This window comes from Salvelinus alpinus, chromosome 35, assembly GCF_045679555.1.
Source record: "Salvelinus alpinus chromosome 35, SLU_Salpinus.1, whole genome shotgun sequence".
Classification (NCBI taxonomy): domain Eukaryota; kingdom Metazoa; phylum Chordata; class Actinopteri; order Salmoniformes; family Salmonidae; genus Salvelinus; species Salvelinus alpinus.
In genome coordinates this window covers 13,140,452-13,246,495 of record NC_092120.1, presented here as the reverse complement: position 1 = coordinate 13,246,495, position 106,044 = coordinate 13,140,452, and the positions used below count along the sequence as shown (strand labels likewise).

Here is a 106,044-nt window from a genome sequence, read left to right as displayed (position 1 = left end):
AGAGAACTGAATGTTAATTTCTCTACCATAAGCCGCATCCAACGTTGTTTTAGAGAATTTAGCATTACGTCCACCTGGCCTCACAACCACGCCAGTCCAGGACCTCCACATCCGGCTTATTCACCTGCGGGATCGTTGGAGACAAGCCACCCAGAAAGCTGATAAAACTATGGGTTTGCACAACTGAAGAATTTATCCACAAACTGTTAGAAACCTTCTCAGGGAAGATCATCTACATGCTCACCAGGGTCTTGATCTGACTGCAGTTCGACGTTGTAAGCGACTTTAGTGGGCAACTGCTCACCTTCGATGGCCACTAGCACGCTGGAGAAGTGTGTTCTTCACAGATTAATCCCGGTTTCAAGTGTACCAGGCAGATGGCAGACAGCGTGTATGGCGTTTGTGGGCGCGCGGTTTGCTGATGTCAACGTTGTGAACAGAGTGCCCCATGGTGGCGGTAGGGTTATGGTATGGGCAGGCATAAGCTACGGACAACAAACGCAATTGCATTTGATCATTGGCAATTTGAATACACAAAGATACCGTGAGTAGATCCTGAGGCCCATTGTCGTACCATTAATCTGCCACCATCCCCTCATGTTTCACCATGATAATGCATGGCCACATGTCGCAAGGATCTGTACACAATTCTTGGAAGCTGAAGATGTCCCAGTTCTTCCATGGCCAGCATACTCACCAAACATGACACCCATTGAGCATGTGTGGGATGCTCTGGATCGACGTGTATGACAGAGTGTTCCAGTTCCCACTAATATCCAGCAACTTCACACAGCCATTGAAGAGGAGTGGGACAACATTCCACAGGCCACAATCAACAGCCTGATCACCTTTATGCGAAGGAGATGTGTTGTGCTGCATGAGGCACTTGAAAATGGATGGTCACACTAGATACTGACTGGTTCTGATCCACGCCCCTACTTTTTTTTAAGGCATCTGTGCACAACAGATGCATATCTGTATTCCCAGTCATGAAATCCATAGATTAGGGCCTAAATAATTGATTTAAATTGAATGATATCCGTATATGAACTGTAACTCGGTAAAATCTTTGAAATTGTTGCATGTTGCCTTTACATTTTTGTTCCGTGTAATATATAATGGCATAAAAACTGTGGGATATCATACAATGTTAAACAAACAATTATGGTCATTGGGAAAATTTGATTTTCTCACACTCACCTCTGTGAAGACGCCGAATCCTTAAAACAATCGAAGCTCAGAGCCGCTAAGATTCTCCATAAAAGGTCCATACCATTTCCTCTCATGATAGCGCAAATATTTCATCGACCTGGTTTCTGGGCCACATCCTCTTAGCGTCAGTCTTATTTCATATGTTACTATCTCTGTAGTCCTTAAAACCACCCTATCTAAATATGAAAATTAGGCAAATCCAAAAAGCATAACAAAGCAGTATCGTTGTACCTGTTCCAGTCGAGAAAAAATGAATAACGTTACAATGGCGATTTTTCCTCTACCTACGGTAGGTTACATTAACACCAAGTATACACGGCACGCGAACAGAAACGGAATACGAAGTGGAGCAGCTGGAGTAATCAGGATAGACTAAAAGCGCGCAACGACGTAGACTGGATTTGACCAATGCGATGAAAATAGGACAGTTGATATTGACCTTTACGTTATTTATTATCATACATGGAAAGTCTATAGGCTACACTTGGCGTTTCGGCATATAGCAATAAATTAATTAAATGGTCTGACTCCAAACGCGCATAGGGTTTTTCTCTTTATGGGCCATGTTCATGTGTTCTTGTGGAATATCGGGTCATTAGGATGCGGCGATCGCTACATGAAGGCATAACTTCACAAGGTAGCCACATGGTGGCGATACATACCTGAGCATTCTTTGACTAAACTTACTGGCCCACTGAGTTTTAATGTCAGCTATGGGCTACAATCAAAACGTTTTGAATTATATAGTCAGTCAATGGTTTTAACTTTACGTTTGAAAAAAAGAGTTGTTCCAATGCAAGTGTTCTATTATTTGTCTTATAGTGTTATCATAAAGTATAAAATTATAAGGCAGGGAAGGAAATGCGCTGTAAGATTAGCCCATGATGCCACTATTGTGCTCAGGAAATTGGATCTCTTTGTAATTAAATTAGGTGTTCTTGGTAAACTAGCACTGGCTAGGCTCACTTTTGTTATAGTACAACGATATGACACAGTCCTATATTTTTCTAAATTAAATGTAATAACAGGCAAATAATAGTTAAATAGCTGCAAATAGCAATGAAGACCATTCTATTGTAGGCCACATGAGATGCTAGCTAGTCTGGGCAGTGTTTACTTTCAGGCACATTTGTTTGTTAAGATTGTAATCTTTTCTGTCAGTTATGTGGGTCTCACACCAGCCAGCCCATCTGCTGACTGGGTTGGGGGCAATTTGTGCAGCAGTGTGGGAGTGTTGATCAGGTCTGTCAGTTTTCTAACTGGTTCCTCTGAGGGTGATGCATGGATAGCTGTTGCTCCTCCCTCCACTGGAGTCTGGACCACCTGTGGAAATGATGTCTAGTTGAGATACAGTACAGCATTATAAGCACCTACTGCAATACAGGATTATCATTTTACTCAGGGTTGTGTGTGGTTGCAGTGATACAGTGATTATAAGGATTATAGTATAATATTAATATGAATTTAGTTTAAGTATTATAGATTGTAACGGAAATAAGATTTTGGTCTCTGTTCATTACAGTATTGTTATCATGCAATTTCATAACATGAAAATCATATAGAAACATGTTTTGTTTACTGTAGCAATAGGCAACACAACTTCCCCAAACATATTTTAATGTGTATCATTAAAACCAGCATGGCCTCCCTAATGAATTCTGAGATGGTATCACAACACCCTGAGAGTTCCATTCCTGACTTCTGTTCTGATCTTATTTGTATGCTTTTCAAGTATGCTTTCCAAGTTGGATCGTGAAACGAGTGAGAAGTCACTTGGAACTCTAATGCAGATCTCTCACATCAATGCTGATTAAATAACAAGGCAGCTTTAATCTGTCGACTTTTGACCCCAACCAATCAGATCTCTCACCAACAAACCGTGCTGGAAATGATTGGAAGACAGTGACGCGTTGCTGGAAATGATTGGAAGACAGTGACGCGTTGCTGGAAATGATTGGAAGACAGTGACGCGTTGCTGGAAATGATTGGAAGACAGTGACGCGTTGCTGGAAATGATTGGAAGACAGTGACGAAGTTGCACTGTACTACTCCCATATGTCAGCCAGGGTGGGGGGAAGAGTGTAAGAGAAGCCATATAGCTATTGTAACATAATGCTAGGCATGCACTGAGCATCCCACTGGGACTGAGTGCAGAGCATCAGAGGTCAGGAGTACTATGGGGTGTCCTGATGTCCTGTTCCCATCATCATCACGGGTCATGTGACCTGTTACTTTGACAGCTTCAATCAATCACTCTTCTCATTTTTTGTGAATGAAAGGGAATCTAATGTGGAATCAGGGCAGAGATTGTGGAAAATATAGGAGTATAACTGTTGTGGTCAATAGATACCAGCCTGTAGGACCTGTCCAAATGGCAGCTGGCCATCTCTGAAATAGACTGTGGCTGGCGACTATAGTAACGCCTGAAGCTAAAGGCCAGGAACTCATCTGGTCTGATGAGATCATGATGGAGAGGGTTTGCAGTTGGCATGGCAATATGTAGGCTTATTAGGGTTAGATGTATGGTGCAGTGTACAGTTTGGTAGTGTATGTTAGTCTATTTTGGTGTTACAACTTATGGTTTGCGCAGACTGTGAATACCCGATGAATTTACAGCAATACCTTTCCGAAAGATTTTACACCTTTTACTTCTTCCAAATGATTTATCAGTCTTTTACAAACACAGTATCAAACAGTATCATTTCTCATGTCCAATTATAGCCACGAGCTGCAGCACGTGTAGGCAGAGGCATCTCGTGCACAGCTCAATGCACCAACAATTTGGTGAGTATGGCGAGAAAGACGTTCGAATCGATATCAGTTTGGGCAGAAATCTATAGCGTCTATAATATTGCCAAATATGTCTTCAAATGCTCCCGTGGTTTGAAGAATTAATGAATGCCACATCACAAACAGCGTACGGCTCCATAGACATTCTAACGTCCACACTGAAGCAAAAGAAGAACACCCTCTCCGAAGAGAATGGTGTACGCGAGACTAGAGGGATGGATGCTCGAGAGGAGGGGGATGCTCGAGAGGAGGGGGATGCTCCAAGAAGGATGCTGTGTGGTAGGGTAGCGCTGTCGTACGACGTCAGCCTTGTGCACATAACAGGGTTAGGTTGTATTCTAAACTGGGTAGGTGACCACAGAACAATTTTCATAGACCGGATTTAACACCTTTTGATTTTTTTTAACACGGTGACAACCTTATTAACAAATAAATACGGTTGAGGTCAACTGGAAAAACGCCAACCTTCTCTACCAAAGGTAAGGAAGAGTATAAGTCTCGGTTACATTTATTTGTCGTATATTTTGTTATACTCGATGTTTATCAAGAGCATTTAGGGTAGTATTGCAATAATTGTGTTAAATAGCCTAGTCAATAGTTTTCCACGGCTGACCACGCGGAGCTGCCGAGGTTATTTTGAGCGAAAGCAAGAACGCACAACCGATAGAAAATGACCCCCCACCCCATCCCTAAATAGCCTGTTAGTGAAAGAGCCAGAGGAGAAGTCAACGTCTGTGTGTAAAATACAAGTGATATAAATCTGTTTCTACAACAAAAACAACAAAGAACGAATTTCCAAAGAACGAATAGCATTTCTAAAACCACCAAATTTGGCCTGGTGGTCTCGTGCGTAATAATGTAAACCTGCATCCCTGCTCCATCCCTGTGCCATCACATATTAGCCATTATTACTATTGAAAACTGAGTTCTTCTCAAGCATGACATAACCTGGCTAATTATAGGCTACAGTGCATTTACGTATAGTGGTGAAGACTCTTCCATAGTTTAGTTTATGGTTAATTGGCGTTTATTTAAATAATGACTCTCACCTTATCGCCTCACCCCTTCACCAGTCTGGACAGCTTGCATTTGATTTGATGGTTGGATATATTCACCCTGAACCATAAGGTATAGGCTACACACACTGTTGAGCATCAGTGAATGTTTTTACCATAGGCTATATGTAGACTGTTTATTTTTAAGATAAGCGACATAAACGGCTGCGTCCTGTTCATTACGCGTAGAACGCGATAAATGACCTTGCCCTCTGTGAACCTGAAGATGAACGAATCTTGCTTAGAACTTCTTTTTTTCTTTGTCAGTGCAGTGTCGCGTTAGTTCTGCTACAATGACCTTGTCATTAAAAAACATGACACATAGGCCTATACAGTCGATTTTTGAAGGCAACTTCGGGTTGTCCCAGCGTCTAGAATGGATAGGCTACGGTTACTGATTGACATGTTGGCCTGATAGAAAGGGCCTTCTGGGAAAAATATTCGATCTGATTGTAAAATAATTTGACAACAATTGACACCTATCTCTTTTACAATCCTTTATTCGCAATCACTGTTACATTTTGTTTACTAGGCTATAGCCATAGAATGTTGTTACAATGTCCATGTGTTCTCACCTTGGATAGGATCAACTACAATATGGCCTTTACCAATAGAATGATAGCCTATAAATGTTTATTTTATTTGGTTAACACACTATTTATTAAGATCAAAATGTGGTTGGAAGATGCTTTGTGATTTACATCAGTTCATAATCTAATTGACTAGGCCTATGGATTGGACTACAGTGCTTGCCAAATAGTGACACAGTATTTACTACCCTCCCTTTCATTTGTTATGCTTGTTGTCAATCAAGCCTTCACCTCCTTTATCTCACCTCACTTGCTCACATTGTATATAGACTTATTTTTCACTGTATTATTGACTGTATGTTTGTTTTACTCCATGTGTAACTATGTGTTGTTGTATGTGTCGAACTGCTTTGCTTTATCTTGGCCAGGTCGCAATTGTAAATGAGAACGTGTTCTCAATTTGCCTACCTGGTTAAATAAAGGTGAAATAAATAAATAAATAAAAAAGTCCTGCTGTAGCTACTTGCAAAGCCTGTTGGTGACTCAGATATATAAATGTATGTTTTTCTCTAACCTTGCAGTAATTCCTCCGTCAGTCTCTTGCCTGATTTACTACTCTTTTGATGCTGCAATACTCATTGTAGTGTAACCTTAAGAGATTACTTCTGAAAGGTGTGTGTACTGTAGAGTACAGGGTAAAACAGAATACATTGAGAATGGCATGGCAGCTCAGGTTGGTGACAGCTACAGTCATGCCCATGATGGTACATTCCTCTTCAATGCATAACCTTCATTGGAGTTTTGATATTACTCCCTCTGTTGTTTGTGCTTGTTCAACAACCCGTTGAAGCCAGATGAGCCATTTCTAAAGTGGTGTTAAAGGCAGTATTCATTAAATACTGTGGCTATTTGGTCTCCTTGAGCTGTGATGTGGCACAGAAGTACAATCAAGTACATCAAGTACCAGCAAACTGGGGAAGTATTGAGACATCAAGCTCTGGGTGGTTATACTAAGGGAGAGTTGATCTAATCGATACAATAACAATATAATGGAGGTTATCCATTGAAGAGGGAGGGTATCATGGATATGGGACAGCAGCTCCAGCCTCCACGGTTAGCCAGGCGACAGGGAAGGGAGCTGGACTGTTTGGTGGTCTTATTTTCTGCCTGCTACCTCTGCTGATTAGGGTGTGCTCTGGGTTGTTCTCAAAGATTAGCCTTGTCACAAGTTACAACTTGACTCCGCGGTGGCTGTGAGCACTGTGAGCACTGGGGCTTACCGCATTACCATAACACATCCTAAAACAGGCTGAAATAGCCCGTGGACCAGCAACACAGACATTCAACTCATTCTCATTCCCATCCACCAGTATCCAACACATATCGTTGAGATCACTTGATCAGTGCAGGTGTTGCTAAATTTAGACAGTCCACTTCCATCACCACCTAGCAACCCAGAAACACAGGCCATCGGTCAAATACATACCTACGTGTTTTACATTTCTACTCTCTTATAGATTTACCGTACAACTGAGAGATAATCAATGCCTTTTTTCTATCTCTCGACGGAGTTCTCAAAGCACATTACCATCAGTCTTCCACTGACAGCACATTTGCTTTTAATCTGCCATAAGGGGTATCTACCTCAGAGGAATGTAATGTTGTAAACCAAACGGTAAAGCAGCAGTAAACCACACAGTGTAGCTGCACAATAGCAAAACAAATAGCCTCAGTGCACGCAGTAGGAGAACAAGAGCAAACATTGTAGCTGTATAGTAGCCATTTCAAACGCTTCACATTGGCTAAATTCATTAGAGTCCAACAACAACAAATGGTATTAATCCAATGCATAACACTAAGCATGGAGAGCTTGCCATAGTTTCTACAGAATGCAGTGGTGAGGATATCTGGATAGAGAGTACCCCAGTCCCCAGCATCATCATCTTCTCCTCCCATAATCCCTGCGGTATATTCTTGGGTTCTGTTAGAGAAATTACCTTCTCCTCTCTGGTATATCACTGCAGTGTACACTTTCCTGTTTGTAAGATTATTTTTCTCCAGCAAGGACGCTTTATACTTTCCTCTCCAAGCTTTCACAATCCAGCACACATAATCACTGTCTTCTCATATTTCAGTTCAAAGCTTGGCATTATTATGTCAGCATCTACACCTGCTGCTACATTTGAAACAGTAGATTGACTACAACATTGTTGTTATGAGTCATGAAACGACCATGAAAATTGTAAAAACCCTCTACATATCTATTATTTCATATGTAGGCATTACCACTCAGGCATTACAGTAGGTATAATCAAATGCCAATAGCTTCTATTAGAGAATCAGAGCCTCCGTTTAAAGGTGGACAGGAGTGGTAAAAAGTAGTTCCCCTTGACATGGATACCACCAACATCAAATTCAAGTACTGGACTGTTAAAACCTATGGACCGTTACATCATTGAAGGATATAACAAGCTCATTGAGTTGTCTCCCTCTGCATATATCACCCATTTCATTCCCTTGTTACCTCTCAAAACTGACATGAAGAAGCCCTCTCAAATAGTACAGTATTTTGTATATTCAACTTTTCTGTAGCAAGGGCAACTGCCACAGATGCTTATAATTAACTTTTTCATTATAGGTACTGCGAATGGATCCACAGCAGTTTTTTCTTTATAGCAGTGATGGGAACTAAAATGGATGCTGGGATGACATGCTGTTTGACATGGTGTTGCTAACTGCTGTAGTGAGCCCAGGTTGACTACGCACACTGAGAGGTTCCACCCAGGGAATGATGACAATGATGACGTGACTCATGTTGGGCTGTGCCCTTTCCAGAGGGGACCTCTCTCTCTCTTTCTCTGCAGAACCATGCATACTGTCTAGGTGGGTGGAGCTACTGTATGATTCATGAAAGGAGCGTGTTTACGCACATCCAAACATGGCATTGGAGCTGGACAGAAAGGAACAGCTAAATCAATAGATATTGTCTCCTCTCTGTTTGCTACTCCTGCTGAACAGCCTCTCATCATCCTCTCTCAGGAATACCTCTACCCTGTAATGCCCAAACCAGGAGTGTCCAGCCTGTGCAGTGTTCAGGCAGCAGGGACACAATGTAATCAAATAAAGAAACACATTTCCTCTGGGACTCTTTCTAGGTACAGTACCAGTCAAAAGTTTGGACACACCTACTCATTCAAGAGTTTTTCTTGATTTTTACTATTTTCTACATTGTAGCATAATAGTGAAGACATCAACACTATGAAAAACACATATGGAATTATGTAGTAACCAAAAACGTGTTTTATATTTTATATTCTTCAAAGTAGCCACCCTTTGCCTTGATGATGGCTTTGCACACTCTTTGCATTCTCTCAACCAGCTTCATGAGGAATGCTATTCCAACAGTCTTGAAGGAGGGCTGAGCATTTGTTGGGTGCTTTTCATTCACTCTGCGGTCCAACTCATCCCAAACCATCTCAATTGGATTGAGGTTGGGTGATTGTGGAGGCCAGGTTATCTGATGCAGCACTCCATCACTCATTCTTGGTCAAATAGCCCTTACACAGCCTGGAGGTGTGTTTTAGGTCATTGTTGAAAAACAAATGATAATCCCACTAAGCACAAACCAGATGGGATGGCGTATTGCTGCAGAATGCTGTGGTAGCCATGGTGGTGTGCCTTGAATTCTAAATAAGCACCCCCACACCTCCATGCTTCACGGTGGGAACCACACATGCAGAGATCATCCGTTTACCTACTCTGCGTTTCATAAAGATAAGGCGATTGTAACCAAAAATCTCAAACTTGGACTCATCAGACCAAAGGACAGATTTCTACCTGTCTGATGTCCATTGCTCGTGTTTTTTGGCCTAAGCAAGTCTCTTCTTGTTATTGGTGTCCTTTAGTAGTGGTTTCTTTGCAGCAATTCGACCATGAAGGCCTGATTCACGCAGTCTTCTCTGAACAGTTGATGTTGAGATGTGTCTGTTACTTGAACTCTGTGAAGCATTTATTTGGGCTGCAATCTGAGGTGCAGTTAACTCTAGCGAACTTATCCTCTGCAGCAGAGGTAACTCTGGGTCTTCCTTTCCTGTGGCGGTCCTCATGAGGGCCGGTTTCATCATAGTGCTTGATGGTTTTTGCGACTACACTTGAATAAAGTTGAAAAGTTCTTGAAATTTTCCGGATTGACTGGCCTTCATGTCTTAAAGGATTGGACCCTTCTTTTCAATTTTCCCCTAAAATGACAAACCCAAATCTAACTGCCTGTAGCTCAGGACCTGAAGCAAGGATATGCATATTCTTGATTCCATTTGAAAGGAGACACTTTGAAGTTTGTGGAAATGTAAAATTAATGTAGGAGAATATAACACATTCGACCTTGTAAAAGATAATACAAATACAAAAACAGGTTTTTTAAAAGTTTTTTTTTAATCATCTTTGAAATGCAAGAGAAAGGCCTAAATGTAATATTCCAGGTTATGCGCAATTTAGATTTTGGCCACTTGATGGCAGCAATGTATGTGCAAAGTTTTAGACTGATTCAATGAACCTTTGCATTTCTGTTCAAAATGTTGTATCAAGACTGCCCAAATGTGCCTAATTGGTTTATTAATACATTTTCAAGTTCATAACTGTGCACTCTCCTCAAACAATAGCATGGTATTCTTTCACTGTAACAGCTACTGTAAATTGGACAGTGCAGTTAGATTAACAAGAATTTAAGCTTATCAGATATTTCTATGTCCTGGGAAATTTTCTTGTTACTTACAACCTAACGCTAATCACATTAGCCTACATTAGCTCAACCGTCCTGCGGGTGGGAACACCGATCCTGTAGAGGTTAAAGTAATGATATACTGTTGTTTCTCTTTGATTATTTGAGCTGTGCTTGCCATAATATGGACTTGGTCTTTTACCAAATAGGGCTATCTTCTTTATACCACCCCTACCTTGTCACAACACAACTGATTAGCTCAAACGCATTAAGAAGGAAAGGAATTCCACAAATGAACTTTTAACAAGGCACACCTATTAATTGAAATGCATTCCAGGTGACTACCTCATGAAGCTGGTTGAGAGAATGCCAAGCGTGTGCAAAGCTGTCATCAAGGCAAATGGTGGCTACTTCGAAGAATCTCAAATCTCAAATATATTTGGATATGTTTAACACTTTTTTGGTTACTACATGATTCCATATGTGTTATTTCATAGTTTTGATGTCTTCACTAATATTCTACAATGTAGAAAATAGAAAAACAAAGAAAACCCTTGAATGAGTAGGTGTGTCCAAACTTTTGACGGGTATTGTATATCGCACACATTGTTGTAGACTACTGTAAGCTGAATACATTTGACCAATGTCCTGTTGGTGGGAGTTTATCACCTCACGCGACCATACATCATCACTGAGGGATAACTTGGCCGCTGCACCTCTGTCCTTGTGCCCAGAAAACCAGGCATGAATAATGGAGGGGTGTTTCGATCGGTCCAGGCCACCTCTGGACGCTCAGACCAGAGCAGTCAATAACTGATGGATGTTTCGACCAGCCCAGGCCACCCCTGGATGCTAAAACCAGAGCAGCAGATATCTGAATAATGGGATAGAAAAAAGGAACTGAGTCATAACTTAGTTGTCTAAGTAGATCATATTTCGAAATTTACTGTAATAACCTCACCTCACCCTTTCCTATTTTCCACAACTTTCTTTTTCAAAATGATACTCTTTTCTCTCCTTTCTTTGCAGTTTGTGGTAGATTGACATTAAATCAAATGGTGTGTGAGTGCGTGCGAGCTTGTATGCATGTCCTCAGGGGAGTCCCAAGGCTCTCTACCTGTCTGCCTTGCTCTCTACCTGTCTGCCTCTCTACCTGTCTGCCTAGACTCTGTCTAGCCTATCATGTTGTTGAGTATTTTCCAAACTGCAACTCATGCAACTTTCGCTTCGAGTTAGATGAAGTGAAATGGTATTGGTTTAATGGTCTTTCAAAGCGGCACCTCATACGCTCCAAGGGGAACCAATTTAAACACATTTACTAACAAGCTTTCTGGTATTGAGGAAATTATAGAAGTCAAAAAAGACACTCACAAGAATGTGAATTTGGTCTCTCGCTCGATGTGTACACTGGAAATGAGTAATACCTATCAAAGTGTTATTTGCTCCCTGTTGAACAGAAACATACTCCCAATCAAATAGACTTGACTAGATACACATCCTCTTCAGTGTGTATGTGTTTCACCATGGTGGACAGGATGGTACCAGCATAGGTGTTTGTAGACTGGACCCTGTGGGGATCACTTCAAACAGACCAGACGTGTGCCAGCAGTGAGTGGGCCGCAATGACATGGCCCAGCATGCAATGCTCTGCACACATGACATTGAGGCAAGCCAAGGTTTTGTTAGCAAAACCAGAAGCGGGAGTATGGTGTGAAAATATGGCTCAACCAGAAAAGTGATACATTGGATACTGTTTGAGGTATATTTAAGCAATATGGCACGAGAGGGTGTGGTATATGGCCAATATACGCCATTGTTGCAACCCCTATTACCAGTCTGTTCAACCTCTCTTTCGTATCGTCCGAGATCCCCAAAGATTGGAAAGCTGCCCCGGTCATCCCCCTCTTCAAAAGGGGTGACACTCTAGACCCAAACTGTTATAGACCTATATCCATCCTGCCCTGCCTTTCTAAAGTCTTCGAAAGCCAAGTTAATATACAGATCACTGACCATTTCGAATCCCACCATACCTTCTCCACTGTGCAATCCGGTTTCCGAGCTGGTCACGGATGCACCTCAGCCACGCTCAAGGTACTAAACGATATCATAACCGCCATTGATAAAAGACGGTACTGTGCAGCCGTCTTCATCGACCTGGCCAAGGCCTTCGACTCTGTCAATCACTGTATTCTTATCGGCAGACTCAACAGCCTTGGTTTCTCAAATGACTGCCTCGCCTGGTTCACCAACTATATCTCAGACAGATTTCAGTGTGTCAAATCGGAGGGCCTGTTGTCTGGACCTCTGGCAGTCTCTATGGGGTACCACAGGGTTCAATTCTCGGACCGACTCTTTTCTCTGTATATATCAATGATGTCGCTCTTGCTGTGGGTGATTCCCTGATCCACCTCTATGCAGACGACACCATTCTGTATACATCTGGCCCTTCTTTGGACACTGTTAACTAACCTCCAAACGAGCTTCAATGCCATACAACAGTCCTTCCGTGGCCTCCAACTGCTCTTAAACGCTAGTAAAACCAAATGCATGCTTTTCAACCGTTCACTGCCCACACCCGCCCGCCCGACTAGCGTCACTACTCTGGACGGTTCTGACTTAGAATATGTGGACAACTACAAATACCTAGGTGTCTGGCTAGACTGTAAACTCTCCTTCTAGACTCATATTAAACATCTCCAATCCAAAATTAAATCTAGAATTGGCTTCCTATTTCCCAACAAAGCCTCCTTCACTCACGCTGCCAAACATACCCTCGTAAAACTGACTATCCTACCGATCCTCGACTTCAGTGATGTCATTTACAAAACAGCTTCCAATACTCTACTCAGCTAACTGGATGCAGTCTATCACAGTGCCATCCGTTTTGTCACCAAAGCCACTTATACCACCCACCACTGCGACCTGTATGCTCTAGTCGGCTGGCCATCGCTACATATTCGTCGCAAGACCCACTGGCTCCAGGTCATCTATAAGTCTATGCTAGGTAAATCTCCACCTTATCTCAGCTCACTGGTCACGATAACAACACCCACCCGTAGCTCCAGCAGGTATATCTCACTGGTCATCCCCAAAGCCAACACCTCCTTTGGCCGCCCTTCCTTCCAGTTCTCTGCTGCCAATGACTGCAACGAATTGCAAATATTGCTGAAGCTGGAGACTTATATGTCCCTCACTAACTTTAAACATCAGCTATCTGAGCAGCTAACCGATCACTGCAGCTGTACGTAGCCCGTCTGTAAATAGCCCACCCAATCTACCTACCTCATCCCCATATTGTTTTTATTTACTTTTCTGCTCTTTTGCACACCAGTATTTCTACTTGCACATCATCATCTGCTCATTTATCACTCCAGTGTTAATTTGCTAAATTGTAATTACTTTGCTACTATGGCCAAATTTATTGCCTTACCTCCTCACGCCATTTGCACACACTGTATATAGACTTTCTTTTTTTACTATTGTGTTATTGACTGTACGCCTGTTTGTTCCATGTGTAACTCTGTGTTGTTGTTTGTGTCGCACTGCTTTACTTTATCTTGGCCAGGTCGTAGTTGTAAATGAGAACTTGTTCTCAACTGGCCTACCTGGTTAAATAAAGTCAATTTTTTTTTTTTTAAACAAATGTGATTTAGAGTGATGACAGTGGAGTACATACCTACACGGGGGAGTTATTACAGACATCTGCAGTTGGATGAGGTGGCAGAGGGCCAACATGGAGGTGTTGGGGAGAGATAACGTGTGTGTGTGTGATTAGAAGTGGAGGTATATGCATCCCTAGTGAGATTTAACCTTAACACAATGCTAAAGCCCTACTGTGTGTACCCTGTCACCAAAACCCCATAGATCAACACATCCATAAAGAGCCAATCTCATTCACTCTTCTGTCCTCAAATACTACTTTACTGTAAACTCCATCCGGAGCATTATGGATAATCTTCCTGATTAGCTAGTTCACGTAAGCACTCGCCAGACTACTATATTGGACAGCCAAACAATACTATATTGTTGAGGCAAACTATGCTCTCGTGGAAGTAAATGTAGTTGTCCAACCCCATACAGTATCTGTAGGATTTCATCAAACCACAGTTTAGTCGAGAGGATATGATTTGAGTGGGAGATTAGACCTCCTGTCGAAACTGTGCACTATCTATCTGTTTGGTGTTTTTAGTCCTACTGTCATCCATCTTCTTACTCCATTACTGGCTGACTTCTCCCCGGCAACCCTGTCTCCTACTAAACGTTTATAAAGCCTCCGCTGAATAAAATGTCACTCCTTTATCACAGGCATTTCTCTCTTTGGTGGGTATATACCCCACTTTGTCAAATGGAGATCTGTTTGAAGTGGATCTAAATTACCGATTTATATGCACATTCACCTAGCTTATCCAAGTGTAGCCAAAGGCTAAATTGAAGTGTCCCTATTCAGCACAGTTGTGGATCTTTGTGGCGTTCACTGACAGACTCCCTAAGCGACTCATGCCATTTTCCAATGGGATCTTGACTCTTGTCCTTGGCAGAGTGACTGTCAGTCTGTGATCTAGTGAACTGTAAACAGAGGAGTCAGAGAGAGTCGACTGAAACAGAAACATCATATTCCCTCCTTACTCCATTGTTTGAACAGAGGGAGACACTGTGCACAAAGTCAATACTGCTAACGGTACGAATTTATACACTGAAAGGTATGTAGGGTCTCATGTGCTGTGATTAAACAAACAGGGCTTTTGGACAGCCGGCCAGACAACTGTACTGTGCAAACAAACCTTCTATTGAGTTATATGGCCTACTCCACTGTATCTGTTTTCATTGACTTGTGACTTTTATTGATTGTCTCACACCTTATACCGCATTACATAAAGTTGGGCCTGTGTCTCTACAATTCTCTTTCAACATACATACAGTTTTTCCACTCTCATAAACTTTCTTGGCTGGATTAATAGCCTTGGTAGCATTAGCACTAAGCTAAGTTTGAAACATGCTAGAATTGTTTTAAGCCACGGTGACGGACCCTTCTGGCATAAAACTGTCTGAACTTGTTGTTGATTTTAGCTTCAGCATATATTCCTCCATTACTATTACCACAATGGTTTTAGGGTGGAAATGGGCAGTGTTGTATCACATTTAGCAAATGGTTGCTCCTGTTAGCATTAACAATGATTTTGATTGGAATTTGACCGACACAATTTCAGCTGTTGACAGTTGCCTAGCCCAGTGCTCGAGTCTACATTTACTAGCTGTATTTTAGCTGTGGTAGGGCCTGTTAAGATAAGCAAATAAAGTAGCTTCAGCCAGAGCATAAGACTGTTCCGCTTTAGTGCACTGCTTCAGTTTTAACGTGCTAGCTAGCGTTATCTTATTTCCCGTTTCTCTCTGCTCTCTTTTGTTGTTAGCAAGCTGCTGCTCTGTTCCAGTATTGTGTGTGGTGTAGAGAGGAGCTCCACTGACCCCCTGGCATCCTCTCAGCTCACTAGGAGGAAATAGGTTTACATAATTAAGTCTTTCATCACTGGCAAATGACAGCTAGGGTTTTGGTGCGGCTCCTCTCGGACACTTAATTTATTATCAATTTACACTTCATTAAAGATGCCAGGCCCAATAGGAGATGTGCTTTACTTTGGAATAACTCATTACGTTGTTATCTTATCGACTTTCTTGCTGTTTATCCCATATATTAAGCCTTTTGTTGTTGCATATTTCCAGAAGGATTTGCTGTCTTGTTGCGGCCAAATGTCCATATCATGACTCACAGATTAGTTATTAAGGGGAATTAAATATTCTCAGCTAGATTATTTTGTGCTAACAACCGCGTACTTGCAGCAGCATGACTCTTAAGTAGAGAATGGTTTATTATTCCAGGCTAAAGAGCCTATCTGTACCTACTCATATCGATCAGTAGTGGGGATGGTAAAAGGGTAATCTGATGGTGATGGCTAGCTCATTGCATTTAGATGGAGTAGTGAGTGGCTCCTGGTGTGAAGGTCGGCTGGCGCCTCCGAGAGAGATTGAGGCCCTGTGCGAAGATCAAGATTTCTAGACCAAGAGCAGAGGTGGGCGGTTTTATGTGCCCTGAAGATCTTGGATTGCTAAGAGATGATACAATATGCTTTTGGTTTTGGAGCAGCTATTTTACAGAATAGCTAAGCTCAGTGGGCCATTAAAGTACACCAGGGTATCTAGAATGGGGTAGGTGAGTAATAGCCCTCTTAAGCTATTAAAGATCAGGAGCAGAGGTTCGACCTTTTAGGGAGTAAGGAGTAACTATATTTCAGTGGGTGGGGGAGGTTTAATACAGCTTTTACTCCTCTCTTTTATTGTCACGTTTTCTTATCCAAACATATAACTAAATATGTCCTATGAGAGGGCCTCATTCATCTTCTCTGACTACACATGAAATACAGTTGAAGTCGGAAGTTGACATACACTTAGGTTGGAGTCATTAAAACTAGTTTTTCAACCACTCCACAAATGTCTTTTTAACGAACTATACTTTTGGCGAGTTGGTTAGGACATCTACTTTGTGCATGACAGAAGTAATTTTTCCAACAATTGTTTTCAGACAGATTATTTCACTTATAATTCACTGTAGCACAATTCCAGTGTGTCAGAAGTTTACATACACTAAGTTGACTGTGCCTTTAAATAGCTTGGAAAATTCCAGAAAATTATGTCATGGTTTTAGAAGCTTCTGTTAGGCTAATTGACATAATTTGAGTCAATTGGAGGTGTACCTGTGAATGTATTTCAAGGCCTACCTTCAAACTCAGTGCCTCTTTGCTTGACATCATGGGAAAATCAAAAGAAATCAGCCAAGACCTCAGAAAAAAAATTGTAGACCTCCACAAGTCTGGTTCATCCTTGGGAGCAATTTCCAAACGCCTGAAGGTACCACGTTCATCTCTACAAACAATAGTATGCAAGTATTAACACCATGGGACCACGCAGCCGTCATACCGCTCAGGAAGGAGACGCATTTTGTCTCCTTGAGATGAACCTACTTTGGTCCAAATCAATCCCAGAACAACAGCAAAGGACCTTGTGAAGACGCTGGAGGAAACAGGTATGAAAGTATCTATATCCACAGTTAAACCAGTCCTATATCGAAATAACCTGAAAGGCCGCTCAGCAAGGAAGAAGCCACTGCTCCAAAACCGCCATAAAAAAGCCAGACTACAGTTTGAAACTGCACATGGGGACAAAGATTGTACTTTTTGGAGATATGTCCTCTGGTCTGATGAAACAAAAATAGAACTGTTTGGCCATAATGACCATTATTATGTTTGGAGGATAAAGGGGGAGGCTTGCAAGCCGAAGAACACCATCCCAACCGTGAAGCACGGGGGTGGCAGCATCATATTGTGGGGGTGCTTTGCTGCAGGAGGAACTGATGCACTTCACAAAATAGATGGCATCATGAGGGAGGAAAATTATGTGGATATATTGAAGCAACATCCCAAGACCTCAGTCAGGAAGTTAAAGCTTGGTCGCAAATGGGTCTTCCAAATGGACAATGACCCCAAGCATACTTCCAAAGTTGTGGCAAAATGGCTTAAGGACATCAAAGTCAAGGTATTGGAGTAGCCATCACAAAGCCCTGACCTCAATCCTATAGAAATTGTGGGCAGAACTGAAAAAGCATGTGCGAGCAAGGAAGCCTACAAACCTGACTCAGTTACACCAGCTCTGTCAGGAGGAATGGGCCAAAATTCACCCAACTTATTGTGGGAAGCTGGTGGAAGGCTACCCGAAACGTTTGACCCAAGTTAAGCAATTTGAAGGCAATGCTACCAAATACTAATTGAGTGTATGTAAACTTCTGACCCACTGGGAATGTGATGAAAGTAATAAAAGCTGAAATAAATCATTTTCTCTGCTTTATTCTGACATTTCACATTCTTAAATAAAGTGGTGATCCTAACTCACATAAAACAGGGAATGTTTACTAGGATTAAATGTCAGGAATTGTGAAAAACTTAGTTTAAATGTATTTGGCTAATGTGTATGTAAACTTCTGACTTCAACTCTATGTCCTCTGGTTGCTAGATTGAGATGTCTTACCAAAGCAGACAGCTCCCAACAGAGTCATTCTGTGTAAGGATCCTTGTAAACTATGGCCCATTAACCACTAATGATGTTAAGGCAGGAAACTCCTGCACCAATACAGGCAGGCACAAGGGACAAAAGGTTTTTGCATGGTGACATATTCTGATACATTATCTGTCTGTTTCAAATTATATAATTTTCTCTTCTTTGAATGGAATTTATATCAACATGGATTCTTTGGATTCCCTCTCAGCCCACATTTCCAATCACATTTCCAATTAATACACTGTTGTCAAAGTATGCAATGATTCAATGTATTCTTAGAGAGGCTGCTGGCATACAAATCAGCATATAGAACTATTCTTGAGCTTCCGCCTCTTTACGCACTAACTCCATGTGTAATGCAACCACAAGGTTGTTGTTCCCTTACTGCAAGCCTCATGTTTTATACATACTGTATGTCTGCTCTTGTTCACCTGCCAAAGGTCCTACAGGAGGATTTCACTTTCATATTTACCTCCTTATGTTTTTCAAGTATTTCTTTAATATAATTCATATTCCCACCTGCACGACAAGCTCTGTACAGTAGGAATGGAAGATTGTCTCTCTTGTGCTTTCTCTTCCCTGAAAGATGCTTGTTTAAATGCAATTGCTTCAGGATTCTCGAGCAATACAGATGTAGGATCTAAATTTGCGCCAGTTTGCTACAGCAGGAAAATAACCTTACAGCAACAGGCAATGTGAATTATTATGTGGATAATAATTTATATACATTTTTGTAGGGGTTGATACATAGGGGTTGTAGGGGTTGATCGTTAGGGCAAATCAAGTCTGAAATTTCAAAGTGGAAATTACAAACTTTAGAAGCCTTTTTAAAACTCAAATACACTACAAGTTTGCATTTCCTGCTGTGCATGAAAATTCTCAGGAACAAAAAAGTGATCAGATTAAGATCCTACATCTGTAGCTAGCAGATGGGGTCTGACTCAGTCAGTGATTTCAAGGGCTAGTAGGGGCCATCTCACTCACTGCCATTTATATGGAAATCAGGCTTCTATGTACCACTCTGGTGGCACCTAATGCGCACTTTACCGTGTGAAGTGGATGAAGCAAATCCACATACAATATACTGGCCTATATTAGCCCAGCAGCGAACAAGGAGAGGACATGACATGTAGAGAATTTTAACATGCAATTCAATGCAATCTAATTCATTTACATTGACATGCAATCATGTTTCAGTGTCACAGTATCTGCTAATACAGTGCATGTTTGGAGGAACTGGTCATACATAGGACACAAAGCTGGGATAATATGTCATATTCATATGAATTGAATCATTTCCATCCATTGTATTCATATTATTCTCAATGCATAGACATCACCAAAGTCACCTTTATATGTGTGGCACATTAGCGCTCCTTACCTTGGTAGAAAAGACAGAGGGCATGACTGACTGATATAGCTGCTGTTGTTTCCGGGGTTCATTTTCAGTCTAAGTGAGTGTTTCTTGGAAACACATTCTTCCCAGAAGACCTTTGGGTTCAGTGATCTCTGCCAGTCTGTTGTCTGAGCAGCTCCCCAGCCCTCCATCCTCTTCTCCAGTTTCTGTCCTTCTCTACTCTCCTCTCCTCCACTCTCATCTCCTCCAGTTTCCATCCCATCTGATCTCATGCTACTTAGCCAGGACACTCCTAACACAGTACAGGAAGTAGTCAGTTTGGTAAGGCTGTAATAGTAGCCTGTTACACAGTTGACTTGGTAATTACGTACGTGCCTTTTAGGTACCAGGTACTGAATCACAGCACCAGAGAGTACCCCTTGTCCAACAGGTACTAGCTGAAATAGGACTGTAAAATAAAGTGTTAACAGATAAAAGGGGGGCCACTAACCAAAGAAGGGTGGGGACTGTTACAGTATTTCAGAGTGTGTGCATGGTCATTGGGTTCAGCTATGGTCTATGGATCCTCCCTGAGGCCTGTTCTCTTCTCCTGCTGTGTCTCCTCCTCTTCAAAGGGCCAGAGAATCCAATAGCATTAGGCAGCCACAGTGGGCACCAACACCACTCTATCAAGGGATCAGCTTCCTACGTCTCCTACACACCACCATTTAGGATTGGTGTTATTCTCAAACTAACAGCATACAGTCACATTTCTGAGATAATCAAATTAGTATTCACTAAAGAAACATCATATTTTAAGGTTGTATAGTAGGCTAGGCTATATATTGTGCATGGATTTCAATGAACAGTGTGCACACTTTCTCTCTAAAGATATTGTATATTAATCTGACAATCTGACTGCATCTGTTTCCTTTTGCTGTATTGCTGTATTCCTCTGTGAGACAAATTAGATGGGGCTGTGTGTGTGTTATGGTGACAGAGGTGCAGGGAAAAGAGCAGGCCACTCGGCTGCCCATTTTTCTGTCAGCCTTGTTCTCCGGGTCAAGGTTTAACCTGCCTGCTATCTCTGGAGACTCTAGCAGGAGAGAGAGACTGGGAGGTTAAACGGCACAGCCCAGGCAGGTTAGCGTTGCCGATAGGGGCACGAGGAGAGGAATACACAACAGAAATAACAGAGTGAAGCTGAGGACCAATTATCCTCACCCACAAATAACAGAGAGAGAGAGAGAGAGCCAGGGGAGGGAGAGAGAGAAACAGAGATAGGGAAGGAGGGACAGAGAATGAGCAAGAGGAGAGGGGGAGAATGACAAGAGGGAAAGAGATGAAGGATGGGGAAAGGAGAGAGGAGGAAGACAGGGAAGGAGAGAATAGAGAAAGAGAGAGGCTGAGACGAGTAGGGAAAAATGAATAAATAGGGAAGGAAATGTCGAGGAAAGGGGCCACACTCACTAGACACTCACCAGACACTCACTAGACACTCACCAGACACTCACTAGACACTCACCAGACACTCACTAGACACTCACCAGACACTCACCAGACACTCACTAGACACTCACCAGACACTCACTAGACACTCACCAGACACTCACTAGACACTCACTAGACACTCACCAGACACTCACCAGACACTCACTAGACACTCACCAGACACTCACTAGACACTCACTAGACACTCACCAGACACTCACTAGACACTCACCAGACACTCACCAGACACTCACCAGACACTCACTAGACACTCACCAGACACTCACCAGACACTCACTAGACACTCACCAGACACTCACTAGACACTCACTAGACACTCACCAGACACTCACTAGACACTCACCAGACACTCACCAGACACTCACTAGACACTCACCAGACACTCACTAGACACTCACCAGACACTCACCAGACACTCACTAGACCACACTATATGCACACTAGACACTCACTAGAAACACACTAGACACTCACTAGACACTCACCAGACACTCACTAGACACTCACCAGACACTCACTAGACCACACTAGATGCACACTAGACACTCACTAGACACTCACTAGAAACACACTAGACCACACTAGACACACACTAGGCAAATTTAGAAAACATTATGCCACGCCACATCAGTTCACTGAATACCACAAGATGATTTTTAAGTTGATATAGCTGAAAGACTAAGCTATCTCCCAAAAGAAACTGGTAGTGTTACCTAGTTGCCTACAGTAGCTCATCGTATTAATCCATTCATCTGCTAGACATGTAGGCTTATGTCACCCCATTCTCCAGATTGTCAGACAGGAAATACTAATGTCTCTTTGTAGACTTCCTGGGAACAAATGTAATTGCAGTGCTCCTAACTGGGCCGTCAGTGTCGCAGTATGTTCCCTTGAAGGTTTGATTCAAGCCGAGAGCCATTGGAAATGCCATGCTGTGACCTGTGGATGGGCTGGGAGAGACCTATGAGATAACTGGTGCTCAATCAATGCAGGCCACTGAGTTAGAACAGGAGCTCTTCTGTCATTTTCTACTTAAAGCTGTCATGTCCACTTATTAAGGACATTACATTGGGTCAGATACGGTGGGCTGACTGGGTTCAGCCGTAGGAATAAGGCCATTTGTTGAGAATCATGAAGACGGGTATTGAGAACCTCCATGCGGTTACTGACTTACATTTACATTTAAGTCATTTAGCAGACGCTCTTATCCAGAGCGACTTACAAATTGGTGCATTCACCTTATGATATCCAGTGGAACAACCACTTTACAATAGTGCATCTAACTCTTTTAAGGGGGGCGGGGGTTAGAAGGATTACTTTATCCTATCCTAGGTATTCCTTAAAGAGGTGGGGTTTCAGGTGTCTCCGGAAGGTGGTGATTGACTCCGCTGACCTGGCGTCGTGAGGGAGTTTGTTCCACCATTGGGGTGCCAGAGCAGCGAACAGTTTTGACTGGGCTGAGCGGGAACTGTACTTCCTCAGAGGTAGGGAGGCGAGCAGGCCAGAGGTGGATGAACGCAGTGCCCTTGTTTGGGTGTAGGGCCTGATCAGAGCCTGAAGGTACGGAGGTGCCGTTCCCCTCACAGCTCCGTAGGCAAGCACCTTGGTCTTGTAGCGGATGCGAGCTTCAACTGGAAGCCAGTGGAGAGAGCGGAGGAGCGGGGTGACGTGAGAGAACTTGGGAAGGTTGAACACCAGACGGGCTGCGGCGTTCTGGATGAGTTGTAGGGGTTTAATGGCACAGGCAGGGAGCCCAGCCAACAGCGAGTTGCAGTAATCCAGACGGGAGATGACAAGTGCCTGGATTAGGACCTGCGCCGCTTCCTGTGTGAGGCAGGGTCGTACTCTGCGAATGTTGTAGAGCATGAACCTACAGGAACGGGTCACCGCCTTGATGTTAGTTGAGAACGACAGGGTGTTGTCCAGGATCACGCCAAGGTTCTTAGCACTCTGGGAGGAGGACACAATGGAGTTGTCAACCGTGATGGCGAGATCATGGAACGGGCAGTCCTTCCCCGGGAGGAAGAGCAGCTCCGTCTTGCCGAGGTTCAGCTTGAGGTGGTGATCCGTCATCCACACTGATATGTCTGCCAGACATGCAGAGATGCGATTCGCCACCTGGTTATCAGAGGGGGGAAAGGAGAAGATTAATTGTGTGTCGTCTGCATAGCAATGATAGGAGAGACCATGTGAGGATATGACAGAGCCAAGTGACTTGGTGTATAGCGAGAATAGGAGAGGGCCTAGAACAGAGCCCTGGGGGACACCAGTGGTGAGAGCACGTGGTGCGGAGACAGATTCTCGCCACGCCACCTGGTAGGAGCGACCTGTCAGGTAGGACGCAATCCAAGCGTGGGCCGCGCCGGAGATGCCCAACTCGGAGAGGGTGGAGAGGAGGATCTGATGGTTCACAGTATCAAAGGTAGCCGATAGGTCTAGAAGGATGAGAGCAGAGGAGAGAGAGTTAGCTTTAGCAGTGCGGAGCGCCTCCGTGACACAGAGAAGAGCAGTCTCAGTTGAATGACTAGTCTTGAAACCTGACTGATTTGGATCAAGAAGGTCATTCTGAGAGAGATAGCAGGAGAGCTGGCCAAGGACGGCACGTTCAAGAGTTTTGGAGAGAAAAGAAAGAAGGGATACTGGTCTGTAGTTGTTGACATCGGAACGATCGAGTGTAGGTTTTTTCAGAAGGGGTGCAACTCTCGCTCTCTTGAAGACGGAAGGGACGTAGCCAGAGGTCAAGGATGAGTTGATGAGCGAGGTGAGGTAAGGGAGAAGGTCTCCGGAAATGGTCTGGAGAAGAGAGGAGGGGATAGGGTCAAGCGGGCAGGTTGTTGGGCGGCCGGCCGTCACAAGACGCGAGATTTCATCTGGAGAGAGAGGGGAGAAAGAGGTCAAAGCACAGGGTAGGGCAGTGTGAGCAGAACCAGCGGTGTCGTTTGACTTAGCAAACGAGGATCGGATGTCGTCGACCTTCTTTACAAAATGGTTGACGAAGACTTCACTTGAGTTTGGCTTTCTGTGGCATGTGCAGCACAGGAGGCAGGATGGATCATAATAATGGCTGGAATGGAGGAATTGGAATGGTGTCAAACACGTGTTTAATGTGTTCGATACCATTCCATTTATTCCGCTCAAGCCATTACTATGAGCCCGTCCTCCTAATTAAGGAGCCACCGGCCAGCTGTCATGTACAGACGCAGGTGTATACTCTTATGAAAATTACAACAGTATGGAAACACCATAGTTTGTATTTCTTGATTGAAAGTTGACAGAGTGAGAATGAGTGAGGACTGTGATGGACAGTTGATGCTGCGTAGTTTCTTTCCACAGTGTTGGAGGTGCCGTTCTAACACAATCCTCTCTTTCATTCCAGGTCTCAATTTGGAGGAAAATATTCTGTCTGTAGCTGATAAAGGAGCTGTCCGTGGCACTGAATTCCAGATCCACAGATATACCCAGTGCACACCCATGCCCTTGTGCCACTCCTGATATCTCCCGTTCCTAGCAGCAACCAGCCTCACCGCCAGAGCCAAGATGGACGACGGCTACGGACGAGACGGACGACAGGACTTCGTCCGCGGCGCCAAAGACATCGCCAAGGTGGTGAAGAAGCAGGCGGGCAAGAAGGTGGGCCGCAGTGTGGACAAAATGGCCGACGAGTACACCAAGCGCTCATACAAGCGCTTCGAGGAAGAGGACGATGATGACGACTACCCCGTGCAGCAGAGCCAAGATGGCGACGGCTACTACCGCAACGACAGCCGGGCCAACGACGACGAGGGCGGCCACAGCGACTCCACGGAAGGTCACGACGAAGACGATGAGATCTACGAGGGCGAGTACCAGGGGATCCCCCGGGCGGAGTCCGGCAAAACGGGTCCGGTGGACGGGATGGCCCCCCAAGCTCAGATCAGGGACCTGGCCCAGTTCGAGGCGGAGAGGAGGAAGGATCAGGAGGAGCTGGCCCAGCAGTACGAGACCATCCTGCAGGAGTGTGGCCATGGGAAGTTCCAGTGGACGCTGTACTTTGTGCTGGGGCTGGCCCTCATGGCAGACGGTGTGGAGATCTTCGTGGTGGGCTTTGTGCTGCCCAGCGCAGAGAAGGACATGTGTCTGTCAGAGGAAAGCAAGGGCATGTTGGGTAAGATGGTTCTAATGGCCAGCCTGCTATCGATTATTCTAACTGAATTACTCTCTCTCTATTCCGGTTCCCTTATTCCTCTTTCCCTCCTTGTTTATTTGCTCTTTAGCCCTCTCTCTATCTTTTTCCCTCTCACTCTCTTTTTCCTTTTCACTCTATTTAGCCCTCTCACTCTCATCAGTTTGTCTGCATCTCTTTATTCCCTACAAAAGCAAGCTTGAGTTCAAAGAGGAAGCCTATTCAAGGGATACTTCAGGATTTTGGCAATGATGCATGCATGCTAGTAGATACCCATAGACTTCCAGTCATTGCGTTAACACTAGTTAGCATTGGCTCGAGAAACTACCTCTAACGTCCTTCATACTGGGCTCCCGAGTGGCGCAGAGGTCTAGGGCATTGCATCTCAGTGCAAGAGGCGTCACTACAGTCCCTGGTTCGATTCTAGGCTGTATTACATCCGGACGTGATTGGGATTCCCATAGGGCGGCGCACAATTGTCCCAGCATTGTCCGGGTTTGGCCGGGGCAGGCCGTCATTGTAAATAAGAATTTGTTCTTAACTGACTTGTCTAGTTAAATAAAGTAAATTTAAAAAAAACGAGACATAAAAATGCCATCCAGAAATTCATCTGATGCTGGGGAAGTAGATAAAGGGCCGCATTGCCAAAATCCTGAAGTACCCCTTTAATATAAAATGTACCCCATGCCACATTTTCCCCATACTCTTATTATTTTAACACACTTTATATGAAGTTACAGTATCTAAAGGCCTCACTGCCCATGTAACTACTGAACGCCCCCTTTAATTCTCAAACCATCTCTGAAATCCAAGCCAAATCCTATACATGCTTTGGTTCAGGTGTTTTATAGCAGAATATACTGCACACTGGAGACCATAGCATAGGCCCATTAAGAGAATGGTGTGTGCTGTGTGAAGTTACTCATGTGACCATTTCCCTTCCTGGGGGACAATGTCCATTCCATGACTAACACGCCATCTGTCTTTGGCCATTCAGCAAAGACACAATGAACGAGGGCTATGGTCCTAACACATTCAACTCATTCTCCGTTTTACTGGCATGCTGTATTATGCATGTTGTTTTTTATCGATTCGTTTTGTTTGTCTTGTTGCTTTTTGTTTGATGTGAGGAGTGAGGTCAGCGTATTGAATGGCGTGTTCAAAGGGGTATCATGTTTTTATAGCGCAGCAGGATTGAGAATGGATTCAAAAGAATCTCTCTCCATCACCATTACGTTCTCCTCTCTTGTTGTTCGGCCAAAAGTCATACCGATCCATATTGATTATTTTGTCAATGGTAGTTTTCGCTCTCATATTTAGATTAATTCAGTGAATGATCATATTCACTCCACATAACACTGACATAGAGATGACTCATTTGACATCCAGTCATGCATGTGTGGGTTCTTTTCTAGTCGACATATGGCATGTGTGCATGCTTTCGTATGTAATGGATGTGTAGGTATGGACCCAGCAGTGACACTCCCCCTCATGTGCTCTGGCAGGCGTATATGTTTGTGTTTGTGTCTCTGTGAACTGTATGTGTGGTCTCTGGCTGACGACTGGCTTGCATGTGTATCTCTCTCGCTCTCTCTCTCTCTCTCTATGTCCCTCACTGGGTCTCTGTATGTGCTGTGTTGGGGGAGCCAGTATGGAAACAAGGCCCTTGGTCTCTCCCCTGTTACACAACATGCCTGACTCATGCTGGAGTGCTTCTCTCATGTATGCCACTGTGCCGCCCATGGGTCCTAGTGTCCTCGCTGTTCCCTCCTCCCTGACTGCCATTGTGCTACCCTGCCCGCCGTTGTATTAGTAGGCAGAATAGACCGCTGTTAGTGTTGTCAGAGAGCCAGTCTCTTTAACCTGATGCACTCTGGCGGAACCACACAGTGTGTGTGTGTGTGTGTGTGTGTGTGTGTGTGTGTGTGTGTGTGTGTGTGTGTGTGTGTGTGTGTGTGTGTGTGTGTGTGTGTGTGTGTGTGTGTGTGTGTGTGTGTGTGTGTGTGTGTGTGTGTGTGTGTGTGTGTGTGTGCGGCAATGACCATAATATATTCACCCCTGCTGCACCCATCCAGCAGCGGTAAGCATCCACAATAGTTAAAGAGGTGAATTTGGAAATCGTGACACTGTGCTTGGAACATCCATTTTTTTTCACAAAAGACAGAAAGGTACATAGCTACAGATGCAAATGGAGAATCTTTGGTTGCCCTTTTACGGTAGTACTGTCTGCCGCTCAGCAAGAGATTTCTGGAGAACTGCTGGAGATGTAGCTGTAAGATTTCACTGTCAGACAGATTTAACACAGTTGAGCAGATACACTTCATTTCTACTGACATGCAATATCAAGACTCCATTTTCTAAAATGATACCATTGTGTCTTGTTGACAGTGTGGTTATATTCAAACCGTTAGTCACGGTGCCTTTTCTCTTTACCGTGGTTATGTTTTCAAGGTGGATGTTAACATAGCCATAACCTTGGGGAAATTCACATTGTCCCCTTTAGTCTTTTCATTGTGTGCTTGTCTCTTGTTTTCAGATAGCTCGGCTGGTAGCCCTGAGGGTAAAGAGAACCTTTCTCTCCCGGTGTCTCCTTGGCCTTTAGATAAACATGGCATAAACTGCTTAGCATATCAACGGAAGGGTGGGAGAGATGGAAGGAGGGAGAGAGGGATGATTAAAAAAGGGCTGGACCGTGACAGCAGAGCAGAGGTGTGTCTGTTTTACTCAGCAAAGCAAGGAGGAACATGGTTAGCATTTACGGGACTGTGAAGGCAGTGTGTTAGCATATTAGCAATGGAAGATGTAGAGCTTTTTTTTAGCAAGGGTAGAGTCATGTTAGCATTTAGTGATGCATGATGGATATAGTAGTGTATTAGAAAATGATCTTAGCATTGGTAGTATTATATTAGCATTTGGGATATTTTAGGGAACAGAATGTCCTATGTTCAGTGTGCAACATTTTAACAATATACAGTAAAGTAGGAAGCATTTTAGCTTTTGTAAAGAAACAGTAACACCCTGATAGATTTATACAGCTTTTTTACAAGGGGACAGAATTTGTGAGAGCAGTAGCATTTATTATTATTATTATTTTTTTAAATTTAATTTTATTCCCTTTTCTCCCCAATTTTCGTGGTATCCAATCGCTAGTAATTACTATCGCTACAACTCCCGTACGGGCTCGGGAGAGACGAAGGTCGAAAGCCATGCGTCCTCCGAAGCACAACCCAACCAAGCCGCACTGCTTCTTAACACAGCGCGCCTCCAACCCGGAAGCCAGCCGCACCAATGTGTCGGAGGAAACACCCTGCACCCGCCCCCCTCGGTTAGCGCGCACTGCGCCCGGCCCGCCACAGGAGTCGCTGGAGCGCGATGAGACAAGGATATCCCTACCGGCCAAACCCTCCCTAACCCGGACGACGCTAGGCCAATTGTGCGTCGCCCCACGGACCTCCCGGTCGCGGCCGGCTGCGACAGAGCCTGGGCGCGAACCCAGAGACTCTGGTAGCGCAGCTAGCACTGCGATGCAGTGCTCTAGACCACTGCGCCACCCGGGAGGCCCTCAGCAGTAGCATTTTGACTGTAATGGTGATGGTCAACTAAATCAACTGGCACAATGCTATGAAGGATCCTCTGCCCCTGGCTCACTCAAAAAGCCCTGTACGCTCTCGCAGAAAGAGGCTATTAATAGTGCCCCCTTAAACCCCCTTCCCACGCGCACGCACGCACGCACACACACACACACACACACACACACACACACACACACACACACACACACACACACACACACACACACACACACACACACACACACACACACACACACACACACACACATACACATAACACACTCCTCCATACACATAACACACTCTTCCATAGCCCTGCAGCCTCAGTGAGCTCTGTCACCATGCTGCAGCTCACAGATTGTGGACTCCCTCCTCTCATCACTCTCTCTCTCTCTCTTCTCCTCCTCTCCCCTCCCCACATCCTATTTTCTCTTTTGAATCATGTGGAGCTCAGCTGTCTGGAAGGCTCCTCCTACCTCTCTCTCTCTCTGGCTCTCTCTGGCTCTCTCTCTCTAACTGCCTCCCATGGGAGTCTCCCCTACTGTTTCCGTGATCCTCTTGGGTACAGTAAACAGATTCAACTTAGGTTAACAACAGCACTCAGAGTTGGCAGAATGATAACAGACCACCATTGGATGCAAGCCGGCACTACAGAATTAATATCGTAATAAACTCACTCAATTATGCATGAATGAAAAATAAACATTAGCGATGTTTATGAGTGCTACTTTAGGCTACTGTATGTTTCATCATGGGATCCGTAGCCAATATGCCACAATTTGTAAAATGCCTTATATGAAGTATGGAAGGGGTATTATGGCAGAATTCACAAGCCATCCGTGAATATCTCCTCAACTACAGCATTTTTTTTGTGAGTGTGGATATTTTATACAGTTGCCATTGGCAACCATTATTTTAAAATTGCAAATCATTTATTTTGTCAGATCTTCTATTTTAGACCTGTTGGCGTTTTTAATATTCTCCCGCTGTATTAGTAATAAAAGGCCTGTAGATGTATTTTTCAGGCCGTGTCAGACTGACTCAATTCACCAGGAACAATCTCTCACAACATTAAAAGATAAGGCATTTATCACACCCTATGTGATTTCCTCTGTGGCTGGGTTATTGCATTCCGGCCAGTCCCTGGGATATGCAGCTGACTGTGGCTGCAATAGCCTTGGTGGCTAACTTGACGACAGAAATACAGATATAGAGATTGAGGCTACTTTTGACCAGAGCCCTATGACCAAAGCCCTATGGGCCCTGGTCAAAATAAGTGCACTATACAGGAAGTAGGGTACCATTTGGGAAGCACTGAGCAATACAGTGAGTGCTAGGGTAGACTGAGGATCAGCACCACAGACAGCTCCCCCAGCAGAGCTCTGCTCCCCCTATAGGCCAGGGAAGAGAGGGAGCGAGGCACAGCCACCCAGGCCACTGGCTGCCACTGCTACTGCATTGCGGCGATGGCTTTCAAGCTCAGTCATCATCACCAGCTCCCTCCTGCCGCTCAGGCCTATTGTTAAGGCGGGGGACACACGACGGTGTTGACAGCTGCCTCTCTACACTGTCGCTGCACACACAGAGATAGAGAGGTCTCGTACACACCTCCTAGCACGAGGAAGAAAGTCACCTTCAGACCCATCTAGGCATTGTTCAAGACACACACACACACACACACACACACACACACACACACACACACACACACACACACACACACACACACACACACACACACACACACACACACACACACACACACACACACACACACACACACACACACACACACACACACACACACAGCTGAAGGGGAAGGCGGTGGGACACCCAACATCACACAGGTCTCTGACTCACCAACAACACAGTGCTTCTGTACTGTTAGTCTTGGTACCATGAAAGCGCTATTTCAACGTTAGCCAACACTGCATTCACCTGACCTCCAACACTAATTCGCTTCCTAGCCTTAGTGATGGATTAGCACAGCTGATATTATAGATCCCTTGTACATATTATGGGCTTGTTGACTTATCTGTGTGAATGGGCCCATAGTGTGGTTGGTGTGTATGAGTCATCGTGTTGGTGTATTTACACCACTGAGGTATAAAAAGAACTTGAGACTGTATGTCTGTGGTATACACACATACTACAGACATACAGTACACACAAGCGGGTCTGCATTGATGTCTGTGGTATGTGTGTACACATTGTGCTTGTGAGAAAGCGGTTAAGAGTGTTGGGCCAGTTACCGAAAAGGTTGCTGGTTCGAATCCCGTAGATGACTAGGTGAAAAATCTGTCCAGGTGCCCTTGAGCAAGGCACTTAGCCCTAATTGCTCCTGTAAGTCGCTCTGGATAAGAGCATCTGCTAAATGACTAAAATGTAAAAGAAGGAGAATCCTTTAGCAGATCTCACTCACCAGTGACTTACATTGGATTTGCTTATGCTGTATAATATACTGTAGGAGTGTGTGTGGATGTCTTCAAATATAATTTTTTATATACAGTACCAGTCAAAAGTTTGGGCACACCTACTCATTCAAGGGATTTCATTTACTATTTTCTACATTATAGGATAATAGTGAAGACATTAAAACGACGAAATAACACATATGGAATCATGTAGTAACCAAAAAAGTGCTAAACAAATTAAAATATATTTTAGATTTTAGATTCTTCAAAGTAGCCACCCTTTGCCTTGATGACAGCTTTGCACACTAGTGGCATTCTCTCAACCAGCTTCATGAGGAATGCTTTTCCAACAGTCTTGAAGGAGTTCCCACATATGCTGAACACTTGTTGGCTGCTTTTCCTTCACTCTGCGGTCCAACTCATCCCAAACCATCTCAGTTGGGTTGAGGTCGGGTGATTGTGGAGGCCAGGTCATCTGATGCAGCACTCCATCACTCTTCGTCTTGGTCAAATAGCCCTTACACAGCTTGGAGGTGTGTTGGGTCATTGTCATGTTGAAAAACAAATGATAGTCCCACTAAGTGCAAACCAGATGGAATCGCGTATCGCTGCAGATTGCTGTGGTAGCCATGCTGGTTAAGTGTGCCTTGAATTCTAAATAAATCACAGACAGTGTCACCAAAAAAGCATCCACACACCATCACACCTCCTCCTCTGTGCTTCACGGTGGGAACCACACATGCGGAGATCATCCGTTCACCTACTCTGCATTTCACAAAGACACGGAGGTTGGAATCAAAAATCTCAGATTTGGATTCATCAGACCAAAGGACAGATTTCTACCGGTCTAATGTCCATTGCTCGTGTTTCTTGGCCTAAACAAGTCTCTTCATATTATTAGTTTCCTTTAGTAGTGTTTTTTTTGCAGCAATTCAACCATGAAGGACTGATTCACGCAGTCTCCTCTGAACAGATGTGAGATGTGTCTGTTACTTGAACGCTGTGAAGCATTTATTTGGAAGGAAAGAAATTCAACAAATTAACTTTTAACAAGGCACACCTGTTAATTGAAATGCATTACAGGTGACTACCACATGAAGCTGAAACTAACCCTGATTCAGCTGACCATCCTACCCATGCTAGATTACGGAGACATAATTTATAGATAAGCAGGTAAGGGTGCTCTCGAGCGGCTAGATGTTCATTACCATTCGGCCATCAGATTTGCCACCAATGCTCCTTATAGGACACATCACTGCACTCTATACTCCTCTGTAAACTGGTCATCTCTGTATACCTGTCGCAAGACCCACTGGTTGATGCTTATTTATTAAACCCTCTTTGACCTCACTCCCTCCTATCTGAGATATCTACTGCAGCCCTCATCCTCCACATACAACGCCCGTTCTGCCAGTCACATTCTGTTAAAGGTCCCCAAAGCACACACATCCCTGGGTCGCTCCTCTTTTCAGTTCGCTGCAGCTAGCGACTGGAACGAGCTGCAACAAACACTCAAATTCGACAGTTTTATCTCAATCTCTTCATTCAAAGACTCAATCATGGAGACTCTTACTGACAGTTGTGGCTGCTTTGCGTGATGCATTGTTGTCTCTGCCTTCTTGCTCTTTGTGCTGTTGTCTGTGCCCAATAATGTTTGTACCATGTTGTGCTGCTGCCATGTTGTGTTGCTACCATGTTGTTGTTATGTTGTGTTGCTACCATGCTGTGTTGTCATGTGTTGCTGCCTTGCTATGTTGTTGTCTTAGGTCTCTCTTTATGTAGTATTGTGTTGTCTCTCTTGTTGTGTTGTCTCTCTTATTTATATTGTATTTATTATTTTTTTTTAATCCCATGCCCCAGTCCCCGCAGGAGGCCTTTTGCCTTTTGGTAGGCCATCATTGTAAATAAGAATTTGTTCTTAACTGACTTGCCTAGTTAAATAAAGGTTAAATACATTTTTTATAAAAAGCTGGTTGAGAGAATGCCAAGAGTGTGCAACGCTTTCATCAAGTTAAAGGGTGGTTACATATATTTTGATTTGTTTAACACCTCTTTGGTTTCTAAATGATTCCATATGTGTTATTTCATAGTCACTATTACTCTATAATGTAGAAAATAGTAAAAATAAAGAAAAACCCTGGAATGAGTAGTTGTGTCCAAACTTTTGACTGGTACTGTGCAGTCGTGGCCAAAAGTTTTGAGAATGACACAAATATTAATTTTCACAAAGTCTGCTGCCTCAGTTTGAATGATGGCAATTTGCATATACTCCAGAATGTTATGAAGAGTGATCAGATGAATTGCAATTAATTGCAAAGTTCCTCTTTGCCATGCAAATGAACTGAATCCCCAAAAAACATTTCCACTGCATTTCAGCCCTGCCACAAAAGGACCAGCTGACATCATGTCAGTGATTCTCTCGTTAACACAGGTGTGAGTGTTGACGAGGACAAGGCTGGAGATCACTCTGTCATGCTGATTGAGTTCGAATAACAGACTGGAAGCTTCAAAAGGAGGGTGATGCTTGGAATCATTGTTCTTCCTCTATCAACCATGGTTACCTGCAAGGAAACACGTGCCGTCATCATTGCTTTGAACAAAAAGGGCTTCACAGGCAAGGATATTGCTGCCAGTAAGATTGCACCTAAATCAACCATTTATCGGATCATCAAGAACTTCAAGGAGAGTGGTTCAATTGTTGTGAAGACGGCTTCAGGGCGCCCAAGAAAGTCCAGCAAGCGCCAGGACCGTCTCCTAAAGTTGATTCAGCTGCGGGATCGGGGCACCACCAGTACAGCGCTTGCTCAGGAATGGCAGCAGGCAAGTGTGAGTGCATCTGCACGCACAGTGAGGCGAAGACTTTTGGAGGATGGCCTGGTGTCAAGAAGGGCAGCAAAGAAGCCACTTCTCTCCAGGAAAAACATCAGGGATAGACTGATATTCTGCAAAAGGTACAGGGATTGGACTGCTGAGGACTGGGGTAAAGTCATTTTCTCTGATGATTCCCCTTTTTACGATTGTTTGGGGCATCCGGAAAAAAGCTTGTCCGGAGAAGACAAGGTGAGCGCTACCATCAGTCCTGTGTCATGCCAACAGTAAAGCATCCTGAGACCATTCATGTGTGGGGTTGCTTCTCAGCCAAGGGAGTGGGCACACTCACAATTTTGCCTAAGAACACAGCCATGAATAAAGAATGGTACCAACACATCCTCCGAGAGCCACTTCTCCCAACCATCCAGGAACAGTTTGGTGACGAACAATGCCTATTCCAGCATGATGGAGCACCTTGCCATAAGGCAAAAGTGGCTCGGGGAACAAAATATCGATATTTTGGGACCATGGCCAGGAAACTCCCCAGACCTTAATCCCATTGAGAACTTGTGGTCAATCCTCAAGAGGCAGATGGACAAACAAAACCCACAAATTCTGACAAACTCCAAGCATTGATTATGCAAGAATGGGCTGCCATCAGTCAGGATGTGGCCCAGAAGTTAATTGACAGCATGCCAGGGCGGATTGCAGAGGTCTTGAAAAAGAAGGGTCAACACTGCAAATAATGACTCTTTGCATCAACTTCATGTAATTGTCAATAAAAGCCTTTGACACTCATGAAATGCTTGTAATTATTCATTCAGTATTCCATAGTAACATCTGACAAAAATATCTAAAGACACTGAAGCAGCATACTTTGTGGAAATTAATATTTGTGTCATACTCAAAACTTTTGGCCACGACTGTACAGGGGGGCACCGAAACAGAGTCAATGTGCGGGAGCACTGGTTATTTGAGGTAGTATATACATGTAGTTAGAGTTATTAAAGTGACTATGCATAGATGACAACAGAGAGTAGCAGTGGTGTAAAGAGGGGGTGGGGCACTGCAAGTAGTCTGGGTTGCCATTTGACTAGATGCTCAGGAGTCTTATGTCTTGGGGGTAGAAGCTGTTTAGAAGCTTCTTGGACCTAGACTTGGCGCTCCGGTACCGCTGGCCGTGCGGTAGTAGAGAGAACAGTCTATGACTAGCGTGGCTGGAGTCTGACAATTTTTAGGGCCTTCCTCTGACACCGCCTGGTATAGAGGTGCTGGATGGCAGGAAGCTTGGCTCAGTGATGTACTGGGCCGTTAGCACTACCCTCTGTAGTGCCTTGCGGTCGGAGGCCGAGCAGTTGCCATACCAGGCAGTGATGCAAACAGTCAGGATGCTCTCGATGGTGCAGCTGTAGAACCTTATTAAGGATATGAGGACCCATGCCAAATCTTTTCAGTCTCCCGACTGTCATGGGGTGCTTGGACCATGTTAGTTTGTTGGTGCTGTGGACACCAAGGAACTTGAAGCTCTCAACCTGCTCCACTGCAGCCCCGTCGATGAGAATGGGAGCGTGCTCGGTCCTCTTTTTCCTGTAGTCCACAATCATCTCCTTTGTCTTGATCACGTTGAGGGAGAGGTTAGTGTCCTGGCACCACACAGCCAGGTCTCTGACCTCCTCGCTATAGGCTGTCTCGTTGTTGTCGGTGATCAGGCCTACCACTGTTGTGTCAAGCCAATGACTGATGTGGTGTACTCCTCAATGCCATCGGAGGAAGGAGGAACATATTCCAGTCTGTGCTAGCAAAACAGTCCTGTAGCTGAGCTTCTACTTCATCTGACCACTTTTGTTATTGATCTAGTCACTGGTACTTCCTGCTTTAATTTTTGCTTGTAAGCAGGAATCAGGAGGATGGAATTATGGTCAGATTTGCCAAATGGAGGGCGAGGGAGAGCTTTGTATGCATCTCTGTGTGTGGAGTATAGGTGGTCCGGAGTTCTTTTCCCCCTGGTTGCACATTTAAAATGCTGATAGAAATTTGGTAAAACTGATTTCCCTGCATTAAAGTCCCCGGCTACTAGGAGCGCCGCCTCTGGGTGAGCATTTTCTTGTTTGCTTATGGCGGAATACAGCTCATTCAATGCTATCTTAGTTCCAGCCTCTGACTGTGGTGGTATGTAAACAGCAGCAAAGAATATAGATGAAAACTCTATATAGATGAAACACCCATTCAGGTGTAGGATCTTAATTTGAACCAGTTTTCTGTAGCATCCTGCTGCAACAGGAAATGTGAATTATTATGTGGATTATAATGAATGCACATTTTTGTAGGGGTTGATACGTTTTAAGCAAGGGAAAATCAAGTCTGAAAGTCTTTTAAAGTGGAAAATGAAATTCTAATCTACGTGTTTTTCCCCCCTGCAAAGTTCTCCTGCAACAGAAATTAAGATCAAATTAAGATCCTACACCTGTATTCTGAGACGCTTGACACATATGTCCCCTGATGTATAATAATGTTAAAGGATACAACATTCTTTAATACATTTTTGTGGTAGAAGAAGCAATTGTGTATCTGTCCGATGAGACTCTCTAGTTAGCTAGATTAAGGATTGCTTGGAACTCTATCAAGAGCTAAACAGAATGAAATGTCAATGAATGTATTGATCCATACTATAGAATACAATGAAAGGAACAGTCTTGGAACCTCAAACCCTGGCAATTTGCCTGGCAAACTCATGGGTACACTCGCAATGGCTGCCTGGTATTGTGATGCAATCATTTCCATGGTAATGTAAACTGAGCAAAAAAGAAAGGTCCCTTTTTCAGGACCCTGTCTTTCAAAGATAATTCGTAATAATCCAAGTAACCTCACAGATCTTTATTGCAAAGGGTTTTAACACTGTTTCCCATGCTTGTTCAATGAACCATAAACAATTAATGAACATGCACCTGTGGAATGGTCATTAAGACACTAACAGCTTACAGACGGTAGGCAATTAAGATCACAGTTATGAAAACTTAGGACACTAAAGAGGCCTTTCTACTGACTCTGAAAAACACCAAAAGAAAGATGCCCAGGGTCCCTGCTCATCTGCGTGAACGTGCCTTGGGCATACTGCAATGAGGCATGAGGACTGCAGATGTGGCCAGGGCAATAAATTGCAATGTCCGTACTGTGAGACGCCTAAGACAGAGCTACAGGGAGACAGGACGGACAGCTGATCGTCCTCGCAGTGGCAGACCACGTGTACCAACACCTGCAAAGGATCGGTACATCCGAACATCACACCTGCAGGACAGGTACAGGATGTCAACAACAACTGCCTGAGTTACACCAGGAACGCACAATCCCTCCATCAGTGCTCAGACTGTCCGCAATAAGCTGAGAGAGGCTGGACTGAGCGCTTGTAGGCCTGTTGTAAGGCAGGTCCTCACCAGACATCATCGGCAACAACATTGCCTATGGGCACCAACCCACCGTCGCTGGACCAGACAGGATTGGCAAAAAGTGCTCTTCACTGATGAGTCGCGGTTTTCTCTCACCAGGGGTGATGGTCGGATTCGCGTTTATCGTCAAAGGAATGAGCATTACACCGAGGCCTGTACTCTGGAGCGGGATCGATTTGGAGGTGGAGGGTCCATCATGGTCTGGGGTGGTGTGTCACAGCATCATCGGACTGAGCTTATTGTCATTGCAGGCAATCTCAACACTGTGCGTTACAGGGAAGACATCCTCCTCCCTCAGGTGGTACCCTTCCTGCAGGCTCATCCTGACATGACCCTCCAGCATGACAATGCCACCAGCCATACTGCTCGTTCTGTGCGTGATTTCCTGCAAGACAGGAATGCCAATGTTCTGCCATGGCCAACGAAGAGCCCGGATCTCAATCCCATTGAGCACGTCTGGGACCTGTTGGATCGAAGGGTGAGGACTAGGGTCATTCCCCCCAAATATGTCCGGGAACTTGCAGGTGCCTTGGTGGAAGAGTGGGGTAACATCTCACAGCAAGAACTTTCAAATCTGGTGCAAGGCAACAAATAATATAACAAACGTGCAGTATTGCAGTGCTCAAGGCAACTATACAAAAACAAGATCCCACAAACAACAGGTGGGAAAGGCTGCCTAAATATGATCCCCAATCAGAGACAACGATAGACAGCTGCCTCTGATTGGGAACCATACCAGGCCAACATAGAAAAGGGAAAACTAGACTACCCACCCTAGTCACACCCTGACCTAACCAAAAGAGAGAAATAAAAGGTTCTCTAAGGTCAGGGCGTGACAGTCAGTTGAGTTGAGTCAAAAAATCACGGCAGAGATTAATGGGTACACTTGCTTTTCACTCACAATGGCTGTCCACCCATTACACCATCATTGACTTGAATGGGGACGCCCATTCTATCCTTTCTATTTCTATGATCCATACACTCTAAGAAAAATAGGTGCTATCTAGAATCTAAAGGGGTTCTTCGGCTGTCCCCATAGGAGAACCCTTTGAAAAACCCTTTTTCGTTCCGGGTAGAACACTTTTATTTCCAGGTAGAACCCTTTTGAGTTCCATGTAGAAGCCTTTACACAGAGGGTTCTACATGGACCCCAAAAGAGTTCTACCTGGAACCAAAAAGGGTTCTCCTATGGGGACAGCGAAATAACCATTTTGGAACTCTTTTTTATAATAACCCTGATAGGTATTAATAACTTATTTTCCCTTTTCCCTCCTTCTCTCTTCACCTCCATCCCTATATTTCCTCTCACCTTTTCTCCTCTTTCTCTCTCTCTCCCTTGTTCTCCTTCCCACTTCCCCACCCCTTCTCTCTCTCTCCCTCTTTCAGGTCTTATTGTGTACCTGGGGATGATGGTGGGGGCCTTCCTGTGGGGCGGCCTGGCCGACCGGATTGGACGGCGACAGACCCTCCTCATCTCCCTCTCCATCAACAGTGTGTTTGCCTTCTTCTCCTCCTTCGTTCAAGGATACAGCTCCTTCCTTTTATGCCGTCTGCTTTCCGGCGTGGGGTAAGGAAGCATGCTGTGTCACACACCCCTTCTCCTCTGAGAACGACTCGGCTATAAATACTAGTGCCGACTGTAAATTATGCCAAAATTAATGTGCCCCACAATGACTCCCAAAGCTGCAAGTCTGGAAGCGATCCCAGCTTGGTTAAATCAACTGGATGAAATGTGTATGAAGCCTATCTATTATTGATGATGACAATGTTATTGTGCTGGCACAGATTATTTAAATGGTTTAATAGCCTGAAGAGACTTTATTACCTCTCTCTCTTTCTCTCTGTCTCTCTTTATTTCTCTCCCTCTCTCTCCTCTCGCTTTATCCCTCTCTCTCTCCCTCTCTGCAGCATCGGTGGCTCCATCCCCATCGTGTTCTCCTACTATTCTGAGTTCCTGGCCCAGGAGAAGAGAGGAGAGCACCTCAGCTGGCTCTGCATGTTCTGGATGATCGGTGGCATCTACGCCTCTGCCATGGCCTGGGCCATCATCCCCCACTATGGTGAGAAATGTCAATGAACCAATCAACGTACCAGTCAATCAGTCAATGAATCAATCAACAAATCAGTGAGTCGGGTGGGGGGTTGTTCGTCGGTCAATGTTCGTCGGTTCATTTCTACCACCCCAGAGTGAAATTTGGTTTCCAAGCAAAGATTACACATTCTGTACATTTAAATACAATTGAATGCACACAATTTATACACACAGAAACAATCATCATATTCTTTGTTATGCTCCTATCAAACATGGATGCATATGCTTATCGTCCTGTATACTACTCTTTGGTATGACCCTTGCACCATAGTTCTTCAACCTCTTTATGTTCCTGTTCCAGGCTGGAGTTTCCAGATGGGCTCTGCGTACCAGTTCCACAGCTGGCGTGTCTTTGTGTTGGTGTGTGCCTTCCCCTCTGTGGCAGCCATCTCTGCCCTCACCACAATGCCCGAGAGCCCACGCTTCTTCCTGGAGGTCAGTCCACCAACCACCAATGAAAATATAACAAAAATCATAGTAGCTACCCAAGGCATTGTTTATCATCTTGGGTTTAACTTGGGACTTACTGCTGTGTTTGAATATCATGACACCTACAGTAGCTACCGTCAATATACAGCTGCTGGGATCCTGATTATCCTGACAAATATACTATAATGAGTTCCTATTTATTTAGCTATTCATTAGACAAATGTGTCTGTCTTGTCTGTTGTAGAATGGGAAACACGATGAGGCTTGGATGATTCTGAAGCAGGTCCATGACACCAACATGAGGGCGAAGGGCTACCCAGAGAGGGTCTTCTCTGTGAGTGACACACCCACATATGCACACACAGTTCATCCTAAACTACTATAAAAACCCTATCGGACACATCTAGTCTGTGAAGTGAAGCAGTCTTTTATTCAGAGAAAAGAAATGAGGGGACATTTTTATATTCATGAGTCATCTAGCAAATACTGTCTCTGAGCAAACACAGCCTGTCTCATACATTTACAGTAAGGAGGGCCCTTGTTCAATTTGCATGAATTAGCTTGAACTTATTAGTTATTTGAGGATGAATTAAGCTTTGATAAACTTGTTTAGGGAGTAATTATGTTAAGGAAGTTAGTGTGACTGAGTTGTGTTGTTGCCCCTAGGTGACCACTATCAAGACAGTTAAGCAGATGGATGAGCTGGTGGACATGGGAGAGGGCACCGCCTGGCACCAGAGATGGAGGATGAAGCTGGCTGACCTGTTCAACCAGGTAACATACTCTACCTTAATAACCTGTTCAACCAGGTAACATACTCTACCTTAATAACCTGTTCAACCAGGTAACATCCTCTACCTTAACCTGTTCAACCAGGTAACATACTCTACCTTAATAACCTGTTCAACCAGGTAACATACTCTACCTTAATAACCTGTTCAACCAGGTAACATACTCTACCTTAATAACCTGTTCAACCAGGTAACATACTCTACCTTAATAACCTGTTCAACCAGGTAACATACTCTACCTTAATAACCTGTTCAACCAGGTAACATACTCTACCTTAATAACCTGTTCAACCAGGTAACATACTCTACCTTAACCTGTTCAACCAGGTAACATACTCTACCTTAATAACCTGTTCAACCAGGTAACATACTCTACCTTAATAACCTGTTCAACCAGGTAACATACTCTACCTTAACCTGTTCAACCAGGTAACATACTCTACCTTAATAACCTGTTCAACCAGGTAACATACTCTACCTTAATAACCTGTTCAACCAGGTAACATACTCTACCTTAATAACCTGTTCAACCAGGTAACATACTCTACCTTAATAACCTGTTCAACCAGGTAACATACTCTACCTTAATAACCTGTTCAACTAGGTAACATACTCTACCTTAATAACCTGTTCAACCAGGTAACATACTCTACCTTAATAACCTGTTCAACCAGGTAACATACTCTACCTTAACCTGTTCAACCAGGTAACATACTCTACCTTAACCTGTTCAACCAGGTAACATACTCTACCTTAATAACCTGTTCAACCAGGTAACATACTCTACCTTAATAACCTGTTCAACCAGGTAACATACTCTACCTTAATAACCTGTTCAACCAGGTAACATACTCTACCTTAATAACCTGTTCAACCAGGTAACATACACTACCTTAATAACCTGTTCAACCAGGTAACATACTCTACCTTAACCTGTTCAACCAGGTAACACACTCTACCTTAACCTGTTCAACCAGGTAACATACTCTACCTTAACCTGTTCAACTAGGTAACATACTCTGTCAGGACCCGGTGCGAGAAACAGTCACTAATAATCGTCAGAACCCAGAAGATGAGGCAGACACAGCAGTACTAGAGATGGTGGTTTAATTAAAGAACAAAATCTCCAGGCAAAGAAACTAAATCCACAATGTCCAAAAAATAAAGCCAAGAGGCACAAAATGGAAATCCTCCAAAATACAAAAGAAACTCCACAAAGTGGTAAAAAACAGCAGGGAAAAACAAACCTCAAAAGACTCCTCAAATAATACACAAGAACTAAACCAGAGAACCTCTGGAAAATCCAACAAGAGAAATATCTGTATAAAACAAGGCTTGGGCTGGGGCTGGGTGCTAACTTACAAACACTGAGCAAGGAACTGAGGAACACACAGGGTTTAAATACTAACAAGGGAATGACCTACAGGTGCAAACAATAATTAGAGCAAGAAAAACAAAAGGTACAAAAAAGGTGCAATGGGGACATCTAGTGACCAAAACCCGAACAGTCTTGGCCAAAACCTGACAGAATCCCCCTCCTAGGAACGGCTCCTGACGTTCCTACCAGCCTTCTCAGGGTGGAGGGTCCTGAACTGACGAATGAGGTCAGGGTCCAGTATGTCCTTGGCAGGAACCCAGGAGCGCTCCTCGGGACCGTAGCCTTCCCAGTCCACCAGATACTGCCAGGACCGCTGCACCCGGCGGGAATCCAGTATCCGGTGGACGGTATAAGCCGACTGGCCACCGATGACACGGGGCGGAGGGGGAGGTCTGCCTGCCGGGATAAGGGGAGAAAAAACAACAGGTTTTAATAAAGAAATGTGAAATTGATCTTAAGGGATCTGGGTAAGTGCAGGCGAAAAGTAACGGGATTGACTCTCCTGGCAATCTTAAAGGGACCGATGAACCTCTGGGACAGCTTGCGAGACTCCACCCGTAGTGGTAAGTTCTTAGTTGAGAGCCATACTCTCTGGCCGGGGTACAGGGTAGGACCGGGACGGCGACGTCTGTTGGCTTGTCGTTGGTACTGCTGAGAGGAACGCAGAAGATTAAGACGTGCCTTCTTCCACGTAAGCCGACAGCGTCTGATGAACCTTGAGGCTGAAGGCACTCTGACTTCTGCCTCCTGGTCCGGGAACAATAGAGGCGCATAGCCAAACTGACACTCATGCGGGGATATACCAGTGGAGGAGGAGCACAAGGTGTTGTACGCGTACTCGGCCCAAACAATGAAGGATGACCATGTGGACGGGTTGTTGGAAACCATGCATCTGAGGGTGGTTTCCAGCTCCTGATTCATCCTCTCAGTTTGGCCATTGGACTCCGGATGGTACCCTGAAGATAAACTGGCCGTGGCCCCTATGAGTTGGCAGAAGGCCTTCCAAAACCTTGAGGCGAACTGGGGACCTCTGTCGGAAACCATATCTTGCGGAATCCCAAAGACTCGGAACACATGGTTAATCACCAACTCAGCTGTTTCCTTGGCAGAAGGTAATTTGGTCAAGGGAACAAACCTGGCCGCCTTAGAAAACCTGTCGATGATGACTAGGATCGTAGTATTACCATGGGACGGAGGAAGGCCAGTAATAAAGTCCAACGAGATATGGGACCAGGGTCGGTGGGGAATAGATAGAGGGTGAAGGAGTCCTTGAGGGCGGAGGTGAGAAGATTTGCCCTGGCAGCACACGGAACAGGCCTTGACGAAAGTGGCAACGTCTTCTTTTATGGTAGGCCACCAGAACTTACGCTGGATGAACTCCAAGGTGCGACCTACGCCCGGGTGACAGGTGAGGCGAGAGGAGTGCCCCCACAGAAGGACTTGGGACCTTGCTGCCTTGGGAACAAACAACCGATTAGCAGGACCTCCTCCAGGGCCCGGTTCGATGGCTTGAGCTTGTTTCACGGTATCCTCCACTTGCCACGAGATCGGAGCCACGATCTTAGCGGCCGGAAGGACAGTCATGTCAGTATCTTCTCGAATGGCAGGAGAGTAGATTCGTGACAAGGCGTCCGGTTTGAGATTCTTCGACCCGGGTCTATAGGTGAGGATAAACTGAAATCGGCTGAAGAAAAGAGACCATCGAGCTTGTCTGGAGTTCAACCGCTTCGCCTGCTGGATATACTCCAGATTTTTGTGGTCCGTAAGCACTTGAAACGGTTGAGAAGCCCCCTCGAGCCAGTGTCTCCATTCCTTCAATGCCATCTTAACCGCTAGGAGTTCACGATCCCCCACATCGTAATTCCTCTCGGCCGGGGTAAGCCGGTGAGAGAAGAAGGCGCAAGGATGAAGCTTCTTGTCTTCACCCCTCTGAGACAGGACAGCTCCAACCCCAACCTCTGATGCGTCTACCTCCACCACAAAAGGTTCATCCGCCGTTGGTAGTGTCAGGATGGGAGCAGAGAGGATGCGCTGCTTGAGTCCTTGGAAGGCCGTCTCAGCTTCTCTTCCCCACAGAAACCTTGTGTTGCCACCCTTGGTTACAGCTGAGAGAGGGGCTGCCACCGAGCTGAAGTTCTTGATGAACTTGCGGTAAAAGTTGGTGAAGCCCAGGAAACGCTGAACTTCCTTAACGGACTTGGGGGTGGGCCAATCCGCTACCGCCCCTACCTTCTTGGGGTCCATCTGGACTCGACCGGGTTCCACTATAAATCCCAGGAATTGTACTCGAGAGGAATGGAATTCACACTTTTCCGGCTTAACGTACAAATGGCTGTCTAGGAGGCGTTTGAGCACTTGTCTGACATGCTTAATGTGTTCTTGAAGGGAGCTCGAAAAGATGAGGATGTCATCCAAGTAAACAAACAAAGATGTTAAGCATATCCCTAAGCACATCGTTTATGAGCGCTTGGAACACAGCCGGAGCGTTGGTCAGGCCGAAGGGCATCACCGAGTATTCGTAGTGACCAGTAGGCGTGTTGAAAGCGGTCTTCCACTCGTCCCCGGGTTTGATCCGCACAAGATGGTATGCGTTCCGCAGGTCAAGCTTAGTGAAGACAACTGCTTCCTGGAGCAGCTCAAAGGCTGTGGCCATAAGGGGTAGCGGGTAGCGGTTACGGACGGTTATGGCATTGAGTCCCCGGTAGTCGATGCAAGGTCGTAATCCACCGTCTTTCTTGGCCACAAAGAAAAACCCTGCTCCCGCCGGCGAGGTAGATGGACGCATGAGGCCTGCTGCCAGAGCGTCCTTGATGTAGGTATACATAGCAGCTCGTTCGGGAGGAGAAAGGGAAAAGATCCGACCCCTGGGAGGGCAGGTCCCCGGAAACAGGTCGATGGTGCAATCGTAAGGTCTATGGGGTGGTAGTTTGGTGGCCCTCTGTTTGCTAAATACCAGTTTGAGGTCATGGTAACACTCGGGAACTCGGGACAGGTCGATGAATTCTAGAGACTCGGAAGGGGAACTCGGGGAACTCGGGAAGATACAAGTGGCTTGGCACGTAGGACCCCACTGCTTGATAGTGCCCACAGACCAGTCGATGTGAGGGTTATGGCTGTGAAGCCAGGGATAACCAAGGACGAGAGGGAACTCGGAACAGGAGATCAGATGAAAGTTCATCACTTCCTGGTGTTGGGAAACTGAAAGTCGCAAGGGGGTAGTGGCACGAGTAACAAGTCCAGATCCCAAAGGGCTTCTATCCAACGTAGTAACCCTTATGGGGTCACTCAGAGGTTCAGAAGGAACGCCATTCTCTTTCGCCCAGACCCCATCCATGAAGTTACCTGCGGCTCCAGAGTCTACCAAGGCTTGAAGAGAAAACTCGTGGTCGTCCCAGGAAAGGGTAACTGGAATGAGCAGGCGGGAGTTGGATGGATGGGAGGAGGTTATGTTTCCCGTTACAGTCCTCCCAGGCCTGCACGGGAGAGTGCGTTTCCCTGGAGCCCGGGACACGTGGAGCGGAAATGGCCCGGTTTGCCGCAATATAGACAGCATCGCTCCCTCATCCGGCGGTCTCTCTCAGCCTGGGAGATGCGTCCAACCTGCATGGGTTCTGGTGGAGCCAGCGAGGATAAAGATGGAGACTCAGAGCTGGAACCGATAGGAGCTAGGGTGAGCGGTCTACGGTTGAGTTCTCTCTCTCTCAGACGCTGGTCTATGCGTGAAGCCAACTTGATCAGGGACTCGAGGTTGTCCGGTGGTTCCCGAGTGGCCAGTTCATCTTGGATGGTGTCAGAAAGACCCTTCAAAAAACACACTGTGAGCGCCTCGTCGTTCCAGCCACTTGCTGCTGCCACAGTGCGGAACTGGATGGCATAGTCCGTCACGCTGCGCCGACCTTGGCGGAGAGTCAGGAGCTGTTTGGCTGAGTCAGGACCGTTGGTAGGACCTTGAAACACTCGCTTGAATTCTTCAGCAAAGGTAGAGTAGCTGGCACAGCAGGGACTTTGGGCATCCCACACAGCAGTAGCCCAGGCTAGGGCTTTTTCCGACAGCAGGGTGATGATATATGCTATCTTGGACCGGTCGGTGGGAAACGACGATGGTTGCAGCTCAAAGGAGAGAGAACATTGGGTGAAAAACCCCTTACAAACACTCGGATCCCCTGAGAACCGTTGGGGAGGCGGCAGACGAGGTTCAGCCAGGGGGTTAACTGCCAGGGGCACTTGAATCGGATGAACTGGAGCAGAAGCGGTTGCCGGGGAAAGTCGATCCGAAATCTGCTTTATGGAAGTCAGCATCTCTGACAGAAGTTGAGAATGTCTAGCCATTAAGGCCTCTTGCTGAACCAGAGCAGCTTCGTGGCGTTGGACAGTCCCCTCGTGGTGGGACAGCATGGAAAAAATATCCTGGGTACTGGCTGCCTCTGGGTTCATTATAATGGCTCAGTGTTTCTGTCAGGACCCGGTGCGAGATACAGTCACTAATAATCGTCAGAACCCAGAAGATGAGGCAGACACAGCAGTACTAGAGATGGTGGTTTAATTAAAGAACAAAATCTCCAGGCAAAGAAACTAAATCCACAATGTCCAAAAAATAAAGCCAAGAGGCACAAAATGGAAATCCTCCAAAATACAAAAGAAACTCCACAAAGTGGTAAAAAACAGCAGGGAAAAACAAACCTCAAAAGACTCCTCAAATAATACACAAGAACTAAACCAGAGAACCTCTGGAAAATCCAACAAGAGAAATATCTGTATAAAACAAGGCTTGGGCTGGGGCTGGGTGCTAACTTACAAACACTGAGCAAGGAACTGAGGAACACACAGGGTTTAAATACTAACAAGGGAATGACCTACAGGTGCAAACAATAATTAGAGCAAGAAAAACAAAAGGTACAAAAAAGGTGCAATGGGGACATCTAGTGACCAAAACCCGAACAGTCTTGGCCAAAACCTGACATACTCTACCTTAACCTGTTCAACCAGGTAACATACTCTACCTTAACCTGTTCAACCAGGTAACACACTCTACCTTAATAACCTGTTCAACCAGGTAACATACTCTACCTTAACCTGTTCAACCAGGTAACATACTCTACCTTAACCTGTTCAACTAGGTAACATACTCTACCTTAACCTGTTCAACCAGGTAACATACTCTACCATAACCTGTTCAACTAGGTAACATACTCTACCTTAACCTCTTCAACCAGGTAACATACTCTACCTTAACCTGTTCAACAAGGTAACATACTCTACCTTAACCTGTTCAACCAGGTAACATGCACTACGTTAACCTGTTCAACTAGGTAACATACTCTACCTTAATAACCTGTTCAACCAGGTAACATACTCTACCTTAACCTGTTCAACCAGGTAACATACTCTACCTTAACCTGTTCAACCAGGTAACATACTCTACCTTAACCTGTTCAACCAGGTAACATGCACTACGTTAACCTGTTCAACTAGGTAACATACTCTACCTTAACCTCTTCAACCAGGTAACACACTCTACCTTAACCTGTTCAACCAGGTAACATGCACTACGTTAACCTGTTCAACTAGGTAACATATTCTACCTTAATAACCTGTTCAACCAGGTAACATACTCTACCTTAACCTGTTCAACCAGGTAACATACTCTACCTTAACCTGTTCAACCAGGTAACATACTCTACCTTAACCTGTTCAACCAGGTAACATACTCTACCTTAATAACCTGTTCAACCAGGTAACATACTCTACCTTAACCTGTTCAACCAGGTAACATGCACTACGTTAACCTGTTCAACTAGGTAACATACTCTACCTTAACCTCTTCAACCAGGTAACATACTCTACCTTAACCTGTTCAACCAGGTAACATACTCTACTTTAACCTGTTCAACTAGGTAACATACTCTACCTTAACCTGTTCAACCAGGTAACATACTCTACCTTAATAACCTGTTCAACCAGGTAACATACTCTACCTTAACCTGTTCAACCAGGTAACATACTCTACCTTAACCTCTTCAACCAGGTAACATACTCTACCTTAACCTGTTCAACTAGGTAACATACTCTACCTTAACCTGTTCAACCAGGTAACATACTCTACCTTAATAACCTGTTCAACCAGGTAACATACTCTACCTTAACCTCTTCAACCAGGTAACATACTCTACCTTAATAACCTGTTCAACCAGGTAACATACTCTACCTTAACCTCTTCAACCAGGTAACATACTCTACCTTAACCTGTTCAACCAGGTGACATAGCATCATACTGGTAATCAATAGCTAAACCAGAGACTAACGTAATGTTTCACTTGCTCTCCTAAGGATCTTTGGTCAACTGGGGCTAAATTGAGTGAATACTTTAACAAGAATGGGAGGATTATCCTTCCTTCTTCTTCTACAGTTTGAATGCTCATCATTGGTCTAACAAAAGTGTGTTATGTTCTAGTTCAAACTAAATAGTAGCTGTACAGTGATCCCTCGCCACTTCGCGGTTCACTTATCGCGGATTCGCTATTTCGCGGATTTTCATAATGCATTTTTTTTTTTTTTTTGGTGCATTGTGCTCTGCATTCTGATTCGCTAAAAACTCACTCCCGCTTCTTGTATCAAAACATGCTACGAATTGTGCTATCATTTTGTCGTCTCGTGCAGTTATGTGTACGTACATAAAACAGCTTGGCAAATTTACATTAAGTTGGCCAAATTATCTTGTAATTTCGAACATCTCCTAAACCCATAATGTCGACGAAACGGCCTACACGTGAGTCACTGTATTTGTATACATGTAATAGTTGCTAATTGTAAAAAAAAAAAAAGTTTTCTATTTCGCGGATTTCACTTATCGCGGGTCATTTTCGGAACGTAACCCCCGCGATAAACGAGGGATTACTGTATACCAAAAAACATGTTTTATTGTCACATACACCAGATAGGTGCAGTGAAATCAAATCAAATCAAATGTATTTATATAGCCCTTCGTACATCAGCTGATATCTCAAAGTGCTGTACAGAAACCCAGCCTAAAACCCCAAACAGCAAGCAATGCAGGTGTAGAAGCACGGTGGCTAGAAAAAACTCCCTAGAAAGGCCAAAACCTAGGAAGAAACCTAGAGAGGAACCAGGCTATGAGGGGTGGCTAGTCCTCTTCTGGCTGTGCCGGGTGGAGATTATAACAGAACATGGCCAAAGATGTTCAAATGTTCATAAATGACCAGCATGGTCAAATAATAATAATCACAGTAGTTGTCGAGGGTGCAGCACCTCAGGAGTAAATGTCAGTTGGCTTTTCATAGCCGATCATTAAGAGTATCTCTAACACTCCTGCGGTCTCTAGAGAGTTGAAAACAGCAGGTCTGGGACAGGTAGCACGTCCGGTGAACAGGTCAGGGTTCCATAGCCGCAGGCAGAACAGTTGAAACTGGAGCAGCAGCACGGCCAGGTGGACTGGGGACAGCAAGGAGTCATCATGTCAGGTCGTCCTGAGGCATGGTCCTAGGGCTCAGGTCCTCCGAGAGAGAGAAAGAAAGAGAGACAGAGAGAATTAGAGAGAGCATACTTAAATTCACACAGGAGACCGGATAAGACAGGACAAGTACTCCAGATATAACAAACTGACCCTAGCCCCCCGACACATAAACTAATGCAGCATAAATACTGGAGGCTGAGACAGGAGGGGTCAGGAGACACTGTGGCCCCATCCGATGATACCCCCGGACAGGGCCAAACAGGAAGGATATAACCCCACCCACTTTGCCAAGGCACAGCCCCCACACCACTAGAGGGATATCTTCAACCACCTACTTACCATCCTGAGACAAGGCCGAGTATAGCCCACAAAGATCTCTGCCACTGTAAACCAAATATGTTGGTTTACAGGGTCAGCCATAGTAGTACAACTCCCCTGGAGCAAATTAGGGTTAAGCACCTTGATCAAGGGCAGATCGACAGATTTTTCACCTTGTTGGCTCAGGTATTCAAACCAGCAACCTTTCTGTGACTGGCCCAACGCTCTAACCGCTAGGCTACTTTCCGCCTATAGTCTCTCATACCTCCCTGAATGACAATCAGCACTGCTATTACTATCAAAGAGAACAGAGAAGGTTCATGTTTATATACTCTTAACTACAGAATGAGAGACTGGAATGATTGTTTGTATATGAGCCCCCGTTGTTTATAAAGTGCCTGTGTGCAGAGATTACCTAGCTGTGTTTACTATCTATGTTTACTATCTATGTTTACTAGCTGTGTTTACTAGCTATGTTTACTAGCTGTGTTTACTAGCTGTGTTTACTAGCTCTGTTTACTAGCTATGTTTACTAGCTGTGTTTACTAGTTGTGTTTACTAGCTGTGTTTACTAGCTGTGTTTACTAGCTGTGTTTACTAGCTATGTTTACTAGCTGTGTTTACTGTTGGCTTGTGTGGAACGTGGAACTTTATGTTTATTTAATGCTGTTGTAGATTGTAGAGAGATTTCCTTTGAGATATATTGTTTGCGTGTGTGTGCGTTTGCGTGTGTTTGTCGGTTTGTGTGTGCGTGTGTGTCTGTGTGTCTGTGAACCTCCCTGTAGGTGTGGAGCAACTTCCTGGCCATATTCTCTCCTGAGTACCGCCGCACCACTCTCATGATGATGGCTGTGTGGTTCTCTATGTCGTTCAGGTAAAGTCAAGCTCCCAAAAACAGTTTTCAGGTCATTTACAGCCAAAGTCACATCCGCATAGAATGAACTGCAGGTATAATAAACTAACTTAACTTCTTGTTTAGTTTTTTTGATTATTTGTGTATTAGTATTGTATTTGCGAGGCATTCTGCTGCACTGTTGGAGCTAGAAACATAAGCCTTTCCCTGCACCTGCTATAACACCTGCAAATGTGTGTACGTGACCAATACACTTTGATTTGATTGTGTCTGACTCAAGTGAAAATGTAGTTTTACATTACTGATATTGATGATGTAGTTAGTGTCCTATCCCTTCTAAGTGGGTTATGTTAAGTGTATCATCATGATCCCTACGTCTGTCTTAACATCCATCTCCCTTCTGTCCCTCAGTTACTACGGGCTGACGGTGTGGTTCCCTGACATGATCAAGTACCTCCAGAAGCAGGAGTACTCCTCGCGCACCAAGGTCTTCATCAAGGAGAAGGTGGAGCACGTCACCTTCAACTTCACCCTGGAGAACCAGGTGCACCGCAACGGAGAGTACTTCAACAACAAGTAGGTCCTGCTTCCCTCTTCCCTCATCAGCGTTGTCATGGGAACACAGCAGGGTACCAAGCCATTCATACAGTAAATAGGTCAAGGGTCAGTCAGTCATTCTGATGTTAAAACAAACTCGTTCTCTCTCCCCCTCTGTCTCTCTCTCTGTCTGTCTCCCTCTCCCCCTCTGTCTCTCTCTTTCTCTCCCTCTGTCTCTGTCTCTCTGTCAGGTTTATGAATCTGAAGATGAAGTCCATGGTGTTCGAGGATTCTCTGTTTGAAGAGTGCTACTTTGAAGACATCACCTCCAGCAACACCTTCTTCAAGAACTGCACCTTCATCGCCACCCTCTTCTACAACACAGGTCGGTTGTTTACAACTCTCTGCTGATGAGTGTTGTATCAGTGTTTGTTGGAATTATAAGTTGTGAATGTCTTGTTTTGCTTATAAGGGGTTTTCCCTTCATTAACTCGTCCAAGTACTGTAATCTCAATTGTGTTAGTGGCTTCTGTGTTTGATTGACAGATAAAATACAATTGTATACCATATTGTTGTCTAAGGAGATAAACATGTCTTATATTGTTCATATAGGTCTTATGCATATCTTGCTACGGTGTTAAACCTCTCTTACAGAAACGGAGCCAGAAACAGAGCAGAGAATCAGCTCCAATTATATGCTTCATACAAGACAAAATGGCTCAATTACCATCACTCTACTCCCTGGCCCTGTAACATAATGAGGCAATGCAGACAGAGAGAGGTATCCTAGCAACACAGGCCCAATCCTATTTTACTTCAGCCTGCAAATTACATAACTGTCAGTCATCTCAAACTGAATGATAGATTTTTCCAAAACAAAAGCAGCCTGCACAAGAAGATGATTCATCTGTATGGCTGATGACAAAAGATGGGTAAAATTGATGAGCTTGAAGTCCTCTCGATCCATCGGCAGAATCCAATTTTATCTCTGACATTACAACGATTAGAAACCTATTATCAGCCAAACACAAGCCTATAATGGCTTAGTCTCTCTCTCTCTCTGTCTCTCTCAAGACGTTATCAGAGCAGTACAATAGGGACTATCTGAACGCCTCCCTCTCGTTCTGTTAGGTGTTTGTCCGTCATTAGACTAGTCAAGCAATCACTCTGCTGCTATCAATGCCATGCAGGAGCTACTCATTTGAATTTGAATTAGAAAGCCATTTCACTACTATTGCTTTATTGTTTAATCCCTCTGTGCTTTCCCACTAAGTGCTAGAAGCTGCTAGATTGTTGCCATAGTGCAGGATGTTAACCCACTATGGGACCAACCACATGATGGATTTATACTGAGAAGTACAGCAGAGCAAAACCTAGAGGTCAGAGGTTAGGCTTGGACAGTATGGACAAACCGTTCTCTCATGTACAGTAGAATAAAGAATTCAGTATTATGAATGTATTTTATTTTGTAACTCATTGAATAGGCCCTAGATATGTGAACCTTACGCCCCAGTTCATATTCTGTCATTCATCCATTAGAATGACTGTGGTTTATGGTATTGTCTTCATATATCTCACATGAACACAATATCATAATCTCAGCTGACATTAAAGATCCGAGCAGTACAGAATGCATTAAAGTCTATCCCTACAATGAATCGAATTAACCACAATTCTCATCAATAACCCCCCCCCCCTCTCTCCCCTCCTCTCCCCAACAGATCTGTTCAAGTACAGGCTGATCAACAGCAAACTGGTCAACAGCACCTTCCTGCACAACAAGGAGGGCTGCATGCTTAGCGACTTCAGCGACGAGAACAGTGCCTACATGATATACTTTGTCAGCTTCCTGGGCACCCTGGCCGTGTTGCCTGGCAACATCGTGTCGGCGCTGCTCATGGACAAGATCGGACGGCTGAGGATGCTGGGTAATAGAGCGAGGAGAGGCGACATTGTCGTCACGGCTACAATGGTGTCATCTGATTTTGCACCGTACTGTTGGTGCATGTCTTTGACACATAGAGATCAGCAACCATAAGAAAACAAAATGTAGTCTGCTTAATCTATGGTAGATTGGGCAGAATTTTCTGTCTCACAATGGCCAAAATGGATTCAGCAAGAATAGCAGGCATATTAGATGACATATTCATAGATTCACTCATTTTCCCTCTCTTCTCTCTCTCTCTCTCTCTCTCTCTCTCTCTCTCTCTCCCCTTTCCCCCTCCCTCTCTCGACCCCTCCTTACCCTCTATCTCCCTCCCTTTCCCTCCCTCCCCATCTCTTTCCCTCCTCTCCTCTCACTCTTCAGCGGGCTCCAGTGTGATCTCTTGTGTCAGCTGTTTCTTCCTGTCGTTCGGCAACAGCGAGTCGGCCATGATCGCTCTGCTCTGTCTGTTCGGGGGCATCAGCATCGCCTCCTGGAACGCCCTGGACGTGCTGACGGTGGAGCTCTACCCCTCTGACAAGAGGTAGGAAACCCCAACCAGAGAGCCACACCAAAACCTTGGCAATGTGGAAGGTTGTAGCTTCCAGGGTGTACTGGCAAAAGTGGTGCCTTGATGTGATTGGTTACACTAGATGGAGGAAAATGGAGGTTGTAGTACTGTGTAAGAGCATTGGTGGTAGTGGTGTGTGAGACTGGGTGGGAATCCTTACTGCCACCCCATGGCTGAGTGAACACTGCACTGCCTCAACCAACATATACAAAAAAATCATAATCTGTATCCCAGTAAACTGGGTTGACTGAAACATTTCTGGCCATTTCAAAACTCTGAGATCTCATCATAGCAGACTGGCTGTTCATTATTATCAACGGGGTTCGAGCCCTGAATGCTGATTGGCTGTCAGACGTGGTATATCAGACCGTATACCATGGGTATGACAAAACATTTATTTGTACTGCTCTAATTACGTCGGTAACCAGTTTATAATAGCAATAAGGTACCTCGGGGGTTTGCAGGTAAATGGCCAATTTACCACACCCCCTCGTGCCTTTTTGCTTAATAATATCGGACCATGATTAAATATTATTTTCCAATTTCAGAAAGAGTAGTAGCGCTGCCCATCTGGCTGAACAGTCCTCCTGCAGGTGTTACATTATGAGTTCAATCTGAGACTGTTTGAATAGAGGTCATTATGGAACTGACTGATCTTCCTCTCTCCTCCCAGATGCACAGCGTTTGGCTTTCTAAACGCCCTCTGTAAGCTGGCAGCCGTGTTGGGCATCAGCATCTTCACCTCTTTCGTGGGCATTACCAAGGCTGTGCCCATCCTGTTCGCCTCCGGGGCACTTGCAGCGGGCAGCTTCCTGGCGTTCAAGCTGCCGGAGACGCGGGGCCAGGTGCTGCAATAGTGTGGCCACACACAATAGTGTGGCGACATGGGGGTCAGAATGAGTAAGCCACACTGTGAACAACAAGTAGCCCAAGAAACCCCTAAACTCTCCCCTGTACGCCCCATTGAAATCCGAGCCTATTCACAGGAATTAGTTCAATGCAGATGCTGCACAGATCTACTAAACTGTAAATATTGTGGATTGCCTGATATTGGATGTACTGTTTAGATAGACACATCTCTATACTACTAAGATCTGTGGAACTGTGCTGCCGCTGCTTGACATTGATCCCCATGAATAGGCTGTGAGTTGGTAGAGAAAGGGAAGTGCAACCAAACTCTGCCCCTAGACCAACAGAAGCTGTTCCAACTTGAATCCTTGTTCAGTGCAATCTTAATCCCTGAGTGTATGTGTTTAGGAGGGTTGAGGAGGTAGTTTAGATGCAGGTCCCCAAAATGAAGACAGATTACTGGGGTTATGGGGTAGGGACATGGGGTCTAGTTTATGAGCCATGCCAATAGCCCGTAATGGAAATTACCACTAGCCATCCAATCCATATTCACACCAATTTCTCTGATAAGCTCAGCTCACTTCCCATCTACATGAGTCTACATTGCTATGGTAGAACGTCAGTCAAAAAGGATACGTTATGCCTTGATTTGAACCATTTTTTACTTAATGAGTAAACCAAAACATTTAGTTCAACCAAGGCCTCTCCTCATTATCATACCTTCCAAGGTCTTGTGTTTATTTTATGTACAAAATAACTGCCATTTTCTAGATTTTAGAACATTCCAGGTTTACTTTCATTATGGTTTGAATGAGACTGTTGACAAAAGTGAACTGTTGAGCTTTTTCCCTTTAAAACATTATTTCTAGCCGTTCTCTCAATCAATCATAAACGGCTACTCAAATCAATCCTTCAAATCTCTATTTCTGACAATGTTGAAATTTGTTCAGCCCATATTGTTCGCCGTGTACATTTTAGAACAACACTTTTGTCCAAACATTCCACATTTAAAGCACAAATGTTTGCTGATGCAAATATGACTGTTGTCACAAATTGTTACAATGGTTATTATTGTCACGTTTTAAACAAACGTTTAAAAGCCCACAGTTCAATCGTCATTCTTGCTTCATATATCTTGTAGTAACAAATGCCTTCTTTGTTCCATCTGTCATAGGTTTTATGTTTTGCTCTTAAAATGTGTTTTTGGGAAAGTGGTATGCATGTAACTAAGTATGTAAGTGAATTTGTGGACAATTTGCTAGAAAGATAGAACACAATACGAAAATGGCATTTAAGTGTCATGTTACTGTACATCAGTAGGTCAGATGTTAGATGTTATAGCCATGTCCTTTTATGAGAGAAATCACACTGCCTATGATATCATTGACCTTGGATTTCTGGAACATTCTCTCAACCCTTAAACACATCAAACCATTTTAATGTGCACAACTGAAACATACGTTTTCATTTTTTGTGATATTGTGAAACAGGAACTAGATGTTCAAAGGTGGAGCGAAAATCTTCAAAATAATGAAGTTGAAAATAATACACAAAGATATGGAAAGGATATACTAAACTTCAGTAAAACATTGCAACAATGTGATATATTTTCAGTAGATTCCATTTGATATTTGTTTTGAGTTTTAAAGATATTAAGATATATTTACTTTTGGGTGCAATATATGTGTTTCAAAAGAGACTATAGTGGTAAGCACATATATGCACTGTCATTAAATACTATCATGTGCATCATAGACCATATTTTATTATTTATTTTGATATGGGTGTGAGACTGCTTGTTTGCCTGTGCAATATTGAACTTTGACCTGCAATATTGATTTATTTTTTGTGGATTCTTGATAGATTGTTTATTAGTTGTTTTATTCGATACTTGGAGTATGATTAACTGATGTGGCGATACAAGTAAAAGCTGCTTTATTGATCGGATGATCAAAATGAGAACTAAACCTCAATGAGATGGGGAACATTATTGGATGCTTATGGGAAACATTTTGCCGAGCATTGAAATAGAAGTAGTATAACTTTCCTTTGATTTCCACCCTTAAAGCTTAGAACATCATGATATATGGGTACATTTAACATGTTTCACACCTCCGCTGAGGTTTTTATCATACATGATAGACTAGGACTAAACACACTGCTAAGGGCAGTGTCCTCATGGGATATCTGATCCATAGATTTCCTGTACATTGGTTTGGTACCAAACAACGTTTCACATTCCCCTTATAGCAAGCACATTGATCAAGTGTGGTATGTTCACAATTGCATGTTACAAAGAAACAAACTGAGAAAAGCAACAAAGCACTGATTCAGCAACAAAGGAAATGACCATAAACTGCCATTTTTTAGGATAGCAGCCATATGTAGACTTAACAGCATTCTAGATAGACTAATCCATTGCACTAAATGTACTTAGCTGTACATGCACAGTTGTTAATGCCTTGCATTCTTGAAAAGACCAAAACCTTTGACATAAAATATCAGTAGCTAGCACATGAAGGGAAACAGAAGGTAAAGCTGTTGACGTACGCACAACAACTGCTTACAAGCGACCAATTTAAGACAGTAGCCAAATGATTCACTGGTACCAAATGAGTCACGCATGCAGTTGTGAACAGCACACAAAATAATCAGTATATATTGATTTACAGTAGTCGCAGTTGACTATTTATTGACATAGCAACCTCTCACTTTACGTTTACATTACCATAAACTAGCATATTGTACGTTCAATGTATGACCCCTTAATCTATATAGGAACTTCAAGCCGTTACCACATTCCTCAAAATTGACAGGTTTGGTGACCGCCGATCTATAAGTGTGCCATGAGTAACTTCTCTCATTGATTATTGCCAAATCTTTTTGTATGTCTTAAGTTTATACTATATCATAAAAAAATGGAATATAGATTTAAATATGTAAATTAAAATAAATAAAATATAACATAGATCATTAATAAATATTATAGCTCTTTATAACCTTTGACCCCTTGAAAATATTACTGTAGTAGGAGGAGCAGTTTTTATGAACTGATCTGGGACGTGGATGGCCAGTCTGCCGGAAAGTACATTTGTTAACAATTCCTCTAAGAAGCAGAGTAATCTTAAAAGATTCCATTTGTTATTGAAGAATCAGGCTCAGCATTGCAGCATGTGTCTGATCTGTGTTTCCATATCCTATCTCTATGTTGTCCTAATTATACCGCCCACGAAATGATAAACAAGGATGTCAATATTATTGTTGTATAGTACAACATGGAACGCTGTGAAATGCTTAACTATCTATTTACTCTCTCAGTGAACCAGTTTGGGATATTTTAAGTCAAGATTATTTCTAGTACCTGTAGTTGCATATTTTCAATTCTGTTACAGGGTTTTTTTGTATTCTTAACTTGTTGCTCGGTCAACGGTCAATCATGAGTTGTTACGGTAGTCCTCCTCCTCGAAGAGGAGGAGTAGTGATTGAACCAAGGCGCAGCTTTGTGAAATGACATGATTTAATAAAGACACGACCAAACAACTAAGACAGAAAACGAACTAGACTTGAATTAACTAACAAAATAACAAAAAACGAATGTGTAGACAAACCTAGACATACGAACTTACAATAAAACACGAAGAACGCACGAACAGGGAAAAATAGACTACACAAAAATGACGATGTACAAACATACCGAACAGTCCCGTATGTTGCGACAAACACTGAAACAGGAGACAACCACCCACAACGAACACTGTGAAACAACCTACCTAAATATGACTCTCAATTAGAGGAACGCCAAACACCTGCCTCTAATTGAGAGCCATACCAGGCAACCCTTAAACCAACATAGAAACAGACAACATAGAATGCCCACCCAAACTCACGTCCTGACCAACTAACACATACAACAAACTAACAGAAATAGGTCAGGAACGTGACATGAGTGCAAAAACATAATTATAGCAATAAATGTTAGATTATTTGTCTTTTATCTCTCCCCAAAAAACTCTTGGGAAATTAAACACATTATATGCTGGGCCTTTTCCACTGAAATGCTGTGTGTTGGCTTCTACTAAATGGGACTGAATGGCTTATATTCACTTCTAAAACTACCCCGAGGTCTTTGAGGCTTTTGTCAATAAGAATACATTGCGATTAATTACATGTAACAGAGAATTTATCACTGTCTTTGTACTGTGCTGTAGAATCTGTAGTTGTTTGTATGTAAGTATAGATCATAATATTAGAAAATTACAATACTGTATACATGTGGAACCATAAAAAAATACAAAGGACAAAAAAACTGAAGTGTAAATGACAGAATACTATTGTATGGTGTCTTCGATTTTGTGTATTTTGTAAATGAAAATGGAATATAAGTAAATACATCAAAATAAATACTACTGGTTATGAAGAATACTTAAATGTTACAACTTCATGATTCTGTTATAAAGTTTGTGTGTGAGATTTTCTTCTTATCTTTTGTCATTGTTTATTTATTTGCACTGTTGTGCAATGGACCTTTTCAGAACTGCAATGGATAGCAAAGAAAAATAAATTACTGTCCTAATGATGAAACCCTTGTAATTATTTAATTTACCGAATTGATCATCAATGATAAAATGGATTTCTTGACTTCTGTGCCTAGGGGTCAGAACATTATCCCACTGGCCACAGATGTCAATCCAACGTCTTATTCCACGTTGGTTCAACGTAATTTCACCAACAGGCATGATAGCTCATTGAGAAAAAATGTACTTAGCAACAAACCTCCACCAGTACTAGATTTACTAGCCTACAAAGACTACAATTTACTGCTGCAAATATGAGTCCCAGGCCGTCTACAAAGACTACAAAGTCCCAGACAGTCCAAACCAGGCAGCACTTCCTGTGTACGTTGGATAACTGAGGACGCATTACAACTCACTTTGGGTTATTACAGCTTTGATCATGTATTAATAACAACACAATCTAGCTAAGGTACTATTTGAGGCTACGAAATGCAGTCTGTGTGGCAGTGATTACTGCAAGTAGCTAACTAACCAGTTAGATAACGTTAGCAAGATAATGTAGCTAGTCATAGTATGTTGTGAAAGAAATTAGCACACGTCATTGGGCAGCATTGCATTTTCATGTATTAAAGAACAGATGTTGTAGCTATAGATAACAGATACTGTAGCTATGTAAAGCAGAGTCTGCTGTAAAATAGCTAGCTTAACAGCAGATAGCAAGCTACTGGATGCAAGCTACACTTAGAAGAAATGGTTCCAAAAGGGTTCTTCGTTCCAAAAGGGTTATTCGGCTGTCCCCATCAATCAATCAATCAATCAAATGTATTTATAAAGCACTTCTTACATCAGCTGATGTCACAAAGTGCTGTACAGAAACCCAGCCTAAAACCCCAAGGTGCTGACCCCTGTGACCCCACAGGTCAGCACCTCAGGAGCAAATGTCAGTTGGCTTTTCATAGCCGATCATTCAGAGTATCTCTACCGCTCCTGCTGTCTCTAGTGAGTTGAAAACAGCAGGTCTGGGACAGGTAGCACGTCCGGTGAACAGGTCAGGGTTCCATAGCCACAGGCAGAACAGTTGAAACTGGAGCAGCAGCACGGCCAGGTGGATTGGGGACAGCAAGGAGTCATCAGGCCAGGCTGAGGCATGGTCCTAGGGCTCAGGTCCTCCGAGAGAGAGAAAGAAAGAAAGAGAGAAAGAGAGAAAGAAAGAGAGAAAGAGAGAGAGAATTAGAGAGAGCATACTTAAATTCACACAGGACACCGGATAAGACAGGAGATCACGTCAGTGACTCAATCCACTCAAGTGACACACCTCTCCTAGGGACGGCATGGAAGAGCACCAGTAAGCCAGTGACTCAGCCCGTGTAATAGGGTTAGAGGCAGAGAATCCCAGTGGAGAGAGGGGAACCGGCCAGGCAGAGACAGCAAGGGCGGTTCGTTGCTCCAGTGCCTTTCCGTTCACCTTCACACTCCTGGGCCAGACTACACTCAGTCATAGGACCTACTGAAGAGATGTCTTCAATAAAGACTTAAAGGTTGAGCCTGAGTCTGCGTCTCTCACATGAGTAGGCAGACCATTCCATAAAAATGGAGCTCTATAGGAGAAAGCCCTGCCTCCAGCTGTTTGCTTAGAAATTCTAGGGACAGTAAGGAGGCCTGCGTCTTGTGACCGTAGCGTACGTGAAGGTATGTACGGCAGGACCAAATCGGAAAGATAGGTTGGGGCATGCCCATGTAATGCTTTGCAGGTTAGCAGTAAAACCTTGAAATCAGCCCTTGCCTTAACAGGAAGCCAGTATAGGGAGGCTAGCACTGGAGTAATATGATCACATATTTTGGTTCTAGTCAAGATTCTGGCAGCCGCGTTTAGCACTAACTGAAGTTTATTTAATGCTTTATACGGGTAGCCAGAAAGTAGAGCATTGTAATAGTCTAACCTAGAAGTGGCAAAAGCATGGATTAATTTTTCTGCCTCATTTTTGGACAGACAGTTTCTGATTTTTGCAATGTTACGTAGATGAAAAAAGCTGTCCTTGAAACTGTCTTGATATGTTCGTCAAAAGAGAGATCAGGGTCCAGAGTAATGCCGAGGTCCTTCACAGTTTTATTTGAGACGACTGTACAACCACCAAGATTAATTGTCAGATTCAACAGAAGATCTCTTTGTTTCTTGGGACCTAGAACAAGCATCTCTGTTTTGTCCGAGTTTAAAAGTAGAACATTTGCAGCCATCCACTTCCTTATGTCTGAAACACAGGCTTCCAGGGTAATTTTGGGGCTTCACCATGTTTCATCAAAATGTACAGCTGTGTGTCATCCGCACAGCAGTGAAAGTTAACATCATGTTTCCGAATGACATCACCAAGAGGTAAAATATATAGTGAAAACAATAGTGGTCCTAAAACGGAGCCTTGAGGAACACCGAAATTTACCGTTGATTTGTCAGAGGATAACCCTAACCCTAACCCTAACCATCCACAGAGACAAACTGATATCTTTCCGACAGATAAGATCTAAACCAGGCCAGAACTTGTACGTGTAGACCAATTTGGGTTTCCAATCTCTCCAAAAGAATGTGGTAATCGATGGTATCAAAGCAGCACTAAGGTCTAGGAGCATGAGGACAGATGCAAAGCCTCGGTCTGACGCCATTATAAGGTCATTTACTACCTTCACAAGTGCAGTCTATCTTTTTGGTTCCAGGTAGAACCATTTTGGGTTCCATGCAGAACCCTTTCCACAGGCGGGACAGCCGAAGAACCCTTTTAGGTTCTAGATAGCACCTTTTTTTTTCTAAGAGTGTAACTTCTGAACCTGAAGAGAGAACACCAGACCACTTCTTCATTGCAAGCTGACTACAGTCGTCACCTGCCCCAATCCTCTGAATGTTGCCCAGTGTTCTCAGCTATGCCCGTCCAATCTCCACCACCCACACCTTCACCATGGCCCCTAGCCCACTTCAGACCCCACATGGCTCCTGATCACAACCTGCCCATGGAGGGGGCCATACGGACCAAGCCCAGCTCAGCTGGAGCCAGAACACCTGGAAGTCCACAACGAGAGCCACATGAACGCCGTGCCCCCTGGATACGAGTCCCACTTCCGAGTCCTGGTGGTCAGCCCACGATTCGACTGCCTCTCACTGCTACAGCGCCACCGCCTTCTCAACGAGACCCTAGCCGAGGAGCTGAGGACCTGTATCCACACGCTGGCCATCCAGGCCAAGACACCCCAGCAGTGGGGCAGCAACCCCAGTACAGCCAAGAGCCCACCCTGCATGGGAGGATCCAAGGAGGACCACACGGTGGAGGAGAAACTCAAGGCTGGATGGGACTGACCAGCGAAACTCAGCAGTCATCAACCCTGGTTCTAGAGAGTAACAGCCTGTGCAGGCTTTGGTGCCAGCACTAACTCATCTATTACAATGTGTTGTCTGTTCAAGACCTTGATTAGTTTAATCAGGTCTGGAACAAAAACCTGCATGCCCATATGCCTGCAGTTAAAGATGGTGTCTATTAACATTGTTGTAAACTAGTGTGATATCATTTCATTACTGCTTGAAAGGTTGTTTCTAAATGAGCAGCATCACTTCGGTCTCTTGGCAATTTAATTCAAGAAGAGTTTGGTTTTAGATTAGACTTTAGTGGCCATCACTAGAATGTCTCAAGATCTTGTAGTTCAGTAGTATGTGGTACATTGAACTATATGATATGATATGAAGTGATGGAGTGTGTCTGTTTTGTCTGAAAATTAAATGTCTCGTATGTGAGGGCAGAAGTACAAGAAGTCAAGACAGAATAAAGAATATGTTTTCTCAGGTGCATTGGGGCAGTTTTGTGGTTGGCATTATTTATTACATTATTTATATCATTATACACATTTTATGAAATATTGCATGTCATGTTTTTGTTTTGCATACTACCTTTGCATACACATCTGCAATATAGGTTTAAAAAATTGCTGTGTTTTGATTTTGTAATGGAACTCTAAATGTAGTACTAATGTTACCACATGAGGGCAGTATGTGCAAATGTTCTGTTAATGTGAAGTACAGCGTTGACAGAATGATGACACATGGCTTCCTTATTTCCCTATGACACTGCCTTTCATCAATTCTTCAATACAGTAATTATTAAAACCCATAAAACTTTTTATTTCATTTCTCACCATAACAAAATGTCAGTGTTATAGCAACAGGGGATAATCATTAAAATTGTGGAATATAAAGTGTTGGTTAATAGAGGTGGTCAAACTCGATTGTCTTAACTCACATACAGGGTGTATCACAGTTCACTTACTTCCTTATCAATTTGACTTATTAGCCTGTCTTCTCTAATTATTGTGGATGGCTTAGGGCCAGAAGACAGGGTGAAAGATGTTGGTGGTTCTCAGAATGACATATCCTAACCCCATCATGGCCGTGTGTTTCTATTTCTGTCTCGGCTGTATGTGTCAACGTGAAGGTCCTCTTGTCCTACCCTCAACCCCAGGACCTGCCAAAATATCTGTTATTACAAAAACATGTAAGAGTAATGGCACGAAAAACATTGTTGGTGATAGCCCAAACAAACAGTGAACGAACATCTTTTCTCAATGTGCTGTTTTTCCGATAAATTAGTAAGCATTTTAATGTTTTAGGAGGTTTTATTGAAATATTTCAGTACATCAACAAACAGGATAACTTTAAAATATGCAACTAAATCAATAATATTCAACAGACCCAAAACAACCATCCAAGCGGCCATTTTTCCCATACATTTTCTAAGTGCTGAAAAGCTCATAAAGATGGTCCTTATTGAATGTGGAGTCAACTCAAGGTTGACTTCTACAAACGTCCCTGTCTGGAATAGACGACCTGTCAGGCCTTACAAAAGGCCTGTAAGGAAGGTGAACAACTGGTGACACTGGTTTGAAAAAGGAAAACAGTAACACAACCATTTTATGACCCTTTCTATTAGAGTCAGGCCTCAGGGGGCGGCGTAAACTACTACACGGGCAAAAAGCGAAGGGTGAAGGCAATTGCAATAAAGTCTACTGCCTCGGGAAGCAAAGACTTGTCTCTGCAAATTACATTTACCTGTCACAAGTCCAGGTGCTGTTATGAGGGAGTGGAGAGGAGGACACGTCAACCATTTTAAACCAGCATAGCATAGTGCTGTTGCAACAAAAATGCCGAAGTTGATTGGTTGATATCCGTCATGAGTTGTTATGAGATGAGAGTTTGTAGAGTTTATTGAACTGCTAGTTCACAACTCAATCAGAAAATTCTGACGGTATATAGGTAGCATGGGTTAGGGTCAATTGCTTTCCAATTGGTAATACTTTGAAATGTATTCATTTAAAACTACAAGTAATGCTGACATATAATGTGTTATCTTCAATTCATGAACTGAATGGAAATTAAATTAATGGATGGACAATATTAAAAACTAAAACAAATTACAGCCAACTCTGGTAGATAGGCGGCTTTCCCTCTGGCTGGTCCCTGGTGATGATGGATCATTCAGGGGGTCCCGGGTTGCCCACGTGTCCCGGTCTGGGTCAGTGGGAACCCACCTCACTGGTAGCCTGCTCTACGTCAGAGCCAGGAGTGATGGTGCCAGGCCGGGCTGGGACCCTGGGCAAGGCAGGGTTCCCGCGATGGCCCCTGATTTACGCTCCCGGCTCTGGACCAGGGCTCCTTTTGCACAGCTGACCCCTCCAGGTTGGCGGTCAGGGGGGCTCGAGGAGAGGAGGGAGGGAGGGAGGCACCAAATGGGTGTCTACTCTGAGAAAAGGCCCTGCCGGGGCCTGCTTGACCGTCCCTGGGGACTATCTCCCTCCACAGCCCTCCTGGTCAGCTGCAGTGTCTGTGCAGCATGTGTGTGGAGGGAAAATAGCCTGTTAAACACATTTAATTAAACCCCACTAGTAACAACACTTGTTAACTTTACATGTTTTGAATGATAAAGCTGGGGGTGTTACACATTAAAAACTATTAATCATTGTAGGAAATGTTACAAAGACCCATGACTATTGTATGGGATGATTTGTACTAGCTTTATTATCTTATTTTGCATTAAAAACATACTTTGGCATGTCTTCACAGTACACTCGTAGGTCCAAATAGGGAATACATCACATTCAAAACACTAATTACAAGTTAGAAACTTCAGAAAAGGTTTTAAAAGTTCACACTGATCTGATAAATAATCATTATCTGGTTTCACAATGTGAGAAAAAACAATTGTTGGATTTAAGATGACAGTAATAGCCTATTATAAAAGCCCAGTAAGTCCTTTAATTGGAAGGTTTTTCTCTCTCTCGCAGCACACTGCCTACTAATGAATTCAGTGAATGGGCGGCTTGAAAGAAAAGGACAAAGAAAGAGATAGGGGAAGACAATATCCTTGTGTGGGAGAATTAGTTACACTCAGTAGTCTAAGCATTCAAAGCAGAGAAAAGGGCTACAGGGATTAAGAGAAAAGTCCACACAGGTGGGCTCTGGGAGAAACCAGGGTCACATGACAGGACGTTACCTCGTTTGATAAACACCACCCGGGCTCACAGGAAGAAGGAAGGGAGTTATTTTATAGGGGAATTAACTGGCGCTACACATCAGGTATTTATTAAGGCAGATCTCCCAGGTGTGCAGTACAACCAAGTCAAGCAAAACATCTTGGAGGGTTTCTTAATGAGAAACATCTTGGATCTAAACTTCATAATGGTCAGTAAATAGTCATACTGATAAGGGTTGTGATTTGAGACTAAGAATGAGGCTAAGCATATTTCAGTCTTCATGGGAGAGGAGTTAAACAATCTCAAACAATCCATCACACGTAATCACTTTTACACATTTTCCTCCGCACATTTGTCAATCATGTCATTAGATGAGAAGCATTCTTCTACCTTTGCCCTTTTACATTTTCACTTATTTTATTCTGGGTGCAAGAACATTTGACCTCTTCACAAACTCCAGTCATAAAATAAGCAGGTCATATCGATTGTTTTTTCCTTTTCAACCAAAGAAGACAAAATGTTCCGTTGTGTAAAAATATCTACTCAATCCCCAAACTCAAAGAAATTATGAAATTGAGTAACATTTTACTTGTGCCACGCAGACTATCTTCCTTTGTGTGATGATGACTTTTGGTGTGCATGGTTCGCTGACTCACATGACAGTGGAAAACCGTGACATCAGAGTTGAGTCTGGGGCTGGTTAGGCTGGTTTTGGGCCAGAGTGCACAGGCCTTACCCCTAAGCCCTCTGGAGGATCCACGTTCAGTAACTGACATGCATGCCTCTTATTCTCTCCCCTGCAGGGCTTCAACTAGAGGAGTGTACATGTCAAGACAGATGGGACACAGATAAGACTCCCTCTTTCAACCTCGTCTCTCTCTGTCCTCCCTCCTGCCTCTCTCAAGCTTTCTCTTTCTCAGCCCCCTGTCAGCGTTTCACCAACCTCTGATCTTCTCTGATCTTTTGTTGATCTATGATGCGTCTTTTAACCTGTTCTCGTTCCTTTCTCAACCTTCCCTCTTCTTCTAATCGTCCTTCAACTCTTTTTAGTTTAAGAGCCCCTCTCAATCCACTCTCGGCCCCCACGCATAGTTTCTCTCGATGTTCTACGCACAAACTATTTTCAAACTTTTCTTAACTTTCCCTCTCAACTGTTTAAAAGCACCCCCTCTGAATCCACTTCCAGCCACCTCGCTCACTCTCTCTGAACTTTTTTTTTTCTCTCGCAGCCTTCTTCTAACTTTTCTCAACCCTTCCCTCAACCTTCTCCATTCCACTCTTAACTTTTCCTCAACTCTCTCTCAACTTTTTAGCTGGCCCTCATGTCAATCCTCTGTAGACCACCTAATGTAGTTTGGCTGCATTTTGTCCTCCAACCTTTTCTCAACTTTTTCTCAACCAGCACTGCCATTCAAGTGAGCTCCGTGCTCCGCTTCTTATAGAGGAATACCAATGCTGAGCCCCCCAGAGAGCTGACAGAGCCTATTTATGTTTAATGCACAGCCTGAAGCTATTATCATATTACCATGTGATGTTATTGCTTTGCCCCCTGAGTATTACTTAATGTTCATGTTTTTAGTCAGAGGTTGTAAGTTATTCAAACATAAATGTTGGGAATCTTTTAGTATTTTGAGTGACAGCCGACAGAGGTACATGAGCCTATGGCTGTAAGGTGCGGCGCCTGCTTTGGCATCAACTCTGTCTTCCTTATGGTCTCTCTGGTTTAGTTTGTTGGACCAAAATGCACTGACATGGATGGTTACTCATAAATGTAACTTCAACTCATAATTCATTCCCTGTCTATAGGAAATGATCAGACCATGCGCAGATACTGAATAGATGAATGCCTCATTCTCAGGATGTTGAGGAAGTATTTAAGAGCAAACAGTAGCTATTCCACATAGTGCTATGGGGTCCCTTTTTCCTATTGGAAAAACAAGTGGTCACGGTTGAGTCACCTAAACCCAACGTTGCAGTAAACTCTCATGAATGCCCCCCATTCTATCCCAACCTGCTGAATTGCTGAGGAAAGGCACCTGGTGTGTGTTGGTAGTGGTAGTAGTGTCCTATAGAGATTGTTTGGCCGGGCGTAGGGCATAAAGGTCATCCCAACGCAAGGCCAGTGAATAGAGGGTTAATCTTCATCGCTTCAGATGTACGGTCAAGCTGAAAAGAGCCAGAACGCTTGACTCTGGGCTCTGACAAAATGTGATCTATTGTTCATCTGTCGGGCGCCCGTGATATATTCTATCCTACCCTCTCGGACAAAACGTACCCGGCGATTATACAAGCGGGGCCGCTGGCCTGTAACAACGCCAGCTCAGGGAGTTTGGGCACCAGGGTGTTTGACCTCTCGAGTCCTCTGCTCTTTTGTTCTCAGTGACCTCTGTCCCTTTTACCCCCCCTCTCTGAACCTAAAACCTCAGTCCCCGCCCTCACTCTCCCACACACCCTTCACACAAACAAATAAAGAAATGGGGCCCTCCAGTTTATTTTATTAGCACTTTGAAACCCAGGCCCTTTAAAGGGGAGGAGAGAAAAATAATAATAGGATTTATTAGGGTTCAAATAAAACACCGGGGCTCAGGTGAAGTTCTGGGTCAGATGGGGGTGTCACCGTGTTTGATTTTAGGAACCCCTCTGTTTTTGTCTTTGACCTTGGAGCTCTGAAATGGTGAAAAACGCAGACTTGGAGACCCCAGATCATATGTTGACGTCAGTGAGTGAGGGGTGTTGGTGACCATATGGGCTCACACTGAGGACCAAGGACCAATGCAGGGGTTATTTCTCTCACTCTCTCTCTTTCTCTCACTCTCTCTCTTTCTCTCTTTCTCTCTCTTTCTCTCTCTCTCTCTCTTTCTCTCTCTTTCTCTCTCTCTCTCTCTTTCTCTCTCACACAGATGGAAAAGGTATGCCCCCACACACACACACTTTTTCACATAAATCACACACACACACACACACACACACACACACACACACACACACACACACACACACACACACACACACACACACACACACACACACACACACACACACACACACACACACACACACACACACACACACACACACACACACACACACACACACACACACACACACACACACTACCAGTCCAGTCCAGTCCAGTCCTGGTGTGGTGTGTGTTCATTGCCAGGGTGCTGTTGTCCCCTTGTCTAACTCTGTGATTTGACCTAGTGAGTAGTGGTGGCAGGTAGGCAGTCCATGTCCCTTCCTGAATACAATTTACAGTAAACACTTTCCACATAGGTCTCCGCTGACCCTGTGTCATGCCCACTTCTCTTGTTCCCTCTCCTCCTCTTCCCCTGTTCCTCCACTTTACAGTTGGTGCTCCCATCATCTTTTCGACTGTTTACTAAACAGACAACAGACTCTCTTGCAGCCCTACCCCCTCTTTCCTCACATGCATGTCTTTGTTTGGAATCATCTGAGCAGAAAATGGTTTACATTAACTGGTGGGTTGAGTTGCACCCCCGTTTGCCCTCAGAACAGCCTCAATTCATCAGGGTATGGACTACAAGGTGTTGAAAGCGTTCCACAGGGATACTGGCACATGTTGACTCCAATGCTCCCCACAGTTGTGTCAAGTTGGCTGGATGTCCTTTGGGTGGTGGACCATTCTTGATTCCTACGGGAAACTGTTGAGGCTGGAAAACCCAGCAGTGTTGCAGTTCTGAACACACTCAAACCGATGCGCCTGACACCTACTTCCATACCCCGTTCAAAGGTGCTCAAATCTTTTGTCTTGCCCATTCACCCTATGAATGGCACACATACACAATCCATGTCTCAATTGTCTCAAGGCTTAAAAATCCTTATTTAACCTGCCTCTTCCCCTTCATCTACACTGATTGAAGTGGATTTAACAAGTGACATCAATAAGGGATCATAGCTTTCACCTGGATTCACCTGGTCAGTCTATGTCATGGAACGAGCCGGTGTTCCTAATGTTTTGTACACTCACTGGATACCAGCAGCAGGCCTGGCGTTAAATTGCGGTGCAAGACAGAAGTACTTAGGCGCTCATTCTGGGAGAGGGAAATCTGACAGTGCCAGTCTCCTTCCCTGAGGGGGAAAACCCCAGAGCACAGGGGAAGCACAGCAGCTATACACAACACTGCAGAACACAGCCTAGCACAGAACACACCTGTCTAGCACAGAACACAACAGTGTAGCACAGAACACAACAGCCTAGCACAGAACACAACAGCCTAGCACAGAACACAACAGCCTAGCACAGAACACAACAGCCTAGCACAGAACACAACAGCCTGGCACAGAACACAACAGCCTAGCACAGAACACAACAGCCTAGCACAGAACACAACAGCCTGGCATAGAACACAACAGCCTAGCACAGAACACAACAGCCTAGCACAGAACACAACAGCCTAGCACAGAACACAACAGCACAACAGCCTAGCACAGAACACAACAGCCTAGCACAGAACACAACAGCCTAGCACAGAACACAACAGCCTAGCACAGAACACAACAGCCTGGCACAGAACACAACAGCTTAGCACAGAACACAACAGCCTGGCACAGAACACAACAGCCTAGCACAGAACACAACAGCCTAGCACAGAACACAACAGCCTGGCACAGAACACAACAGCTTAGCACAGAACACAACAGCCTAGCACAGAACACAACAGCCTGGCACAGAACACAACAGCCTGGCATAGAACACAACAGCCTAGCACAGAACACAACAGCCTGGCACAGAACACAACAGCTTAGCACAGAACACAACAGCACAGGTCGTTCAAAGAAGATGTGACCCATTAATTGCTGAATAATGTGAGATACTTGATAGAGGTTTTGTAAATGCACCAAACTAAGACAGGATCACCAACATGGCAAGGGTTGCTAAAAATGGATTAACTCTTCATCTGAAAATAATCGACACCCAGAATCACAATTATGTGATGAGTCCGACAGCAGAAGACAGACAGATGTGAGATGGTGCTGAGAGGAGAGATGTGGGTAATATAAGTGGCTTGCTCCTGGATGGCCAACTAGGTCAAGAGAATCAACACGGGGGTGAAGGGGCTCACGAAGGCGTGAGGAGAAGGTCAACCGTGAAATTCCCCCCCTCTTTGCCACTGTGACCCCCCAGGGAGGAGCCATGAGGACTGGAGAGGAATGTGTGTGTGTGTGTGTTTGTGTGTGCGCGTGCAGGTGTGCGCGGGTGTGTGCGAGTGCGTGATAGAATAGTATGTCTATTCATGTTGAGTGTGTGTGTCTAATATTTCTATGAATGTTTTGTGGTGTGTGTGCATGTATGTGAGTGTGTGCATACGTGAGTGTGTGTGTGTGTGCTCGTATCTAGGTCGGGGAATCCTGGTTATCTGCCCTGCAGTCAAACAACTCATCCTTGTCATACCCTGTCTCCTCATGTCGCCCCACTTGGCAGATTTCTTTTTGCGCTCTCTCCATGTCAGAACCCACCTATATAGCTACCGCTATGGTTACTTACCTAGTGTTTACTGGGGGATTGTCTTCTCCTGTAAATCCTTATTTAGTCCCAATGTGTATTATTCAATGCTGAGACTTTTACATTTATGGTTGTAGTAACATAGACAGGTAAAGTGTAATTACAGCGTAGATGCACAGTGTTAGTACTTAAAACTGTTATTTTAATTCTTAAAAAGGACACTTCTTAAGAAGGGTATTTATTTTCCAGTAAGACACCGCGGCCAAACGAGTTGCAATCAACACAGATAGCACGTCCCCCAAAACGCACACTGACCAGTGACCACTGTTCCCTTTGAAATGTGTGTTAAATGAACATCACATTGACTCATTCAAGTAGTAGCCATCCTAGTCCTAGAGAGTCACAGGGAGTCCTGGACTCAGTGTTCCTTTTCTCGCCCAAATCCCATCCAAAAACTTGAGTTGAACACGCTTAACTCTGACCATGGCGTAAGACCGTCATGCACTGATGTCAAACTAAGATTTACGTGACAACTTGAGTAATGCACACACTTCTTAAGTCAGGATTTGGGACGTTAACTAATTCAAAGCCAAAGACAGTGGTGTTATGTTCATAATAACTTAAGGTAATTTCAGTCCAAAACTCATCTAAACTACTAAACTGGTCAGAGTTGGCTTCTTTCAGAAGAATCCAAACCATAATCGATCATCAGTGAGAGTGGCCTTATTTAAGCTTACGTAAGAGCATGGAGAGTGAGTTCCCTAGTGAGCATAGTTTAGCCGCTGCCATGCTGAGAGTCCACATAATGAACAAGCATTAACCTATGGTAGCCACGGTCACAGCTTGGAATTGATGACTGAGGAATTGACTGTAAAGGCCAGTCAGAGGATCAGGGAGTGTGTTTGTGCGCATGCGAGGACCAAGTGGTGTGTGTGGGCGTGTGTTGGATGGGGAAAATGCATTTGAACAGCTTTGCAAAAGGAAATAAAAGACCATGAACAATCATACATTATGACATAAATATTAGCATATTTGATAAAGCTTCAAGTACGGTAACCATAAAACAACCCCCAAAAAGTCCACTCACAGATAGTATGCATCTCTTTCTGTCTCCATTTTGTTTGTGATTGTGTGTGTATGTGTTCATGCTTCTGTGTGTGTGTGTTAGGAGTGGTAGGTGGTAGGGCTGGAGGGTCAGTCAGCAGGAGGAAGGAGGTGATGGTGGACTAGGCCCCTCCCTGAGGTCAGGGGAGAGAGGATGAAACCTGTCATTAGAAAGGTGAAGGGAAGAAAGGCCTCAACGGGGGAGCTATTGTCCCGGGGGCGGCGAGGAGGTCCACCTCTTTAGTGCCTCAAATAACACGGCCAGGCCACCATTGTGCCAGGGTGAAAGGGCCGGGGGGGGGGGGGGGGGGGGCTCCCAAACAGTGGTCAGAGGAGAAAGCCCCCCATGGGTTAGGGGGTTGTGGGGGCTATTTTGGGGGCTTTTCCCACTCTTGTTTTCTTTTTCTTTCTCGTCAGCTCATCCAGAACCCTTGGTTTGAGAAGATCGGCAGTGGTTTTATCGAGGGGTGTGTGTGCGAGTGAAGTAGGGGGGGGTGCAGCTTCCTTGTCGTAGAGAATGGGGTGTTGCAGATTGAATGCCATAGTTTGACATCTAAGCTGAGGCTCAATGCAGAGTCAGGACCTTTCACTCATCCCTGTGTTTTAAGAGGACGGGTCAGACCAAAGACCAAAGCTTTCCTTTTTTTCAGTGGCACAGTGGAGAGATTCTTTACAACTCTGTCAATTCTCTGAGCACCAACCGCAAATAGAGCACAGGAAATACACTTTCACGACAAGTTAGCGGCACTGTTTGTATTAGGGAATCCCTTTAAAATGTGGATGAAGCAGTTATGTTGTACAAAATTTGCACCATTCTAGACCACCTCTCCCATTTCCTCTCATTTCAGTGTTGTATGTATTTCTCTTACAATACAGATACTTCTATCAAAGCAATTTCAGCTTCTGAATTTCATTTACCTTGACTGAATAAACCAGTATTCTGCTAATTATGTATACTTTTCTCTAAAGCTGTTCCCACCACCAGAGCACCTAATAAACTGATTGGACTAATTACCAACTCCATCAGAAGGCTTTCACCCAATCCCAAAGCGCTGATGACTTTAGAGGGCCAATAAAACTTTCTGAGTTGTGACCTGAATGTTTAGGAAACCTGAGAGAGAAGGGGACAAGCTAAGGTCAACAATGTCACATACTTCTGACAACAAGTACAGAGTAAGCAGGTCAAACACAAGGGTGAGAATGAAGAGTGCTGACTGAGTGTTGCTCTGTGCTGGCTTGGTCTGCACGTCTCTTCATTGGGAACCTGTGGTAGATGGCTAGCTCAATGACCAATGTCAATGACAAATCGGAAATAGAATGATGATCAGTGGTAACCTGCTGCTAGAGAAACATAGGAGAAGGGGAGGGAGCGAGGGAGCGAGAGAGCGAGAGAGTGTGTGCTTGAATGTGTATTGAGGGAAAGCAAGGATGTGTATTGGGAGGTGGAGATAGGACGATTCTGCATTTCCAATCCATTGAGAGGTGAAGAAAATAGCAACAAGGCTCTCTAACAGTGCAAACTGTCACAACTTGCATTAGAAGGCAGAAGAGGAGGAGGAGAAGGAGGAGGAGCGGCTGCTTTGCCTAAGCACTTTCCCCGCTGACTTCTCAGAGGGGAAGGAGTGACAGATCACAGCCCCACTAGCACAATGCAGCAGTCCCATACTCCTCCCTCTCCTCCCTCCTGTATTCCTTTCTCCTCCCTCTATCCTCCCCATCCCATTGATAGGACGCCCGGGGTGCCTGGTTCTCTAGTTTTGCCCACTGGGCTATTGAGGAAGTGATGGATGGCTTCATAAAGAGACTGTTGTTGAATCCCAAACCAGCCCCTTGCCCCTACCAACTTGCTTGGAAGGACCTTCGTTGTCATGTGTTGCTGACGAAACTCAAAGGGCGACTTCCAGAGTGGCAAGGGGATCAAATAAACCCATCAACTTTGGGACACACCCGTGACCTAAATGGTTTCATTTGTTACATGTGTCACACCTGGAAATCAATGTCATATAATTAGTCATGCCTCTCCATTCTTCTGTATGAAATTATGCAAACTCCAAACATATCGCAGTGCGTGTTGGGTTACAACTTCACTGTGAAACCGGCAGCATAGCTGGCTCGGTTGAAGTGGCTATTGGAGGGTCTAATTAGCCCCTACACCCTCAATAATTTGCACTCCCTCAGCTTTGGGACACTTTGGGACACTGATTTGTGATTCAGCCTCTCTCTCTCTCTCTCGCTCTCTCTCGCGCTCTCTCTCGATCTCTTTCTCCTTTTCTGGGTTGGTAGTAGGGGCTCGTGGTGGTGAAGGAATTTTGGCCTCTCTCCCTCCCTCGCTCTCTCTTCTTCTCTTTTTTACTCTCTTTTTCTCTCCCTCTCTCTCTGTTTCTGTCTCTCTCCCTCTCTCTCCCCCTGGGGCTGAGGACAGATGCAGAGGCCTTCCTTTCCCAGCATTCCCAAGGGAGAGAATATACAGGTCTTAACGCCCTTTTGGGGATGGAGGGGTGTGGGGGTTGTTGTTGTCCAGGGGTCATGTATTTGGCATCAAGCGATGCATAATGAATGCGTTGTTTGGTGTAATTTTGGGTCCTTTTACTGATTTGGCTTTTAATTGGGTCGTTCTCCATAAAAGTATCCTGTAAAGACAAGTATTTTACAGGCCTAGTATTTTACATGGTTAGTTTGGGCAACACAAATTGACAGTTGAATGCAGTTGCAATTGGATATAGTTATTTAATTATGCACCTTCATATGATTAATTCAACTATGATTTTTGGACCGACACGTTTTAAAAAGTAGTTCCAGTTACCATTCCCCTAATCACATTTGTTCTTGTTAATATCCATACTACTGTAGTTTTTTGCCCCAGTATGTCTTCATGTTGCAGCTCTTTGAGAGAAACTACAAACAGACCTTTCATACTGCTCTTGATGAAATCTTCATATCGTAAGCTGGCAGTTCTAACCAGTCTGGTGGTTATTTGGCTTATTCTCCTCAGGCTATTGAAGTGACAGCACATGGTGGTTTGACTGTGAGGACCCATTCAGCTTCATGGCCTCCATAGCCCAGGCGTAAAAATCGGCTACATTTAATCAGACACGGTGCAGAGTTTAAAGAAAGGGATCAAGAGACCTTTGTCTTAATGGATTGGCTACAGTTTAGGGATCCACCACACCGAGTTACCTTAGATGAAGGCATGCCACTCGGTGACAAACTAACTCAAACCACATGGTGTTTCCTGGGATTTTTCTTGTCTTTTTAGACTTCGAACATAAAAAGCTGTGTTGTTTAATCATTGGAGAAGCTAGACTGGGTTAGTTAATAAGGATATTGGTCAGCCATGTTTTCAATTGATGAGTCCATCAATCATTTCAAAATGAGGCAATCTTCAAAAAATTTGCAAACGGGGAAAAAGTAAGCCTTGTTATTTAGCAGGATCACGTGACTTTGTCTTCTCAGTCTGTGGTCCTATTCTCCAGTCTATCAGTCTGTACATTAGAATTTCAAGCTTATGGCCATGGCAATTCTTAGAAATACAGAAACGAGACAGCATTAAAAGGCCACCACAGTCCAACAAAGAAGTAAATCAAGTGGTTTGACAAACGCTCACCAGACAGTTTGCCATTTGTCATGGACGTGAATGGAACTAAACGAGAAGTGCGGACACATCGTTCAGATCGACATTGCTCAGATACTGCACAAGAGGCCTTTTCAGACAGCTGCAACACTGATTACATTGTGAGAGGGCCAATCAAAGAGGAAAATGACGAGAGCAGTCATGCCGGACACACACAATGCACAAATGGCACTGGTCAGATGGTGGAAAGAGAGGAGGTGCACCACAGGGTTTTAGAGTCGTACTGGGGCTGTTGGGGCAGCGGCATGGGAACGGAGGACTCACACCATCTCGCAAACATGCACACACTTACGCACATGTGTGCACGCACACTAACGCAACAACGTGCATGCACACACATGCACGTCTGCAAGCCCGCATGAATGCAAGCATGAACGCACGCACACCGACACAGAAACACACAGAAACACACACGCATTCAAACCTTGGTTAGAGACCAAGATATTAAGACTCATTATGCCATGTGCCTGAGGGGAGGGTTTGGCCTAGAGGCGTCCCAGATGGGAGTGTGTGTGTGTGTGTGTGTGTGTGTGTGTGTGTGTGTGTGTGTGTGTGTGTGTGTGTGTGTGTGTGTGTGTGTGTGCGTGTGCGTGTGCGTGTGCGTGTGCGTGTGCGTGTGCGCGTGTGTGTGTGTGAGTGAGTGAGTGGGAGAGAGGGAGGATGGCTAGAACAGGGGATTTTTTGTGTTGGGGGAAAGAGAGGCTTGGACACTTCATCTTCTCTTCTCTGTGCTGCCAAAAAGGGCAGAGGTCAAAAGTCAGGGCGATTGGAGAATTCCGTGCTGCATGCCTACAGATCGGGTTTCAGGGGTGGGGGAAGGACGTGGACTGCCCTAGAGGGATAGGTGTGTGTGTGTGTCTGTGTGTGAGCTTGTCCGGACAGCTCTTTATTTAAGACTTCTCCTTACAGCTTTAGTGCTCACAGCATTTGAAACTTTCTCTTGAAGTGTACTGCTCTGCAAAAGCCTTTTGGGAAAAACTTGCCCAACATGTTGCAAAACTAACACTCCTAACTTGGTGTCTAGATTAGAACACCCCATCACACTGCATTTTGTAGAGTAAGCCTTTACTGATAAAGTGACTATGGTGTGAAGAGATTTAAAGACAGGACTTGAGAACCAAAGCTAAACCTTTTCATCCAAACATAAATGATGAGCACTATTCAAAATAACTTGGAACACAGGCTCGATATATGGTGGATTCACCTTGCGCTGGGGACAATAAATGGCCACCCTAAAATGTGCAGTTTTGTCACACAACCCAATGCCACAGATGTCGCACGTTTTGTGCAATTGGCATGCTGACTGCAGGAATGTCCACCAGAGCTGTTGCCAGAGAATTCAATGTTCATTTCTCTACCATAAGCCACCTCCAATGTCTTGAGATGCACAGAGATACCGTGATGAGATCCTGAGGTCCACTGTTGTGCCATTCATCCGCCACCATCACCTCATGTTTCAGCATGACAATGCACGGCCACATGTCGCAAGGAATTCCTAGAAGTTGAAATTGTCCCAGTTCTTCTATGGCCTGCCTACTCACCAGACATGTCACCCATAGAGCACTTTTGGGATGCTCTGGATCGACGTGGATGACCGCATGTTCCAGTTCCCTTCTAATTCGAGGTGGCAGGTAGCCTAGTGGTTAGAGCGTTGTAACCTTTCGGTTACTGGCCCAAAACAGATACTGGTCACAACAGATACTGACTGGTTTTCTGATCCACGCCCCTACTTTTTTTAAAGGTATCTGTATTGTATCTGTATCTGTACTGTATCTGTATTCCCAGTCATGTGAAATCCATAGATTAGGGCCTCATGCATTTATTTCAATGAACTGTTTTCCTTATATGAACTGTATCTCAGTAAACTATTCGAAATTGTTGCATGTTGCATTTATATTTTTGTTCAGTATATATTGTTTTACCAAAATAGTTGTGTTTGAAAATGTAACTGAACTATTTTGATCAGGAAAACTTGAAATGCATTTAAACAATCTGAGGTGTTTTCAGGTGTAGAAGTTTCTCAAAACGTTATTAATGACAGACTATAATTAGAGGAAAGTTGAGGGGAAGCAAGTAACTCGCTGACTTGTTTCTTCAGTAAATCAATGTTTAATAGCTAATGACTGTTTTTACACCCAGCCCTAATGGGCTTAAACCGTCGACTCGTCCACGATCAATTTAAGACGACATCCTCGGTTATACATTTAGCAGAAGGTTTGGTCATTCAAATGGTTTGAGATGCAAAGCACGACAGCCCTCAGCGACTAGTTCCCCCATTGTAGCCTTTGTAATTGATCATTAACGAACATGTGCTCCCAAGCCTCCAGTGGCTCCAAGACCCCAAATAGAGAGCACAGCTGTCTTTCCATTGTACTTATCCATGGAGCCACAAAATAACACAACACTCTGAAGCCGACTGCCTGGCTATGTGCTGGAATTTCTAACGTTTACTTTCCAGGACTTGGAGGAGATGAGTGAAAAAGGTGTTGGACAGTTGACATGTGTAGGAAGCGTGAGGGGCTCACTTTTATGATTTCAAAAAGAAAGACTGATTTATGGACATACAGGTGGTTTGTGGCTGATAAAGTTACACAGAGAACTAAAGAGAGTTTAAAGGGACATGTCAGGTCAAACCCATGGAGAATTAGCTGGAGAGTGTTATTATTGCACGGTGCAAACATGGGGAAAGTCATTCAACTACGACTGCTCTTCCTCAAGCCATGTTTGTTATAATACCAATCAGTGGATGTAATAGCTATTTAATCGTGTGGGTAATATTAACATACTATATAAAGGAAGTGTTGATTTTATGTTCATTGAGCCACCAGGCAGTATTTTCTTTATTGCGGAATAATACAATTTGTGAATGCTGCATACTGTACAGCAGCCCATAGCAAATTATTCAGAAATGTCTCCAGAAGCTTGGGTGACACTCCAACAACATAATGTTGAAGTAAATCTAACTTTTAAAAGTTCATATTCTGTTAACTCATAAGCAAATAATGTTGGTGACTCATTCTATATTCGTATTTGTAGCCAAACTATAAATTGGAGGGAAAAAAAGACTTCAAAAACACCACATCAAACTTATCTCAGACTGTTAAAAAATATTTGCTATTTCCTCATAGGGGATGATGTCATATATTTCATATTTTTAATGACCGGTATATGCCCACACCATTCTGTTGTTGGTGTATGCCGACACCATTCCAACACTGAAAATATGCTTTTTAACGTACTTAAAGGGATACTTTGAGATTTTGGCAATGTCTCTGCGTGCAGTTTGAAGAAAGTTGCTAACTAGTGTTGGCGCAATTGCTAACTAGCGTTAGCGTAATGACTGGACGTCTATGTAACCATATAGCATGCTAGCTGTTACCATAGACATCCAGTCATTGTGCTAACGCTAGTTAGCATTGGCTCGCAAAACTACCTCTATCTTCCTTCATACTGGATGCAGAGACATAAACATGGTGTCCCATAGATAAAGGGCTTCTTTGCCAAAATCCCAAATCATCCCTTTGGGAAGAAAAACTATTTAACTCATATTGTAATTAATTATAGGTCATATTTCATAGAAATCTGAAATACTGGACAGTTATTAATTATCCCTTTTGATTAATGCACAAAATGTGTGTTGCAGATCATGCAGTTTCGGGGTTTTGTGTGGTTGCCAATAGAAGTGCCGGCTTTATTATATATTAACAGTGAACAAGTGCTCCACTCACTGTCCCATTCACAGCTTCCACTGCACAACCCTGGCCCAGAGAACAGTGCATTCACACAGAGAAACACACAAAGGTCAGAACCTACTCCCACCACCCCCTGTTCCCCCTTCCAAAACCAGAGACTCTCCTTCCCTTGCCCCTCAGCCACACACACTTCCCTCCACTCTCAGGCCCCCATCCCATCCCAACAGAGCCTATACACTGAGGCCTGTTTACAGTTTCAGATCCCTTACTAACCTCTTTCACGCTCAACATTTTTTACACGACCAGGGATCATGAAAGAGAGCAAACGAGTCATTGATGGATCGGGCGGGGGTATAAACTCAGGGGGGCCGGGGGGCACAACCCCCGCTTCACCCCCAACCACCCCTTCCAGTCCTAGGGCTGTGTGAGTGGTGTGTTCTGATCAGGCCCGGCTCTCTCTCTCAGGTCCTAATGGGGCAACTCGTTGAGGGGGCCGTAGCTTTGATGCCGGCTGGGCTTCTTAACAATGTGTCCTTTCTGTGATTGGGGTGAGATATCGCCAGCAGGGTTCCAAGAGAGGGGAAAATGTAAACTACGGATTAGATCGACTAATGGCCCTTGCCTGTCATTGACGTTAATTAGCGTTAATTAGGAGGCCCTCATTAAACGCGATGGGGGTACGGCCATGGAACCTGTGTGTGTACGCTGGAGGCTTTCTTTCAGAGCCCATAGGGTCAATTTAGACCTGGGCGACTCGGAAGAGTTAAGTACCATCGCTTTTATGTGAATGAAATTCGGAGCATGTTGGGAAAATGTCGGTAGTGCATTGTTAGAAATTCTCCCGGAGAATCTGATCGTCTTGTCCGCTCTCGTCGGTTCGACATCCTATGACATTAGCAAATCACGAGCCAATCACCACAGAGCGCGGGGGTGTTCCCAAAGCATGGCATTGGTCCCACTTGGGAAAAACAGTGCATCTCAATTTGGATGGAGCACAGAGCAAACAATACATGTATCATCTGTTAACTTTTTTCCTGCTGTGACAGGTACATTTGCTGCAGTCTATAAACACAACAAGACTGATGGAACAGACCCCGGGCCCTGACCCCTTTTTCACGTGCCATCAGAACCACATCGGACTGATATGAATTGCTGGTTGGGCCATGGGCTGGGGGCTTTACAATGAGTTGTTTCATGGGGTGTTGTAACCAAATCTGGTGGTTGTTTGCTGTATATACTGTAATTTGAGCTTTACACACATATACACACACAAGCCAGGGACTCTCTGTTAGCATCGCGGCTGCAGCCGCTAGCACTTGTCCGCTGATGGCTTCCCTCTGTTGCTCTTCACTCGCTGGGTTTGATCTTCACAGCTATTCAGGGGGTCCTCTTTTCTACTGTTCCTGGGCTCAGGCCACCCCCCACAACTCTAACCCCAGTATACCACCTTATAAACCTCTGATCTGTGCTTGTGTATCCACTGAGCCGGGAAAGTGGCTGGTGGGATTTGGGATTGGGATCTTTTTGGCTAAAATCCTCCTCCGTGGTACATAATCGGACACTTTGTTGGCTCAGTTAACCCATATTGTCATAGAGGCCCATTGGAACTCTGATGCTATTCAGCTTGCCGTCACATGACATGTGTCCTCCCCTCTGCTTAGGATGTCCACACACACACACACACACACACACACACACACACACACACACACACACACACACACACACACACACACACACACACACACACACACACACACACACACACACACACACACACACACACACACACAGGTCCACCATGTCTCTGTGACTCACTGCTACCTGAGGGGTGTTTTCATGTTGACATACGTGGCCACCCCTCCTGGCTAACTTGCTCTCATGCTTGATCCCCAGCAGGATTCAGCAGTGTGAAATAGGGGGGCCCCCAGTTTGGTGGCAGAGTAAAACGAAAAACAGAAGAAGAAAAATGCCTCCCTGGCCAACACCTGGTATCACTTTATTAACCCTCGGCTGTCTCGACCCTGAGAGCCCAGGAACAGCGGGGGCAAAGGGGGCGGGGGGGCTATGGACGTCACCACACTGCCTTTGAAGGGGGAAGTGATGCCCCGCATCGGAGTCCCAGCGATGACTTTACCAGTGCCATGACCCTCGTGACCTCGACCCCCCACACCTCCCCTCTCTCTTCCCCACCATTCCTCCCTCCCCACCTCCCCACAGCTGCTGGTTCCTATTGGCCGGCAGTGGAGCTTCAGTGGTGGAGGTTAGAGGGAGAGAAGAAGGGAATGGAAGGAGAGGAGGAGGAGGAAACGGAGGGGGCCACGGCGAAAGGTCAACTGTTGGTCAGAGATTTTTATTGAGAGAGGAGGAGGGAGGGAGAGAGGGAGAGAGAGAATGTGTTAAAGACCACCGTCTGAGATTTTAACAGTGGGGAGGGAATTTGGCCTTTTTCCACCCCTGCACACGTTAACTACGCAGAGATGGCTGGACTGACCTAGACTGCTGGCCTAATGTTACATTACTAAGAACAGAGGATTTCTCCAAACGTTTGCTGGTGGTTCTTGTCTTCTGTGCCTAGAGATTGGACCATGGGTTATAGCCTGGCTAGTTGAGATTCCATCATAAGGACGTCACATAGAGGAAATCTGATGCAATCAGACACTAGAGCAGGTCTGGGATCAGTCAGAAGTCTGGGTGGCCCTTGACATGGCCATTGGTGAATCATGATCACAAAATAATCTATACGGCCTGATGAGGTGAATCTAACAGCATGCTGTCCAAAAGCATGACATCTAGACAGACTATGTTGAATAGACTAAATCATCGCCCACACAGACAAACCTCCTTACATTAGAAGATAATTAATCTCATGCTGGAGTTATTGGAGATGAATAATAAAAAAACGGCATCAGGATCCCCAATCTTTCCGCATTGTGCTCATATGCTGCCTCATTTCCTGTTTTTGGCATTCTTATCACCACAAGAGCACAAAGACGACATTTGGCTAAAACACTAGCCGCTTCCAGGAGACGTACGGTTGGCAGGCCTGTGTCAGCGAGGTTCCACTGGGAATGCATTAGGAGCCTTGCTGGGCGGTGCTGGGTGTTCTTCTCCAGATGTCTGTCTTCTTCATGGTTGTTTCAATGGAAAACAGTGTCACACAAGGTTATCTGACTTGGCCCCAGCCATGCAACGTCAGAACTGTTCAGGCTAGCCTAGTGCGCACGGGCTAGCAAGTCACAAGGGCTTCCCTTCCCTCCGCAGGGGCCAGAGGTTCATTTATTGCCCGATCGCATGACCGCAGATCAGTGTAGAAATGCCTGTAAACATTGCATTATGAAGGTTGTATCTGTTTCAGCCCCATGTACACTATCTTGTTAAGCCCATTGGTCACAGTCTCAACGCCTGATCATTTATAATTGTGTCTATCAGGACGCAAGGCTGCCTGCGGGCCTCCTTATACAGTCTTATGTATGGATTTAGGTAGTCACACACTTACATGGTCCTCATGTGGTGCAGCCAATAGACTGTATAGAGGAAACAGTAACACACTACTGAAGATTTGAAATGCACTTCATATTTCACAAGAGTTCTGCTTATTATTTGTTTGTTACATAAATGTGAACTAACAACTTCTTAAACTGTGGACAATTTATGGTATCATAAATAGTGTGGAAGTGTGATAGGGTATCTTTTTTGGTGAATAAGTAAAGGACTATGGGCAAAGTGCGGTATCTTCCACTTTCCCCTCTTTCTTTCTTTCTTTCTTTCTTTCTTTCTTTCTTTCTTTCTTTCTTTCTTTCTTTCTTTCTTTCTTTCTGTCTTTCTTTCTTTCTTTCTTTCTTTCTTTCTTTCTTTCTTTCTTTCTCTCTCTCTCTCTCTCTCTCTCTCTCTCTCTCTCTCTCTCTCTCTCTGTAGGCATCTTTTTATGGAACTGACATTCCTAGAGTGGTCGAAACAGAAGCCCTTGTTTAGGAGCAACCCTCCCACCCAATCCCTTTTTTCATCTTCCTAGTTTTGGAGCCTGAGTTCAGAGGTCGAGACCCCCTCCAACTTCAGAGACATGTCAGGTCATGCTAGCACATAGCATTCCCTGTATAGCCCCCCTGGAAAAGGCCCACTGACTCTAGGTTGTGGCAGGACCCTACACAAAAGGTGTGAGTAAGTGTGTGTGTTTTTAAGACAGTCAGTTGAAAAAGACTTTTGGGAGAAAGTGTCCATGTGTTTAGAATTTTGTTATGTAGAAATACATTAAATAGGAAACTGAAAACTGAAAACAATAAGATGGTACTGAATTGAAATAAACATTGAATACTGTAAAACAAACACAGTCATTTATCCAAGGGTCAAAGTTGAACCGATAATAAAAATAGCAATTTTAGGGAGTGTCTTACTGGTTTTGTAAAGGTCATGAGACTTAGCATGGACTTCATTCATGTCATAACATAGCTTGCTCAGCAAAATGGCAACAACTTCATAACCAGTGCAAAAAAAGGATGAGGAATGAGCTTGGGATGGACAAACAGGGAAAATGGAGTGGGGAAACATGTGACCCCTTCCAACATACAAACAAATAACTAAATAAATCCTAAGGACACAGGGGTGAGGGAAGCAACCCCTACGGGGTCAGTGCAGGAACAGATAAATCTCCCTTAAAGACGCCATGCTTCTCCATGGTTAACCTCTTAATCAACCCCAATCGGCCAAAGGAAATAGCAAGGCCAAAAAACTGTCGGCTCAGACCGCTATAAAAAGTAAACATGCTCACACATTCACTTTGACACAAGCACACACACAAACACACACACAAACACACATTTCCTTGGATTTTCATTTATGTCTGTCTCTGTGCTAGCCTAGTTCTTGAACACTACACTCCATGTAACTAGTTGGACTTGATCACATACATAGAGAATCCAAACACCACTTCTTGTCTCTAAGGGCCTTAGCGAGGCCCTGTCCAACAGGTCATTCAAGTCCCACTTCTATTTTCGCCCCACACTCAGCTCACATACCTGATCAGTTTATGGACACCTTTCTGAAAATGGGTCATATTTAGCATAGCCAGAAGAAGCATTGCATTGTGGGCCTCTGGCGTTGTCAGGCCCTCCATAAATTACCCAGTAAACCTGTTGCCTTTGCATTTGCTAGGCAATCCTATGCGGTCATGTTGACCCCCCAACCCCTCTTACCCCTTAAACCCAAACCCAACCACCAGTTGCTGGGGTCATCTATCACTTAAACATGCAAAGGTATTGGTTCATTAATTTAGGACTAACTAGTTTTGACATGGGTTAGGTTGGCATAAGCTGTAATATCAATTTCAATCATCAAGTTACAGCTAAATAACAACAACAATTACCATAATTTATATTCAGAAATACAATCAGAAGTTTTATTGTCATCTTAATAAGCAATTAACAAAGGTCCATCAAATCATGTCTCTTTATAGGTGGCACATCTTTACCTGCATTGACTCCTTTTTTGCAATGACTCTCTTGAACTGGTTATGCACATCCATTGGACTCTACCCACACACTCACACATACACACACACACACACACATGCACACTACATACGTCCACACACATGCATACTGACCCCACACACACATTCACAAACACCCCCCACTCCCCCCCCCATCCCCACTCCCTCCACACACACACACACAGCCTATACACTTTCACACTCACTACATATGCTGCTGCTACTGTCTATTATATATCCTGTTGCCTAGTCACTTTATCACTACCTATATGCACATAGCTACCTCAATTTCCTCGTACCCCTGCACATTGACTCTGTACTGGTACTCCTTGTATATAGCCATGTTATTTTTACTCATTGGTATTTGTTATTCACTGTGTAATTTTTCCTCCTGTCAGTATTTCTGTTTTATTTTATATCTATAACTCTGCATTGATAGAAAATTACTCATAATAAGCGGTTCACTGTTAGTATATGCCTATTGTATACGAACCATGTGACAAATAAATACAATTAGAATTTGATGGATCGTTTTAATGCATTCTAATTAATCTGCCATGGAAACGGATCCAATTTCACTAGTTCCAAATCTCAACAGTTCACTTAAGGCAATGAAAACATAATATACAACTAGTATTGGTCTATCTACTTATGTTGAAGAATGGAGGAGGAGTACATATAATATGTATTAAAAAAATGAGCAATTTTGGTTGAACCTCATTAAATGTCGCTTTGCTCAATTAAATTGACTTGAAAACTCCTCCAGCCTTCCTCATAAGCCTTCAACGTATAGAATTACACCCTAATTATTAGGCCTCCAAACCAAAAAGTGCCCTTGGTCACTAGCCTATAGTCAATGGAATGCTCTAATAGCGAGTCAAGGGGCTAATTGGAAGACAGGTAAGGTTACATGTGACAACAATTATGCCGAGCGCGAGGCCAACGTTTTCGCCCGGGGCACTTGAAGCACTGCACTCAACCTGGCTAAAAGCTAAGTGGGTCCCGTCCTCTTCGCGCTTTTTTCCTTTGGGTAAATCACTTCAACGTTAATGAAGTTTTTCCGTTCCCGTAGCTCATTTCTTTGAATGTGATTAACCCAGGCTGTACTCTGTTTATACTTTAGGGCTACTGAATATTTGGTTTTACGCATGATTTTCAAACCAACCTGCACCGGCAATAGGTTGGCTAATGACATTGTAATTAAGATATTTTAAAGATAAGTTATCCTCATTGAAAAAGTAAAAATCATAAAAGCAAAATGTGTGTAGCTTTGCATTTCTGAAAGCGCAAAGCCTTCACGACACACACTGTTCGGTCTGTTCTGGTACAATTGTTCAAACAGCATGAACGCTAAATAGAAAATGCCTTCTAAATGGCACAGCTTAAAATTGTGTGAATGAGTTCAAGTCAGAATAGTTTCAACGGGTTAATGGCATTTCCATTTGTGAAAATGTATTGGCCTTAAGAGAGCTAACTTTTGGCGCACAACGGTTGGGGACATTTAGGGAGTATTTCCCTCTGCATGTTATGACACGTCTGGGGGAAAAAATCTACTCACAGATCTGTTGCGAGAAAACATACATTGTTGATGTTGTCAAAGTTGCTAGTCTTAAATGCTGTTATCAACATCTGACATTTCAGGCCGGAGTTAGAAAATATGAATTTGTATTTGAGTTAGGCCTATACCTTCGATTTTGACTATGATCAAGTCACAAACAAATGGCTGTTACATATACTGCTATTAATATCCCATGACCCAGGCCTAGGTTATCAAATTCTGCAGAGTGAAGGGTTTGAAACATGTACTATTTTAGTTGAATTTACTTCTAGTCTTCACATGGGATTCTGCTGCGGTCATGTACAATGGTCTTATTACTCCTCAAATGACAGATCAGGACCTGTCTGGAAAAATAATGAGGTCCCTGCTGTTTTCAGCTTGAAAACCCCATTAGAGAAAAACACAGTAGCCATCGTTAATTACTGCTATGGCCTTTTGTGCATTGATATCCAGATGGCAAGTTTAGCTGCACAACAAACTGACAAAATTAACACTCCATATGTGTCTTGGTGAGAAGTTTGACAACTTGGTTTGGCACAATCGATAATCTTACTGTGAAAACTGTATAGCTTTCAGCACGTGGGCATAACATTAAACATTCAGAAAGAGTGCATTGTGGTATCAGTAGGACATACAAGTAATTATTAAAACATTTAAAAAAAAAGTGAATTAAAGTGGGTATGATTGAGTTCAATAGCCATCAAATAAACAATGAAAATAAAAGGTAAATTAGAGTGGAACAGTTGATAAAGACTGATGTTTGGGGACGTATTTGACATAGGCCTATTACTTTGATAAAAGCATTTTACCGTTCGACTGAGGCCTAACAGTTTTGTGTTATTAAATTTAAAAAATCAAGATTTATGTCTACGTTGCTTTGTGTATACAGCTACACTCTGCTATACAGTAATAACACAGCCACTCTATCAACCAGAACATACTGTATAGCTAATCGGCGGCTGCGCCAATTGGAGAGTGCCTTACTGCTTTATTCTCCTCTGGCCAATTGAATCTGCCCGCACATGCGTAAAACCGATCTCAATGAGAGGAGGGGTCATGCCTTATATGGTAGTTTTGGCCTTATATGGGGGGGCTACAAGCACGGCTGTTTAGTGTCACTTTCACCAAATTCTAACTATGATTCTCAGAGATGGGACAGATAGCCGACGGGTGAAGTACATGATTGGCAAAGATATCTGCTTGTAAACATACTGCATCTACCACAGAGCACTCCATCCATGGTTTATCGACATTTCTATTCAGACCTCATCGTGGCGCACAACAGTAGAGGAACGAAAGTAACTTTTCTTTTGGGATTGCACGTCCGTATGAGTTCACAAGACAACTTCGATCACATAATTGCGTAGAACTATGGTCAGTATTGTGTTTTTGTGATTGGGACAATATTTTGATTTAGTTCAGTTCGAATATTAAGCAGAATAAGATTCGAGGCAGTCGATATTCATGAAAATGACACTTTAACGACCACTTCTCCATTCTGTACATGCTGTATTGTTAGTCGACTTTTCAAATACACTCTAAGTTTTTGAGAGAGCGTGTTTATGGATTTCTGCGCAGAGCAGAACACTGGCAGTAGCCTCCATTCTTACGCAATAGCCATGTTGATACCGTGCTGTCTTCGTAAACTTTGATATAAGTTTACAGAAGATACGTTTACGACAGGGACATTTGATTAACTAGAGAACATCTATTTGATAATATATTAAATACTTTTTGGAGGAAGTGGGAAGCGCCTTTTCGCCCTGCCTTGTTTTCCCAAGACGTCAGAACGGATTCTTATCTTCTCCCCGCGCTACGGAGTTGGACTCGTATCTGTTGTTTAACCAAATTGTTTTAGGATAGCATGGCAATGGTAGTAAACCAGTGGCAAGAGAACATTTCGCCGGATCCCGGGTCCCAGCTCCAGATTTGCAGTCAGGAGCCTGGCGGGACACCGGGAACCCCCTCTGGTTCCACCCCGGGGAACGATGCACTTTCCGGGGACAAGATTCCCAACGTGGACTGCATGGTGTGCGGGGATAAGTCCAGTGGCAAGCATTACGGCCAATTCACCTGCGAGGGCTGTAAAAGCTTCTTCAAGCGTTCGGTGCGACGGAACCTCAGTTACACATGCCGGGGGAACCGCGACTGTCCCATCGACCAACATCATCGGAACCAATGCCAGTACTGCCGACTGAAGAAGTGCCTCAAAGTCGGCATGAGAAGAGAAGGTAAGACAAGATTTGAGATTCGGTGAAGACTGTAGCCTTTATGGAAATGTAATGTAAATTAATAAAATGATCAAATTGAGTTTGGGCGGACGTTTGATGTCAAGAATATCGGTGCGTAAAGTTGAAACCATATAACGTTAGTGATTTAACGATGGATATCCGTGTCTTATAGATTTCCTGCTTCTATCAGTCATAGTTCCCCTAAAAGGCATTTGTAGTCTTCTGTAACGCAATATTTGTTGTTTCAGATCGTCTACCCTTGTATTTCCTATTCAGTCCATAGTATGCAATTATTTTTCTCCCCTCGGAAAAGGGCTCCCTTTGTCTCCCCAATTAATTCTGGTGTTTGCTCCTCTACACCCTATCCGCTACAAGAGGGCCCGCTACATGTATTGTATTGTGCATGATTAAGAACGGGTCAATTAGTGCGAAAGAAGAACAGTGGCAACGTGTTCGCAAAGCACTGCGTTTCACTTTTAATCAGTCAGCTTGGACCTTGCCGCGTCATGTTCAATCAGATGAGTTGTGTTAATTACAACACGCCAACCAGACACTTGTAATCTTCACAAAGCTTTGCACATGCATGTCTCCATGCTGGACGTCGGTGTACTCTGTGTTTTATGCGTTACCCACCAACAATACTACATTTCTCTAATCATAAATACATGTGCATCGCTGTGCAGTGTAGCCTACTCTGGAGTCAACCTTGTTAGTTTATTGTAATAGATTTTTATCGCAAATTATATACTGTAATTCTTGCTAAACCTGGCCACGCAAGCTGTTGTGGATACTCCAAAAGGTTCCTATGATATGACCATAAACAGTGCAAATAGTGACACAAACAGTAGTCAACAGAAGACGTGCGCTCTGTGCAGGAAGCACGCTGTGTTTAACTTCCAGTGTGGGAGTGTATCAAGCAGGCAGGCCTATTACAAACGAGGTCTTGAATACAGTAGCCTCTGTCATAATGAACTATACAATACATTTTAGGTGGAAATACCCGTCCTATCGCCTACAATTATCATTCAAGGGATCTCGTTAGTGTGCTAGTGTGTACACTGTACACAGTTCATGTAAAACACTGCAGGGTAAATTTAGTCAGCCATGCCCCTTTCTGACTGAATGAACCCGAGGAAATCTCCTGACACAGCGCAGTCTGTTGACCTTTCATCTACATAAACATGCTCAGTATGTTATCAGACCATTATTTGGCTACATTATATATTAACTACTGCAGATAACATTTTAAAAGGGATTTGATTTGCTATGTTACTATTATATGGTCTAGAATAATATTCAGCAAAAACACGATTCAGAAATCTCAATTCTTTCAAGTGTTGATTAAATTGGTACAGGTCTGTCATACGCAAAACAGACTCATCCTCATCGTGGATTATAGGCCTAGAGACCTGTCCTCGTAAGTGTCAGTGCCTTTGAGGAACATCTTGAAATCGCACTTCTTTAAAATATTAAAAGTGTTGGTTTTAAATTGATGATGACTGACGTGGTTAATGCAGGCCTAGGCATAACTATTTTGTATATGCCTAATTTTCTAATTGACATTCAATCAATAATTATAATTGAAATGTTATGCAGAGTTGTGTTGTACTACAACCAAGTGTTAGCAATGCTTTTAAACGGCAACCTTTGTGAGGTAGTAAATAAAACATATTTAAAACAAATTTGTTTTCTTTAGGTCTACCAATCATTTTCAAACCCTGAAAGCAAATCAAATTATCTTTTTAGTCAGATTATAATTAACAAAATATTAGAGGCATAATTTGGTGTGAAATAGTCTACATATATGTTTCTAACTCAGCAATAGGGCCTAAGATAAAGTCCTGCTAACTATTTGCCCTGAAAAGTTCAGAGATAGCCTAATGGTGGGGATAATTAATAATAAAAGCACCAATTGTACACATTTAAATGCAGCATTGCAATCACATTAAAGGCTTACTGGTAGCAGCGAGAAAGGAGTAAGACTACACACCCAAAGCTACTTTTCGTCTTCCCCAGAGGTCATACATAAGTCATGTTTCTTCTACATAATGCACCTGGGTCGGCTGACAGAGGAGGCCATTGGGCTTTCTGAGTTATAATCCGTGTGAATTTTGGAACATTTTGGAAATAGACAAATGTACATTCCTGCCCTGAATATGGATTTGAAATCATCTCAAATTGATTGTTGAAACTATCAATAATTAACTTTGTAATAGTTATTCAAAAACGTGTGTTTGCTCTTGGGTTAAAGCAGAGGACTATCACTTCTATAACAGTCATCAGAAATATCTTTAATTTCCCCAAATATAAAGAAACCACTACAAGGTATTGCTTACTTGTGTTATGCAAGCCATGCACAAAATAATCATCTAAATATCATGCTATTCTCGAAACATGGATTGGTAACCAGTGGTGTGTATTCATGGCTGCCAAGGGAAGCCAGGCGGACCCAAAAAATTGACCAAGAAAAAAAATAAATACGGAACAAAAATATAAATGCAACATGTAAAGTGTTTCATGAGCTGAAATAAAATACCCAAGAAATTTTCCATATGCACAAAAAGCTTATTTCTCAAACAAAATGGCACAAATTTGTTTACATCCATGTTAATGAGCAAATCCCCCTTTGCCAAGATAATCCATCCACCTGACAGGTGTGGCATATCAAGAAGCTGATTAAACAGCATGATCATTACACAGGTGCACCTTGTGCTGGGGACAATAAAAGGCCACTCTAAAATGTGCCGTTTTGTCACACAACACAATGGCAAGTTTTGAAGGAGTGTGCAATTGGCATGCTGACTGCAGGAATGTCCACCAGAGCTATTTAATATACATTTCTCTACCATACGCTGCCTCCAACGTCATTTTAGAGAATTTGGCAGTACGTCCAACCGGCTTTACAACTGCAGACCATGTGTAACCACGCCAGCCCAGGACCTCCACATCTGGCTTCTTCACCTAAGGGATCATCTGAGACCAGCCACCTGTACAGCTGATGAAACTGAGGAGTATTTCTGTCTGTAATAAAGCCCTTTTGTGGGGAAAAACTGAGTCTGATTGGCGGGGCCTGGCTCCCCTGTGGGTGGGCCGATGCCCTCCCAGGCCCACCCATGGTTGTGCCCCTGCCAAGTCATGTGAAATCCATAGATTAGGGTCTAATTCATTTATTTCAACTGACTGATTACCTTATATGATCTGCCCCTCTGTCTCTGTATGTGTAGGCCATGTATCTGATGCTGTCTGGTTTAAAGAGTATGACATTGTTGCCTCTCGTAGCATTGAATGCAAGGGAAGCCAGCGAGCATTTGGCCTCCATTGATAAAAAAGCATCAAATAATAGCCAATCAGCATTGAGCAAAACTGAGTGAGCTCAACTGTGAATGGTCCTGGTGCACCAAAAGCACAAAAGTGTTAAGGGTAAGCAGCTTGGATTTGGCGTCACTCCTATCAAATTGAATTGAGAGCATACGTCATTGACAGAAGCAACTTCAATTGTTGCGTTGTTGTGTTGTTGTCATCCGGTGGCTAGCTAGCTAAAATTGTCCCTTTCCTAAATTAGACATGGATGGAGATAGGGATTTGGACTTGTGGTTTTACTTAATTCTCTGGTACTGGCAATAATTATAACGGTGATTCTGATCCAACCATTAATTCATACATTGTGCCCCTGGCCTGAGAGGATGGAAGTTCAATATGTAGCAAGTTTTAGAAGGCTAATGTAACTAGCTAATGTTGCCCATGAAAGGAAGTTAGATTAGTGAGCAAACATTTTAGCCAGGTAGCCTAGGACAAAAAAATCCCCTGTTCTAGCAATCCTCCCTCTCTCCCACTCACACACGCACACACACACGCACACGCACACGCACACACACACACACACACACGCACACGCACACGCACACGCACACGCACACACAGAAATCAACCATGGACAGCCACATCATATTTAGCTTGATGATTGGAATAAATAGTTTTTTGTATCTTTTAGTTGTCACTGTATTAGACAAAGCATAGGTTGAAATGTTGAAGTTGAAATGGTGCTGAAATAGTGGAGGCAGCTCCTGTTTTCTTTGCAACTTGTGGTAACTCTCCGTGGTTCTAAATCAATAGTTGTTTAGTGGTCCAAAAATGTGGGAAACATTACCTTGCTTGACCATGCTGTAGGTCATGTAACTATTTGTTACATGCAAAATGCTTTGTGGGCTTCACCGGATAGATGTTGCTCTCTGGTTTTGTGATGAAACAAAGGTGTGGTTGAATTTATTCTACCACTGTGTCTTCTTATTGTCTCTGCCTTTAGGCCTATATATCACAGTGTCAAGGCATATGAACTAACAGGTTTTAGAGCAAACAATGTAATTATCACAACACATAGAGTAGGTTGTAATATGGTATTTTTCCTGGCTTCCCCAGTGATTTTACCCACGCCCTTCTACTGTTGGTAACATGCGTAAAAGTAACGTATTGATGGTGTAGGAGGCCTCTGCCAGTGAAAATAAACAAATATAGCAGAATATCAACAACAAAGCGTATAAAAACAAACCTGACAGGTTATGTTTGTGGTTAGGCGGGCCTTTCTTGTCGACCAAGTCGCTGCCCCGCATCTCCCCTCCCTCTCCAAAAATGCACCACTCCCTAGTGGCGAAATTCTGTAAAACATGGCAACGTTTTAGTAAGGTACAAAAAACGAGTAATTGATCCTATCTATGCTGTAACTTGCTCCAAAATGTACTTCACAGACATCTGCATTATTTAAGTTAAGTGTCACATTCGCTGGCTAATTCAGGAGTGTTATTTGGACAGTTCAGTTGATCTTTACGGTGACCCTTAGTGTGTAACTTGACTGAGAGGTCACTCTATTTCAGCCCACATAGATATCGAATATCTTGTGTTAAAGGTTGATTTATACTAAACAGTCATGTAAAAGGTCATGTTTACCTCTTCACTGCTCTACCTGTTTGGCACCTCTGGCATCTCTACTCTCCATGTTTCTCAATGACATTACTGCTTAGAGTAGAACACTGGTTTAAGGGATAAGGAAGTAGTGAGGAAGAGAGAGACAGTGAACCTGTGCAACTGGCTGACAGTTCCTTGGGCTAGTTGGGAGAGAAGTGCATATCATGTTAGGCTGTCGGAATGTTCCGTATGTGCTCCTCTGACCTTAGGGAGACCAAAAAAGACCAATATAGACTGTGATGTTTGTCAAATTCACACGTTCGAAGAACACACTGTATACTTGACACATTGACAATTTTACATTCACAACTAGCAGCCTTCTTCTCATGCATACAATACATTCCCTACCAGCTACCACACATAGTGACATGGTCACAGATACCAACTCACATGGTGACATGCACCCAGAGATTGGCATGGACAGGCACACTGTCCACTAGAGTACACACTCTAGATCAGGAGTCTCCAACCTTTTCTAGTATGGGAGCTACTTTTAAAAAATGAAACGTGTCGCGAGCTACTCATTTTTTCTAGCTATGTTTTCTGTCAATATACCTGCTAATATAATGGTTAATAAACAAGCGGGGTCCTATAGAATTTTTCTTCACAATTCTGTTTTAGATTTTCCCAACCAATGTTTTTTTCTTAGTTTTATTTTTCCTGGTTTTAGATTTTCAGATTTTTTCACTCTCAAAATTGCAATTATTCATAGAGAAACAACGAAATTGGATGTTGTGAGTCCATGTCAAAGCTCAAATTAAATCAGAAGACCCTTTTGTAGGTCTGGAAATAAAACTAGCAAATTCATTTTTTTGTGTGTTATTCCCCTTTAGTTGTGCATCTGGCCTTTTAATTGCAAATCTAGCAAGTGAGGATTGTGCCATCTAATGTGCTGGTCTAGTGATGGTTCTGTACTGCTAATGCTCATTTCATGGCAACGTTTTCAAATAATAGATACAAATGATATACTTACTCATGATATACTTCTGCCAGGTATGCCTACTTTGCAGTTAATATTTAATTGAGAAGGATTGGGAGAAAGTATTTCTGTCAACCCACAAGACGGTTATCACATCAACTGGCTACACACGGAGTGACAAAAGCACGCACCACACAGACAGACAGGGGCAATATTGATGGAAATTTATTGGCAGATGGTGTTAGGTTTGGCATTTTAAGCCAATAGTGGCTAACTAGGGGTGGGATAATATCAATAAATAGTAGCTGGGAGCTTGTGGTGTCTGATACTTGTGAGATTTGTTTATGACAGTGTGCCGTGGAATACGTGAAAATTGCATGTACTTTCAGAATTGTTTGGCGAGTTACTCATAGGTGATCTGGTAGCTACTGGTAGCTCGCTATCAACCTGTTGGAGAACACTGCTCTAGATTGTTCATAGTAAGTACATAGTTACGATTGTTCATAGACAGAGCATTCAAAGACAGATTATCTTCATTGTGACTCCTAGTGTGTGTCCTTCAATGGTAAATAACACAGGGAAAGTCCTGTATATTGATATTCAGTTACTCATACATAGGATTATGAAACACATCACTCTTGACGAGACTCGCTGCTACAGCTGGTGACCCTTGGTTCACACCGACTAAACACAGAGACGGATATACTGTAGGTCAACGGGAACCAGAAACTAAACATTAATAATGGAGATGTTCAAGGTCCAAATGTGAGGTTGACTCTATTGAGTAAGTACCACGGCTCGCTAGCTGACTGCCTTTATTGACTAATCCATACACGTTGTTCAGTTTGTATGAGCAGGCAATCACAACCCGAGACTAGTTTGACCCCTAAACTCTGGCCCGCCAAAACATTCCCCTATTTCAATACTTGTTAGAATAGGTCTCTTTAAGTCCAAGCTGGCTGTAAGGTTCCAGCACCATGGCTTCCATATTGACAGAGGCCTTGCCATTATTCACTGTCAGAAAGCAGCCTCCATTGAAGTGACAGGCCACGAAGAGACCATAGAGCTGAGGCACTAGTCGTTTCCCATTCTGATATCCCCAAGGCTAGGATTTAATATTTTAGAGGAGGGGGCTGTGTGTGGAGGAATAGAGCTCACTCTGCAGAGATGGGCTTCGTTTGACACCTCAAGGTGAATAGACTCCAGTTCACGATACATTGCGTGTCATATTGTCATGTTTCTCTGTTGAGTCTCTCATTTTCTCTGTTGTCTGTACAATAGCCAGGTTAGCCTATTGCTACAATATGAAAGGCTAGCCTTTACAGTAAGTCCAGCGTTATCCATATCCATTGTTACATTTTGAAATATTGTGTTGTTTTGAATCCAGGCCAATTTACACCAATTTTCTTGAGATACAGCCATTGAGTTTTTAACTCAATGTAATGAAAATGAATCGCTTGTATAGCATAGCTTGTTGTGTGATATCTTCCATTGTAGAAATGGATATGAGTGAGTAGAGAGATGGATAGAAAGCCAGAGCACTCCTCCGTGCAGGGTGCATTTCTGTTATTAATTCATATCTGCTTCATCAAAGCAGCGCCAACGTGACTGGGTGGATATTAAAGAGGCTACGTTTGCAGCTAATGCGTCTGAGCTTCCTCACCGGGAAGCTCTCTCCATCTCCGTCTGTCTGTATCTCTCTCCCTGTCTCTTTACCCGTTCCCTCTCCCTTTCCATACAATGTCATACTTCACTCTGTCTCCCTCCCTCCCTCTTCCTTGATCCCATTGTCTCTTTCAGGGGTTCCCAAACTTTTTCACTATGCCCCCCCCCCTTCCAGCATTGCTTATTTTCTGCAATTCTACGCATTTTGTCATGTCTAATGTGTATTCATGTGATATTTATAGGTCTCTAAGGTATGCAGTGACTAACATGACAAGAGGAACTGATGATGCACTACCCAATTTCGGGAATTGCACCTTGTGCATTCTACTATTACAACTTTCAAGAGTATGTTTAAAGCCAGACTGAGTTCCTTTATTTTTTTATTTTGTGGGGGGGACCACCCCTTCCGACCCTTTGGGGGCGCGCCCCACAGTTTGGGAACCACTGGTTTATTTCACTTCATCCCTCTATTTCTCAATTCTCTACTCTTTCACTCACCTTCATCTTCATTCTCAACCTATTTTCTTCTCTCCTTTCCTCTCACCCTTTCTACCTCTCTTTCTCTCCACGTCTTTCTCACAGCCTTGGCCCCCTTTCCTCTGTGAATTTGTAGTTGACTAAGGGTAAATGGTTTGACTTTTTGCTGGGGGATTGGTGCTTCACTGTAACCCTTGCATGCAGAGTGAGAGCAGTGACCCAAGAGTCCGGAGTTCAACCCAAGCTAAAGGAGTCTGTGAGAAGCACAGGAATAACACATGACTGTCACATCACACACTCATCAGACACTCCTCTCTGAACGGGCTTACACAATACACACTGCTTTACTGTCCAAAATAAGCATTTTTTTGTGTATCTGTGTTTGAATGTTACAGTATCTTGTGTTTTTTGTTAGCAGACTTTTAAGGGACTACACGAAAACCATTATACCACTTATCTCAGTTGACAATGAGGCTGTGCCAAATCTGTCATGCTTCTAGTACATAGCCCCTGTCTATGACCTTTTACAGGAGCAGATAGTCCTTAATTGTATTTATCTACAATAGTTTCAACTGTCTTGTACTTCTAGCACAATGACTAAAGGCCAAATAAGGACAGCCTTGGTGGGATGCTTAACTCCACGGCAACACACTCTCTGTGACTCGCTGTGGTGGTGTTTTTTAAAAGTCACGGCTGAAATCGCCCATGATACCTGTTTCGTGCCCTTTTCTCCCCTCTGCCTTATTTATGTACCTTGATGTTAGATGTAGTGCCATGGTCTTTCTGTTTGGGGTTTTAGGCTCTTTAGTTGTTTGGTCCCACTGTTTGCCAGTACCTCTACTGTCAAGAGATAGGGGATTTGGTCTTTCCAATCACACTAAGCCACCGCCGACCAATTAGAAATCGGGAAATCGATTATGGCAGGCATTCAAATCTGTCTCTACATCCTCACTCTCACTCTCTCTCATCCCATGCCACTCACTATCTTTCTCCCTCTCCCTTTTACCCTGTCTATGCCCTTCTCTCCCTGTCTCATTAATTTCCCTTGCTCATTCACATAGAGATGCTTTTCATGCGTCATTTCCACTCAAGCACTCACGCACTCACACACAACCTCCTCAAAGAAGCTTTTCAGAAGACAAGTGGATGGGGTGGATTTGGCATCTGGTGGATTACGGCATTAATCATTATGATGCATTGATTATTATTATTTTAATTCAGATAGTTATAATAACATACTAACCTCTAATGAAGGACAACCATGTTCTAGAAAAAGTTCAGGTTTGGGTACGACCAGGAGTTGTTTTTTTGTGAGTGACATGGTACGGCCCATTGTGCAATGCTGTCTCTGTACGCTACGTTGTCGTTTGCAAAGTGAGGCAACATTCTTTCCCTGGGACAGGAGTGCTTGTGTTCAAGGGAGACCAGTATTTTTTGGTCACAAACTCAAACGTTTTTCTTATCATTCAACAGTCTTGAAATTCTATGGACATATCTATTGACTTACTATGTTCTTGAGTGATTTGACCTGCCCTCTTTGGTACACTGCAGTGTATAACATTTTCACAGCTGTTGTGTCGAAGGACAGGTGATGCTGAGTTTCAAAGTATTTTCCAAACACTAGCCTGCCCTCCCTCCCTCCCTCCCTCCCTCCCTCCCTCCCTCCCTCCCTCCCTCCCTCCCTCCCTCCCTCCCTCCCTCCCTCCCTCCCTCCCTCCCTCCCTCCCTCCCTCGTACTCTCTCTCTCCCTCGTACTCTCTCTCTCCTTCTCTCTCTCCCTCGTTCTGTAACTGTAGAGGGAGTTATTAGTCAGACAGCGGGGATGACTGAACAGGTGTTTTCCAAATGGGCTTTGAGCTGCCGCTTCTTAGCTCGGCGGGGGTGGGGATGTGTGCTTAGCCTCTGCGTGCCCCCTTCCCCTTCGGCTGAGCCATTTGGCAGTGTGGGGGGGGGCTGCCCACACTGGGCAGAGGTGTGAAGAACCATAGTGTCTTTACTGGCTGCTGGTTGCCATTACTCACTGATGAACGGCACCGGGGTCTGCCGGTCAGGAGACAGAGTGCCGACACATTTAGAGCCGCAGAAATGTCCCCCCATTTCTCCACGCTTTGCACCCCCCACCTCCAACCTCCACCCTCCTTCCTCCTCTCCCCAGACATGGCTTTTAGCTGCTAGCCCCAGTGTGATTTGGCCCTATATATTCCCATTGAGAAAGAGCAGACTCGTCTGAGTGCCTCTAGATGCTGCTTTATGACACAGTGGTAATTGCAGCCTACTAAATCAAGGCAGTTAGTGTTGGACGCAGTCATGACGATGTGAATGCAGAGAAGCTTCAGGTCCTAAATGTTACTGTAACTGTGCCAGCTTGGATTGAAATAAAGCCTCTTAGGATAGATGGATAGAGTGCAGCCACATGAATGAATGAAAGGTGCAGTAGTCTAACCAAGTTAGCTCCATGCCAAACAATTAGCTTCTAGCACTTCAGTATTCGCTTATGAAATGTCAAAAGAGGGAAAATGTATTTTGCTCATAAAATTCAAACGCTTTATCGCCTTATTTTCTTAACCCTTTCTTTCTTTCTCTCTCTCTCCCTCAGCTGTCCAGAGAGGCCGCATGTCCAACTCCCAGTCTAGCCCGGGTCAGTATCTGACCAATGGCAGCGACCCTTACAACGGGCAGCCCTACCTATCAGGATTCATCTCTTTGCTGCTGCGCGCCGAGCCTTATCCCACGTCCCGCTACGGGTCCCAGTGCATGCAGGGAAACAACCTGATGGGCATCGAGAACATCTGCGAGCTGGCCGCACGGCTACTCTTCAGCGCTGTGGAGTGGGCCAAGAACATCCCCTTCTTCCCTGACCTGCAGCTCATGGACCAGGTGAGGATGACCATTTTTTATGCCTGACTATAATCTTTTTTATGCCTGACTAGAAAATAGAAATTATGAATGTGGTGTGGTCACTTTATTTGGATAGTCCCTTATGGATGAGCTGTAGATGCTCAACACAGATATTGCCCAGAACAAATATGTCTATGTCTGCAATTGGTATGTCATGTAAAGGTTCAATTGTGGGGTCAGCAGCCTTTAAGTTGGAGCATATCACTAACACTTGCCATACTCAATCATCTGCATAAGGAAGATTAACACTATTATCCTTGTTTCCCAGAACCACCCTCTGTCCACTCTGAACTAACCAATTCTACCACCATTCCTCCCGTGCCCTAGGTGGCGCTCCTGCGCATGTCATGGAGTGAGCTGTTTGTGCTGAACGCGGCCCAGTGCTCCATGCCGCTGCACGTGGCGCCCCTGCTGGCGGCGGCCGGCCTACACGCATCGCCCATGTCTGCGGAGCGCGTGGTGGCGTTCATGGACCACATCCGGGTGTTCCAGGAGCAGGTGGAGAAACTGAAGGTTCTGCAGGTGGACACAGCTGAGTACTCCTGCCTCAAATCCATCGTGCTCTTCACCTCCGGTGAGTGGCGTTGACTTTAGTGGTTTCTGTTTCTATATGTCTTTGTTTATGTCTATCTGTAGGATAGTTTGTGTTGTATTTTGTGCAGAACTACACATTTAGGTCATAGTGGTCACTCCAGATAAGTTAGCAGACGTATAGAGTCTGCAGTACAGCATGTGGTTAACAACCAAGTGGTTAACAATGTATTTGTAAACAATGTATCTATAATATATGGATACCATATCAATATTATCATGGATGGACTACTTATATGAGCTAAAGAAGCGTAAATATTGGTGAAATAGCAATATAAAAACAATAGTTTGCTTATTGCTTTGATACACCACTTTTGCCACTGTATGAGGCACAGTAGATAATTATGGTTATTCTACGCCACCCAGAATGCTGTCAGATCTGGGTTTGGGATGTGTTGAGGATTCATTGTTTATGACCCAGGGGGTATGAGTGTGAGAGAATCCAACTCTGAGGTCTTGCTTTTTGTTTCCTGTCGATCGCATTTTTCCTCGTCTCCATCACACAGCTTGTCAGAATCACTTTGCATGTACCTAGTTCTGGCTCGCACTCTTCCATTTGGATGGCTGAAGAACCCCTTCGCTCTTCTCATTTATTTCATCACCCTCTTCTCCTTCACGCTTCCATCTATTATTGAAACCAGTCAGGCAGCCCCTCCCCTTTCCTCCTCTCCAAACCCCAGCCCTCTCACCCCTGCCCCCACCACCGTGCTTGAATTATTCATGGTGGGTTGCAGCAACAAGGGGGATTCGCCGCAGCCCAGGCCCTGACCTACACAACCCCTGTAGCTCTGAGCATCCATGTGATCCGTCCCACAACTCCAGCCAACACACACGCATACACACACACATGCATGTACACACAATGAGATAGACAGACCATTCGTAGACCAGGCCCCCCATCGAGACCTGCCTGCATGAGCTAACAAGGACAGACAAAATCTCTATACCTCCTCTCACCTCCACCCTCAGACATTCCACCCTATATCCCAGTCCCATCACCCTAAATCAAAGAGCGGCCATCTTACCACCGCCACCATCCTCATCCCCAGAGTGTGGCTGTGTGTGCCCAGGGAGCCAGACAAAGGGAGGAGGTGCCTGTAAAAGATGCCTGCGGAGGGGTCGTGGTAGCACGCGAGGGCTCAGTCACACAGACAGAACTAGCTTTCTCAGCCACTGATGCCTCACACAGACCCTAAAATGGTGGATAGCTAAAAAACTGTACGCCTGCCCTCAAAGTGGGAAATGTGGCAGAATTTGCAGTTATACCCCACCTGGGGGGGGGGCCTCTGCGACAAAAATATGAGGCACATGAATCTTTTGTTACGCGGAACTGAAGCTCAGCTGGACCAAGTTTGCGCAGGGGGCCGATTAAAGGGTACTGTAACAAAGGGACTAGCATGCTGGGTGGCGGGTAAAAAAAAATCCTGGCCAAGTGCTTTTACTGCACACTAGAGTAAAGCACTTGGGAGAAAATTACCCTCGCTGTTCGATGCAGCCTTTAAACAAGGTTCATACTGGGGACAGAAACACTGGCACAGTAGAACTGCAGTAAAGCACAGCACCATGCAGTACACTAAATGGGACTTTGTTTTGAGTTCACCCATCTCTGACCCCATAACCACGGAGCTCGAAGGATGTGAAAAGTATCACACACATTCAACACACTCTCTGTGTGATGTGAGACTCACACCAGGGACCGGTGCTAGGGGAGGTGTAAAACTCACACCAGGGACAGGTGCTAGGGGAGGTGTGAGACTCACACCAGGGACCGGTGCTAGGGTAGGTGTGAGACTCACACCAGGGACAGGTGCTACGGGATGATGTGAGACTCACACCAGGGACCGGTGCTAGGGGATGGTGTGAGACTCACACCAGAGACCGGTGCTAGGGGATGGTGTGAGACTCACACCAGGGACCGGTGCTAGGGTAGGTGTGAGACTCACACCAGGGACAGGTGCTAGGGGAGGTGTGAGACTCACACCAGGGACCGGTGCTAGGGGAGTTGTGAGACTCACACCAGGGGCCGGTGCTAAGTGTGGTGTGAGACTCACACCAGGGACTGGTGCTAGGGAAGGTGTGAGAGCAGGGACAAAACCTCGACCCACAACTGAAGGCAAAGGAAATTGTATTCCACTACATAGAATGACATATTTACTTAGGGATACAGACATTTCAGCTCTAATGTTTGTACGTAGCTGGACACAATTTCACATTGCATGTCAGTGTGAGGTCAACTCATCAGAACCATAATGAACCAGAAACTCATCAACACCTAACCTTCCTATCCCTTTCTCAGATGCCATGGGCCTGTCGGATGTGGCCCATGTGGAGAGCATCCAGGAGAAGTCCCAGTGTGCCCTGGAGGAGTATGTGAGGAACCAGTACCCCAGCCAGCCCAACCGCTTCGGCCGCCTGCTCCTGCGGCTGCCCTCCCTCCGCATCGTCTCCTCGCCCGTCATCGAGCAGCTCTTCTTTGTGCGCCTGGTGGGCAAGACGCCCATCGAGACGCTGCTGCGCGACATGCTCCTCTCCGGCTCCAGCTACAACTGGCCCTACATGCCCGTGCAGCGCGACCGCCCCATCTCCCTCCACTACAATGAAAACGGGCCCTGAGGAGGACGAGTCGCTGCGTATTCAGCTCTTCATCCATCCTTCATCGACCATCCCTCAATAACCTCCCTCCGTTTATCTCCTCCCTCCATCCCCTGGAAGACCACCACCGTTCTGCCAAAAAGCAGACTGACCACCTCACCACATCCCTACCCCATTCACCAATCCAGCCATTCACACGCCTCTTCTCCAGGTGACCACGGCCAATAGAGAGACAAGGTGGCTGTCATGGCCCCTCCTACTTCGCCATTGCCACATTTGAGAGGTGACACTAGACGGGCCGGCTGGCAGAAGGGTTTTTGCGCCGTTCTCCTGCAGCTCTGTCGGATTCACGCCGTTAAAGACGACTTTGTCAGTCTCGGACTCGACGCGGTGGCGGCTACTGGCGACGCAGTCACTCTATTGTCGGCACTGTGCTTGCATCTAAAGGAGACATGTCCAAGAATCTCCACTGTATGGCGATTTAGAGCAAGGCCTTTGCCGATAGAACTGCTTGACCGAGAGAGCCAGGCCTAAGGTTCTTCATCAACCAATATTTTTTTTATTAACCCGAAGCCATTAAAAAACAAATGCCAAATTTCCTTGAAATTTTCAGAAGACATTTATTGTGTGTGTGTGTGTGTGTGTGTGTGTGTGTGTATTAGCACTGTTTATAATGAGAGAAATTCATGATTGTGTCCATATGTATGTCATTGACTCATAGACATCCACGTTAAGGGGTATGTTGGGACTAGCTCAGGTTTAGGTTGGGGAGACAGGACAGACATGCCACTATCAGTAGGAAACAGAGAATCACGCCTCACACAGGGCAAAACACCTATCAACAGCCTGTACCAAAGTGGAACATGGATATTAATTGTTTGGATTATCTTTGTGGTAGTGGTGACAAAAACACCTTTTGGTTTGTCTATAATTTGACCTTTTACTTGTATTTAGATGTCAGAGGGTGTGGGAAGTTGCAAAAAATATATATACAAAAATAGGCACTTGCAATGTGAAACTATCCAGAACCCACACTTGACCCACTCCCATCATAAACACAGCACTGGTAGATTCTTCTTCAGCCGCCATTTTGAGGTCAAAACTACAGGGCCACTAACTGGTAATGGTCAGTGTACTTCCGCCACTTCCGCCAATGGTCAGTGTACTTCCGCTAAAGCGGAATATTATACAAGTATCCCTTCATAACATCTACATAATGCTGTCATAGGAATGACATAACACATGCCAGTTAATCCCTGTTAGTTTCATGTCACAATCACATTTGATGTTTTTGTGAAAAATGAAAATTGTTATGGAGCCTGAACCAATAAGCATTTGAAAACTATAGTTGTACTTGCCTTAGAACAAGATTTTGTCACTGAGCATTTATTTTATGACTGTGCCATAATCTGAAGTTACCTGTTATGACAGGCAATATGTCCTCCATATGAGGCCACCTCAATTCAATTGTCATTCAAGCAGCATACTAGGAAATTGTATTACTAACCTCCAAACCTCAATTAAAGTTACAATGGTCATTACTGTGATTTAGCATAGATATTATTGTGTTTTTGTTACCATCAATTGATGACGGGCTGCAAGGCAACACTGATTGTTGGACGACCAGTCTGTTTTTTAACGTGGCACTGGGGTATCAGCAACAGTTATTGGGATTTGAAAGCCATTGGGACCTTGGAGAGCAGGACTGTCTGTTGATAAATTTGTTCACAGAATATTTCTATAAGAGTATGTTTTTTTTCTCTATTTTTGTTTGGAAAAATTGATCCATTAATTGAAATAAAAATGTGTTGTTCACAGTTATTTCTCCATCTTGTGTTGCTGTGATCCGAAACAGCTAACATCCTACTCTATCAACGTATTGCCTAATGCTGTTAACACATGACTTACAGATGTCATAATCAGTCATAACAATGACTAACATTTTAGATGTTTAACTATACTATCAAAGGTTTATTCACTTCAATCACCATGGCATATTCTGTCATTATGACTACAACGTAATACAACTAAATTCTCTTACCAAAGAACAGGCTGAAATCAGGTGATACACCAAGTCGATATGAATTCAAGTGGCCATTTTAGACAGAGCTTATGACAGATGGCTCAAGTCATATGGGTAATTCCATGTAGTGCATTGGCCATGAGTAGTAGTCGCTCAGTGTGGACAGTGTGTTTATCTCAAGCTGTTCGGATATGATGGGGTACAGAGGCATGAAACAAATCAATACTCTAAACCAATCAGTGAGAAACAAAGTGGGGGACTCCCCAACTCTCACGGCAGGGTGCAGCCCAAATGTTGATACTCCCCTGCTGTTTGTGTAAGAGATAGAGTGTAAACAAACACTCTGACCTCTCACTTAATGATGTATGTGTGTGTTTGAGTCAGGGAGAAAAATTGAGAGAGAATCAAGAGAAAGTGCACACATGGTCTTCGACCCTTCAGTTCAGGGTGGTGTGTGTGTATAAGAGAGTGAGGGAGTGGCTTGGTGGGTGGGTACTGTATGTGTAAACAACATCTGTGGTCCTTCACTCAGAGTGGCAGCTCTGTGTCAGCCTGATAAAGGTAAGAGAGAAGAGCTCACAGGTCCTCCGCCTCCCTAAAGACATGCTTTATATTCAGTCATTCTTCCCCCGCCCCCCTCCTCCCATCACACACCACTACCCCACACTGTAACTTTGTGCCCTTTACACCCCACCTCCCTCCCATCAACTGCCTTACAGCCTTCTCCCTCCCCAGTCCCCTACCCTTCATAGCCTTGTTCTGTTCCCCTCCCCTCTCACCCTATCTCAGAATGGTGCGTGTGGTGAGTAGGAGAATGACTTATGCCTTCATTTCAGAGCTGTCACTCCTGGCCAAACACCATGA

General features: G+C 44.1%; 2 protein-coding genes and 1 pseudogene across 3 annotated transcripts; all 3 read left to right on the top strand.

The window, feature by feature from the left end:
• Nucleotides 1-4,272: 4,272 nt before the first annotated feature.
• LOC139564647 (synaptic vesicle glycoprotein 2A-like) lies at nt 4,273-55,440 on the top strand. Its single transcript, XM_071384359.1, has 13 exons — nt 4,273-4,481; nt 24,632-25,399; nt 39,044-39,224; nt 39,566-39,717; nt 40,051-40,184; nt 40,423-40,512; nt 40,845-40,952; nt 50,922-51,010; nt 51,401-51,565; nt 51,778-51,911; nt 53,248-53,454; nt 53,835-53,994; nt 54,695-55,440. The coding sequence occupies exons 2-13, from the start codon at nt 24,793-24,795 to the stop codon at nt 54,876-54,878; spliced, it is 2,211 nt and encodes a 736-aa protein (XP_071240460.1). The 5' UTR covers nt 4,273-4,481; nt 24,632-24,792; the 3' UTR covers nt 54,879-55,440.
• A 6,832-nt stretch (nt 55,441-62,272) lies between these two features.
• Nucleotides 62,273-62,766, top strand: LOC139564717 (bolA-like protein 1; annotated as a pseudogene).
• A 25,165-nt stretch (nt 62,767-87,931) lies between these two features.
• Nucleotides 87,932-104,974, top strand: LOC139564241 (nuclear receptor subfamily 2 group F member 5-like). Of its 2 annotated transcripts, none has more exons than XM_071383595.1 (4): nt 87,932-88,199; nt 99,673-99,953; nt 100,302-100,548; nt 102,862-104,974. In XM_071383595.1, the coding sequence occupies exons 2-4, from the start codon at nt 99,690-99,692 to the stop codon at nt 103,176-103,178; spliced, it is 828 nt and encodes a 275-aa protein (XP_071239696.1). In that variant the 5' UTR covers nt 87,932-88,199; nt 99,673-99,689; the 3' UTR covers nt 103,179-104,974. The 2 variants fall into 2 exon arrangements, with proteins under 2 accessions (XP_071239696.1, XP_071239695.1); XM_071383594.1 differs by having other exon boundaries at nt 87,933-89,056.
• Nucleotides 104,975-106,044: the final 1,070 nt, after the last annotated feature.

Bases quoted from the DNA above. Each gene is read 5' to 3' on its own strand.
- LOC139564647 (XM_071384359.1), top strand. From the start codon at position 24,793: ATGGACGACGGCTACGGACGAGACGGACGACAGGACTTCGTCCGCGGC. The intron at 40,513-40,844 runs GTGAGTGACACA...TGTTGCCCCTAG, and splicing joins ACCCAGAGAGGGTCTTCTCT to GTGACCACTATCAAGACAGT. The intron at 51,912-53,247 runs GTCGGTTGTTTA...TCTCCCCAACAG, and splicing joins CACCCTCTTCTACAACACAG to ATCTGTTCAAGTACAGGCTG.
- LOC139564241 (XM_071383594.1), top strand. From the start codon at position 88,690: ATGGCAATGGTAGTAAACCAGTGGCAAGAGAACATTTCGCCGGATCCC. The intron at 89,057-99,672 runs GTAAGACAAGAT...TCTCTCCCTCAG, and splicing joins AGTCGGCATGAGAAGAGAAG to CTGTCCAGAGAGGCCGCATG. The intron at 100,549-102,861 runs GTGAGTGGCGTT...TCCCTTTCTCAG, and splicing joins CATCGTGCTCTTCACCTCCG to ATGCCATGGGCCTGTCGGAT.